The sequence below is a fragment of the Rana temporaria genome, chromosome 5, assembly GCF_905171775.1.
Source record: "Rana temporaria chromosome 5, aRanTem1.1, whole genome shotgun sequence".
Classification (NCBI taxonomy): domain Eukaryota; kingdom Metazoa; phylum Chordata; class Amphibia; order Anura; family Ranidae; genus Rana; species Rana temporaria.
The window spans coordinates 345,255,029-345,384,500 of record NC_053493.1 but is presented as its reverse complement, the minus strand read 5'-3'; the positions used below and the strand labels follow the sequence as shown (position 1 = coordinate 345,384,500).

General features: G+C 43.1%; 1 protein-coding gene across 2 annotated transcripts; it reads right to left on the bottom strand.

The window, feature by feature from the left end:
- Positions 1-9,586: 9,586 nt before the first annotated feature.
- PKIA (cAMP-dependent protein kinase inhibitor alpha) lies at positions 9,587-75,088 on the bottom strand. 2 transcript variants are annotated; one of them, XM_040354476.1, is made up of 3 exons: positions 74,921-75,088; positions 20,733-20,907; positions 9,587-10,690 (listed from the first exon to the last, which is right to left on the bottom strand). In XM_040354476.1, exons 2-3 carry the CDS (start codon positions 20,878-20,880, stop codon positions 10,608-10,610), a joined length of 231 nt encoding a protein of 76 aa, XP_040210410.1. In that variant the 5' UTR covers positions 20,881-20,907; positions 74,921-75,088; the 3' UTR covers positions 9,587-10,607. The 2 variants fall into 2 exon arrangements, with proteins under 2 accessions (XP_040210410.1, XP_040210409.1); XM_040354475.1 differs by lacking the exon at positions 74,921-75,088 and adding an exon at positions 46,084-46,198.
- Between the last annotated feature and the right edge of the window lie 54,384 nt (positions 75,089-129,472).

The following is a 129,472-nucleotide window of genomic DNA, read 5'->3' as shown; positions in this document are numbered from 1 at the left end:
CCGTTGTGGATCGCCGTAAATCCTCATTTGCATACCCGACGCTGGAATACGACGCGAACTCCACCCAGCGGCGGCCGAGGTACTGCATCCTAAGATCCGACGGTGTAAGTCAATTACACCTGACGGATCTTAGGGCTATCTATGCGGAACTGATTCTATGAATCAGCCGCATAGATACTCTGAGGCCTCGTACAGACGACCGGATCTATCCGCTGGAATTGATCCACGGATCAGTTCCAGCGGACAAATCCGGTCGTCTGTACGGCCTAGCGGATATTTATCCGCGGAGATTCCTCGGGCCGGACCATTTCAAGCAGATAGAAATTTCTTAGCATGCTAAGAAATCTATCCGCTTGAATCGGGACCAGCGGATTGATCCGGTGGTCTGTACAGACTCACCGGATTAATCCGTCCGCTCCCCTCCCTCGCATGCGTCGTAATGATTCGACGCATGCGTGGAAGTACTTACCTTCCAGCGTCGCGCACGTCGCCGCGTCATCATCGTGGCGACGGCTTGACACGTCACCGCGGATTAATTCCGCACAGATTTTGATCCGATGTTGAGTACAAGCCATCGGATCCAAATCCGGAGGAGGAATCTCCGCTGGAAATGGTCCGGCGGACCGTTTCCAGCGGAGATCCCCTCGTGTGTACGGGGCCTGAGAGATACGACGGTGTATCAGAGATACGCCGTCGTATCTCTTCTGTGAATCTGGCCCACTGTTTCCAGCATAGCTAGATAACTGACCACGATGTGTTTTCCTGCTTAGTGTGGTCAGTTTTTAATAGGGAAGCAGAGGTGCTGGCAGGATCACCAGGAATTTCACACAAAGGAAGCCATACAAGATACTTTCTCATACAAGTACATAGTACAGCAGGCACATATCAGGGATATGAAATGTTGGGGTAACATACACTGTGTAGAAGAAAACGACAGGCGGTGAGCTGAAAAAAACCCAATGCCTTTATCCCCCTGCTTCAATAGGGGGAAACTTTATGTCCAATACTTGTTTTTCTTTAATTGCTGTATCCAAATCCAATCTGTTTGGGATCCATGTAGCGCTTGACCATGCAAATGCGTTTATACTGCCATGTGATTTGAGATAGACATTGGATGGATGAGGTTTGAGGCCCGGTTCACACTGCTGCGAATTCTATTGCGAATTTGAGCCGTTGCGATTTCTCAAATTCGCAAGTCATTAAAATGACATTGTTTTCCATTAGTGCCGTTCACATCAATGCGTTGCAAATATAAGCTGCAGGGAAAAATGGTCCTGTGCGAGTTTGATCCGTGTGCGATGCAAATTCAGCTTTATAAACTGACATTCCCTGAAATCGCGGCCGCGAATCGCAGCAAATTTGCAGCAAAAACGCAGCCGCGAAATCGCGGTAAATAATTTACGGCAGTGTGAACCTAGCCTCAGACTAGTCTTATTTTTAATCAATGTGGTGGAGGAAGGTGTGTTTTTTCTAATGGTTTTGTACAAGTTATTTATTGCGGTTAACTAATTAACCACTTCCTGCCCGGTCAATAGACAATTGACGTCTGGGAAGTGGTTGTGAAATCCTGACTTGACGTCTATTGACGTCCAGCAGGATAACATGCCGGTGCGCACCTGTGGGGGCGCGTAGCGCGGCGATCGGTGATGCTGGGTGTCAGTCTGACACCCTGCATCTCCGATCTCAGTAAAGAGACTCCGGCGGAGGCTCTTTACCATGTGATCAGCCGTGTCCAATCAAGGCTGATCACGATGTAAACAGGAAGAGCCATTGATCGTCTCTTTCTCACTCGCGTCTGATAGACACGAGTAGAGGAGAGCCGATCGACGGGTCTACTGACAGGGGGGGTTCGCGCTGATTGTTTATCAGCGCAGCCCCCCCCCTCGGATGCCCACACTAAATCACAGGGAAGCCACCAGGACCACCAGGGAAGGGGGCAACATGTGGATGGCCAGGTACATCCCCCATGGCCATCCACATGTAAAAAAATAGGCACAATAGATGCCAATCAGTCCCCACAAATGGGCACTGACTGGCAACAGGCACTGATTGGCAAAATAGTAAATAAACAAGTGCTACCCCTCAGTGTCCATCAGTGCCACCTCTCAGTGTCCATCAGTGCCCCCCTCAGTGCCCACCTGTGCCACCCATATGTACCCATCAGTGCCACCCATAAGTACCCATCAGTGCCACCCATAAGTGCCCATCAGTGCCGCATACCAGAGCCGCCTATCAGTGTCCATCAGTGCCGCCTCATCGGTGCCCATCAGTGCCACCTCATCGGTGCCCATCAGTGCCACCTTATTGGTGCCCGTAATTGAAAAAATGTTTTACTTATTTACAAAAATATTTACAGAAAAAAATAAAAACTTTATTATTACTATTTCTGGTATTACCAAAATCGTAGACCAAGGTCTTTGTCTGCTTTGCAGAAATCTTCTGGTCTTGGATTTGTCCTACCAGACTGTGATTTCACATGTAAGATACCTGCAAGAAAAGAATGCAAGATCTGCAATGCACAGAATTTAACCCAGTACAGTAAACAATTTGTGCCGCCCAATGGGCATAGATTTGTTATATATAATACTGTTTCTCTTAACCATTTTCTATGGATGTTATGTTTTGTTTACATGCTGCCATCTAGTGACCTTTTGTGGTAATGTATTTCTTTTGTCTGATCTATGACACACTTCCTTTCTGTGTAATGCTCCACCCTTCTTCCTGAGTTTGTATTTCCTGTTTAATAGAGAACAGCTTATAGCGGAGGTTCACCCTAAAAACATGTATATAACATTACACTTAGCATACTTCCAACATTTACAGTATGCTGTATTTTTTTTTTGCTGTACATACCGTCTTATTGCTCTTTTCCACCCGGCTTCCAGGTTCTCACTCCTGCGGTGGAAGGCGTTCCTATGCAGAGGCTAAGTGTCATGTGGGACTTCGCCCAGATGATTGACGTCTTGAGAAAAACTTCCCCCCCGGTGGATAAGGCGCGTCACGAGTTTCCGAAAGTAGCCGAACTGCGAGTCGGCTCTATACGGCGCTATACGGCGCCTGCGCACAGGCTAGGAGCCGTGTAGAGCTGACTGCGCAGGCGCCGTATAGAGCCGACTCGCAGTTCGGCTACTTTCGGAAACTCGTGACGCGCCTTATCCGCCGGGGGGGAAGTTTTTCTCAAGACGTCAATCATCTGGGCGAAGTCCCACATGACACTGCGCCTCTGCATAGGAACGCCTACTCCCGCGGGAGTGAGAACCCGGAAGCCGGGTGTAAAATAGCAATAAGACGGTATGTACAGCAAAAAACAAAACAAAACAGCATACTGTAAATGTTGGAAGTATGCTAAGTGTAATGTTATATACATGTTTTTAGGGTGAACCTCCGCTTTAAAGCGGAGGTTCACCCAAATAACATCCATATAAGAGCAAATTCTTTATACTACTAACATGTACAGTAGCCACTTTTTTTTTTTTTAGGCTGTACATACCTTATTATCGCTATTTTAAAGTCGGCTTCCGGGTACTCACTCCCGCAGCAGTAGGCGTTTCTTTCCTGAGGCGCAATGTAATCTGGGAGTTCGCCCAGATGAGTGATGTCCTTCAGAAAAAGTTAATATAGATGTTATTTGGGTGAACCTCCACTTAACAGGCCTCATGTAACATTGCCACATGCATTCTGCATAAGTAAGCTACAGACAGTATCATCTTTTGACCGCACAATACTACAACCTGTTCATCTGCTGTAACCTGTCACCTGATGTCTGGATTAAAGCAACTTCCGTGAATAGAATCGGTATTGGTGAGTTCAAGCTATCTGATACGGATTGTCCTCAGTGATTACTGCATTTATCGGCGTATACTGCGCACTTTTTCGCCCTTAAAATCAGGGCAAAATTGTGGGTGCGCGATATACGCCGATACCCACTTCCCGCACTGTGTTCGAACCACTCCGCCGACATATACCGAGCGCAGTACACTCGGGTATAGTCGGGCAGGCTCGGCTCCGCTCGCGGTCACGTCCTGTGTGTCCTGTACGTCCCGTACGTCCTTTACGCGAGTCGAAACCAATGACGTCATTTAGCGCAATGCACGTCGGGTAATTTGACGGACGGAGCATGCGCAGTACGTTCGTGCGGGAACGCCCCTAATTTAAATGGTGCCCGCCCCATTTGAATTAGGCGGGCTTGCGCCGAGCGGGTTTACGTTACACCGCCGCAAGTTTACAGGTAAGTGCTTTGTGAATCAGGCGGTATAACGTAAATGGGATACGTTACGCCGCCGCTGTGCAACGTATTTGTCTGTGAATCTGGCCCACAGTCTCTACACTTAGAGATGAGGTACTGGAAATATCCTTATTTTTTTAGTTATGAGTAGAGTTGAGCGGACACCTGGAAGTTCGGGTTCGACGGGTTCGGCCGAACTTCGGAAAAAAGTCCGGGTTCGGGACCCGAACTTGACCCGAACTTGACCCCGAACCCGAACGCCATTGAAGTCAATGAGGACCCAAACTTTTCAGTACTAAAATGTCTCTAAAAAACGAATGGAAAGGGATAGAGGGCTGCAAATGGCAGCAAAATGTTGGTAAGAGCATGGCAAGTACTCTGCAAACAAATGTGGATAGGAAAATAACTTAAAATAACAGAAAATACATACAAATAAAAAATATGGAGGAAACACTGCAAACACTGGAGGAAACACTGCAAAATATTTTTTTTTTGCCCTAAATGGGTGTTTTTTGAATAGAACAATAGAAGAACAGTAGCTAAAGTGTTTATCTCACACGTACAGCTATGGAGGAAACACTGCAAACACTGGAGGAAACACTGCAAAAAAATGTTTTTTCCCTTAATGGATGTTTTTTGAATGGCACAATAGAAGAAAAGTATCTAAATGGTGTATCTCACATGTACAGATATGGTGGAAACACTGCATTTTTTTTTTTTGCCCTAAATGGATGTTTTTTGAATAGCACAATAGAAGAAAAGTATCTAAAGTATCTCACAGTAACATATGAAGTGCTGCTGTAATATGATTTCTGAAGCAGGACTTACTCCTATATATTTCTCTCCCTACAAGCAAAAGCAGGAACCTTTCCCTAAAGTATCTAATGCAGACTATCTCACAGTAACATATGCAGTGCTGGTGTAATTTGATTTCTGAAGCAGGACTTACTCCTATATATTTCTCTCCCTACAAGCAAAAGCAGGAACCTTTCCCTAAAGTATCTAATGCAGAGTGACTTGCTGTGCTATGTAGATCGCTGAGTAATTTGATTTCTGAAGCAGGACAGTCTGACTTCTATCTAATTTTCTCCCTCAGCAGCAGCAGCCTTTCCCTACCCTATCTAAAGCAGAGTGACGTGCTGTGCTATGTGCCTCTAGCTTATATAGAGACTGGGTCACATGCTGCACTGGCCAATCACAGCCATGCCATTTGTAGGCATGGCTGTGATGGCTTCTAGGTCACACAAGTTAAACAAATGTTGATTGGCTGCCCTGCAGCGCGCCATTACATTGCCGAACCCGAACACAAACCCAAACTTACAGTAAATTGTTCGGGTTCGGGTCCGGGTACCAAAAACCCCAAAGTCCGGTACGAACTTTACAGTTTGGGTTCGCTCAACCCTAGTTATGAGCAGTTGTGTATAATTAATTTAAGCTGGACTCTGATCAGAGCAACTGATGGGGACAGTTGATGAAAAGGGGTACTCTGGTGTAAGGGGGATACTGATGGGAACATGTATATTAGTTTAAAAAAAAAATGTGAACCTTTACAATGACATAATTTTGACATTTATTTTGTACGGCTATTTTATGTCATTTTTTTTCTACTTGATACTAATATACACAGTGTATAGGTATATATAGTTGTGCTTATATGTTTACAAACCCTGGCAGAATTTGATTTCTTGGTCATTTTTAAGAGAATATGAACGATAACACAAAAACATTTCTTTCGCGCATGGTTAGTGTTTGGCTAAAGCCATTTATTATCAATCAACTGTGTTTACTCTTTTGAAATAATAATGACAACATAAACTACCCAAATGACCCTGATAAAAAGTTTACATACCCATGAGTGAAAAAAAAAGTTTGTGTGTTATTATTCATATTCTCCGAAAAATGGCCAAGAAATTATACATTCTGCCAGGGTATGTAAACTTATGAGCACAACTGTATACTGGGACAGGTCTTTTCTACAAAATCTGACTTGTAGATAGTTTTCTTTAAAAGGTTGAATAGAAACAAATGAAACAAAACAGAACATAAATCCTTGCAATCCAGGTACTAATTAAAGGGATTGTAAAGGTTCATCTTTAATTTCCCTTCTAAATGTTTTTTGTCTTGTTTGAATTTCTCACTTCCTGTTTCTCCTCAGTAAGCTTTCCACCATCATCCGAGCTGTGGAAAGTCATTTAGAACAGCTTACTGAACACCTTACTGAGGAGGAACAGGAAGTGAGAAATTCAGACAAAGAAAAAAAACATTTAGAAGGGAAATTGAAGGAAAAGGTAAGTGAACCAACAATGCACTAGCTTAAAGGAACCTATTTAGAAAATAAAAAACAGACCTTTACAGCCCCTTTACATTGCAGGTTCCCTCATAGGTGAAGAACTTCTCCCAATCACCAACAAAACAAAGGTTATCATACCTCCCAACTTTTTGAGGTGGGAACGAGGGACACTGTGACAGAAAGTCAGGTAAATCTGTGGTTGTTGTCACAGACGGGAGATACATTTCTGCCCTGTTTAGACAATACACCAATTATTATCAGGTGTCGGCTGCAGAAGTAGCCAGAAAGATTTAAGGACGTTGGAAAACTTCAGCTGTTCAGAATGAGGCAATTAAGGCCTCTATAAGTAATCCAGAGGATTACTACTGAGTGCTGCATCCTGAGGCTTTTTGAGTGAAGGAGAGCAGTGGGCAGAAATACATCTGAAGAGGTGAGGTGCTATTGATTTTTCTGTGTGATAAAAATCAAAAAGACTTTTGTTTTTTCGCTGTATGATCAGCAGTGTCTACCCAGCAGTAGGCTGTGTTAGACTCCATACATAGGTTCCTGTGTGGTGAAGGTAGACGCCCCAAGTGGCCAGGGTTTATTTTATGTTTGATTTTGTTTATGCTGTTTGGATGCTTGCACTTGTTTCCAGCAAGATCGAAGAATAAACCAAAATCGTTGTTTTCAATCGTCTTCGACTGCCTTTCTGTATAGTTCCGTGTGTAGTGAACCCATCCAGAGGGTCACACACCCCCTCTACCAAGCTAACCCCTTACAACACCTATTAGCAAAAGTATGTAGGCATAGGACACACCCCCTTGTTGAAGAATTATCCAAAAAATGATTAGTTAAACCCACAAGTGCTTCTTTTAACTACTACTGTTCCTTTATACTGGATTGTCCTCACCCCCTTTATAGCACCCCTTTCACATAACTGTCCTCACCCCCTTTGTAGAACCCCATCCCCATTCATATCAGTTCCTTCACATTCCTGCCCTGCCTCCCTTTTAGATCATCTCCCCACTTTCATTATAATTTCTGATCCTTTCCCCTTCCCCCCTCCATCCTTCATAACAGTTACTTGCCCTCTTCCCTGTCTTACCTTACACAGGGCACAGCAGCTAACATCAGAGGCACAGCACAGTAGGAGGCATGGCAGCCAATATCAGAGGCACAGTAGGAGGCACAGCAGCTGACATCAGAAGTGCAGGAAAGGGATCTACGGAGGGGAGGACCTGCCCAGTTGGGTTTACTTCCCCTTTTGCTCCCTGCAAACCCTGCAAATTAAAAGCATAATGGGCTAGTATGCAATGCATACTAGCCCATTATGTGACACTTACCTGCAAACAAATCCCATCCTATGATTAAGTGACGTGGTGTCACGATACGCGTGAGGATTCCGGAGAGCTGTTGGTGACATCATCTGCTCGCGGCCGCAGAGCGGAGACACTCTTGTACTACACACGCTGATGACTCATCTATGTTTGTGAGTGTATTCTTTTTTTTTTTTTTACGAATAAACTGTCAAATGATTTTATGCTATGGGAGCCTTCCTGTTCTTTATTTGAGTGTCAGCGCTGGGATCTGTGAGCGTTCAGGTGCGGGATTGGAGCAGCAGGCTGGCTGTGTGAGTTATATCCCATCCTAAACAGCACTACATTAGGCTCTTACTAAAGCCTCACTAAGGTAAGGGGCTGGTGGAAACGCTTATTACACATTTGCACTGAGAGACGACTGGCATCTATTCTTTTATTTACAAGCACGTGTCAATGTTCATTTTGATGCACTGAATCATCAATTTGTGGATTGTTGGTGGAGCACATATTACACTCTGGAAATCAGCGATTGAAGTTTTAAAGAAATATAGTTTGAACTTTGGACTTTGCTATTATTTGCACAACTGTGCACTTGTCACTTTGGCATGTTTTAATTTTTTGTCACTCGATTGTATTTTGATCCCTTGAGGGATTTATCGTATGGGACACTTTTTTTTCACTGCAAATAATTTTTTTGGATTGGATTTGTTTTCACTGATGCATGATTTGAATTGGATTTGTTTTAGATTGTGCTCACTGGATCTCATTATTTATTCACTGATTATTATTATTAATATTTTTTGCACAATGCACTTTATATTGATATAGCATTATTTAGTAATTGTTTACTCACAACATTATAATTATTTATTTTTTGGTCATTGCTATAATTTTATTTTTCCTTAATCTATTTATGACTATTTATAGTATATATTTCAGGTAGCACGGTGCTCATGGTGGCACGTTTGTCTACTCAACAGTTCCTTATTATTAATATTCCACTCCCCTTACCCTCTACATCAATTGATTGATGCTGTGCGGGTTTTACTTGAAGTGGAACATATATATACTTACAGAAACCTTTGGATACTCCTACATGAATATTATGGTTTTATTTCTTTGAACATTTTTATTGTCATTTTTAGATAGTCCTATTTTATTCTAGCAAGCGCCACTACACCCCCCTACTTTAAATTAATACCTGCAAACAAAGCCCACGCTGTCCCCTGTGCAGGCCGTGTTCATCTTCATCCCTCTTTCTTCCAGGGCCGTGGATTCTGGCTCTGGGACTGGCCAGAGCAACGTGACGTCGCTTACATAGTTACATAGTAGGTGAGATTGAAAAAAAACAAAAGTCCATCAAGTCTAACCTATGTGTGTGATTATATGTCAGTATTACCTTGTATATACCTGTAAGTTGTGGTTGTTCAGGTGCTTATCTAATAGTTTCTTGAAACCATTGATGCCCCCCCCCCCCCCCCACTGAGACCACCGTCTGTGGAAGGGAATTCCAATTCATGATTATCTCCCTCTAAGCTCCCTCCCGACCTAAATTTTTAGCTCATGTTATCTCACCTGTCTGAGAACTTGTCAGAACGAAGCACCAGAGAGAAACACTTATAGCTTTGGCGAGAGATAAGTAAACACTACAGATATATGTGCTTAGTTCAAATTTTATGAATGTGGTTTACAACAACTTTAAGCAAAACATTTAAACTAACCTTTGCTATATTAAGAAATATGTACTGAAAGACACAAGGCAGCTCGATCTTTTTTGTTTTATTTGGTTAACTTTATTGGTTATTATAATTGATAAACAACCACACAATTCATTATTAAAACGTACAAACATTAAAAAGTGCACTATTACATTTGTAACAAGTACAGTGTTAGAAATCAATACTGATTCTGGAAGGAATAGGTGTGCTTGGATACCACCACACACTTCCTAAGTGCATTTATACTTTTATCCATTATTGTAGTGCATTACCCCCTTGTGTAACTATTCAGCCAAAAAAAAATAAAAACACATATTGATTTTGTAAAAAAGTAACAAAAATTTGTGAATTTCATTTGCAATTTTGTGAAAATTGGCTTCACCATTTTTTTAAATATCTAAGCCACAGTGAAAATTTCAGTGGACAAATCACATGACACAGTGAATTAAACTGCTACTGAATAGACAGTGTCTCGCTCTAGAAAACGGCTCTATGGTGATGAAATGTGATGTATTTCAAGGTGATCAAATAATCCATTGACTAAGAATATCCAGCCCTTCATTTGTGTGATAACCATATGACGTGTGCACATCTTAATTAGGGGGCAGTGTAGCTTATTAAAATGTACCGTACAAAACATCTGTAAACAACAAAGCTATTGAAATGCAAATACAATATTCTTGATTTTTTTTTTTTCTGATCTTACTTTGCTTTTCTACGTTTGGGAAATCTGAATATGTACTAGAGTTCTAAAAATTCGTGGAAGCCTTTACAACAGCACAGAATTTAACCCTTCATGGGCTTCTATGCCACAACAAGAATTTCTGTGGCAAGCCGTGGTGTTTCACTAACATCTCATGTGATTAAGTGAACTTTGTCCGCATGTCAGCCATTGCTTATGATAAAATTGGGAAAAAATCCTTCCCAAGGTTTTAGAGCCAGCCATTTTTTTGATATGATCCAGTAATTTCTGGCATCTATACCGTATTCTTTGCTTTTGATGCTAGTGGATTTCATATTGCTTTGAGGCATATCACAGGTATGATTTGTTTAAAAGCTATCACACTGAGTCATTAGCTTTCCTGTTTTGGTGCTTTGTTTTGCTCATCTGTGGTTTTCTCGCTTGGAGTTGCTTGTTCATTTTCCCCATCACCCTCTGTAATACAAAAAATAAAAAAATTTAAATATATACAAAAAATAATAATATCTATATACAATATATATAGAACACACAAATTGTATAAAAATACAAAGAAGCACAAGATACATTTCCAGAGTCATACTACTGTATCATACCGCAAAACAAGCATGGGGAGTACCAACATACTATTTTTTTTTTTTTGCCTTTTTTTTCTGGCAAGCACATGTGACTTGTGTACAAATCCAGTATCAGAAATGGAAGGAGGGCCTTTTATTTTCAATGGCTGGTCAACTTTATTATGAAAACTAGATATGTGCATTCCCGTTCGTACAAATGTTATTTTCGTACGAAAATTTTCATTTTCGTACCCGCAGAATAATGTGTACATACGAAAAAATTAAAGCACCAAAATACGAAAACGACGGGATTACGAATGAGCCGCATAACGAACAACCGCAAATACGAACGAACGATCTGACGAAAATAGACAAAACGAAAACGGCAAAAGAACGAAAATTACATCTATAACAAAAGATTTGCATTCTGTATCCTGTTTGAATCCCCTCTCTGCTCGTATCCTCAGCCGCATGTCCACATGACACCTACAACAAAAGATTTGCATTCTGTATTTTGTTTGAATCCCCTCTCTGTTCGTATCCTCAGCCGTATGTTCACACGACATCCACAACAAAAGATTTGCATTCTGTATCCTGTTTGAATCCCCTCTCTGCTCGTATCCTCAGCCGTATGTTCACACGACATCCACAACAAAAGATTTGCACTCTGTATCTTGTTTGAATCCTTTCCCTGTCCACATCCCCAGTCGTATGCTCACACGACATCCACAACAAAAGACCCGCACCCTGTATTTTGAATACCTTTTTTCTGTTCGTATTTTGGATTCAACAGAATGCAAATCTTTTGCCACAGATGTCACACGAACACACGACCGAAAGCACCAAAAGAAAAAGGACCCAAAACACAGAATGCAAATCCCTTGCCACAGATGTAATTTTCGTTTTTTTGAATGGGCAGTGAGTGTAGTTAGTGAAGCAGCTTCTCTTTTGTGCTGAGTAGTACAGTAAAGCCAAATAAACTTTTCTGTGGATTTTCATCTGAAGGGAGATCAGTTGGCCAGACTTTTGAACCCAAAAATCGTTTTCTGATGGAGTTTAAAAACGAACAAATTTTCTGAGAACGAACGGAAAACGATCGTTTTTATGTTTGTTGTTAAAAAAGTCTGACCAAGTGTATGGGGCTTAACAATCGTTAATATGGATGAGCCGCGTGTTGAAAGTGCAGCGAATCCCGTGATATATTTACGAAAGTACAAAATGACGAAAATCCTTTTTCTGTTCGTATCTTCAGTCGCATGCCCACATGACATCCACAACAAATTGTCATAGATGTCACACGAACACACGACCGAAAACACGAACAGAAAAAGGAATCCAAAACACAGAATGCAAATCATTGACGAAAATTCCCGAAAATTATTGTCTAACAAGTAACGAACATGAATTAAACAGAATAACGAACCATCCCGCACGTTTGAAAATAAAACGGTAACGAAAATACGAAACGATCGGAATACGAAAAAATCTCGTCGTACGAAAAACGAACGGGAACAAACAGGAAAACGGGCGTCTTACGAAAAAACGAACGGAAACGAACCTACGGAACGATACGAAACAGAACAAAAAAAAAACGAATTTTTTTTCTGTGCACATGTCTAATGAAAACAATAGAGGAACTCGGCTATGAGGAAAGATTAGAGGAACTGAATTTATTCTCTCTTGAGAAGCAGATTAAAGCGGTAGTTCACCCTGACCCACATGATGTTACCATCGAGACAGGCATTGTAGCGCGAGCTACAGTATGCCTGTCCCGATTTTTTTAACCCCGTACTCACCTCGTAGTCGTCCATCGTAGATTTCGGCTCCCGCGGGGAATGGGCGTGCCTATGGAGAGGGAGGATGATTGACGGCCGGCCCTGGCACGTCACTCTCCCCGAAGACAGCCGGAGTAGGTCTCGGCTCTTCACGGCGCGTGCGCACAGGCTATGCGCACGCGTCGTGAAGACCAAGCCTATTTCGGCTATTTCCGGAGAAGCGTGACGCGCCAGAGCCGGCCGTCAATCATCCTCCGTCTCCAGAGGCACGCCCATTCCCCGGTATCTTCGATGGACGACTACAAGGTGAGTATGGGGGGAAAAAATTCGGGACAGGCATACTGTAGCTCGCGCTACAGTGCCTGATTTAAAGGTAAAAGAAAAAAAAATTTTTTTTTCCTGTCGATAGGGTGAACCCCCGCTTTAAGGGGGGATATGATCAACATGTACAAATATACAAGGGGTCCATATAATGAACTTGGTGTTGAGTTATTCACTTTACGGTCAACACAAAAGACAAGGGGGCACTGTTTACATCTAGAGGAAAAAAGATTTCATCTCCAAATATGGAAAGGTTTCTTCCCACAGAGGCCTCGTACACACAACCGTTTTCCTCGACAAAATCCATCAAGAAACTTGGTGGCAGAGATTTTTTGCCGAGGAAAACGGTCGTGTGTATGTTTTTCGTCGTGAAAACTGTTGTGGATCTCAACGAGAAAAAAAGAGAACAAGTTCTCTTTTTTCTCGTCGGAGTCTCAATTTCCTCGTCGTGTTTCTCGTCGGGCTGGTTTACGACGAGAAACACGTTCGTGTGTATGCTTAGAAACTCGCGCATGCTCAGAATAAAGTATGAGATGGGAGCGCACCTTCGGTAAAAGTAGCGTTCGTAATGGGGATAGCACATTCGTCAGGCTGTAACAGACTGAAAAGCGCAAATCGTCTCTCACCAAACTTTTACTTAACACGCAGTAACATGAGATTAGTAAAAGCAGCCCCAAGGGTGGCTCCAGTGGAATCAAACTTCCCCTTTATAGTGCCGTCGTACGTGTTGTACGTCACCGCGTTTGAGAATGACGAGATTTTGTCTTGACAGTGTGTACGCAAAGAAAGCTTGACAAGATTCTCGACAAGCCTGACAAGGAACTCGTAAAAAAAAACAATGTTTCTTTTACGACGAGTTTCTCGGTCGTAAACCAGCCCGAGGCCTAAGGCCTCATGCACGTCGGACCAGTTTCGGTGGACATGTTCGGTCATGTGTAGGGCCGACCGGACAGTTTCCCGGCCTAGCGGACAGGTTTCCAGTGGACAAAAGTTTCTTAGCATGCTAAGAAACTTGTCCGCTGGAAGCCTGTCCGTCGGACATGTCCGATGGTCAGTACGACTTATCGGACATGTCCGCTGGCCCGAAATCCCACGCATGTGTCGAAGTGATTCGACGCATGCGTGGAAGCATTGAACTTCCTGGTGCACGCACGTCGCGACGTCACCGCGTATTCTGTCCGCGGGGAATTTGGTCTGATGGGGTGTACACACATCAGACCAAATGATCCCAGCAGACATGTCCGATGAAAACGGTCCGCGGACCGTTTTCATCGGACATGTTGGGTGGTGTGTACGAGGCCTAAGAGCTGTGAAAATGTGGAACAGACTCCCCCCAGAGATGGTTCTGGCCAGCTCAGTAGATACTTTCCTAAATGTACATAATATAACTGGCTACACTACTAACATTTATAGGGAAAGTTCATCCAGGGAAAATCTGATTGCCTCTCGGGGGATCAGGAAGGATTTTTTTCCCCTGCTGTAGCAAATTGGATCATGCTCTGCTGTTTTTTTTTTGCCTTCCTCTGGATCAACTGTGGGTATATAATTGGGTATATTGGATGTACAATATTTTTTATTTTATTTATTTATTTTATGGTTGAACTGGATGGACTTGTGTCTTTTTTCAACTTGACTGACTATGTAACTATGTAACTATATAGTAGATTCGCGATCCGAACGGGTCGACCTGTTCGGATCGGCACAGTAAGCGATCCGCGGAATGCACCGCCCCTGCGGCCTTAGGAAAGACAGCAGCTTCGGCCTAGCTCCGGAGCGGTCGACCATCTTGGTACACTCGGCAGCGGTGCGCGCTGACGTCATCACCCCTCCCTCTGCTCGTGGATTTTTTCTATTTTGCAAGAGCGCGCTGCGCCGCTGACTCTGCATGCAACCTGAGTACAGTGAGACGGACCGAGTACATCAGTACAGTGAGTTGGCTAATGGCTTAATAGCCATTAGCCAACTCACTGTACTGATGTACTCGGTCTAGTAAAACAGTAACACTGTAATTACCATTTTTGCCACTGTAATAATAGTCATAGCCAACATTGCCCCCACACTAGTAAACAGTAACACTGTGTGTATAGCCATTGTTCCCACTGTAATCATTAGTAGTAAAAAAAAAAATATATTAATAAAAATGTAAAAAAAAAATACTTTTGTTTGTCTTGTGTTTTTTTTTTACTGATCCGAAAATGATCCGATCCCTGACTCCTGATCCGAGGATCGATCCGATCCGTGAGTTTTTTGATCCGTTGCACCCCTACTATATAGTAAATGCTATAGTATGGATATGTTGGGGGCATAATTCCTTTTGGGAAGGCATTATCTACTTTTGCCTTTACACAACACCAGATCTGGGGTGGTGAAAACTATACAGAGCAGAAGAAATGATACACAAGACTCTTTGCAACTCAGGCAGGTCACGATCATTATCTCTATCTCAGCAGAGTTCCAACTTCTGAACTGTGCATTCTTGCAGAAGAATGTGATCAGGTCATTGCTATCATGAGGCTAGATGATGAGTTTGCATTATGCAATGACTTCTATAAATTAGAGAAGGTGGGGTTTTATTTTGTCTGAGGCCTTGTACACACGGTCGGTCCAAACCGATGAAAACGGCCTTAAGTCCAGTTTCATCGGTCAAATCCAACCGTGTGTACGGCCCATCGGTCCGTTGTCCTTCGGTCCAAAATTTTAATACATGCTTTAAAATCGAACCGATGGACCGCTGCCCGATCGGTTCAAACCGATGGTTAGTACAGAAAGCATCAGTTCAAAACCCGTGCATGCTCAGAATCAAGTCGACTCATGCTTGGAAGCATTGAACTTTGTTTTATTCAGCACGTTGTGTGTTTGACGTCACCGCGTTCTGACCTGATCGGTTTATGGAACGATGGTGTGTACACACATCAGACCATCAGGCCACTTCAGCGGTGAACCGATGGAAATGGCCCGTCGGACCATTCTCATCGGTTTGGAACGACCGTGTGTACGCGGCCTTACTGCTCCTTAGAGCAAAGAGCAGGGACCCAGAGGCATGGCCAGAATAGAAGAACAGTGAGAAGAACCAAGATTTTAACCATTGACTTCTGAAAGATTTTACCCCCATCATGACCAAAATCAAATCAAAAGATTCACCATGCTTCCTAGAAAATATCTTGGGGTGTTTGCTTTCCAAAATGTGGACATTTTGTGGGTGTGTCCACTAGCCTGGTTCTCCAAGGCCTCCAAAAATGTGATAGGTAGCCAGGAAATTAGATGCGTAATGTATGCCCCTAGAATGCCTAAAGATGCTTCTCACAAAATGTGGACATTTTGTGGGTGTGTGATAGGTAAACAGGAAATTAGATTTTGTGGGTGTATAAACTATCCTGGTTCTCTAGGGCCTCCAAAATGTGATAGGTAGTCAGAAAATTAGATGAGTAATTTATGCCCCTGGAATGCCTAAAGATTCTTTTCACACATGTGGTATCGCCATTGTCACAGAACAGTTCGCAGAAGAACTAGTACAAAAAATGCTCCCTGAAAAATTAGGCATTGGTACATGTCCTCCATGGCGGTGTCCAGCTCCCTATGCCTGTTGTTTGAAATACCCTTGCCTTGAGAATGAAGAGACACATATTTTTTATCACTTTTATCAGTTCAGTGAACATTCCACAAATTGAACCCAGGAACATCCCTAGTCGGTTCTGCATAAGGAAGGATTGCATGTGCCCCCCGTAGTATGCACGTGAAAAGATGTACAATCTGTAGCACTTGGTCTCCATGACCTCTTTCACACTTCATCAAACTGGGACAGCTGCATTACCTCTCTTATAACTTCCTCTTCACCACACCCAATCTGAACATGATACTTACATGAATCTGTGGCTAACAAATATCTAACACTACTCAATTAATTTGTATTTCCTGACGGAAGTGCTTTGATTTTAGCTATATGACAAAGGTCTGTAGACTGCAAAGCTGGCCATAGATCAGGGTTCTCAAACTGGTGGTCCTCCAGCTGTTGCAGATCTACAATTCCCAGGAGGTATTGCAAGGTTGACAGTTACAAACATGACTCTCATAGGCAGAGGCATGATGGGACTTGTAGTTCCACAAACAGCTGGATGGCCGCCAGTTTGAGACCCCTGCCATAGATGGATAATTTTTTTGAGGAGCTGAACAGTAACACTTCCAATGTATGGATGCTGCATCATAGAAATTTCCGGTTCTGTATGCTGGGTGTAATTCTCACCCTAAAAAATGGTTATTCAGGTTGACACCTCTGCATGTTAAAATAATACTATAGATATATTACAGACAAAATCCAGAATTGGAGTGTGAGCCTAACCCTGACCCATTCACATGGGTAAGGGATCAGCATGGAAAGCATGCTTTATTAGAATCAGAGTGGAGACTGCGAGCCTGGCCTTCTTGTTCACATCAGTGCCTGACCTCACAAATGCGCTTCTGGAAGAATGGTCAAACATTCCCATAGACACACTCCTAAACCTTGTGGACATTCTCCCCAGAAGAATTGAAGTTGCTATAGCTTCAAAGGGTGGGCCAACTTAATATTGAATCCTACAGACAAAGACTGGGATGCCATTACATTTCATGTGTGTGTGTAAAGGCAAGCATCCCAATACTTTTGGTAATATAGTGTGTGTGTGTGTATATATATATATATATATATATATATATATATATATATATATATAATAGAGAGGGACTGCTGGGGGGAGGGGGGAGGAGGTTTGGGTGTCAGCAGGATGCAGGGAAACAGCATACACTGGTCTTCCCACTGAAGAGTTGTGCAGGGGGGCATGTCTGTAGAAGTCCACTGGAGTACAGGCAGGCTGTGCTCCCAAGTAGAATGCAAAGAAACTGACCATGTTGGGATGGTGTGCTTTCATGTGTATGTAGCGCCCATCTCAAATTTAGGGGGCGATATTTCAAATTCAAGGGGTGTTTGGCCCAGACCTGTTCGAATAATACAAATTTGCCTCTGTTCTGGCTGTGGTACTACTTGGTAGTTTTCCCTTGTTGACTGCAGGTGGCGTTACCATCTCGAGCTTATGTTGGAACTCAAGTGTACCATGGTGTTGGGTGTCCCTTCTCGGCAGCGGTGCAGTGGGGGTGGTGTCCCGCTGTGCATGCTGGGGAGGGGTACTTAAGGGGCAGACACCATTGATCGGGGTCCTTTGCATCGTGGCCCTCCTGGCGTGAGGTGCGTGTGTGTGAATCTGACTTTGGGGCCACGTTGGCCTGGGGGCCGCTTCACTGTCAAGTAGGCCCAGCTATGCTGGCTGGGACCTACAATTCTAAAAGGGGATCCCAAGCTGTCTGTCCACAAGGGAGGAAGCTGTCTTAATGAAGGAAACTGGGGGAGGACCTACCCTGGAGGAGACCGGCAAAGTGCTACTGTCTCGGGTGAGGCCTTGTGACCTGATTAAGGAGGGATCCACTACATTGAAAGCCCTGCAGTTCGCCTTAAAGGCTCTTCTACTGCACGGCTGGAGGTTCAAGACTTTAAAATCCTGTGGCAGAGGATTCCTGGACGCATCCAAGTTCATCCAAAAGGTCTGTGGCAGAGACCAAGTTCATCCAAAAGGTCTGTGGCAGAGACCAAGTTCATCCAAAAGGTCTGTGGCAGAGACCAAGTTCATCCAAAAGGTCTGTGGCAGAGACCAAGTTCATTCTACGACAGTCTGTGGCAGAGACTGTCTGGACATTCGTTTGTGCATCATCCCGGCTGCTAGGCCATATGAGAGGGGACTGTCCGGGTGAGCAATACCCACTCAATAGTTAAGAGTGGAGATTGATTGGCTATTTTTGAGGATTCTGTACCGTGTGCCTGAACTTTCCCCTACTCTTCTCCTCCCTTCTACTTTCTCTTCTTCAAGTTACCCTGCAGTGAAAATAAAACCAAACTGTTGGAGGTTTTACATCTGTCTGGGCATTGCATTTATTATGGACTTTTCTATCCTGCCAACGAAGCTTAAGAGGTAACGCGCAAACCCAAAATGTAGCCAGCAGCTCCTTCGGGGGTAGTGCTACACGTAACATGGTCAGCTTGAAATTGGAAAGCAGGGGGACTGGCATGATCACCAGGAATCTCACACAAATGAAGCAATGCAAAGAGAATAGGATACTTTTTAAGACAAATATATGGTAATTCAGACAAATGTCAGGAATATGAAATGTTGGGGGTAACATACACTGTGATTCTGTCACTGACCAACATCATGATCGCTGATAGCTGCAAAGAAAGTACCGTATTTATCGGCGTATACCGCGCACTTTTTTGCCCTGAAAATCAGGGCAAAATCCTGGGTGCGCGGTATACGCCGATACCCGCTTTCCCGCGCCGAGTTTTGAATACTGCGCCGACATATACCGAGCGCAGTACACTCGGGTATAGTTGGGCAGTCTCGGCTCCTTCCGCGCTCAAGTCCTGGACGTACAGGACGTCAGCGCGAGAGTTGCCGAGCATTGCCGACAATACACGAGTGTACTGCGCTCTGTATATGTCGGCGCAGTATTCAAACTCGGCGCGGGAAACGAGCGGGGAGGACGCGAGGACGCCGCAGAAGGACGCCGGACCTGACGAAGAGGACACCCGAAGCCGCAGAAGGACCCCGGACCTGACGAAGAGGACACCCGAAGCCGCAGAAGGACGCCGGACCCGACGAAGAGGACACCCGAAGCCGCAGACGAACGCCGGACCCGACGAGGCCGCCGATGGACGCCGCGCAAGACACCAAAACTTTTTTTCCACAGGATTTGGGGCAACTTTAGGGGTGCGCGGTATACGCGGGAGTGCGTTATACCGCTATAAATACGGTACATACCTGCTTCTACACGTTATTGACATAAAACAATCCAGAATGTAAGTGGCCAGTGAGGGGTTGGGTCATGCTTATTCAGAACAGAACGACAGAATAGTTGATTAATAGCCAGATTCAGTAAGACTGGCATAACTTTGAAGCGGCGTAGCGTAGCGTAAGTCAGAGAGGCAAGTGCTGTATTCACAAAGCACTTGCCTCCTAAGTTATGGCGGCGTAGCGTAAATGGGCCGGCCTAAGCACGCCCAATTCAAATGTGGAACAGGGGGCGTGTTTTATGTAAATGATTCGTGACCTGACGTGATTGACGTTTTTTACGAACGGCGCATGCGCTGTCCGTGGACATATCCCAGTGTGCATTGCTCCAAAGTACGCCGCAAGGACGTATTGGTTTCGACGTGAACGTAAATTAAGTCCAGCCCCATTCACGGACGACTTATGCAAACGACGTAAAATTTTCAAATTTCGACGCGGGAACGACGGCCATACTTAACATTGGCTAGGCCAGCTATTTGTTTGACTAACTTTACGCCGGAAAAAGCCCTACGTAAACGACGGAAAAAAATGCACCGGGCGCACGTACGTTTTTGAATCGGCGTATCTAGTCATTTGCATATTCTACGCCGAACTCAACGGAAGCGCCACCTAGCGGCCAGCGTAAATATGCACCCTAAGATACGACGGCGTAGGAGACTTACGCCGCTCTTATCTTAGCCTAATTTAAGCGTATCTGGTTTCCAGAATACACTTAAATTTACGACGGCGTAGATTCAGAGTTACGACGGCGTATCTACTGATACGCCGACGTAACTCTTTGTGAATCTACCTATAAGTCTCAAACTGTTTGGCCCTGTATAGCAATCCTGTTGTTGTCCCAACTCATGGCTGCTGCAGAGCCAAATAAAGGTGTCGCACTACGGATTGTGTAAGATGCAGAATAAATTCAGCAATTGGCCATCCAATACTAATCTTATACAAGGACACCATACTTTTCACAGCGACAGACACTTACCTGATTTGTTTACGTCAAGCTCAGATAACTTTATGGATAATTCACTTGTGTTCCCTCCTGCTGTGGTGAGTATATCATGCAGAGCATTCCTTCTTCCCGTTCTCCCTGAAGCTATGAAATCTGCATATGTAGATTCCACATCAGTCATTGCTACCAAGTATCCACATAGCAGTGCCTATAGAGAAATAAAGAAACATATTTTTGAAATATTTTACAATTAAAAAAAAAAAAAAACATTCAATGCCAAAGGGTCAGTCAACCCCAAACTGATGGTGAAAATGTACCTACAGTGACTATCAAGATTCTGAATCGACATTTACTGTAAGTGCAAGGAGATCTACAACCTTTATCATGAAAATTCCAAGTTCTGCAAGGAATTATGGATTTTGACCTATCCTCCTCTGCCTTGCTATTGGTCAATAAGTCTGCCCATTACATTGATATGAGAACAGCAGGTCAAGGAGAAAGTTCCTCTAAATAAGGACAGAGCCAGAAAAAAATATAAAAAAACAACCTGATAATGGTTTTAACTCTTTAGAGTTTTTTTAAAAAAAAAAAAAAAAACACACACGTACGTGACAAAGGATGACTGAAGCAATATGGGTTAGCTAAATCTCAAGACCATCTTACCTACCTTAACCACTTAAGCCCCGGACCAATATGCTGCTAAATGCCCAAAGGCGTTTTTACAATTCGGCACTGCGTCGCTTTAACAGACAATTGCGCGGTCGTGCGACGTGGCTCCCAAACAAAATTGGCGTCCTTTTTTCCCCACAAATAGAGCTTTCTTTTGGTGGTATTTGATCACCTCTGCGGTTTTTATTTTTTGCGCTATAAACAAAAATAGAGCGACAATTTCGAAAAAAATGCAATATTTTTTACTTTTTGCTATAATAAATATCCCCCAAAAACATATATAAAAACATTTTTTTTCCTCAGTTTAGGCCGATACGTATTCTTCTACCTATTTTTGGTAAAAAAAATCGCAATAAGTGTTTATAGATTGGTTTGCGCAAAATTTATAGCGTTTACAAAATAGGGGATAGTTTTTTTGCATTTTTATAAAAAAATATTTTTTTACTACTATTGGCGGCGATCAGCGATTTTTTTCGTGACTGCGACATTATGGCGGACACTTCGGACAATTTTGACACATTTATGGGACCATTGTCATTTTCACAGCAAAAAATGCATTTAAATTGCATTGTTTATTGTGAAAATGACAGTTGCAGTTTGGGAGTTAACCACAGGGGGTGCTGTAGGACTTAGGGTTCACCTAGTGTGTGTTTACAACTGTAGGGGGGTGTGGCTGTAGGACTGACGTCATCGATCGAGTCTCCCTATAAAAGGGATGACTCGATCGATACGCCGCCACAGTGAAGCACGGGGAAGCCGTGTTTACACACGGCTCTCCCCGTTCTTCAGCTCCGGGGAGCGATCGCGACGGAGCGGCTATAAACAAATAGCCGCGCCGTCGTCCAGGATCGCTCCCCGCGGACCCCCCACCCGCTAGAAGGCAAGGATGTATATATATACGCCCTTCTGCCTGTCCGTGCCATTTTGCGGACGTAAATAGTCGTGCGGCGGGCGTTAAGTGGTTAAAGTGGATATAAACCCCATTCATGAAATCAGACCTAAGCACACATATCTGTAGTGTTTACTTATCTCTCTCTAAAGCCCTAAGTCCCGTGTCTTTCTGTCGCTCCGTTCCTCTGTTATCAGCATTATAACTTCTGACAAGTTCTCCGACACAGGAGATAAAAGCAGCTGGAAATTTGTGTCAGAAGGGAACTTAGAGACTGATAAGCAGAGAGCTGGTCTATTCACTGTACAGCTCTGCACGTTTCTTCGTTCCTCTGCCTATAAGGAGGTGGTGTGTGCCTTTCCTCCAATCATCTCTCACACAGTGTATGCCCAGACTCCCCTCCCACTGCTGAAAGAGGAAGAAATATTTCTAACACAATGTGCACATTCTAAAGAATATATAAAGCTGAAGACAGCAGATATACATGTAAGACTTATGTAGGGAGATTTGTTTCATCTCTGTGTATCATCTGAGGCTGTTCACCTCACTGAGTATATGTGAGGGTTTACATCCACTTTAAGGCACTGCTCCGTCTGAAACTTTAGACAGCGCCATCTTAAGGTTTGTACACACGATAAGAATATCAGGCGAATGATCGTCTTTTTTTTTTGCACGTCTCTGTATCAAAAATGGAGAGGTTTATGAAAATTATCATACAACAGGATATAATTTCAGAAGTGATGTAATGTAATGTATTGTATTTGTTTTATATTTTCGGATGAAAACTGTACCGATTAAACGAAAATCGTACGATTTGGTATTGTACGAGAAAAATGTCCCTTGGGATAATTTCGGCTGAACTGTCATGATTGGCTCTCGAAAGCTGTGTACTAATGATCAGATTATCGTACGATGGCTTTTTCATAAAATGTTCTCATTGTATGTAGTAGGCTTTAGTCTGCTTGCACATGGACAGTAAAAGGCATGAAAAATATTAGGGGCCAGATCCACAAAGAAGTTACGCTCGTGTATCTAGGATGCTCCGGCGTATCTTTTTTCTGTATTCAGAAAACAAGATACGCCGGAATTTTGCTAAGATCCGACTGGCGTAAGCCTCTTACGCCGTCGTATCTTAGTTGCAATTTTACGCTGGCCGCTAGGTGGCGCTTCCGTCGATTTACGCAAGGAATATGCTAATTAGGTAGATTCGCCGATTCACAAATGTACGTACGCCCGGCGCCTTTTTTTTACGTCGTTTACGTTAGGCTTTTTTCCGGCGTAAGGTTACTCCTGCTATATGAGGCGTACGCAATGTTAAGTATAGATGTCGTTCCCGCGTCAAATTTTTAAATTTTTACGTCGTTTGAGTAAGTCGTTCGCGAATAGGGCTGTAAGTAAGTTACGTTCACGTCTAAAGCATTGACGATTTGCGGCGGAATTTCAAGCATGCACACTGGGATTCTTTCACGAATGGCAAATGCGCCGTTCGTAAAAAACGTCAAATACGTGGGGTCACACTAAATTTAAATAAAACACGCCCACATCATCCAAATTTGAATTAGGCGGGCTTACGCCGGAGCACGTAACTTAGGGCGCAAGTTCTTTCTGAATACGGAACTTTCGCCCTACGCCCCCATAACATTACGCAGGGCTATCTGAATCTAGCCCAATATGTGTATAGGGTTCTCCTGTTGGTTGTAAATCTCTTGGAAAAAAAAACCCTGAAAGACAAAGGCATAATGAGCTAGCATGCATTGCATACTAGCTCATTATGAAATACTTACCTTAGAACGATGCCCTGAATCGGCATTGGCACTTCAAGTACACGGCGGACATCTTCCAATGGAGTTACATCCGGGTTCTCGACTCTGGCGCTGTGATTGGCCGGATGATGTCACTCGTGAACGCATGAGCCACCGGTCACGGCACGAGTCTTGAAGAAACGGCACCAGCGGCCCATTTCTTCAGTGCGCATGCGCCAATGATGTCTGCAGCAGCGCATATACTCAACTAAACTGTGCATGTTCTGGAGATATTCTAGTGTGTAGATTCACGTACAATTGCCTAAATTTAGGACGGCCTAGCCTAGCCTTTTTAGGCTACACCGCCGTAAATTAGTTAGGCTAGTAGTGATTCACAAACCACTTACCTGCTAATCTACGGCGGTGTAGCCTAAAACGAGCGGGCGTAAGGGCGCCTAATTCAAATTGCTTGGAGGGGGGCGTGTTGTATGGAAATGAGGCTTGACCTCACGTTTTTTGACGTTTTTTGACACTGCGCATGCGCCGGGTGACTACATTTCCCAGTGCGCATTGCGGCTAAGTACGCCGTACGGGCCTATTGATTTCGACGTGTACGTAAACAACGTAAATCCCGATTCGCGGAAGACTTGCGCAAACGACGTAAAATATTCGAAACCTCGCGGCGGGAACGGCGGCCATGCTTAATATTGTTTTTCCACCTCATAGATGGAATAACTTTAGGCGGCCTATTCCTTACGGAAACGACGTAATGCGACGGTGTAGGCCTGGCGTTCGTTCGTGAATTGGCGTATCCCCTCATTTACATAATCTACGCCGGCCGCAATGGAAGCGCCATCTAGCGGCCAACAGAAACATTGCAAGCTAAGATAGAACGGCGCAAGCCGGCCTATCTTAGCTTTGTTTAAGTGTATCTCTGTTTGAGAATACACTTAAACAAACGCCGGCGTAGATTCAGAGTTAGGTCGGCTTATCTACTGATAAGCCGGCCTAACTCTTTGTGAATCTACCTAACGGTACCTAAAGGTAAGCCTTGTTATAGGCTTACCTGTAGGTAAAAGTGGTGTAACAGAATTTACAATCACTTTAAAGTGGTTGTAAACCCTTTACAACCACTTTAACCTACATGTAAACCTAGATTAAGGCTTACCTGTAGGTGCTTGAAATATCTCCTAAACCTCCACGGTTTAGGATATATTTACTAAAATCACGGACGCCGCTGTCTACGGTGCCATTCCTCATTGAGGCCATGCCGTTCCTCAATGAGGAATGCGTGCGGGAGTCACATCATTGCGGCTCCAACCAATCAGAGGGTCGGAGCTGCAATATGCGGAAGTAACCCCCAGGCAAGATATCGGCTGCCCGGGCGTTGGAAGAGGACGGCTTCGACCGGAGGTGAGTATTACATAATGAGCTAGTATGCCATGCATAGTAGCTCATTATGCCTTAACCTTGCATGTCTTCTTTTTTTTCCTATACCTGGGTTTACTTCTTCTTTAACACTGCCTGTCTCATGGAGGGGGCTTTGAAAACCCAGAAGCAGGAAGTGAAGAGAGAGACAGATATCTGAGCCACATGGTCTTAGCCACACAGGGGTTCTTACTGCTGCTGTATTTTCACCCAGATCAGACTCAAAAGACCATTATGCAAGTATTGTTATGTTATACTACAGGCTCTCTCAACTTTTTCAACACAGAGGAACCCTTGAAATAACTTTCTGGTGTCAGGGAACCCCTTCTAAAAATAAGAATATCTACAACTCATGATACATTAGTGTGATGATTAGTGGGAAGAATGCTCCTCCTTACATTTGTGGTCATTGGGAATAATTCCCCCCTTAAAGCGGAGGTTCACCCTAAAAAAAAATTCTAACATTACATTGTGCTCACTTCGAACATTGACAGTGTGCTGATTTTTTTTGCTGTACATACCGTCGTATAGCTATTTTTCCCCCCGGCTTCCGGGTACTGGCTCTCACGGGAGTGGGCGTTCTTATGCAGAGGCTAAGTGATTGACGTGATGACAAAAACTTTCCCCCCGGTGCATATGGCGCATCACCAGTTTCCGAAAGAAGCCGAACGTCGGTGCCGTATAGCGCCGTATAGAGCCGACTCGCAGTTCGGCTTTTTTTCGGAAACTCGTGACGCGCCTTATGCGCCGGGGGGAAGTTTTTGTCATCGCGTCAATCACTTAGCCTCTGCATAGGAACGCCCACTCCTGCAGGAGCCAGTACCCGGAAGACGGGGGGATAATAGCTATACGACGGTATGTATAGCAAAAAATAAATAAAAAATCTGCATACTGTCAATGTTGGAAGTGAGCACAATGTAATGTTATAAAAATGTTTTTAGGGTGAACCTCCGCTTTAAGCTGGATACACACTATACAGCTTTTGTTGTTCAATTTCCTTTAGATTCACCTTCAACTATGTAGTGCCAGGGCATGCCTGATTGCACACAAATTGAAACTTTGTTTTTTTATTATTTACATTTTTATTTGTATGTATGTTTATGTGCCCCACTTTTCATAAATAGATTTTGTATGGTTTAAACGAAGACCAGTAATAGAAACCAAGTTGACAACAACTGTGTGTACCGTTCTAAAAATAACGGTTTAAGCAGATTGCTGAGTAATGACATGTTCAAAGTGATAACCTTCAGCAGATTAAATGTTGTAATAAGATCTGTGCTTTTCAGACACATTTTCTATAACAACGGCTGTTTCTGCTCTACAAATGGACCGCATACAATAAATTAATGGAAGCTGATTACAGGCAAGCTTGAAAAGTGCATCCGATTTCTGTAATGAAGACTATAAGATACATGGTGAGGATTTGTGTCTGCTATTAACAAAACAAACTTTTTATTTTCTCAGATATCAAGAAGCTTTCTGGGTTGTGGTGCCTGGAGGCTTTTTAGAGCTTTGGCTGGGATAAAGCCTCCGTTCCTTGGTCCACATCCTACCTGTTAGCCATTATAAAGCTGGCCACTAGGGATGAGCCGAACACCCCCCCGTTAGGTTCGCACCAGAACCTTCGAACGGACCGAACATTCACGCGAACATTTAGAACCCCATTGACGTCTATGGGACTCGAACGTTAGAATTCAAAAGTGCTCATTTTAAAGCCTAATATGCAAGTTATTGTCGTAAAACGTCTTTGAGAACCCGGGTCTTGCCCCAGGGAACATGTATCAATGGAAAAAAAGTTTTAAAAACGGTTGTTTTTTCAGGAGCAGTGATTTTAATGATGCTTAAATAAAAAATAAAAAATTAATGGAAAAAAAGTTTTAAAAACGGTCGTTCAGGACTCCTGAAAAAACAACAGTTTTTCAAAACTTTTTTTACATTGATACATGTTCCCTCAGACAAGACCCGGGTTCTCAAAGACGTTTTCACAGGCATTCTATAGACACCCAGCAGGTACAATATTTAAAGGAATTTTTAATTTTTTTATTTAAGCATCATTAAAATCACTGCTCCTAAATCTTTAGGTGCAAACTACAGAGCACACGGCCAGTACACACCAAGTAGCTTTAGGTGCAAACTACAGAGGACACAGGCAATAAACCACGTAAGAATACTGCAGCTAGCACAATCACCTGCCTGTCAGTAAATTAGGAAGAACCGATCTAGCTAAACTATACAGTGTATAAATATATATACAACACCTGGGTTGTATATATATCTTCTACACACTGTAACATTAACTGACTAGCCTGCCTGCCTGCTCTAACTACCTGCAAAAAATTACACTCTCTCTCTCTCTCTCTCTGTCCTCTCTTAACCACCGCAACACATTACACAAGGCCGACCTGCAGACAGCCTTTTATAGTGTGGGGCGTGTACTAAACCCCCTGAGCCATAATTGGCCAAAGCCACCCTGGCTTTGGCCAAATATGGCTCTCCGTTTTTTGCACGCTGTGATTGGCCAAGCATGCGGGTCATAGTGCATGCTTGGCCAATCATCAGCTAGCGATGCTGCAGTAAATTATGGTCTGTGAAACGTAACTCGAATTTGGCGTGCACGACCTGTTTTGTTCATATTTCGACGAACGATCGAACATACGAAGCTCATCCCTACTGGCCACAGATCGTTCGAAATCAGCAGGGATCGGGACAATTTTTAAATCATGTGTAGTACTTCCTGTTTGACAGAAGTCAACTGTAATATCAACTTCTGTGGAACAGGAATGTTGGAAAACATTTGTCGATCAGTCAGAATACAATGTCCTGGTGAAGGGGATTCCTCCATCCACCTTGCTTGTGTGGTTGGACAAATCTGTTTGCCTTTTCATTCAGCCCACTGGCTGATAAAAAAACAAATTAATCATCTATGACCAGCTTAGTCTCAGCTATACACAGGCCTTTTTACGTGTGAGCGGACTGTTTTGAAAGAGGGCATTTGTGTTTGTTTTATGCTATGGACTTGATGTAAAAAGGCTTCCTGAATTGTTTACTGCCTTACTGAATAAAAGCATGGACTGTTTATCCACCCAGCAGATGCGACAGCTGACTTAAGCCCATCTGGTCTCCTTAAAGCAGTGGTTCTCAACCTGGGGGTGGGGACCCCCTCGGGGGTCAAATGACAATTTGCCAGGGGTCACCAAATCCCAGGCTGTTCCTGAAGCCCACGCTGCTCTCCCAGCCTTTTTGCAGCCTCCCAGCAGGGCTGTTCCTGAAGCCCACAGCTGCCCATTCGGTTCACGGCTAGGGTGACCACATTTCCAAACTACCATTTAGGGACACCCTCACTTCCCAAAAATCAGCTTGTGCTGTAACGAATCACAGCACAGTGATTGGACACAAGAGGCGGGATTTATGATTTCTCCAATCACAAGCAGGGGGCAGGGATTGTGCTCCTCCAGGCATTCCCGGCCAGGACAAGTACTGTCAGTGAGTAAAGTGGTGATGTGGTGGCCTTTTTTGGGGGGCATCAGATTGGCCCGGGGGGGTATCTGTGTCAGTTTCATTCCGGGACACTGTATTGTCCTGGAATGAAGGTGCCCGGGACAGACCTGCAAAATGCGGGACTGTCCCGGGCAATCCGGGACACGTGGTCACCCTATTCACGGCATGGCTGGGGGGCAGAGACTAGAGGTCAGCTGATGTGGGAGGGGCTGGAGGAGACCCCATATCCTGATTTTGGCATACGTGTCAGTGCTACAAGACACCACAAAGACGGAGAAACAGTGAGTTACACTACCTGTGATTAGATTTGCCATTATAATGCCGCATACACACGATCGGAAATTCCAACAACAAAATCGTGGATTTTTTTCCAATGGAATGTTGCCTCAAACTTGTCTTGCATACACACGGTCACACAAATGTTGTCGGAAATTCCGAACATCAAGAACGCGGTGACGTACAACACTACGATGAGCCGAGAAAAATGAAGTACAATGATTCCGAACATGCGTCGAATGCGTAGGATTTTTGTGCATCGGAATTGCATACAGACGATCGGAATTTCTGACAAGAACTTTTGTTGTCGGAAAATTTGAGAACCAGCTATCAAATTTTTTTTGACTGAAATTCCGACAGCAAATGTCCAATGGAGCATACACACACGGTTGGAATTTTCGTCAAAAAGATCATATCGAACATATCGAACATCTGTTGTCAGAATTTCAGAATTTCCAATCGTGTGTACTACAGTTCTCAGATCAGCAGATGACCTTGATCAAGAACACCTAAGTTGGCCGATTAGAACTCCCCCCAGCACTACCACTCATCATCCCAACTCCTCGCCAGCACTGCCACTCATCCTATTCCCCCCACCAAGGAGAAAGAGAAGGAATAAAAATAGAGAATAAATGAAAGGGAGGGGAAAAGAGGGGTGGATAAAAAAAGACGGCTAGAGAGAGGGATGGGGGGGGAAAAAAAGAAAATATGATAGAGAGAGAAAAGGGAAAGAAAGGAGAGCAAAGAAAGAGTGTTAAATCCTAAAATGTTCCATATTACTGTACGAGTTGAAGGGATTAGGGGAGCGCTAAATGTCCATGAGTTAGGGGCGCAAATTACTTGTCTTGCCTTGGCTGCTGACAACCCATGCTATGAAAATAATTTTTACTATTGGGGGTCCAAGTGGTCACTAGTAAGGTTGAGAACCACTGCCTTAAAGGGACATCAGTAGGTAAATCTGTTTCTACAAAATGGCCTACAAAACAGGAACTCATGCTAAATTCCATAACAGATGGTCAATATGGCAACAATTTAGGACAAAGAGTCAGAAATTCCTAGTGCACCTCTCGGATGAGGTCCCAGTACTTATAGTACATTCTACCATTTCTCTGTTTTTCTTGTTGTTATGTATGCTTATTAAAGCTTTTACCTGATTTATGTATCCCCTAGGGCAGGGGTGTCAAACTCGATTTAATCGTGGGACGCATCAGCATTATGATTGTCCTCAAAAGGGCCGGTTGTATCTGTAAGATTAGATGTCCAACACATCCCCTCCCCTTACATTAGATGTCAAGAGCCATCCCCCACCATCAGAAGCTGAGTCCCCCACTCTCCCTTACATCAAAGTGCACCCCCCTCTTTCCTTATATTGCTGTTGGGAAGAAGCTGGATGCATTGTTTGAAAACAGAAAGTAGGGGTTTGGAGGAGGACCAGAGGAGGGCTGGTGCGAGGGCTACATGAAATGGCCTGGAGGGCCGGATTTGGCCCGCGGGCCTTGTTTGACACCTGTGCCCTAGGGAATTGCAACGACCACTTACTATTGGACCTGTATGTATCTTGAGCTTTCATGTTTTTGCAGTACTGTTCTAAATATTTCCCTATTGGGAGGACACACCACTTGACATTTTCCACATTTTGTCATGTTACAACCAAAAACGTAAATGTATTTTATTGGTATTATTTATTATTTATTGGTCGCCACGTCCCAGCATGCAAGTCGCATCACACGGAGGAGTTGGAGACGTGTGACGCAACTTGCATACTGGGACGCGGAGGCCATTTTGTGGTTTGGAAACGCTGGACGTTTCCTATAATGCTTATTTTAACCTTCTGAAATGTGAGGGCAAAACTTTTTAGCTTTTTATCAATAAACTAACATTTGGATGTCTGCACTATGAGGCGTCTCTTTTTTCTCTTAACTGTGTATTAAGACTGTGAAGGAGATGCAGAGTCATCCCAGTGCTGCTGAGGAGCTGTCAGTGATTTATATCCATGTTTGTTAACATCTACCTATGGGTAAGAGGCAGTGTGTTTGGGTGACAGTGGAGGTCTCTTCACTTATTTGATACCTCAAGACACATCCCGTTGGCTTACTTCAGACTTTTTATAAGTGGATTACATTTATATGTCTTTGACAGTTGAGTCTGTGCCAGCAATATATTTTGGGTTCATGTTGGACTTTTTTCAAGCGCTTCACCATTTTCTATATACCTGTGTAAATAGGCATGTGGGGAAACCTTTCATTCTCTTAACCACTTAACCCCCGGACCATATTGCTGGTCAAAGACCAGAGCAATTTTTGCGATTCGGCACTGCGTCGCTTTAACTGACAATTGCGCGGTCGTGCGACGTAGCTCCCAAACAAAATTGGCGTCCTTTTCCCCCCACAAATAGAGCTTTCTTTTGGCGGTATTTGATCACCTCTGTGGTAGTCCATATAAAAAAAATTATAGCAATGTGATTGTGTAACTATAAAATGACCATCCACAAAGGGAAGCCCCCACAAAGGGATTAGAAGCAAAATCCAGCAGGAGCTACAGAGTATAAAAGAGAAGAGAGGCTCCTCTCAGTGTAGCAATATGGTTACATTTAACCACTTCAGCCCCGAAAGGATTTGCCCCCTTAATGACCAGGTCATTTTTTGCGCTACGGCACTGTGTCGCTTTAAGTGACAATTGCACGGTCGTGCGACGCTGTACCCAAAAAAGATTGCTATAATACAAATCCAAATAAAATAATGTATTCATCAGTTTAGGCTGATAAATATTCTTCTGCATATTTTTGTTAAAAAAAAAATCGCAATAGGCGTATATTGATTGGTTTGCGCAAAAAAAGTTATAGCATCTAAAAATAGGGAATAGAGTTATGGCATTTTTTTTTGCAATTCTTTATTTAGACAAAACACACGGAAATACAGAAACCACTTAATTTGCATACAGAACATGGAGCACTTTTCAGAACCAGAAATGCGATCACCACGATTATCACGCGGTAGTGCCAAGAGGAACAATGTCTAAAGAAAAGCCCTGAGCTCCGGCATCTAGGAAGTCTCTGCAGCCCGAATAACATTTTGTTCGGTAAACACTAGACATGTGCACACTGAAATATTTTGTTTCGTAATTTAGTTTTCGTCCGAAAAATAAATTAATTTAGTTACTCCCGAAATTCGTTTTTTTTTATTTTGTTTTTCGTTAAAAAAATGCATTCGTCTGAAAATCCAAATTATGGTCTATTCTGTCATTGAAGGCTTATGGTGTCTGTCAAATGTTCTAAGAAAAAAAAAAAGAAGATTCGACAGAATCTTTAAAAAAAAAAAATTGACTCTCCATGTCTCTCTATGTCGAATCTTCATGTCTCTCTTTGTCGAATCTTTTCTCTCTATGTCAAATCTTTTCTCTCTATGTCGACTCTTCTCCATGTCTCTATAATGTCGAATCTTTTCTCTCTATGTCGAATCTTTTCTCTTTATGTAGAATAATATTGGACTAATAGAGTTAAGGTTAGGCACATTCGACCGCAACGAAAACGAAAAAAAAAAGCATTTACGTCAGATCTTTCGTTTTTTGTTTTCTGTGCTTTCGTTATCATTTGTTAAAACGATAACAAAAATACCTGAAATCCGGACGAAAATGCATTCAGGCGAAAACAAATGCACATGTCTAGTAAACACCGTTTATATATAGAATATAAAATGACCCAAAGAGCCTATAGCAAAAGTTGAGAAATGAGAAGAAGAGAAAGAAAGAAAGAAAGAAAGAAAGAAAGAAAGAAAGAAAGAAAGAAAGAAAGAAAGAAAGAAAGAAAGAAAGAGAAAAAGGGGTAGGGGAAGGGAGCCCTCCAATACATCCTAGGGAGTTTAAGTCAACAGTTCCGCATACTCCTCAGAATAAACAAACTCGTGCCAATGAAACCATTTTTTGAGAAATTTCTCCCGGTGGCGCTTCTCCGAGGCCACCAAGTCCTCCATTGCTTTATTCTCGACTATCTTTTTCAAGCAGATGGCGACCGACGGGGCTGTGTCTGCTTCCAAACCAGCGGTTTGGAAGCAGAGTTTGGGGGTTCTCTACATCATCTCTCTCTCACATAAAGATAGGTGTTGAGCTACTGAGCTTGGATGCATTACAACATGCGACCAGAGCTTAGTGTTTAAAATTATAGTATGCACTAAAAGATACATATGCACAACTGTATGCAAGTAATTATTAGTATTACATAGCGTCGTGCATTAGGGCACTAAGGGAGAAGGTATGAAATACGTCAATCCTTAGCATAGAAAAGTTTAGGCGAACATGTTCCGCAACTTAGGGCATAAGCCCATAAACAGGTAGTACGTGTCAAGCACGTAGTAAATAGGCGTTGTTGAGACAACTAATAATTACATATGAGAAGCAATTATAGCTCAGGTTCTTTGAGAGTACACGTAGTAAATAGGAGTTGTAGCGACAACTGGTAGTTGCATCTGGGAGGCAATTATAGCACAGGTACTTTGAGGGTACTCGTAGTAAATAGGAGTTGTAGCAACAACTAATAATTGCATAAGAGTGGCAATTATAGCTCAGGTAACAATAGTTGCATATGAGAGGCAGTTATAGCTGAGGTAATTTGAAGGTAAATGTCCCTTTAAGATATTCCTTAGCAATGAGCAATAGGCACATCAGTATATCCCAAATAGTATGTTGATAGGCAAAAGGCCTAATAAATAACAGCAATTCTATTAATTGGAACATAAGCAGCAGATCTTCCTATGGCACTACAAGTGACACAATAGCTACTTATCCGCTTGCAGGCTTCAGTGTAGCATGTAGGGATTCCGTGGTGTAAGGTGTTCAGCAAGGAAGGCCTCAAGGTTGTCCCCAGCAATAGCTCTCTGTTGCAGTAGATGTAACAGCTCTAAAGTAGTAGTTGCAGCTGGAGCGGTGTTGCAGCATGGGGAGCGATGCAGTCCAGGGATTACTGGTAGCTATAGATTGGTTGTAGCCTAGCCAGTTTTGATATTTAATATGAATGCCTTTATAGGCTGAGAACAGGTGCAGTGCATTGCACTGATTCACGCATACCGCCGATTTGCGGTGCACTTCCGCGTTCCAAGATGGAACGCACCACGGTGCTGGGCGATGACGTCATCGCGCGAGCGCCGTATGCGTTCCAGCATGGAACGCACTACGGCGCTGAAAGCGCCTGTCATTACCAGAAGTAACAGGCGTGCGGAGCACCTGTTACACGGTGAGTAGATGTGGTAAAATCTATAGATCTTGCTTGGAATGTCGTGATGGTGTAAAAGGAAAAATGCAGAAGTCTGTGGTAGCTCCGAATCTGTGAACTTCTGGGTGAAGCAGTGGACCTCTGTCCAAAAGGGCTGAAGAAGACAGCAGGACTATAAGATGTAGAGAAGAGAGCCGGGTTCCTCCCCACACCTCCAGCAAAGATCAGAGCACAGAGGGAACATCTTATGTATCCTCACTGGTGTATAGTACCATTGGGTCAAAACCTTGAATTCAGCCTCCTGGTGCCTGACGCAAATAGAAGTTTTGTGGGAAACTGCAAAAGCCTGTCCAACTGTGTTTCTCAGAGAATTGCATTCCCAACTTTTTCTCCCACCTGGTGACATAATTTTTCTAACAGGTGTCCCTCATTCCCATCTCAAAAAGTTGGGAGGTATGAATCAGGCACATCTAAGTATGCAGGCATCCGGTGTAAAGCTGTCCACATAGGCTGGGAAGACTACCCTGCAGTAGAGCGAACTGAAAGCGAGGCTTGAAGCGCTCTTGGAGCTCAGCAAGGAAGGGATGACATTGATGGCAGTGAGGAGGACGGTCTATGTGGACAGCTTTACCCCGAATGTCTGCATACTTAGATGTGTCTGTTTTAACCTCCCTGGCGGTAGGATTATTTCAGAAAAAAGGTGCTGAAAGCGGTACCATTATTTGCAAGAAAATTTGGCGTTTTATACTGTAGGCCTGTAATTCTTAGGAATAACTCACTTAAATCTGACCAAACAAGAGTCTAATAAGCATCCCGGGTATGACATTTTTTTAAAAACAAAATTATAAATTATAATATAATAAATAATTATAAATAATTATAACAAATAACAATATAATTCTAATAAAAATTATTCAATAATGTAATCAACTCAAAATCACTGAAATTTGCTCAGTTGCAGAATTGTCGCTGTCATTATTTATTTATTTTTATGACGAATTTCCCCACAAATCGCTATCGCACATTTCTGCAAGTGATTATAACTTATTATCGCTGTTTTCTAGCTGCTCTAAAACCATTTTTGACATAAAGGGACACTTTTGGACAATCTACAGTTTGCAGGGAGAAAGAACAGTTTTTATTATATAAAAGAACATGTAGGGCACTGGGCAGACCACTAGGGACAAGGGGGGTGTGTATTTTTTACATACAGTACTGTAATCTATAAGATTACAGTATACTGTATGTATAGTGTTTGTTTACTTTTTTGAATTTGGCGCCGATCTCCGCCCCCGTGCGTCGTAACGTCGCAGGAAACGGAGATCGACGGCACACGGGGACACTGTGTGAATCGAGTGAGGTCCCGCTCGTTCACACAGCGCGGTGGCATCGCTGGATCCAGGGACAAGGTAAGCCAGCGCGCGCTGCAGGCTCTGCATAGCTACCCCGAGTGTGACTCGGGGATACCGATTTTAGCACATAAAATCCACCCCGAGTCACGCTCGGGAATACAGCCAGGGGGGTTAATAATCAACCATGTGGGTTGCTAAATGTTGTCCCTTCATTAAATGTAACCATATTGCAAAACTTAGAGACGCCTCTCTTCTCTTTTATACTCAGTTTTGATGTGACGCTACTCTTATGGCAAGACATTGCTCGTCTATCAATTTAAAATGTATAAAAAGAATATGCTCATCTTGTAAAACATTTGCAGACCAAGTTACCTGCAATCCAAGGTTTTGCTGTAGTTTTTTTTACTTTCTGTTTGGACATTGGCCCAGATTCAAGAAGCTATTGCGCCCGCGCAACCATAGGTTGCGCGGCGCAATAGCTGTTTTGCTCCCGCGTAGCGAATGCCCCTGATTCAGGAACATCGCTACGCGGACTGCAGCCTAGGATATGACAGGCATAAGCCTCCTTATGCCTTCATATCTCAGGCTGCATTCTTGCGTTGTCCGCTAGGGGGCGCGGCCATTGTGATCGGCGTATAGTATGCAAATTGTATACTACCACCGATTCACAAAAGTTGCGCGGGCCCTGCGCACGCAAGGTACGGAGTTTCCGTACGGCGACTTTAGCGCAAGGTTGCTCCTGCTATAGCAGGGGCAGCCAATGCTAAAGTATACGTTTACGTAAGTGATTCGTGAATGGCGCTGGACACCATTCACGTTCACTTAGAAGCAAATGACGTCCTTGCGACGTCATTTGCCGCAATGCACGTCGGGAAAGTTTCCCGACGGAGCATGCGCTGTTCGCTCGGCGCGGGAGCTCGCCTAATTTAAATGATTCCCGCCCCCGGCGGGATCATTTACATTAGGCGCCCTTACGCCGGGCTATTTAGCATAGCGCCCGCGCAATTTACGGAGCTACTGCTCCGTGAATCGCGGGCATATCAAAATATTTGCGTGGGCGCAGAGCAAAAATCGTTGCCCTTTGCCCACGCAAATATTGCGCGGATCTACCTGAATCTGGCCCATTGTGTGTAACTTGCCTTTGAAGGTTGGTCTTTATTACTGGTCCAAGGATCATCAAACAAATTCTATTTGGCGACAATAAAAATAGTCTTATCCTTGGCTTCAGGTCAGGGGGAAAAATACACACTCATTGTTTTTCTAATAAGTTCTGTAAACACTTTGTTTGCAAACCCCCCAGTCATTCCAATGGGAAACACTGAATGTGAGTTAAGGCCCGTACACACAGTCGGACTTTTTGCCAACAAACTTCAAAATCTGCAAGTTTTCAAATTTGTCCGATCGTGTGTACGCTCCATCGGACCAACTTTTTCGGGTTTCATCGGACAAACAGTTTGGTCTGCAAACGGACAAACTTTATGTCAACAAAAGTCAGACGGTGCCTAGTCCGACCGTGTGTACAGCAAGCAATCGGACTTTTGTACAAAGTACAAACGCACATGCTCAGAAGCAAAGACCAGCCTGAAGCGTTCTGTCTAGTAAAACTAGCGTTTGTATTTGAAAGAGCACATTCGTGACGTGGCAAGTTCTGAAATCAAGAAAAGCAGCGCACATTCTCTTCTTCTTTATAATGTGATAATACTAAAAGCTGCTTTGCTGGTGATACTGACGGAGTAAAAACAAATGTCTTTACTTTGGATTAGTGTATTTTGGTTATATCGATCAAACATATTTCTATATTTTTTTTTGTGGGTCAAGTTAGCACAACCCCATTATGCAACATGTCTGCTTGATGAACGGACTTTCAGAAATGAACATAATTGCACGAAACTGAAAATCGCGAATGCACACAGATGAAACCTCTACTAACTCTCAATTAGCAGAAGGAGCCCAAAGGGTGACGCCAGAGAATTGAACTTCCTCTTTTAAACTCTTGTCAGTACGTTGACACGTCACTACGTTCGCGTTTGTTGCCGTAAAAGTCCGAGCGTGTGTATGCTATGGGTGTGACCGGACAACTCCCTTCGGACAAAAATCCAAGGGAAAGTTTGTTTGATGTCCGACCGTGTGTACGAGGCTTTAGTTGTGACCTGAAGTCAATCTTTAAATATTTAAGCCTATCCAAAAATTCGACCAAACCATATTTAAATAGCAGCAATCCCATGTCATATTTTTAATTAATTCACTGATGCTCTGACATGTGTAATTTGTAAACCAAAAATAATTGATTATCATATTATTCATAAACATGTTAAAGGGTAGCAGTTCAATCCATGGTATATACTACCTCTAAATTATTCCTAATTCTTCGGAATTTCACAATTTACAATTGCTCAGCAAATATACAGGACACTGATCGGCTATAACTTGATGGCCACAGGCAGGAAAAGTGAATAACATTGATTATTAAGGCTCATACACACGGTAGGACATCCAACAAAATTTCCCTTGGATTTTTGTCCTAATTGATTTGTCCTGCCACACCCATAGCATACACACAGTCAGACTTTTCTGCAAACTTTTCTAAAAGTTTCCTAACATCATGTGTTTTTTTTTGCTCTTTTCTGCTCTTTACCGCCACCCTTTGGTTAACTTCTGCTATTGTTTTTTGCTTTTAACATTGGTTTTGAGCATTCGTATTTGCACTTTGTCCAAAAGTTGGTTGGATTGCTGTACACACGGTCACACAAAGCACCATCGGACTTTTGTTGCCGAAAAGTTGGTCCGTTCGCAGACCCAACTTTTTGTTGGATGAAACCAGAAAAAGTTGGTCTGATGGAGCGTACACACAGTCGGACAAATTTGAAAAGTTGCAGATTTTGAAGTTGGTTGGCCAAAAGTCCTACCGTGTGTACAGGGCTTTACACTACAATGGTATTTGAAAGTATATAAAATATTAGGCATTTAAGTAAACATGTTGTGCCTGTTGATATGTTAAAGCTAAGAAGGTTAAAAGTCAGCAGCTACAAATACTGCAGCTGCTGACTTTTAATAATAGGACGTCGGCATCTTCAGTAAGGGAATCGGGAAGTGAAGCCTTGCGGACCGGAGGGGCTGGACATGTCATAGATTGCCGTAGAATCTTCGGTGATCTATCACCAGAAGTGGGAGAAAATACCTCTATTAGACAGGTATCTGCTCCCCCCTGAAAGGTGCCAAATGTGACACCAATCGGAGGGAGGAATCCGAAAAGCAGAAGTTCCATTTTTGGGTGGAACTCCACTTTAAATCAGAAAAGGTTGCTTATGCTGGGTACACACGAGAGGATTTATCCGCGGATACGGTCCTCCGGACCGTTTCCGCGGATAAATCCTCTGAGGATTTCGATCCGCTGGATTGTACTCACCATCGGATCGAAATCCGCGCCGAATTCACACCGCGGTGACGTGTCGCGCCGTAGCCGCGATGATGACGCGGCGACGTGCGCGACGCTGTCATATAAGGATATCTACGCATGCGTCGAATCATTACAATGCATGCGAGGGATGGGTTCGGACGGATCGATCCGGTGAGTCTGTACAGACCACCGGATCGATCCGCGGATCAATTTCAGCGGATCGATCCTCTCGTGTGTACGGGGCCTTAGACTGGTCAGGGTATCCATGCTGAGCCATGTCCACAGTCAAAAGCTGCCTGCAATGGGCATGTGAGCATCAGAACTGGACCAAGTGGCAATGCAAGAAGGTGGCCTGGTCTGATGATGTTTTCTTTTACATCATGTGGATGGCCCGGTGCATGTGCATCAGTTATCTGGGGAAGAGATGGCACTGGGAGGTAGTATGAGAAGAAGTCAAGTTGCCAGAGGCAGTGAGAGAGATGCTTTGGGCAATGTTCTGCTGGGAAACCTTGGGCCTTGCCATTTATGTGGATGTTACTTGACATGTACCACCTACCTAAACTGTTGCTGATCAAGTACACCCCTTCAAGGAAATTGTATTTCATGAAAGCAGTGGCCTCTTTCAGCAGGATAATATGCTCTGTCACACTGCAAAAATGGTTCATGAATGGTAGGAACACCATTGGTAGGAACACAACAAAGAGTTTGAGGTGTTGATTGGCTTCCAAATTCTACAGATCCCAATCCAGTTAAGCTCTAGAAAAACAAGTCCGATCCATGGAGACCCCACCTTGCACCTTTAAAGGAATCTGCTACTGACTAATTGGTGTCTCAATGGGTCAGGGCTGTTTTGAAGGCAGAAGGGGCTGTTTTGGTGGAAAAAGGTGGACCAACTCAATATTGGGTGGGTATATCGGTGTATATGCTATACTGTCCCTGCACTAATTTGTTTCAAAACCAGATCCAGTCTAAGAATGTCTACATGAAAATATTATGCAGTACGCAACAAATAATGATATTTAAAATAAGATTGAGAAAAGTGAATTGTGACAGTGTAACAGGTTAGGTGTAAAACTCATTGGACAGATTGCTGTAGGAGCGGCCCATGAGTGTAGATAGACAAGCAAGTAGCCTATGTCCAGGCCTATGTAGCCTTACAGACAAGCACTCTGAACAGGCTGATGCCCGAGGAAACGTTTAGCATGTGCTAAAGCTGGTTGATTGTCTTAGGTCCAATGTACATTGGGTGTTCAGTCCCGATGCATGAGACTCCGGCAGTTAGGTGCGGGTGGAACTCGCAGGCACACTATTCAGCCCCGCTGCCAGAGTAGATACTGTTATAATAACACACCAAGAAGTGTTGGATGCTGAATACCCTACTGGTGTTTCTAGCCCTCTTAACATTTTTTAAATCTAATGAGAGTGTTTCTTTAAGTATTAAAAAAAAAAAGTTAGCACATATCACCAGATTGGTTTAAAGACTCATGTTTAAGAAAATTCCCTCTTGGACTTCTTGAAATCCCAAACAGTCAGCTAATACGCTTGGACAAGCTAATACATTGCTTAATCACTTTCTGCAGACCAAACCTCATTGGTTCCTTCTAAAGCACCATTTTACAATACAGGATTATATTATATTCTCCTGTTTCCTCATCTTGCCACTTTTGTGCTTCTGATTAGTACATGGAAACCCCAGATCTTCACCAGGCATGGGAAATTCTGAGATATTTTCATAGTTGACCTCAAATACATATGGTAAAATTAAATGTAGTCGGGAGCAGACTACGGTTATCTGATTTTGCAGACTTGCTTCCTACTATTCCAGCTTGCTCCTATGTCCCCCTAGTGTTGCTCAAATCATTGACTTTACATTCTGAACACAGAGAAAAGCATTGTGGGAGCTGTAGTCTTCTGGATAGACATTGCTGAATTTTAGAACTGACTATGGACTACATCTCCCAGCAGACCATCTGCTACACAGGAGAATTGTAGTAGAAACTATAAAGGGATCTGCTGACCAGGCCCATGCTCTCTTGCTTCCTGGATCCCATCGTGTGAGCACCACTCCGCCACTGGGAGAGGAGATTGTGGCCTATCATGCGGCACACATCCTCCATACAGCTCCAGCCCCAGCGAGTCCAGCCATTACCCGCTGGCAGAAAGACACCCTGCAGCAGCGCTGAACACCGCAGAACCATCTCTGCCCATCTGCAGTAAGAAGAATCGTTTGATTGTCCCTCCGAGAGGCGGCTGAGGTTTATCAGGATTGGTGAGGGGGCTGATGCCCACATATCCCACTGCCTTGTTAAGTACCACACTCTGAACACTGTGCACAGGCGACACTCACTTGGATTACAAAGAGTACTGCTAGAAACCAGGATTAGCTAGCTTGCCTTATTTATGATCACTTTGCCACAGTCAGGAATCTATCTTCTATGAGCTCCAAATTTTCTGGTGAAGACAGTGCAAGGCCTTGCTTTTAGGACATTATTGTTTATTGCTCTTCAAGGGAACACTTTACTAGTAAATATAGTACATTATCTCTCATTAGGATTAAATGTATTATAGGCCTGTCCGGGGTTCTTCTTTAAGGCAAAAACATTTCCTTATATCCATAAATATCTTTAAGGTATCCAATTGTGACTGTGTATTTTGTTATCATTCATTTGTCACTACTGTTATTGCTGCAAGCTCTATTTCAACCTAGTCTTGGCTGTAACCAGGATTTGGCAGACTAATCCTTTATTTAAATCTTTCTTCTTGAGTAAGCAAAAATCTGTTGAAACAACTTGCTTTGTGTCCTTGTGTCATTTAAAGGTATATACAACATGTCTGAACCTAGAGTGTCAGAGGGGCTGGAGAGTTTACAGGGTCATGGCTGCGTAGGAGAACATGCATTACCAAGCAACCCCCGAGGGGGCAGTGCTACATAAAAGTCAGCAGAAAAAAAGTACTATAGCTGCTGGCTTTCAACCTATTTTAAGGCATATGTGTGGCGGCAAAGAGGGTGGGCTGTAACACCCACATGCCGTACATATGCGCTCATAGGCAGCAGAGCTTTCTGTGCTGAGAGCACGCTCACTGTCCACTGCCAGAAAAGTAACCAAGCTATCAAAGACTGTACAGCCAGCTCCCGAATCTGGGAACAAAATCAGTTGTAAAGACTTTGAGTGCTAAAACGACAGTGCTTGACTTCATGAGCTGTTTTTCAGCCCTTTCCTGCCCAGGGAGTGGGAAGGATAGGCCGATCACATGACCACTGTGTACCAGAAGTAGGCAGGACCGACTCCCGATCATGTGATCAGAAGTAGGCATGACCGACCCCGATCATGTGACCACTTGCAGTGGTCATGTGATCGGCCTATCCTTCCCTCTCCCTGGGCAGGAAAGGGCTGAAAAACAGCTCATGAAGTCAAGCCATGTTGTCTTAGCACCCAAAGTCTTTACAACTCGTTTTGTTCCCAGATTCGGGAGCTGGCTGTCACTTCCTGTTCACTTACAGCCAGCCGTCTAATACAAATGCAAAAGATCCACCAACAGGGGGAGACTGTCTTGAAGATTCCAAGGAGGTGTGAAATTCATCCCAGAAGGCTGCAGGCAGGATCAATTGACCAAAGACTCAAGCCCCGTACACACGGCCGGGTTTCCTGTCAGGAAAACTGCGGGGGAAGCCGACAGTAAAACCTGGCAGTTTTCCTATGGAGAAACGCTGCGAGGGAGTATACACACAGCCGGGATTCCCGGCCAAAGCTCTCCCCGTAGTTTTCCCGACAGAAACCCGGCCGTGTGTACACAGGCAAACTTACGCCGCAGGTTCCCGGGTTCCCCCTCGGTTTTCTTGCCGAGAAAACCGAGCGTGTATTCAGGGCTTAAGTTATCCTCGCCTAGGTAAGAAATGAGGAAGTGAGAGCAAGTACCCGCTGCTACCCAAAAAAAAAATACAAATGTGTAACCGAAAGAGGATAGAGCGACTGATGCCACACGATCACTTTTTGTGATGAAATAAAATGACATTTTTAAAAATGTCATTTAAAATGATCGTGTGTGGGCAAAACATTGTTTTTTGTCTTCTGAAAAACGACCAAAAAAAATTAGAACATGCTTCAATTTTTTATGTCATTTTTTAAAATGTCATTTTTTAAAATGTCATTTTTTAAAATGTCATTTTTTGTGTCATAAAAAATTATCGTGTGTGGGCAAAAACGACGTTTTAAACCCGCACATGCCCAGAAGCAAGTTATGAGACGAGAGGTAAAACTACCATTCATAATGGAGTAAGCACTTTCATCACGCTGTAACAGACAAAAAAGCACAAATCGTCTTTTACTAACAAGTAACCAGCTAAAAGCAGCCTCAAGGCGAATAGAACTTCCCCTTTAGAGTGCCGTCACTTTGTTCATCATTTTTCAAAAACGATGGTGTGTGGGCAACATCATTTTTAATGATGAAGTTGGAAAAATGTCATTTTTTTTCATGATAAAAAATTACATTTATTTTCATCACAAAAAGTGATCGTGTGTACGCGGCATTAGGGTGATAAGATGTGTGAGTGAAGGTCTGCTTTAAAGTAAATCTAAAGTAATTTTATTTATTTTAATTTGCTTGGAGTTCTTCTTTATTGACCTTAAATAACAGTGCTTGGCTTTCAACATACTTCTATAATACTGTACATTTAAAAAAAGGAATGCAATATAAACACTTGTTGTAAGAGAAAAAATAATCAGATTGAAAAGTTACAAAGCAATATGAAATGTATAAAACAACAGATGGATCCAGAGCTCAAACTGAATTCCCAATCATGTCCCAAGTTATTGGATAAGACGGTTAAACTACTTGGTTGTATTAAGACTCATTTGGGGATAAATATCAATGACATTTGGGGGAAAGCAGCAAACAGCAGTAATATTGTTAAAAGGACACTGAACCTAGGTTCACACTGGTGCGTGGAAAACACCACATATGATCCACACAGGAATCGTACCCCGTTCCTGTACAAATCACATGCAATGTCTATGCAGTGCGATTTGAGTCATACAAACTGGTGTAGGACCCTTTTTTTTCCTCCACACCTGAATCGCATTGCAAGTGTGTTCCCACCCATGCAATGCGATTCTGGTCATCGCACTGTGTTTTGTGTTCTGTTTTGGGGGTGTCATTAATCTAATGCCGCGTACACACGATTGGTTAAACCAATGAGAATGGTCTGATGGACAAAACCGATCGTGTGTGGGCGCCATTGGTTATTTAACCATCGGGTAAAAAAAAGAAAACTTGCTTTCAATTTAACCGATGGATTCCTAACCGATAAGTCAAAACCGATCGTTAGTAGGCACGCATGCTCAGAATCAAGTCACGCATGCTTGGAAGCATTGAACTTCATTATTTTCAGCACGTCGTTGTGTTTTACATCACTGCGTTCTGACACGATCGGTTATTTAACCGATGGTGTGTAGGCGCGACGGACCATCAGTCAGCTTCATCGGTTAACCTATGACAACGGTCCATCGGTCCGTTCTCATTAGATGGACTGATCGTGTGTACGCGGCATTACTCTGACACCTGCAGCAGATTGCCTGGACGCTGTGCGATTGCCAAGCAGTGCGATACGATGTGGAGAATCTTGTGTGAACCAGGGCTAAATGATACCTTATTTCTCCAAAAATAATCCATGCACATTAACTACTTAATGGCCGTGTAATCTATTTTTCATGAAAGTGCTTCTCACTATGTTTTTCTGCCTCCTTGTAATGTCCTCTGTGAGCTCCTGAACCTCTAATTTTCTCCCTTGAAATGGGTAGTGCACGTCAGTTGTGGTCACGTGTGTTGCTCTATGGACAATACACATCTCATAGTCCATCTTGGGAGGGAGTAAGGCCGCGTACACACGGTCGTTCCAAACCGATGAGAATGGTCCGAAGGGCCATTTCCATCGGTTCACCGCTGAAGTGGCCTGATGGTCTGATGTGCGTACACACCATCGTTCCAAAAACCGATCGGGTCAGAACGCGGTGACGTCAAACACACGACGTGCTGAATAAAACGAAGTTCAATGCTTCCAAGCATGCGTCGACTTGATTCTGAGCATGCGCGGGTTTTGAACCAATGCTTTCTGTACTAACCATCGGTTTGGACCGATCGGGCAGCGGTCCATCGGTTCGATTTTAAAGCATGTTTTAAAATTTTGGACCGAAGGAAAACAGACCGATGGGCTATACACACGGTCGGTTTGGACCGATGAAACTGAACCTCGGTCCATTCTCATCGGTTTTGTCCGACCGTGTGTACGCGGCCTAAGAGAGGGTGGCTAAGTTCCTACATACAGTGGGAGGATGGAGAACCAATGTAGCCACCCTATAGCAGGAAGTTAGGACACAGAAGCCAAAAAAAAGGAATTTGAAGATTTGGAGGCAGCTGAGAGCAATAGAAGCAATAGAGCTTTGTGAGTTAAGAATGCATACTTTTAGTTTTTTAAAGCCAGAGTTTAGTGTCAGTGACCAGAATAATGTTACATTTTGAATAATTCCTCAGTGCTCAGGTAGCTTTACGTGTTTCTAACTCCATGCAATTTTTCAGTTATAGAGCTAGAGGTTCGAAAGATGTCAAAAGCCACTGATGATGACTTTGCAATTACAGCATTGATATTTAAAAAGTAAAACAGATTTCTTCACTGTATGCAGAGCATGTCATCAATCCACCCACATGTCTAATGTACAACATAAAGAATAATTAATATATTGTTCATTTTGAAAACATTTCCCTTACACTAAATAAACTATTGCTCCAAAAATGTCAGCTTTAAAATATATCTGACAGCAATCACATTTAACGTCAGCTGTACACATACCTAGTGTATACAAGGTATACTGTAAGTACTAGGGGTGTGGAAGTCAACTGTTCTCTACAATAGTGTAATAAAGAAGAATTACTCACTTTTCAGTTTCTTGCATACAGAATCCTGGTGGAGGAGGCCTTAGGAGTGCTATTTACATCTCACTGCTGGCAGATTGCAGCCTCCATTGCTGCTTCTCTATTTATGGATTGCTATGTCATCACCTTGCTAAAGACTGTGACAGCTGTCCCTATAAGTGATGCTTTAACCAACTACCAAGGGCTGGATAGAAGCACTCCCTGCAGCCTGATCGTACAGTCTTTGGGGGTCCTGATCCGACATAAACACTTATATAATGTGCATTGGGGTTGATTTACTAAAGGAAAATCCACTCTGCACTACAAATGCACTGCAAGTTGGATTGTTTACTTCTACTGGGTACAGTACGTCCCCCTCCTAAAAGTCTGAGGAACAGTAAACTGGCCCTTTATTTAGAAAGTTTGGAGATCCCTGCAATAGAGTATGCTCAGCAGGTTTATTCCTGGTACACACAATGAGATTATTGGACGAATGATCATTCGTTTTTGTATTTAGTGCATTCTAGTCTCCATATCAAAAATGGAGAGGTTACTAAAGTTATGAAACTCTCATCTGACAGAACAAAAATTCAGAAGTGATGTAATGTATTGTATTTTCAGACGAAAACTGTACTGATTAAACAAAACTCGTATAATCTGGTATTGTACGAGAAAAATTTTCATGCTTGTCTCATCGGATAATATTGCATGAACTGTCGTGATCAGAACTCGGAAGCTGTGTACTAACGATCAGATTATCATACGATCGATTCCAAAGCAATATTTTTCATATGATTTTCAGATCTCATGTAGGGGCCATTAGACTCACCTGCCAAATAAACGGGTTTGCAAACGGATGGCTAATACAGATAATAGCTGATGCTCTCAGGTAGTCAGGACATGACTAGCTTGTCCCTGCAGACTGGCAGACAGATAAACACCATGAACACGTCATGTAAGGATAAGTTCAAGGCAGTTCAAGCACAGAATGTAGCACAGTGTTTCATTCACTAGAAAGAAGTATTATATTATATCCTCTACAGTCAGTAAATGGAGCATCTCACTCACACATGGACCAGAGATTTGTGAGTGAGACTATTTGAAATCTAAAGTGCTAATTTTAAAGGCTAATATGCAAGTTATTGTCCTAAAAAGTGTTTGGGGGCCTGGGTCCTGCCCCAGGGGACATGTATCAATGCAAAAAAAAGTTTTAAAAACTGCAATTTTTTCGGGAGCAGTGAATTTAATAATGCTTAAAGTGAAACAATAAAAGTGAAATATTCCTTTAAATTTCGTACCTGGGGGGTGTAAAGTATGCATGTGATATAGCGCATGTTTCCCGTACTTAGAACTGTCTCTGCACAAAGTGTCATTTCTGAGCCTAGGTTCACACTGCTGCGAATTCAAAATCGCGGTAAAATGCGCGATTTTACCGCGATTTCACGGCCGCGATTTTGCCGCGATTTCGCGGCCGCGATCTGCCGCGATTTCGGCCGCAATTTAATGTAAATCGCGGCCCAAAATCGCAAAAAGTAGTACAGGAACTACTTTTTGAAATCGCAGATGCGGCGTCGCACTGATTAGGACAGTGCCATTGCCGACAATTACCGCCGATTTGAGATGCGATTTGACATCGTTCCAAATCGTACCCAGTGTGAACCAGGGCTGAAAGAAAAAAAGTCATTTAAAACTGGCTCGCGGCTATAATGAATTGTCGGCTCCCGACAATTCAGAGAGAATTCATTCATAAAAAATAAAAAAAAAGCGTGGGGTCCCCCCAAATTCAATTACCAGGCCCTTCAGGTCTGGTATGGATATTAAGGGGAACCCAGGCATCAATTTAAAAAAAATAATGACGTGGGGTTCCCCCCAAATATCCATTCCAGACCCTTCAGGTATGGTGTGTATTTTAAGGGGAACTCCACCCCAAATTTAAAAAAAATATGGCGCGGAGTTCCCCCAAAAATCCACACCAGACCCCTATCTGAGCACGCAACCTGGCCAGCCGCGGAAAAGAGGGGGAGATGAGAGAGCCCCCCCTCCTGAACCGTACCAGGCCACATGCCCTCAACATGGGGAGGATGTCCCCATGTTGATGGGGACAAGGGCCTCATCCCCACAACCCTTGCCCAGTGGTTGTGGGGGGGGCTTATCAGAATCTGGAAGACCCCTTTAACAAAGGGGACCCCCAGATCCTGCCCCCCCTATGTGAATTGGTAATGGGGTACATTGTACCTCTACCATTTCACAAAGGAAGTGTAAATAGGTGTAAAAAAACACACACACACCATGGAAAAAAGTCCTTTATTAAAAAAAAAAAAAATCCAGCGGTGGTAATCCACTCTCGGTTTCCGGCTCCCCGCTCCAACGTTGTCGGTATCCAGCGGCGGGTGATCTGCTCTCCGGTCCAGCGATGAGAAGATCGTCCGGGATCCAGAGCGCAGCATCGCCGGCCGCATGTCTCCACCGGAGACAGCCCGGCGAATGACGCTGCTGGAGCTAGTGACATTTCTTATATAGGTGAGGCGGGGCCACCCGTCACGTGACCCCGCCCCCTCTGACGCAAGGGGGAAGCCTGGGCTTCCCCAGTGATGTAGCAGAGGGTGCGTCAGAGGGGGACGGGGTCACGTGACGGGTGGCCCCGCCTCATCTATATAAGAAATGTCACTAGCTCCAGCAGCGCCATTCGCCGGGCTGTCTCCGGTGGAGACAGGCAGCCGGTGATGCTGCGCTCTGTATCCTGGACGATCTTCTCATCGCTGGACCGGAGAGGAGATCACCCGTCGCTGGATACCGACAACGTTGGAGCGGAGCCAGGACCGAGAGTGTATTACCACCGCTGGATTATTTTTATTTTTTTAATAAAGGACTTTTTTCCACGGTGTGTGTGTGTGTTTTTTTACAACCATTTACACTTCCTTCGTGAAATGGTAGGGGTACAATGTACCCCATTACCAATTCACATATGGGGGGCCCAGGATCTGGGGGTCCCCTTTGTTAAAGGGGTCTTCCAGATTCTGATAAGCCCCCCGCCCACAGACCCCCACAACCACCGGGCAAGGGTTGTGGGGATTAGGCCCTCCTCCCCATGTTGAGGGCATGTGGCCTGGTATGGTTAAGGAGGGGGGGCGCTCTCTCGCCCCCCCTCTTTTCTGCGGCTGGCCAGGTTACGTGCTCGGATAAGGGGTCTGGTGTCGATCTTTGGGGGAACTCCACGCCATTTTTTTTTACATTTGGGGTGGAGTTCCCCTTAAAATACACACCAGACCTGAAGGGAGCGGAGAATTCATTATAGCCGCGAGTCAGTTTTAAATTACTTTTTTTCCTTCAGAAATGACACTTTGTGCAGAGACAGTTCTAAGTACGGGAAACATGCACTATTTCACATGCTTACTATACACCCCCCTAGGTACGAAATTTAAAGGAATATTTCACTTTTATTGTTTCACTTTAAGCATTATTAAATTCACTGCTCCCGAAAAAACGGTAGTTTTTAAAACTTTTTTTTGCATTGATATATGTCCCCTGATGCGGGACCCAGGTCCCCAAACACTTTTTAGGACAATAACTTGCATATTAGCCTTTAAAATTAGCACTTTAGATTTCTCCCATAGACTTTAACAGGGTGTTCCGCGGTTTTTCGAATTTGCCGCGAACACCCCAAATTGTTCGTTGTTCGCCGAACAGGCGAACAGGCAATGTTCGAGTCGAACATGAGTTCTACTCGAACTCGAAGCTCATCCCTAATCACCAGTAGAGCAAATGTTCTAACAGGGGCGGACTGACAACTCATGGGGCCCCCGGGCAATAGAAGATTATGGGGCCCCTCTGGCTTACAGATGGCCACCATGCCAGGAGGCAGTGCAGAGGCAGGGCAGCTAAAATCTTGGGATATTCACATTAAAAGCATGTCAGTTTCGGACATATCAGGGACAGATCTAAAAAAAAACACAGATTTTTACATACTGTCCCTGGTTTTACTGAGCCTGGCAACCCTGATGGGGCCCCCTAGTGGCATGGGGCCCTCGGGCAGTGCCGAGTGACTCAATGGTCAGTCCGCCCCTGTGTTCTAATATTTGCTCATCGTTGGTCATAATATGAAATGTCTGCATTTTCTCATTGTACAAATCATGTTTAGATTTCCAGGTTCCAGCTGCAATTTGTCTGATCAATTTAAAATCTAATTGGAGGTTATGGGGTAATCATGACGGTTCTTAGCAACAATATTATGGTAAATGAGGTCATGGAATATAAGCTAAATGGAGGGAGCAGGAAGTGGGTTGCCAACATATACGCTGTATTCAGTTGATGTCCTTTATTCAAACAGTTAAAGAGAAAGCATGCTCGTGACCAGCAGCAAAATGTCTGTACATATTATGTTCAGATGTTGGCAAGTATGGAATTTATCTCTTCCTCATGCAGAAACAGCTGTTGTTTTATACAGTGTACAAGTGAAAATGAGAAATGGATAGGTTTATCAGCTGCTGTTTGAAAAAAAGACTTTACTGACTAACACACCCTGTAAATACTTAGGAGGGCATGCAATGGTAAAGATTGCCTGCAAATATAGAAACTTTCAAGATGTTTCACTTCAAGGTGTTGACTGAAATCTCAGTTATGAAAGTAACCCCAGTTATTAAAGTAACTACAGTTATTATAGTAACCTAGGTTAATAAAGTTAACCTGTCATTTTACATCAAACAATACTATGTATAAAATGCAGGTAGGAATGGCTATGGTTTTCCAGTTACAGAAAACTACTGGGGATACAACTATGGCAGCTATGACTGCTGAATTGTTTTTTTAACTACTTCCCTCCTAGCCATTATTGAAAGCATCTTTGAAATTGTATAGCACCCTGATCCTAAACAGGGCTGCTCATAATTAAGTCTGCTAGGTGGTAACTAGCCTGGCTATTTGTTAGTGTGATCCACTGACTTTTTCCCTAAACCTGAGTTTGGTGCACCTCTCTCTTCTGTCACTAGGTGGCATTGCTGCCTGTGGCCTTAGAATGACAAGGGCATAGTGAGTTTGGGTTAGGAGTGGATAGGTTGTCCCAGCTAATTGGTAGAAGTCTCTTTGGCCACATGGACTCTTGGGAGAGCCTATTCCTTCGGGATGAGTCAGGTCATCAGGGTTCTGTGCCACTTGGATGGCTGTCTGGGTGGACGTGTGTTGTATTGCTCCCGGTTGATATGCAAGAAGCCTGAGACCTATCCAGGAGCAAATGACTGCTAGGCTGTCTGAGGCCTATCCAGGACTGTGAGAAGCAGCGTAGGATTGGGGCTTCAGGTCGAGAGCCTAACCAAGCTACAGAGGTTCAGCTGGATGGTGAACTGAATGTTACCAGAGTTGAAGGAGAAACAGTTGCCATAAAGGCCGCCCACTCCTATTATAAGAGGCAAATCAGGATCAATGTCAGAGGTAAAAGGAAAGCAGTGTCCACCAAGAGACAACCACTCCTGTTATCAGAGGCCAGTGCATAAAGTCTGAAGAACCAGAGCAGCCTTTTTTACCAGCCAGGGATGGTGAAAAGAAGAGAGAAAGCTTCAGTAGAGTCAAGTCAGGGACGCTGGGGGTAGTGTGGGTGAAGCTTGAGAAGTATACAGTGGGTTAGCTGTGGAAGAGCTCAGGGGATCCAGTAGCAGCTGGGATCTTGGACGTCTAGTGAGAGACTGGGAGCTCAGTGTGAAGATCTACAGTGGACTCCTAACAAATTGTAAAAAAAAATAATAAACCAACATAATATTATAAAAAATAAGAAGAAGAAAGTAAAATTGTAAAAACAAAACAACATAACAAAAACAAAAAACTACTGACACCAATCTCATCCCTACTGACACCATCCTCTGCGCTGCAGACACCATCCACTGCTCTACTGATACCCTCCACTGCTCTACTGCGCATGTGTGTATGAACTTTGCGATGCACACCCCAATGCAATAGGCTGCGTACATCTATGTTTCTGCATATGGAAAAGGCCATTTACTGTAAGCTATAAAAATGTGAAACAGAAACTAGTTCTAGCCAGTTCAGTAGCCTTCTTCATTGCTGGTAATGTAACCAACAATCTTTGACCCACATGGGGTGTCAGGAGACATGCAAATACAGACTTTCAGTTGGTATTTGTATAGGTTCTTCATGGTGTTGCAAATGGACCAGGCATGGTACCAGCATATAACTAATATATGGTTGTAGACTAATGCCGCGTACACACGGTCGTTTTTTGTCTTGTAAAAAAACGTATTTTTTTCTCATGAAAAAAAACGACATTTTTTAAACTTCATTTTAAAAAACGACGTTGCCTATACACCATCGGTTTTTCAAAATGCTCTAGCAAAACGCGGCAGTACTTTGATTTTTAGCCAAAAAAAGAAAACAACAAAAATCAGCACAAGTGGCATTCCTTGCAGTCAGTAGGATGTTTCCCTTGTGCTGATGCCTCTTCTTTTAGTTGAAATCACCCTCAGTCCACGTGCCCCCACTCATGCTGCTGTAATCTTCCAGTGTGATGGAGATTATTAGAACCGAGGAGTTGTCATAGGCTCTCATCAAGTGTACCCAGGTAAAATAGTGAGTTGACTATGCCTACCCTTGCTGCCTAGCTACTCCATTCATAGAAGCCATTACTATATCTTATTTGAGTGCAACAGGATCTATGACTGGAGGACGAGTGGATACCTGATAGGTCCTCCATTCATTGATTCATGTTTCCTTTATAGAAGCTGTAGTAATGGTTATTACGAATGGAGAAGCTGTGTAGAAAGGGCGGGCATTGTTGGGCTCTCTTGGCAGCTCCCATGATTCTATTAACCCCCACCACGCCAGAAGACTGCAGCAGTGTGTGTGTGTGGGGGGGGGGGGGGGGGGTCATGGACTGAGGAGGATTTCACCTAACTGAAGAGGCATCAGCACAAGGGACACATTCCACTGACTGTAAGTTATACCTTGTCACTTGTGCTGATTTTTGTAATTTTTATTTTGGCTGAACTATTTAACATTATAATAAAACAATTCCACAGAAATATTCTAAAAGCTAAACGGTCTGGGAAAACACAGCGATTATTACTTGTGGCTTTAGCTTCTGGCAATAATTGCATGCCAAAAATCCGACATGCTGGTTGTACCCAAGTCGATTGCTGGATCAGCTTGGGTACAATTGGCTTGCCCATAGATGGGTTGACTCTCAGTCGGTCTTTGTTGAACCGGACGAGATTCAAACCTGTGCCAGCTGGGCAAGAAATCTGATAGCAAAACTTGTCCAAAGGGCGTTGGCCAGGAACTTGTCTTGCATACAAAGAATTGTCAGCCAACAAACACAAAACAACGTGTTTTTTCAGATCTTTAGCGCCACCCTTTGAGCAACTTCTGCTAATGTTGTGTTATGGTTAGCATTGTTTCTCAGCATGCGTGTTTGTACTTTGGAGTTTTGTCTGATGGACTTGTGTACACACGATTGGAAAATCAGACAACACACAATTGTTATAACTAGAGAAAGGAATCCGCGCTTAGAATATGTGAGTGAGCTGCTGCCTCCCTAAAAAATCTCAAAATCCGCCAACAATTGTGTGTTGTATATGTGCGTTGGGATGGTGGCGCTGCTGAACCAAGAAGGTTTAAGAAATTGTGAGTGTTCTTTCGTGATATTATCACGAAAGAACACTCACAATTTCTTAAACCCTCTTGGTTCAGCAGCGCCACCATCCCAACGCACATATACAACACACAATTGTTGGCGGACAATTTTAGAGCATGCTATCCCACATTTGTCCATGGGAAATCCGACAACAATTGTCCGATGGTGCATACAAACGGTCAGATTTTCCGCCAACAGCCTGTCATCACACAATTCCCGTCACATAATCCGATCGTGTGTACGAGGCTTGAGGCTCTGTTTCCACTACTGCAAGTTGTTGTGTGACTTGACACATGTGACAAGTCAAAACCCATGTATTTCAATGGTCCCCGTTCTAATTGGTGTCACATATGTCGCAGCGACTCCAAAACAAGTTTTTGCACTACTTTGTTCCGACTTCGGTGCGACTTTTTCTCACATGGTTCTCACCCACAGATTGGCGTCTCATTCTAATTCTCTTTCTCCCAGTCTGAGAATACAGAGCTACATTCATTTGCATTATTTATATCTGTCTGGGCGTCAGCTATAAAGCTCGAATGCAGGATATTCTTAGCCAAAGATATCCCCACCACTTGTGGTATAGGAACCAATTAATGGGCGCATGGAACTGGGGGCCAGATTCACGTAGAATCGCGGCGGCATAACTTATCCTAGATAAGTTACACCGCCGCAATTTTTCATCGCAAGTGCCTGATTCACCAAGCACTTGCGAAGAAAACTACGCCCGCGGCCTCCGGCGCAAGGCGGGCCAATTCAAATGGGCGTGTGCCATTTAAATTAGGCACGCTCCCGCGCCGGACCTACTGCGCATGCTCCGTTTCCTAACTCCCGCCGTGCTTTGCGCGCCGTGACGTCATTTTTTTCAACGGCAATGCGCGTAGCATACTTCCGTATTCCCGGACGGCTTAGGCAAACGACGTTAATTTTTAAATTTCGACGCGGGAACGACGGCCATACTTTAGACAGCAATACACTTGATGACTAAAGTTAAGGCACCAAAAAAAAAGTGTAACTTTGCGATGGGAAACTTGACTAGCGGCGACGTAGCGAACGCGAAAAACCGTCGTGGATCCGCCGTAACTCCTAATTTGCATACCCGACGCTGGTTTACGACGCAAACTCCCCCCCAGCGGCGGCCACGGTATTGCATCCTAAGATCCGACAGTGTAAAACAATTACACCTGTCGGATCTTCTGGCTATCTATGCGTAACTGATTCTATGAATCAGTCGCATAGATAGAAACAGGGATACAACGGCGTATCAGGAAAAACGCCGTCGTATCTCATTTGTGAATCTGGCCCTCGATTTCTTATAATTAATTATTTCTTCTTCTTTAAAAAATGTAAACAGAATTCTCTGCATAATTGTCAGATACCTCCATTCCATGTTTTGTTGCACAAATACAGATACATTCTCATTTGTTGTAGCCAGCTTGTGTATTTGTAATTGGTTATTTTTATATAAATACATGCGATAAAATCTTTGATTGTTTTAGCAATTTTGTTGCTAACTATCCATATGTAAAAGGAAAACTGAGCTATTGACAAATGTTGCAGTAACAACTAATAGTACTGGTGGTATTTATAATTACAACAGTCTGGTGAAGTGAGTATGGGGACATATTGGGGAAGAAATCTGCTGTGCTTCTGTAATCATAAAAAGGTTTAAAAACTTGCTCTAATGTGTGTTGATAGAAATGTTTGGGAAATAGAGGACTTGCATACGTCTATTTGTCCTAACTGTGTACTTTATGTACATATGTATGGATATGTTATGCATGTGTATGGGCTTTTTTTTAATGTCTCTTTGTTTTTATTTTAACCTACAGCCATTTGAAAACGTAAGTACAGGTATATCCTTAAGTCTCCTTTAGTCCTAGTTAAAAGCAACTTTGCATATTTGTTCTAGGATTTTGTGGATTAAAGGAGTTGTAAAGGTTTGTTTTTTATTTTCTAAATAGGTTCCTTTTAAGCTAGTGCATTGTTGGTTCACTTACCTTTTCCTTCGATTTCCCTTCTAAATTTTTTTTTCTTTGTTTTCTTTGAATCTCTCACTTCCTGTTCCTCCTCAGTAAGCTGTTCTGGCTGACTAACCACCGCTCGGATGATGGGGGCAAGCTTACTGAGGAGGAACGGGAAGTGAGAAATTCAGACAAAGAAAACAAAGAAAAACAACATTTAGAAGGGAAATCAAAGGAGAAGGTAAGTGAACCAACAATGCACTAGCTTAAAGGAACCTATTTAGAAAATAAAAAACGAACCTTTACAACCCCTTTGAATTAAAATTTTAACAAAGGGAATGTGTTGTGGTGTCTCTATTGATAAAGTGTATACAGGGGGGGTGTAATGGCGCTTACCAGTTAAGGACTGAATAATCAAAGATATATCTAATACGCACAGCAACGTATAAAACTTGACCAGTATATCCAATAAAACGTGTTCCACTCCTATTTCCACTCCTATTTCCTCATTACTTTGCTACTATTTCAAAAGGATGCCATAGGAATTTGATTGTTTTTTTTCATTTGGGCTGGCGCATTGATTATTCACTTGTACTTGCCGAGTAGCGCGCCAGCCGCAGCCCTTTATAAGTCACCTTTCACCCACGGCACTTCCTACCTATGATTAAGTGGCGTTGATCTGCCACGCAACGCGTCAGCTTAAGGAGAAGTGCCGTCGGTGACGTCATCTCTGCTCGTGGCCGAGAGCGGAGATCTGCTGCTTACACTAGGTTTCCTGTAATCATCTGCATGCTGATTACAGTGATTTTAAATGTGAGTGCTACCTTTTGTTTATTAAACCGCATCATTACTTACTACACTATGGAGATTGCATTGTGCTTTTATTGAGAGCGGTCTGGATAATCTGTGGTCGGATGACTGAAGAAAGCTGAGCTGTCCTGGATCCATAGCTTTACCTGCTGGGCTCCATTTACATCTTATAGGCTTGTTTAGCCTTTCTTGAGGTGAGAGGCTAGTATTTCCTTAATATTTGATCTGCACAACTACACTGAAGGATCGTTGCCGTGGACTGCAGCATCATCCTTTGTTCAAGCACTATTGCACTTTTGGGGAAATATTGAATCAAGCACTTTAATATATATATTTTTTATTCTTTGCACTTTGGAAAACTTTCTTTAGCACTGAGATTTTTTTGAACACTTTATTGCCTGAACATTATTTATTTATTTATTCACCTGCACAATTTTTGGTGCACATATTTTTACCGATTTCCTGAACATTTTAAGTTTTTTTCACCCTTCTTTTTTGGATTTTATATTATTTTATATATCATTTATTTCTTCACACTTATATTAATTATTTGCATATTTGGTGTTTGCACTGGATATTATCACATAATATTGCAATTGTCTCATAATATTTTTATTGAATGACTTTAATTTGGTGTTTTAGTCATAATTTTGGATTTCATTATCTTCACAATTTCCATCCTTCACATCATGGTTGTTGATGTATGAGGGGTCTTTGAGGTAATAGGAGTGGAACACGTTTTATTGGATATACTGGTCAAGTTTCATACATTGCTGTGCGTATTAGATATATCTTTGATTATTCAGTCCTTAACTGGTAAGCGCCATTACACCCCCCTGTATACATATGTCATTTGGTGCGTGAGCACTTTTTTAGTAGTGGCCTCTGCCTTTAATTTAATTTATTTATCGTATTTTAATATTTTATTCTAATACTATTTTTAGTGCCCCTGGATAGTTTGGTTTTGCGCATTAGTCCCCCCCCCCCTTTTTTACATCTATTGATAAAGTGCATCAATATTTAAATCACCAAATACAAATTATATACTTATAAAGTGCATCAACAAGAAGTATCTCAGTTCATTTTAAATGATATCATGAATAATTCAGTGATGAATTATGACCAAAGTGCAATTATACATCAAAATATAGTGCAAAGAAACATGCTTAAAACAGTTAAAAAAAAGTCCATAAAGTGATAATCCAAATGTGCCAAATAAATGACTCCTTATGTCTTCCAGGGACAATCACCCAGTGCTCCCCTTTCAGGTCAACACATACAGCCTCTTACCAGAATAATAGACCTATTATAGGTCAATAATCGCCTTAGTGAGCTTCACCCCTCACTCCAGGTAAGGGCTCCCTTGGCGTTTTCAATCACCCTTTAATGGTATTGGTAGGAAGCAGCACATAGACTTCTCCTTAGCAGTACTCGGATCGGATATGAAGCATGGCAGCAAGACGAGGAAAGACTTGTTGCGCAACATCCAATATAAATGAATGAGAATTTATTAAAGTTCTACTTACAACAGCGAGGATAAAAACAAGCATTTCATACATACAATCCGTCCTACACCCTTGGCGGGCATGCCGACATCACCACTATTTCTTATACCTAGACCTCCTCTTTAAATCTAAGTGGTAACTTGTGAAGGCTTTTAAATTGTTGCCTATGGATGGTAACATTTTGATTGTTTGTTGGCATTGCACAGGCGCAATTTTAAAGCGTGACATGTTTGGTATCTATTTACTCAGGGTAACAGCATCTTTTATATTTTATCAAAAAATTGGGTTAGGCCCCTTTTACACTGATAGGTTTTTCCTGCGTTTTTTTAATTTGCAAGGAAAACGCAAGATTTTTTTTCGCTTTAAATCATATGGGACTTTTCACACCACTGTGCTGTGGGTGCGGTGCATTTTGAAAAGTCCTGCATGCTGCATCTTTGCTGCATTTTTGAAAACTGAACCAAAAACGCAGCTTCCCATTGAAATGAATGGAAATCACGGTAAAATCTTGGTAAAATTGTGGTAAAAATACAATGCGATTTGCCTTTTTTTGTGCGTTTTTGAGTCACATGTACATTTTTACAGGTGCAGGCAACCCAAAAATGCACCATAAACCCACAGGAAATGCATCTGAAACACAAAAAAATTGCGGTAAAAATGCATATGTGCGTTTACCACGAGTTTGCTACAGAGCAGCGTTAAAGGGCCCTTGTGTATTGTGTATTGTGTATTTTTGCATTAAAATTCAAAAAAGTGTATTTCCCCCAAAAAATTGCATTTGAAAAACTGCTGTGCAAATACCGTGTGACATAAAAAAGTGTAACACCCAACAATTTATTCTCTAGGGCTTCCGCTTTAAAAAATATATTTAATGTTTGGAGGTTCTAAGTAATTTTCTAGCAAAAATACAGATTTTTACAAAGGTGTCAGAAAAAGGCCTGACGGAATTGAAAAACCTTCTGACTTTGTAAATGTAGCAGTGACATTGTCACATTGCTGCATGAGGCCTGTGTAGACAGCAGAGCTGTGGGAGGGATTTAGCAATCCCACCCACTACAGAATGTTTGCAGAAAACAACAGGAGGGGGCAGAGACCAGACCAGTCACCCTGCAAAAGGACAAAGAGCAGCAGTGACTGGTCTTTTTTACAGGAAGGGCCAGATTCATAGAGAACTGCGGCGGCGTAACGTATCGTCTTTAAGTTACACGGCCGCAAGTTTTCCTCGTAAGTGCTTGATTCACAAAGCACTTGAGTATAAACTTGCGGCGGAGTAACGTAAAGACGTCCGGCGCAAGCCCGCCTAATTCAAATGGGGCGTGTACCATTTAAATTAGGCGCGTTCCCACGCCGAACGTTCTGCGCATGCTCCGTCAGGAAATTTCCCGACGTGCATTGTGTGAAATTACGGCGCCCGGACGTGTTTTTTGAATGGCGACGTGCGTAACATACTTTCGTATTCCCGGACGTCTTACGCAAAAAAAAATAAAAAATTGAAATTCGACCCGGGAACGACGGCCATACTTTAACATGGCTCGTGTAAGGTTAAGCCATGAAAAAGCAGGCCTAACTTTGCGACGGGAAAAACCGACTAGCGACGACGTAACGAACGCGCGTACCTTCGTGGATCGCCGTAAAAGCTAATTTGCATACCCGACGCTGGAAAACGACGCAAACTCCACCCAGCGGCGGCCGAAGTATTGCATCCTAAGATCCGACGGTGTAAGTCAATTACACCTGTCGGATATTAGGGCTATCTATGCGGAAATGATTCTATGAATCAGCCGCATAGATACTCTCAGGCCGAGTACTCACGGCAGGACATGTCCGATGAAAACGGTCTGCAGACCGTTTCCATCGGACATGTCTGGCCGGGGACTGCCCGGGGACTTCTGTTCGATGGCTATACACACCATCGAACAGAAGACCGCGCGTAAACAATACGCGGGGCGTGTCCGCGGTGTCGACGCGTCGATGACGCGGTGTCGCCGCGACAATGACGCGCCGGCGTGGGCGGCCTGCCTTGAAAATGCTTCCACGCATGCGTCGAAGTCATTCGACGCATGCGAGGGATGGCGGGCGGCAGGACATGTACGGTAGGTCTGTACAGACGACCGTACATGTCCGGGCGGACAGGTTTCCAGCGGACTGTTTTAAAGCAAGTCCGGGAAACAGTTGTCTGCTCAGAAACGGTCTGTCAGACAATTGTTTGCTGGAATCCTGTCCGCGCGGCTGTACACACGAGGGAACATGTCTGCTGAAATTGGTCTGCCGACCAGTTTCAGCAGACATGTTTGGTCGTGAGTACGGGGCCTCAGAGATACGACGGCGTATCAGGAGATACGCCGTCGTATCTCTTTTGTGAATCTGGCCCGAAGTTCCTACACAGAGGCAACATTTCACACTGGATTACTGCACAGATATGCAAGAAATACACAAAGATTCAAATATAAATATACGTGGCTTTTGTATTTAGACAACATTTGCTTATCCTGGAGTTCAGCTTTAAAGCCGTTGTAAACCCTTGAAAAAAAAAAAAAAAACACCTGCAAGACAAAGCCATAATGAGCTAGTATGACTAGCATACTAGCTCATTATGCATTACTTACCTTAGAATCGAAGCCCCCGAAGCATCTTAGACAACGATGTACACCGTGGAGGTTTGGGAGATACTGCAAACACCTACAGGTAAACCTTAATCTAGGCTTACCTGTAGGTGTATCTTCCGGGTGGGGGTTTACAACCACTTTAAATATGTACTGCATAGTCTGTGGGAGATTTTAATATTTTCTATTAATTCAGATACAACTCTTTTATCGTATTGCTAATGTTCTGTCTGTAAAACAATAAATCATTTTTAATACTACCCATTAGTACTTGATGTTATAATTTGCCCACTTGCATATCCTGTCTTGTGTTTGCCAACTGATGAAGCAGACAGCAGTGTTTACGAATAAAATACACAGTGTATTCCAACACGGATCTTACAGACTTTACCAGATAAGTGTTTTCTAAATAAAAAGACACATAAAACCCAAACACTGACTAACTGTCTAATATGATTTATGCTGGTGCTGTCCCCGTGGGGATTGCTTGTTGCATGATGACAAATTAATATCACAAATTGATTAGGGTCTTATAAGGGCCTCTTGTGCCCAGCACTGGATTTCTGTGTAGCCACAATAGGCCATGACCAGGATGGCAAGGCTTTTTTTTAGGACTGCAGTATGTGTAACGAAGCCCGTCTTGTCCCCATTTTTGGCATGACTTGTGTGGCTACCATAGCCAGTCACTAGGGTAGGAGGGAGCAGCAAAACACAGTTGGCCTAGAGGAGTAAGAACTATAAATCTGACCCTGCTTATGCCTTGGATTGTTTGTTCAGAATTGTACCAAACTGTTTTAAGTGTTACTAAACCCAGGACCTTGCATTCACTATATCTGGTTTCCAGGGGTCAAGTCCTAGGGAAAAAAGTGTGGGAACTCCCACCCAAGATCCACTCCCCCACCAAAAAAAAAAAAGATGATACGCTCATATGCATAATTACTAAACCGCATGTTTTTTTTTTCGATCCACTGTACCTTAGTAAACTATTATGTTACTGTCCGCTTCCTGTATATGGATTCATCGGGTAGTGTGCGGGTATTCCGTCACTTCCTCAATGCCGCAATGTCTCCTGGGAGCTTTTGTCATGCTTCTTTGTAAATCCCGCTATAACTCACGGCAGACCTCCGCAATGTCTCCTGGGAACAATGACAAAAGCTCTCAGGAGACATTGCAGCAACGAGGAAGTGACGGAATACTCGCACACTACCTGATGAATCCATATACAGGAAGCGGCCAGTAACATAAAGAATTACTAAGGTTCGCCTGCCCCTGACAGTGACTCGAGCTGGGCATCGCCGCTTAGTGAAGTATTGGCTCGGGCGGCTCGGCTGCTCTCGGCTGCTCTAGTCCTGCAAAGGGAACTGCGTTCCTGCTGTGAAAAAAGTGCAGGAACTCCGTTCCCACGCGTTCCCGCAGGACTTGAGCCCTGCTGGTTTCCCATGCAAAGTGTCCACAGAACATGCAATAATTTTAGTAAATATAAATTGCTAAATACCTTTTCTCATCAGCTGAATATATCAGTCTATCATCGGACAAATCGATCGTGTGTACAGGGCTTAAGAGAAGTTTTCATACTGCGCTGCAGTGGTGGTCCATCCATACGGGCCAACCCCCAATTCATGCGCCCGACCCCTAATCTACATGCAGGGCGCCAGACGCATGGATGCCAATGTATTTTTTATTATTTTTGAAGCACACGATTAGAGCCGGAGGCTCTTACTGCATATACTTACTGATTCTACTGTTGTGAGTTTAGTAACACTTTAAAACAGATTTTTAGGTATGGCAATTTTTTTGCATTTTGCAATTACATTGGTCTAGCTTAGAACAAAGTAAGTATTCATGTGCCATACTTGTGGAATCACTATAGTGATTGCAGTTAGCTTATACTGTAGGTCTCACGCTGAGGGGCGGGAAGTTGCTTGCTTGGAATGAGCGTGATTCAGAGGACGCTTTGCGTTTAATCAATAAGGTGGATGAGGTGGAGATTGTGATGTTACTGTCCTGCCTCTCCACCTCATTTACCGTATATACTCGAGTATAAGCCGACACGCATATAAGCCGAGGAACCTAATAATGGGCAACGTTGCTGGAAGAGGCAGCAGAGGAGTGATTCTCTGCTTCACTTACATGACCGCTTATGATGCATGCATGCACCCACTGAACACAATCGGTAGACACCTGGAGGAGAGCTTTTGACGCTGAACTGTGTTGGGGCCAGGAGGAGAGTGGCTGATGATCCATAGTTAAAGCGGGGGTTCACCCTTAGAGGGCACTTTTCCCCCTTAGATTCCTGCTCGTTTTTACTAGGGGAATCGGCTATTTATTTTAAAATATGTGCAGTACTTACCCGTTTACGAGATGCATCCTCTCCGTCGCTTCCGGGTATGGGCTTCGGGAATGGGCGTTCCTTCTTGATTGACAGTCTTCCGAGAGGCTTCCGACGGTCGCATCCATCGCGTCACGATTTTCCGAAAGAAGCCGAACGTCGGTGCGCAGGCGCAGTATAGAGCCGCACCGACGTTCGGCTTCTTTCGGCTACGAGTGACGCGATGGATGCAACCGTCGGAAGCCTCTCGGAAGGCTGTCACTCAAGAAGGAACGCCCGCTCCCGAAGACCCATACCCGGAAGCGACGGAAGAAGATGCAGCTCGAAAACGGGTAAGTACTGCTCATATTTTACTACAAATAGCCGATTCCCCTAGACCGAACGAGCAGGAACATTATGGGAGAAAAAAAAAATTTCTTAAATGGGTGAACTCCCGCTTTAAGTGGAGAGTTCAAGGCTATATTCACCACTGTGGTCTGGTGAGTAGAATACCTTAAGGGGCACAACAGTGGCAGGATTTTCTGAACACACCAGGAATGGATTTGTTTTTTATTATTATTATTACTCAGCTTTGACATCAGTGAAGTGAAGTGAACCCAGTCATCATATGGTTCTCTACCATTCTCTTAGGGGAATCATATGGATGGGGTTCCTTTGATTGATACTCTTGATTTATGGATTATAGCAGATTATGAACTTTTAGTTCAGATGAATCCTAATATTTTTTCAGCGCTGTTAATGTTTCAATGAGACATATTTATTTTATTCTACACATCATATTTATAATAGCTGCTATTCTGCTTCAACGTATTCTTATCCATTGAGCGCTAGGATCAGAATTGTCCTTGGATATACTCTGATATTGTTTGGATTAATAGTCTTAATAGAATGTGGTTCTTTTGTTTCCCAATGCTTGGTAGAATATGTCAACCTATACTGGTTATCCGTCGTATGGCTTTATGATGGCCCTTATCTCTCCTACAATTATTTCTTTGTTTTTTCTTAATTTTTTTCTTAATTTTTTTTTTCCTTCTCGATATATTAATATTGGGTTTTTGATTTGATTTACATATACTAAAAATATATTTACACTAGAAGAATGCAGCAGCACTTTATGTGGAGATTTCATGCCTTATCCCCATAGCGGATTGAGAGGGGCGCTGCCGGGAAGGAAGAAGAGTACACAGAAGTGGTCCTTAATAAAGACCAGCTTCTTGACTCACTTCTTCTTTCCTGGTGGTGCCCATCCTGATCCACTACAGAAGTGGAGCTTGAAATCACTATTACCAATACTTTTATTATTATTACCATCCTATGGCTTATCTATTAATTTATTATGCTTCCCTCTCTGGGCAGGGGGCTGGAAGTGAATGGATGGAGAACTTCTCTCTGGAGTGGGAGGGTACCAAACTGAGTCTTTTCCCGGGTGGAAGTGTGAGATTGTGAAGCAGATCCCATTGTTCGCTCCTTGTGTATAATTGTCATTCTGAGTTTTGACCACAAGAGGCCGCTGTTTCTACACACTGCTTACAGACTGCAAGCTTTTGCTTATTGAGAGGAAGAATCAGGAAGCAAATGGAGTAGACGTTTTGTTTTGTGGGACTGTGTGAAAGTTGAATCTGTTCGCATCCAGGGGGCCCGTTCGTCCTAGACCTTCAGGAATGGCAGCTGAGTAATCACCGTTGAGTACAGAGCCTGTCTGGAGGAAGAAGAGATCGTTTTTCCATAAAGGCTGATAGCAGCTGAGAGACAGAGAACTACCTCACCTGCAGCACCTCATGGTTGTTGAAAGGACTTTTCGTTAGTCGGTTGGAAGACATCATCGGCTACAGATCAAGACCCGGGTCAGTAATATCGTGCACGCACCGCCTAGTGATGTTTGGCGCCTAAAGATTAGGCCTGTAGTTAGTCAGTCAGGGCCATCACAGTATATCAGGCTAAATGTGTTGCTACCATTAGTACGAGGACTCTGCTACCTAAAGGGACATTGCCTAAGGAGGGCCATTTTCCAAGTTACAAACCTGTTTAGTGTCTTCATTAAGGAAGTAAAACTTACACACGTGTTCTCATACCGGTTATGTAAAAAGAGGGGGTAAATATTGCATAGAAGTGATAAGTTTGTAAGCTGCTGTGCTGTACCGCTGATGACCCCGAAACTAAGCATATACACAATCGTTTGCGTTTTGATAAGGGTAATAACAGGTACGGTGGGACAGTCCTAGTTGTGTCCGCCAATAGGCAAATTACGGCAAAGTGCCTCGGTATCCACCCGGGGGGCATCTTGCTGTGCAGCACAGGGGTTCTCAGATATGGCTGGGTGTATGTAACCTTATTCTAATTTTGGGGTTTTGGATTAACACGTTGTAACAGTAAAAGAAAATAACTGTTTCACAAAAGCTTGTGTCAAAGTTGCTTTCCTCGTTCGTGACTTCGCTGTATCCTGGGGAGCCCACCCCGGTACACGGTTTACAGAAGAACGTCTAGTTTCGCCACTGCCTATACCTCCAATTACAGTATCTCATTTCCTGAACCCTCTTGCCTCTCCTCAAATACTTGTACACAAACAAAGTTGGCACCACCCTCTGTTAAAGGAATCTCCCTATTTTATAACCTCTTATAAAAAGTAAACTCCTATTCCACAAATCCATCCTATACTTGAAATGGGAAACAGACCTAGGGAAATCCTTCACCATCCACCAATGGCAATAAGCTTTCAAATCTATCTACCAGGCCTCCAAATGCACTAACCAATGGGAACTGTCCCACAAAATCACTGGGATCATCACCTCACCTTCTCCAGTTATGGGGATTTTTACATAGGTATAGCACCTGGCCAGACCACATTTTCCTACCGACATAATGTTTCAGTGTTCTACTGTTCCAATGTTTTATTATCCTACTCTTTCATTGTTTTATTGTTTTGTGTTTTCATTTCTGTTTTATCCTCTTGGTGTTGCTCACCTGGACAGTTGTTTATATCCTGTGCAACATGTACCACATACCTGAGTATATAGGGCCAGATTCACGTAGAAGTGCAGCGGCGTAACGTATCGTAGATATGTTACACCGCCGCAAGTTTTCATCGCAAGTGCCTGATTCACAAAGCACTTGCAATGAAAACCTACGCTGGCCGCCTCCGGCGTAAGCCCGCATAATTTGCGAACTCCTAATTTGCATACCCGACGCTGGTTTACGACGCGAACTCCCCCCAGCGGCGGCTGCGGTACTGCATCCTAAGATCCGACAGTGTAAAACAATTACACCTGTCGGATCTTAGGGCTATCTATGCGTAACTGATTCTATGAATCAGTCGCATAGATACTCTGAGAGATACGACGGAGTATCTGAGATACGACGGAGTATCTGAGATACGACGGAGTATCTGAGATACGACGGAGTATCTGAGATACGACGAAGTATCTCCTTTGTGAATCTGGCCCATAGGAACCAATTTCCGGTTTCTTAAAGTTTGTAGCCTTGTTCACCAGCTTGGGGTACTACATACTGATTCTTTTGTTTGTGATATTACACTTATTCTTCAATAGAAAGGGGGAGCACATTGGGGTACTGGTGGTAGGTTAATATGAAGAGTCTTTACATTACGAAGGCTTCCAATAAGGAATTAAACCATCGCCCACTCTAATCTAAAATGAGTTCTGGTTTTACATAAACTTTTCGTAAAGCATTTTGGTGAACCTTAAAAGGGCAACGAAAGGGAAAACAATACTGGTTGAAATAGTGGATTTACATTAAAGAAGCTTACCAAGTACATTCCCTACAGAAGGCTTTAATGAAGGAATGAAGGCTCACATTATATTATGTCACTGGGTCAGATCTCTTAATACTGTTACATTGCCTGTACCAAAGAAAATCTATGCGAGGGGGAATATATTATGCTATACTTAGTTGAATGACGATTTCTTTAAATGTTTGGCAGAATGCTTAAAAAACAAGGTTATAAGTAACACCGCTCATACTTTAGCACCGCTTAGAGCATGAAGAATGATATTTTTTATGAGAAGTAATTTTTTATGAGATGTCCTTACACCTCTTGTTCTGAAAATGTTCATTGGTTGGTTATTGTGCTGACCTACAGCCTCCAATACTTTCTCAGTCACCGGAGCTGCCCATACATTATACGATTTTTTAATTCAATTTCCTTTAGATTTACCTTCAACTGTATAGTGCAAGGGCCTGTCCGATTGCATACAAATTGAAAGTGTTTAGATTTTACCTGAAATTATATAGTTTTGGTGAATCTACAGAAAAATTGTATAATGTATGGCCAGCATTAGCATTACAACCAGGCTATTAGCTTTTTTTCAGAAGAAAAGTTCAGCAATGTATCTTAAAGTGTCACTAAACCCAGGACCCTGCATTTACTATATTTGGTCTCCTACAGTAATGGAAATACAATAATTTTAGTAAATATAAACAGCTTAATCCCTTTTCTCATCAGCAGTTAGAGCAGTCTTGTGACTTCTATCAGTTCCTGGTTAAAGCTTATAAGAGGAGTTTTCATTTCCCCCTGACTGTCCTCTCAGGCTTCTGGACCCCCAACCCTCTGTTTGGACAGTGCTGATTGGCCCTGTGCTGATTACATGCACTCTCCCAAGAAATAAAACCTCTCTAACAATACACACCAAAGTGAGCATGTGCAGCTTGTAAGTATGTTGTTTTTAAACAGAACAAGCTGTCCTGCAGATATTGCAGATATAACAGTAAGGCCCCATACACACGAGAGGATTTATCCGCAGATACGGTCCAGCGGACCGTTTCCACGGATAAATCCTCTCAAAGATTTCCGCTGATTTCGATGGGATGGAGTGTACACACCATCGCATTGAAATCCGCGCGGAAATCCTCTGCCGATGACGTGTCGCGCCGTCGCCGCGATTATGACGCGGCGACGGGCGCGACGCTGTCATATAAGGAATTCCACGCATGCGTCAATTCATTACGACGCGTGCGGGGAATCCCTTTGGACGAATGGATCCGGTAAGTCTGTACAGACGAGCGGATCCATCCGTTGGAATGGATTCCAGCAGATGGATATGTTGTGCAGCACAGCAAATATTCCGATCTGCTGGAATCCATCCCAGAGGAGATTTCTCCGCGGAAACAGATCCGCTGGCGTGTACACACCATAGGATCTATCCGCAGAAACCCATTTGCTGGGATTTATCTGCGGATGGATTCTATCGTGTGTACGGGGCCTAAGGGGGTTGAGACAAACCATTTACCATTGACATGGGTGCTTAGAATAGTCAGTTTTTAGCTTGAGTTTTGCTTCAATGTGTTAGTATATCTAAATCTGTTTGTGTGTATCTGTGCATCTAACACTCCCCCCTCCTCAGACAGACAATGCTGCTGTGCAAAGGTGTCTCTGTGTATCTGAGGTGTGTTACTGACCAGTGAAAACAGAGGGAAAAAAGCCCCATAAAATTGCCCCAAGGATTGCTAATAGGGATGAGCCTGATGTCCGAGTTGAACGTAAGTAGGACTCGAACATCGGGTGTTTGCCCATTCACTAAATTTAGAACTTTATGGGGGCATTCGCAAGAAAATTAAAGCGCCCGTGGAATGCTCCATAATGAACAGCGGGACCGTCAATGCACTGCGAGATCGCAGTGCATTGACGGCTGCTGATTGACCAAAGCATGCGCCTGACCTGCATGCTTTAGCCAATCACAGCGCACTCTGCTGTGAGAGCCATGATTGGCCAAAGGAGGGTACCTTTGGTAATCATGGCTCAGGGGGCTGAGTCCACGCGGCCGTACATAAGTTGTATGAATGAAAGCAGTAAAATTACATTTTTAAAGGAAAAATTTTCATTTAAAACTGCTCAGGGCTGTAATCTATTGCTGGATCCCAGCAATATAGATAAAAAATATAGATAAAAATCATTGAAAAAAATGGCATGGGGTTCCCCCCAGTCCATTACCAGAACCTTTGGGTCTGGTATGGATATTAAGGGGAACCTTGCGCCAAATTGTGGAAACAAAATCTCGCGCCAATATAAATTAAATAAAGTGAAAAATTAAAAAAGTAAATATATAACCAAGCTGCTCTCTGTGAAATTACATAAATGCAATTTTAAACAGTGGAGTGAAATATAGAGGCGCTAGGTAATAGTGTGTGAACACTAAAAATATTATGCATAAATGCCTAAATATAAATGAGTGAGTATGAGGTAAAAATTGTATAAAATCAATAATAGTGACCATAAATAACAAAAATTAACCACAATAATTGTTAAAAACAATCAATAAATAGTATTGCACAATATAAAGTGAAACATGTGCCAAGAAATAAATAGAAATAATATAGAGTCCATATATGTATAAATGATGAATCTTCAATAATATAGACAGAAGATCTTCCACCTTCACCAAGATATAGAAAGACCACCAAAAGTGCTCATGGATGGCACCTTACCGCAAATAATGGACCACTTTAACTAAAAAGAGGTCAATTAGGCAGATTGGAGATAATTTCCCAGGCTTAGATCCCTCAGTCTCACAGTCTTGATAGCGCAATGCTCCACGCCACATGAGGTATTAAAACAAGAGAAGGAAAAATCGCCATAGAATAATATTGTTTTTATTGTATAAAACAGAAGAACAAACGCCAAATGGCCTCTTACTTGATGGGGTGCCTAGCCCCGGCACTGAGGTTGAAGGCGTGGGTATTATGGGGAGATGAGATGGAGTCCTGTCACCGGCATAAAACATGCAGAGCCGCAATCGCAATCGCGTGGTTGGCGTGCGTTCCACCCCCCAAGATTGGAGAACCAGCAGGACCAGGAAGTAGGTGGGTCGAGCGTGACCTGTAAGCCTCGACGTACGCTTCGTGATGATGTCACGTCGTCAGTGACAGGACTCCATCTCATCTCCCCATAATACCCACGCCTTCAACCTCAGTGCCGGGGCTAGGCACCCCATCAAGTAAGAGGCCATTTGGCGTTTGTTCTTCTGTTTTATACAATAAAAACAATATTATTCTATGGCGATTTTTCCTTCTCTTGTTTTAATACCTCATGTGGCGTGGAGCATTGCGCTATCAAGACTGTGAGACTGAGGGATCTAAGCCTGGGAAATTATCTCCAATCTGCCTAATTGACCTCTTTTTAGTTAAAGTGGTCCATTATTTACGGTAAGGTGCCATCCATGAGCACTTTTGGTGGTCTTTCTATATCTTGGTGAAGGTGGAAGATCTTCTGTCTATATTATTGAAGATTCATCATTTATACATATATGGACTCTATATTATTTCTATTTATTTCTTGGCACATTTTTCACTTTATATTGTGCAATACTATTTATTGATTGTTTTTAACAATTATTGTGGTAAATTTTTGTTATTTATGGTCACTATTATTGATTTTATACAATTTTTACCTCATACTCACTCATTTATATTTAGGCATTTATGCATAATATTTTTAGTGTTCACACACTATTACCTTGCGCCAAATTAATAAAAAATGGCGTGGGGTCCCTACTAAAATCCATATCAGGCCCTTCAGGTCTGGCATGGATTCCAAGGGGAACCCGCACCAAATTTTGTTTTAAAAAAGGGTGTGGGGGAAGGACGAGAGGCCGCCCCCCCTCCTGAACCCTATCAGGCCATATGCCCTCAACACGGGGAGGGTGTTTTGGGGTCCCCCCCAAAACACCTTGTCCCCATGCTGATGGGGACAAGAGCCTTTTCCCCACAACCCTTGCCCAGTGGTTTTGGTGGTCTGTGGGCGGGGGGCTTATCAGAATCTGTCCCAAACTGTCTACTATAATTTTTACTTTTTTGCCACTTTTGGTGAATGTGTAGGGGTACAATGTACCCAATGCCCATTCACATGCGGGAGCGGGATCTGGGGGTCCCCTTGTTACAGGGGGCTTTCAGATTACGATAAGCCCCCCGCCCACAGACCCCCACAACCACGGGCAAGGGTTGTGGGGAAGAGACCCTTGTCCCCATCAACATGGGGACAAGGTTTTTTTGGGGGCACCCCAAAACACCCTCCCCATGTTGGGGGCATGTGGCCTGGTACGGTTCAGGAGGCCTGCCAGGTTGCATGCTCGTATAAGGGCCTGGTATGGATTTTGGGGGGACCCCCACTCCATTTTTGAAAAAAAAATTGGGACAGGGTTCCCCTTAATATTTATGCCAGACCCAAAGTGCCTGGTAATGGACTGGGGGGTGCCGTTTTTTCCTTTAGAAATATAATTTTACAGATTATTCTACCTGTTTTTTTTTTCTTTTCGGCTTCCCTGCTTCCATCTGGGGTTACTCTCCTATCCATCCTTATTTGAGAGTATAGGAAGATCAGATAGGATTAGAGGGAATTGAATGTTATGAGTTATTAATATGTTTTCTTTTTGGCTGGCTGTATGTACAGAAATGGAATGTTATTAATACAGTAGAATTGTTCATTTTTTCCCCTGTTATTGAAAACAAAAATAAAGAAATTAGAAATGTAATTTTGAAATGTTACTGTTCTAAACACGGGGAAAGATGCGCTACTTTACATGCAGACTAAGGACACCCCCAGGCACGATATTTAAAGGATATATTTTATTTCACTTTAAGCATTAAAATTGCTGCTCCTGAAAAAAACTTTTTTTTGCATTGATACATGTCCCCTAGGGCAGTACCCAGGTTCCCATACACTTCTTGTGGCAATAACATGCATATACAACTTTAAAATGAGCATTTTTGATTTTTCACGTACGTGAACACTGTTAAAACTCTTATGCTATATTTGTATATAAAACATTTTTATGTAATATATAATACAAAAAATGTTGCGCTAACTCCCAAACATGACATGGGTGGAGCCTGCTATGACACCACTGGGCAAACTGGACGTTAGCTGGAGGTCATTTTGCTGTTACCCACCCGTGTGAAAAGGGCCTCTGACTGTTGCTGTACAGGGGATTGCAGAAAGCTTATGTCAAGACATATCTGAAAACTTACAATAGTTTCAATTCAAAATACATTCATATTTTTTCATTGAACACAGCATAGAGAGTGTAGACAGATCTTCAGTCTCAACAGCAGAAGCACAGCATAGTCAAGTACCCAACCTGGCCTTCTGATTGGACAATGGGATTTAACTGCTGCCTTAACCTGTCAGCATTTTCACTGTCAACACACATGCACTTCAACACAGTCTGATTAGTTCCTAGTGTTTCCCCATCCTTTGAGTGCTGCTGTACAGGGGATTAAAGAAATCTGATTTATATCAAGACTCATCTGAATACATCATTCATTTAAAAATACATTTGTGAGTTTTCAATGAACCCAGCATAGAGAGCACCTGATTCTCAACAGCAGAAGCAGAGCATAGTCAAGGATCAATCCTGGCTTTCTGATTGAACTGCTGCCTTCACCTGTCAACATGTTCACTATCAACACATATGCACTAAAACACAGCTTGATTGGCTCCTAGAGTTGGCCTGCCCTCTCCCTCGCTGAGTGTTGCTGTACAGTGACTTGCAGGAAGTTTATATCAAGACAAAGCTGAATACAGTACTTACAAAAGTTTGATTTAAAAATACATTTGTGATTTTTCAATGAACATGTGCATTAATAGATTTCACCTTTTTGTGGTTTATTTAGGAAAAAGCCAAGGAAGGCTCTATGCACACTGGGCTTTAAAAAATTGCAGTTCCCTTGGCAGAAAAAAAACTTTCATATGAAGCATTTTTTTGTACAAAGTTTAGACGAGTTTAGGAGAGTTTTGCGTTTTTCCTGCCAAAAAGCTTCAAAACGCAAACCAAAAGGGGGCTTCCAGATTGCAATAAGCTCCCCACCTGCAGATCCTGACAACCGACCACGGTTGTCTGGAAGAGGCCCTTGTCCTCATCAACATGAGGACAAGGTGCTTTGATATGAGGGGCGCAACTTTTTGTGGTTTAGTTAGGAAAAAGCCAAGGAAAGCTCCACGCCTACTGGGCTTAAAAAATATGCCAGTTCCCTTGGCAGAAAAAAAACTTTCATATGCAGCATTTTTTTGTACAAAGTTTAGACAAGTTTAGGAGAGTTTTGCGTTTTGGTATGGTCTTGGAGGGGGAACCCCATGCCATTGTTTTTTTTTTTTGGCGTGGAGTTTCCCCTAAAGATCCAGAAACAAAGGGCCAGATTCACGTAGCCCGGGCGCAACGTAACTTAAAACAATTTAAGTTACACCGCCGCAAATTTCCCAAGTTAGTGCCCGATCCACAAAGCACTTACCTGGAAATTTGCGGCGGTGTATCCTAAATCCGTCCGGCGCAAGGCGGGCCCAATCGAATGGGGCGAGTCCCATTTAAATTAGGTGCGCTCCCGCGCCGGACGTACTGCGCATGCTCCGTCGGGTAAATTACCCGACGTGCATTGCGCTAAATGATGTCGCACCGACGTCATTTGCTTAGACGTTAACGTAAATGGCGTCCAGCGCCATTCATGGACGTCTTACGCAAACGACGTTGATGTTTAAATTTTGACGCGGGAATGACGGCCATACTTAACATGGCTTAAGACAACTAGGGCTCAGCCCTAGTTTTACGCGGCGTAACTCGCCGGAAACAACGTAGAGTTAGATTGACAGGCCGTTCGGACGTTCGGGGTTCGCCGTAAGTATTCATTTGCATATTCTACGTCGGCCGAAATGGCCTCGCCACCTAGCGGCCGGCCTAGAATTGCATCCTTAAGATCCGACAGAGTAATTCAATTACACCTGTCGGATCTTAGGGCTATCTATGCGTAACTGATTCTATGAATCAGCCGCATAGTTAGAAACAGAGATACGACGGCGTATCAGTAGATACGCCGTCGTATCTCGTTTGTGAATCTGGCCCATAGTGCCTGGTATTGTCGGATCCCCATTCATTGAAGTCGGACGGATGTCAGACTTCAAGTCGCAGAGCAAAGTCGGATCCACAGTTGTACAACTGTCGTGTCGTAACCAGTGTGAACCTGGCCTAATGCAGGATTTGTGTTATTGACCAGATCACCAGGTGAAAACAGTGGGAATAAACCCTAAGAAAGGAAAACAAATGCAGCCACCACATCGAATGAGTGGTAAACTGAAATATTTTAAAATTTTTGGTTTAAAAACAGCTTTAAATCCTACCACATAACACGTTACAATTGCGATTACAGTGCCCTATAAAAAGTCAGGCAACAGATCTAAAGAGCTTCTTATAAGTCAGAGAACCTGCCTTAAGCATTTAATCTATAATTTGCTTGGCAGACCCCACACTTCAGTGTCTGTGCATTTACTGCCTCCCTTCCAGCATCTCTGATCTGGGCCAAGGAGTTTATTCATGTCAGAAAAATAAATCACCTAAAAAAACAAAACACCTAGATATTAAATACAAGCTAGACTTTTAGGAAGTGCGGCAGCATCTGTTTTATTTTCAGTACACCATTCCGCTCCCTTTGCTGTGTGCATGTTCATTTCTTAGGCATCTGTAATTTAAGATCAGGCAGATGCTGTTGCCTGGCAACAGTGCATGGCCTACATGGTACCCGTCCTATGAACCAATGGCTAGCTGGATTTTTTTTTCTCTTTCTCCGTACACATGCTACAAAAGAGGCCATTGCACAATTTTAATAATTAATGATCCACCAGGAGGACTTCAGATTTTTAGCCTAGCGTGAAGCCGCCTGGTTGCAATTAATCACTGAAATGTAACCAAGAGAGTTCTGATATGTACAACGTGCCACCCTCACTATTATCTAATGGGAATAGTAGTCTCTCCCTGTGAGCTGGATAATTATGGATTTATAGCCAGGACATATGTTGTGCATTGCTTACATAACATGTTTAATTATTAATGCAATGTAATAGGAAGTCTTCACATGAGCGCAGCCTTTTTTCTTATAGAATGAGCCCACGTTTGGTTTTAATTCACTGTAATAGCACAATGCATCTATCTATTGAGGCACCAGCATGCATGTCACATTAAAACAAATGACAAAGGCACAGATCACAACTGATTCCAACATCACAAATAGAAATAAATTATTACCTTTAAGGGTCGTCTAATGCAGAAATTGTTTCCCTGGTGGATCTGCTGATTCCAGCTCTGTGATTGTGCGGCTCCTGGGATTGGTTGATTGTAGACTGTTAGAATTGCAGGCAGACAATGTCAGTGTTCCTTATCCAGATAGCAGCTGCTGCTTCTCTCTTTTTTTTTTTGGAGGCTTTTGTCACGCCTGCCTAGTGCCCCCCTTTTTTTCCTTTTTTCAAGAAGCTTTATTTGTAGAAGGTAGAGACAAGGAGCAAATCTGGAGCATTCATAAGTGAGAAATATAGTGAAGTCATATTATGTTCTGCACTAAGCTGCTAAAAAAAACAAAAACAGTTTAGTCAAAAAATCAAACCATTAGAATTACAATTTTTAATTTTTTTGGGGTGGAATTAAGTTTGGCAAGACAATCAGACAGACTTTTCCTAAGTGTTAATAAAGTGTGTATTTTAATGTGTGCAATATAAAGTGTGTAACATAACAGCACTGCTTGTAAAATTGTTTTTATATTTTGATTAAAAAAAAATAACAAATAAAAATAAGCCCTTATATAGGGGCAGATCCACAAAGATCTGCCCCGGCGCATCGTATATGAGATACGCTACGCCGCCGTACCTTACCTGGCTTTGATTCGAATCCATAAAGATTTTGCGCCGTAAGTTACGGCGGCGTAGTGTATCTCAAGCGGCGTAACGGCGCGGAATTCAAATCGGCAATTAGGGGGCGTGTTTCATTTAAATGAAGCGCGTCCCGCCACCGAACGAACTGCGCATGCGCCATCCCTAAATTTCCCACTGTGCATTGCGCTAAATGACGTTTTAACATAGACTGAATTACGTCCATCCCGATTCACGGACGACTTACACAAAAAAAAAAAAAATTAAACGCGGGAACGACGGCCATACTTAACATAGCAGGTTTAACTATACACCACAGAATAGCAGCTTTAACTATACGCCGAAAAAAAGCCGACTAGAGACGACGTAAAAAAATGCAGCGGCCCCTCGTACGTTCGTGGATCGTCGGAAATAGCTAATTTGCATACTCGACGCAGAAAACGATGAGAACGCCACCCAGCGGACGCCGAAGAATTGCATCTTAGATCCAAAGGCGTACGAAGACGTAAGCCTGACGGATATAACCCAGATGCCGTCGTATCTTGTTTTGAGGATTCAAAACAGAGATACGACGCGGGTAATTTGAAAGTACGCCGGCGTATCAGTAGATACGCTGACGTACTCGCTCTGTGGATCTGCCCCATATAGAAGTATAGAAGCTTCATTGCTTCTATACTTAGAAAAAAAAAGTAATCTCTTACAATTTTTTTTTTTTTTTGGTGGAGTTAAAATGCAAGCATACAGACTGACAATTAGACAACCTTTTCCTTAGTTATAAAGTTATAAAGTGTATACCATAACCAAAAGAATTTTGAAGATTGGCTTAGAATTATATTTTATTGCATTGTAACACTTCATTGCTTAAAATACAATGGTTTATTTATCTCTATAAAACAAATTAAATCCTTGCTTACAATTACAATTTCGTTTGTGGATTGGATTCAAATGCAATCTTACAGTTTGGACAGGCAAGAAGACAGACTTTTCCTAAGAGGCTATAAAGTGTGTAACATAATAGAAATATTTTTGGAGATCGGCTTACAATTACATGTTATTGCATTGTAACACTTCACTGCTTGTAATCCAATTGTTTCTGTGATTTAAAATAAAACAAAGTCAAACCGTTTTGTAGGTTCCATTAGAATGCAATTATATATAATCATAGAATGATTTATTTTTAAATAACTGATAATATGGCTAACATTTTTTTTAACATCTTAAAGTAATTTTTTTTATATCATCATTTATTGAGGCTGGGTTCACACCGCAGCACGGAGCGACTCACAGCAGGGGTCCAGTGCATCCCACGTTCACGGTTTCAGACAGAATTTTTGTTCGGACCTGAAACTAACCAAAAGACGCATAGGGCCCCTGTGCAATTCGCATTATAGCCACTCCTGAAATGTGTGAACTGGCTCTGTAGAGAGCCGGTCCCAATCTCCTGACATGCGAATTGAAATGCTGGTTTCCCGCATCCAATTCGCAATAGTGTGAACTTATGCCGCGTACAGACGGTAGTTTTTTGTGATGAAAAAAAAACGTTGTTTTTGAAAACAGCATTTAAAATGACCGTGTGTGGGGAAAACGTCGTTTTATGTCTTCTGAAAAACGACAAAAAAAAAAATTCGAACATGCTTGATTTTTTGGTGTCGTTTTTCAAAACATCGTTTTTAAACCCGCGCATGCTCAGAAGCAAGTTATGAAGCTATCTTCAATGGAAAAGAGTGCTGAACGTAACTGCGCTTTGCTAGAGCATTTTTGAAAAAACAATTGTGTGTAGCAAACGTCGTTTTTGAAAATGAAGTTTCAAAAACGTTGTTTTATTTCATGATTTAAAACGTCGTTTTTTTTCATCACAAAAAACAACCGTCTGTACGCATTAGCCTTAAACATAAATCATTCTATGTGTGTGCACTGTGCGGGGCGTCAGACTAATGGGTGTCTATTAGGTCTGTCAATTTTTGACAAGCATGTGATTACAGCCTGAGACTCTAATTGGCTTGTTTTTGGTCTGCGCCCCAAACCCTCCCACTTTTGATTTTAGAGAATCAATATTCGCCATCGCTTCACTTCCAGTTTCTGGCTTCTTGTCCCGGCCAATCAGGAGGCTGAAGATTTGGAACCCGGTAAGAAGACCGAGTTAACACAGAAGCTGCTGGGTATCAGGGGAGCCATGACAGCACAGCTGTGATTGACTGTGGCAAGAAATAATTCCAAATAAGAGTGAATTGTTTGATCAATTTTAAATCAGCATTCATGGAAGCCTATTGATAGGCTTTAAAATGTTATAGTATGCCTAATTAATCCCCAAAAGTGCCCCAAGTACAAGTTTCAAACCCTTTTTAGAGTACACTGCACTTTATCTTTAGCATTTCAGTATGAGGTGCGTTTCTGGACCTAAACACAACAAGGATAGAAGGCGACAACAGATAACCAGACCTTGTGTGAGGGGGCAGTCTCTGTTTAAATAGTTCATAAGAAGTATTAGTAGTAATAGTTCATAAGAAGTCCATATAAGTATGAAGTTCATAGGATAGGAGGAAGTGATCCAACATGAATGGGGGGGATCCTGTCCAAGCACAAGGGCAGGCTTATTCGCAAGAGCAGAAGCAGGCTCTAAATGATAGGCGGGAGAGATAAGAAAAAGCGCCTCTAAGTGCACAGCGTTTACAGGTTTATTAGGTGCAATAAAATACCAGGGGCAACTCACATGGAGTGAAGTAAAACAAGCTCATCAGTAGGGGGAGTCTGGGATGTCAGCGCTGGATGTCTGTGATGTGGACTGCCAGGGTCCACTGCTGCATGAAGGAGGCCAGGCGGAAGTCCTCAGGTGGAAAGCCGAGCAGAGGGGATAAAGCTGGACCGCAGGGTGTGCAAATGATGTCACTGGAGGGGGGGGGTCGCAACGTGTTTCCGAGTCTGCGTGATGCCGGTTCTGGGCATGTGCCCTCCTTTGTCAGGCTAGTCTTAACCTGCTTTTCAACCCCCTCTGCCCCTTTAAAGTTTTCTGTTGTTGTGCATAAAAAAGGGTCCTTTGACTCATATAATTACAGTATGTGTCTATTTTAATAATATGTTCACTTTTTAAGCAATATATTGTGGCACTCATACAACTTGTAATGATGCATATTTAGTTTGTATGATATTCATCACTGTTTTGGATGTGCTTGCATTTAGTTGCTTAAGTTTTGGCACTTCCCCTGACTATGCTCTATATATATATATATATATATATATATATATATATATATATATATATATATATATATATATAATTAGACATTTCCTTTTATTATTTTAGTAAAAAGAACAAGAAAAACAAGGTTTTAGCCATTCAAGGCTCAATACAGAAACAAAAACCTTCCCCATAAAAACACCCACCCATCCCCCACCAAGTACCACCCCAGAAAAGCCGTCCATGGCATCAAATGCTGTGTTTCCCTCAGATGTAAAGAAAACATGTTTACATAATATCAGTATAACCAGAGACTTAATGCAGTTCCCTCTAAAAATATAGGCAATCACAACGTGTCCCTTCAGGGGAGATCATCCAAGAGAGTGAGGCCCTAAGGACCAAAGGAGCAAATGAGACCAAGAAGGGGTACCGTGCAACAGGTGTGAGGTAAACTCTAGCACAATTCTCCTCAGCAACCACCATTCCATTTATGTAATAATACCCTAATTGTTGTGCTCCTAGATATCCTGAGTACCAGTTGTAGGGCTATCAAGCCAAGTCTGCCAAACGTTCTCATTTTTTTTTGGACATCTTTTGCTTAAAGGGGAGTTCCAGCCATTTGTATGTTTATTAAAAGTCAGCAGCAACAAAAAGTGTAGCTGCTGGCTTTTAATAAACAGACACTTACCTGCTCCAGCGCTCCAGCGACGTGCCGGCCGGGGCTCCGCTCCTCTCCCCCCCTCCCCGACCGGCGTCTTCATTCTCAGTGTGGGCACCCGGCCGTGACAGCTTTCGGCTTCACGGCCGGGCACCCACTGCGCATGCGCGAGCGGCACTGTGCATGCGCGAGCGGCGCGGCCCGGCGCCGCGCCGTGTAATTGGCCAGGAGATCGCCTAGGACCTGTGACGTGTCCTAGGCGATCGTCTACAGCAGCCCCTTCCTGAAGGCGATTAAGCTTAGTCGCCTACAGGAAGGAGGAAGTGGGACAGGAAGTCCCACTCTTGCTGAAGCCCCCACTCCCTCCCCCAAAAATTACATGCCAAATGTGGCATGTAAGGGGGAGAGGAGTGGGTTAAGAGAAAGTTCCAAATTTGGGTGGAACTCCTCTTTAAGTATGTAGCTCTATAAAGCGGCAACATTTTATTAACCAATCCTTTTCAATAGGAAATAGAAGGTGTGGTCGGTTTTTTCCAATGTAATATTAATGCCTTATGGGCCCTGGTAGGTGCCGAGTTTTCCCCCAACCTGAGCAGGCAGACTGTCACTGTCATGGGGATAGGTATAGAGATGATTTCTGTTATACACTGAAGAATAGCAGTCCCATAATCCCTGACCACTGGGAAATGTCAAAATACATGACCAAAGGTGGTCGGAGAGAAGGAGCAGCGCCAATACTCTGCCGATACTCCCGGCTAAATTCTGGCTAGTATTGCCAGTGTATAGTAAGTAGGAATTTAAAGTGGATTAGCTGATCCCTTGCCGAGACCAGATGAGTAATGTGGAAACTCCACATATCATCCCAGTCTTTCCCTCCAAGATCCAGAACCTCTTTTACCCATTGCTCTCTACACTTAACCACCGAGGGAGGAGGTACAGGGAAAAGTTCTTTATATAACTCAGAGAGTGTTTTTTTTTTTTCAGAGACTCATCTAGAAAAATGTTTTCTAAGTTTGAGGACCTGATTTCCACCTTAACGGAGCCAAATTGGGAGATAAATGTGTGTCATAATTGTAGGTATGTACAGGGCCGGATTAACCACTTGCCGACGGCGCACCGTCATTATACGTCCACAAGGTGGCTCTGCTGGGCGAGAGCACGTAATATGACGTCCTCTCTCCCAGCCGCCCCCGCGCGCCCCCGACTCCCGTGCGTGTGCCCGGCGGGCGCGATCGCCACCGGGCACACGCGATCGCTCGGTACAGAGCGGGGACCGGGAGCTGTGAGTGTAAACACACAGCTCCCGGTCCTGTCAGCAGGGGAAATGCTGATCTTCGGTTCATACAATGTATGAACCGAGGATCAGTGTTTCCCCTAGTGAGGCCACCCCCCCCCCACAGTAAGAACACACCCAGGCATACTTAACCCCTTCCCTGCCCCCTAGTGTTAACCCCTTCACTGCCAGTGGCATTTTTATAGTAATCCAATGCATTTTTATAGCACTGATCGCTATAAAAATGCCAATGGTCCCAAAAATGTGTCAAAAGTGTCCGAAGTGTCCGCCATAATGTCGCAGTACCGAAAAAAAAATCGCTGATCGCCGCCATTACTAGTAAAAAAAATATAATAAAAATGACATAAAAATACCCCCTATTTTGTAAACGCTATAATTTTTGCGCAAACCAATCAATAAACGCCTATTGCGATTTTTTTTTACGAAAAATATGTAGAAGAAAACGTATCGGCCTAAACTGAGGAAAAAAATGTTTTTTTATATATTTTTGGGGGATATTTATTATAGCAAAATGTAAAAAATATTAATTTTTTTCAAAATTGTCGCTCTATTTTTGTTTATAGCGCAAAAACGAAAAACCGCAGAGGTGATCAAATACCACCAAAAGAAAGCTCTATTTGTGGGAAAAAAAGGACGCCAATTTTGTTTGGGAGCCACGTCGCACGACCGCGCAATTGTCTGTTAAAGCGACGCAGTCCCGAATCGCAAAAAGTACTCTGGTCTTTGGGCAGCAATATGGTCCGGGGGGTAAGTGGTTAACAAGGGGGCTGATGGAGCTGCAGCTCCAGGCCCCTTTCTCAAGATAGGCCCATTTGCCAAAAAAAAATAAAAAATTCTGAAAAAAAAAAATCGAATTTGGGGGGTTGTAGCTCGACGACCAGAGGTCACAGAAACCCCACATTTGGGGGGTAGGCATGGGAAGACCTACCCCACAGCTGGTCAAAATATGGGATGGCTATCATTTATGGTTCCGGAGATACGGCCCTGCTTGCACAGCCTGTCAGAAGCTACATTCAGAGCGGCCAATATAAATGCAAGCTGACACGCTGCAGCAAACTGAGAGGATCACAGGGCTTATAATAATTATTTGTATATTACTCATGGTAATTGACCCCTTGCCACCCAGGCCAATTCTGACACTTCTCTACTACATGTAAAAATCATAATTATTTTTTTGCTAGAAAATGACTCTATTGTGGTCTTTGCACTTTTTATGTTGCACGGTATAGAGCTGCACGATTCTGGCTAAAATGAGAATTGCAATTTTTTTGCTTAGAAGATAGATCATGATTCTCTCATGATTCTTGCGGCGTAACATCATCTTTCACATTAAAAATGGGCTAACTTCACTGTTTTGTTTTTATGGTTTTTATTATTCATTGAAGTGGGCAAATGCAGTGTGACATAAAATATTGCAGCAATAGCCATTTTCCTGGTGCCTCCATGGCAGCATACCAATGGTCATGGCTCCGCCCCCGACCGACCCACAGGACCACATAACTCTCTTAATAAAAGGAGTTGCCCCCCCTGTTTAGGCATTCTTTTTTCTGTCCTCATCCCGCAGGATCATACGTCAGCTCTACCTCACCATCCCATGGTGTGACCGTTGCAGGTTCATGCTCTCCTGCAGGACGGAGTCCTATGGCTTGGGCTGCTAAAGGCGCCAGATAAGTATAGGAGCCCTTTTTTTCTGTGGATCTTTTTAGGGCACTTATTTAGACCTCCAGGAGCCTGTCTTTCTCTCCTCTCTAGGTAACACAGGCTGACTGTCCCAAGGTATCCCTATTGGTTCTTCCTTATTAAAATGCTCTGCGTTACAAGCCGGCCATCTAGCGCACCCCACTTACCGCCAGTGTTCGTATCACTCTGCGGCTGGATGTCTGAGCATCGGCTCCCTCCACGACCTGCGAGCGCTTCGTGCGCGTCACATGACTCAGACTTGTCATCTCGGTGGGCGGAGTCGCGTCGGCGCGGCCGCGCATGCGCACTGCGCGTCCGGCGGCCATCTTGGTACTCCCAAGTTATTTAAACAGCCTGTGTCTCTCATTTGAGAGCAGACTGTCTGTGGGATAGCATCTCCATTGCTCCTCTCCTACTTGCTCCCCCTGCAGCAAGCGCTATGGATCACTGCCAAGGTACAACTTTCTTTTTTGCTTTTCTTAGTTCTTTAAAAAAAAAAAAAAAGGGGGGGGGGGGGAATTAATAAAAAAAAAAAAAAAAACTTTTCTTTTGGATTTTGCTTTTCCTTTTGTTTTTGAATTTTATCCTTCTGTTGATATATATATATATATATTCAATTATTATTTTTTACAAGAGGGGAGGGCATGGAGTGCTTATGTAATACTTTTATCTGCCCAAAGGCAGGATAGTAATCAGCATAAATTCTGTAATTTGCCCTTAGCTGTCCTGGACATAGTCACGCCAATACAAAAAGATCCTCGACAATCCACTAGGTAAGGGCTGCTACAGTCAGGTAAGGGCTGCTACAGTCAGGTAAGTTTAAAAAAAAAAAGAGCACTACAGCAGGCATACAATACAGCCTTTTTTTCTGTGGTTTTGTCTCCGCAGCCCGCAATGAGACTCATCTCACAGGAGGAAGAGATTTGCTCCCAGGCCAGGGGCCCAACAGAGAGGGAGGGACTCAAGGTCCTACCGCCCAGGCAGAGAGTACAGAAGGGGCTGGAAAGGATCTCAAGCTTCTTTCCTTATACTGGGGAAACCAAAGCCCACGACTTCCGTTGGAGATACCCAGAAGTCTTTTTGACTCCCCTACCACCCAGACCAGCTTAGTGGGAGCAAGACTCAAGTCCTATGCGCAGGTTTGGGTGGAGGGGTGCACCGATCTATGGGCAGTGTCCACCATCCTCCAAGGACATTTCTGGAGATTCAAAACCCGACCCCCACCCTTTTCTTTCCAAGATACCAAGATCCCGGCCTCCAAAGAGAAAGGGGAAGTATTATTTCAGTACATCCAAATACTTCTACAACAGAAGGCAGTGTTGCCAGTACCAGCATCAGAGATGAATTCGGGATTCTACTCTCCCGTCTTTTTAGTTCCCAAGAAGATGGGAGGATGGAGGCCCGTACTGGATTTAAAAAGATTAAACAAGTATATCACATTGGAACGCTTCAAGATGGAGTCTCTTAACACAGTAATCTTATCAGTCCAACCAGGGGACTGGATGGTCTCCATAGACCTCCAAGACGCGTATCTGCACATTCCGATACACGGCCAGTTCCAACATTTCTTACGGTTCAAAGTGGGCAGTCTACGTCTACAGTTCCAATGCCTCCCGTTTGGAATCTCGTCAGCCCCCAGAACGTTTACAAAAGTGTTAGGGGCCATCCTAGCACCCCTTCGGGAAAAAGGAATTCGAGTACTGTATTATCTGGACGATATTCTAATTTTGTCTCAGCACAAGTGCACCTTAGAGGAGCACACTCAAACAGTACTAAACACCTTGTCCAGGTTCGGCTGGTTGATCAACATGGCAAAAAGCCAACTAACACCAACACAGAAAATGACTTATTTGGGGGCCTTATTCAATACCCTGGAAAGGTCGGTCTCTCTTCCACCCGAGAAGATTCCAAATTTGATCCAGAAGGTGAAACGAACAATGGGTTCCCGCAGCATGCCAGCATCAGACTGTCTGAGTCTAATAGGCTCCCTCACTTCATGCATTCCTATGATAAAATGGGCCATATGGCGCCTACGGGAATTCCAACTAGGTTTCCTAGCACAGTGGGGGAAAGAACATCTCAAGCAGAAAATAATTGTTACCTCTTTGATGAAATCCAGCCTGTGGTGGTGGACAAGGCCCTCCAATCTACTAGTTCCTCGGTTCCTCGGACCAGTTACCTGGACCGTCCTTACATCAGACGCCAGTCAGCTCGGTTGGGGAGCCCACACCCAAGACAAGCTAGTTCAAGGGAGGTGGTCATTCAGTGCGGAGGGAGTGATATCCAATATCCTGGAGCTAAGAGCGGCGTGGATGGCGTTTCTGCATCTAGCTCCTCTCCTCAGAGACAAACCTGTCCTTCTCCAAATGGACAACCGAGCAGCAGTAGCCTACGTCCAGAACCAAGGGGGTACACACAGCAGGTCACTACTCAGCGAAGTAACTCCGATAATCTCTTGGGCAGAGAAGAATCTATGCGACCTTCGAGCATCCTATATTCCGGGACCAGAGAACCAGCTAGCCGATCACCTTTCCAGGTCATTCTACAACAACAACGAATGGTCTCTAGACTGAGAGGTCTTCAACAGGATCTGCCAACAGTGGGGGACTCCCCAAATAGATCTCTTTGCCTCACCCCTCAACGCGAAAACTCCTCTGATTTTCTCGAAGACACCATGTCCGACCTCAGCGGGTATAGATGCCTTGATCCAGCCTTGGACATTCCAGTTGGGATATGCATTTCCCCCAACTCCCTTAATTCTGAGATTTCTCCAACGTCTGACGAAGGAAGATGTCACCATCCTGGCGGTCATTCCATATTGGCCAAGGAGGCCGTGGTTCCCGCTCTTGGTCAGTCCTGTCACTGTGCAGTCCGACTCCTCTACCTCACAGGAGCAACCTGCTGTCTCAGGGCGACTTCCTTCACCCACATCCAGGGATACTGGACTTGAAGGTCTGGAAATTGAAAGGAGGAGGCTGGGGGACTTAGGGTGTTCACATAAAGTTATTCAAACCCTTTTACTTGCAAAGAAATCTTCCACAAACACCACTTACTACAGAATATGGAAGAAGTATGTGGCTCTGGCGGAAGCCAACCAATTCAACCCACTATTTCCTGAAGTCCATAATGTTCTGTCATTTCTACAGTCGGGCTTAGACCTAGGTTTGGGCCACAGCACTCTAAAGGTCCAGGTGTCTGCCATCTCAGCTCTAACAGATATTCGATGGGCTCATAATCCGTTGGTGGACCGATTTCTGAAAGCGGTTCTGAGACTACGCCCGCCTAGAAAATCTCTATACCCCAAGTGGGATCTGACAATAGTTCTAGAAGCTTAGCACGTTCCCCCTTTGTTCCTACAGAAGATTGCTTACTGGAAGACATTACCTGGAAAACAGCCTTTCTATTTGCCATCACGTCGGGGCGCAGGATATCGGAAATTCAAGCCCTAGGAGCCCAAGAACCTTATATCACCTTCTTTCCAGACAGGGTGGTATTACAGCCTATTCATCAGTTCATTCCCAAAGTACCTTCGGTCTTTCATCTAAATCAGGAATGGGTCCTTCCAACATTTGAAAGAGAGCAAGCATCCTCAAACTTGCACGAGCTAGATGTAGCCAGATCCTTAAAACACTATCTTAAGTTAACTCAGGGGTTCCGAAAGGACCAACGTCTCTTCATCATCCCTAAAGGAGCATGGAAGGGAAAAGCAGCTTCCAAAATAACAGTGGCAAGTTGGATTGTTAAACTCATTCAGAAAACTTATCGGGCTAGTGGTCTTCCTATTCCCAAGGCAGTGAACGCCCATTCAACAAGAGGAGTCGCCTCGTTCTGGGCAGCTTTGGCACGGGTCTCCCCACAGACAATCTGCAGGGCAGCAAGCTGGTCTTCCTTCAGCACCTTTATGGCACACTATAGCCTAGATCCGGCAGTTCTTACCTCCCGTGACTTTGGGAGAAAGATGCTAGAATACTCCACTCTGTAGTTTATTAAATATATATTTTTTGAGCAGTACCCTCCCTGTAAGCAAGTTATTTGACCATTGGTATGCTGCCATGGAGGCACCAGGAAAACGGAAAATTGAATACTTACCTTTCTGTAATTTTCCTTTCCTGGTGCCTACCCATGGCAGCATACACCCTCCCTTATGGACTGCTCTGCGGTCTGAGGTCTAGTTACTAAGAATGCCTAAACAGGGGGGGGCAACTCCTTTTATTAAGAGAGTTATGTGGTCCTGTGGGTCGGTCGGGGGCGGAGCCATGACCATTGGTATGCTGCCATGGGTAGGCACCAGGAAAGGAAAATTACAGAAAGGTAAGTATTCAATTTTCCGTTTTATTCCCTAGAGTCTCTGCTAAAATATATATAATGTTTGGCGGTTCCAAGTAATTTTCTAGCAAATAATATTGCTTTTTAACTTAAGAAACAAGTGTTGGACTTTAAGTGGTTAAATTTAGTTACAATGTTAGTTAGTTACAATGTTAGTTCGTTACAATGTTAGTTAGTTACAATGTTTCATTTTGTTTACAAACTTGGCAGACTGCCCGGATTTGTTCTTTACACACGGAAGTTTATCCATTTGATCTAAGAAGGAAGCGTTAGTTACATTGTTTCCTGTTAAAAACTTGGCAGACTGCCCAGATATTTTCTTTTGATAGCTGAAAGTCTCTTCACTTGTTATATGAAAGAATCAGCAAACTCTGCATTGGAGATGTCAGGGGGGTTGAATCGAGATCACGATTTTTTTAACGATTAATTGTGCAGCTCTAGCACGGTATTTGCGCAGCAATTTTTCATTCATTAAAAAAAACACTAGTTAGTTAAGTTAGCACAATTTTCTTTGGTACCCTAAGCGATGCTTTAAATTTCTTTTAGGTGACATGTTTAGAGTTACAGAGGAGGTCCAGTACTAGAATTATTGTTCTCGCTCTAACGATCGTGGCGTATGTAACCTGTGTGTATCTGGCTCTGATACTACCAGTGCCTACCCAGCCACTGACTAGTATCTCTCCCCAGCCTGACCCCACACACCCTCTCACCTGCTGACCTGTGGATGGGGGAATCACTCCTGCAGTGTTATTGTGTTCTGCCAGTGCATACAATGATCAGTGTTGCTAACTATAGCTGGCAGCACTGATTGTTTGGGGAAAAACCTAACAGGCTGGTTGTACTCAAGTCGATTAATAAATTGACTTGTGTAAAACCAGCTAGCCCATACATAGATTGACTATGGCTTGTCTCTGCATAATTGGCGTAATTTCAATCCATGTATGACCCGCTTAACCACTACGCAGTCCCTAAATATCCTTCCACTCCTGTACATAGTGCTCAATGTCATACTCTCCACACTCCTCTCCTGTACATAGTGCCCACTGTCATACTCTCCACACTTCTCTCCTATACATAGTGCCCACTATCATACCCTCCACACTCCTCTCCTGTACATAGTGCCCACTGTCATACCCTCCACACTCCTCTCCTATACAGAGTGCCCACTGTCATACCCTTCAAACTCCTCTCCTGTACATAGTGCCTGCTGTCATACACTTCTCTCCTGTACAAAGTGCCCACTGTCGCAGCCTCCACACTCCTCTCCTGTACATACTGCTCACTGTCATACCCTCCACACTCCTCTCCTATACATAGTGCCCACTGTCATATGCTCCACACTCCTCTCCTATACATAGTGTTCACTGTCATACCCTCCACACTCCTCTCCTGTACATAGTGCCCACTGTCATACTCTCCACACTTCTCTCCTATACATAGTGCCCACTGTCATACCCTCCACACTCCTCTCCTGTACATAGTGCCCACTGTCATACCCTCCACACTCCTCTCCTATACAGAGTGCCCACTGTCACACCCTTCAAACTCCTCTCCTGTACATAGTGCCTGCTGTCATACACTTCTCTCCTGTACAAAGTGCCCACTGTCGCACCCTCCACACTCCTCTCCTGTACATACTGCCCCATCATACCCTCCACACTCCTCTCCTATACATAGTGCCCACTGTCATACCCTCCACACTCCTCTCCTATACATAGTGTTCACTGTCACACCCTCCACACTCCTCTCATATACATAGTGCCCACTATCATACTGTCTACATTCCTCTCCTGTACATACTGCCCACTGTCATACCCTCCACACACCTCTCCTGTACATACTGCCCCATCATACCCTCCACACTTCTCTCTGGTATGTACTACCCTCTGTCATACCCCCACACTCTTCCTGTACATACTGCCCATTAGTGTAAAAAATAGTGCAGCGCAAATAAAATCTAAGACAATATAATAATAATTTAAATATTGAAGAAAGTCCATATAGTGCACAAGTGAAAAATCCAAATAGTGCTCCAATGTAAAGTGATTGAGTGCAGTAAATCAGAAATTCTGTGATCCACAGGTAAAGAATCCTCCACCGATTAACTAAATAGATAGTTGGCCTCTCACCTCAGCCATTCGACCATGGCTAGGTCACAAAGCGTTTTACACCTCCCAGGTGTGAGCAAGAAACCTTTAAATCCCAATAGGCAGACAGCTACCAGCAACTCAGCTCAGCCAATATCCAGGTCAGCAGGAGGGTATATGTGAATGAGAGAGGAAACAGACTAGTGCTCTCTGTCTGATATAACTAGATATTTATTGAAAAACAGGTAACAACTTACAATTAGTGGCACTCAAAGCCGAGTGTGAAGCATCAATAGCGTGTATCAGAGCTGCAGGCTTCCGATTCTATGATCTGTTCACACACCAGCATGTGAGACGGCGAGCGCGGGTGACGTCACGTAGCTCCTCCCCCTTTCGTACGTTACGTCCCAATAGGCGGGACTTCATCAGCATAGGGTGGGGAGATCAACGTGTGCGTCCCGCTGCGTGTTATATAGTATGCTGTTGCCTCGGCAACCTAGCACAACAAATAAAGACCTGCCAACAGCGCCATCTTGTGTCTATATAATAGAAGACGGTCAGACTTAACAGATTGCCAAGCAGACTGACAACAACTCTATGCGCAACATAAAGTGGAAAGATGGGGGCAGATACAATATTCTTTAAAAAATTAATACTAATTAATAAATATAATCAGATTTAAGTGACATCAGCCACGGTCGCCTTCTCACTAACAAACAAATATTATGAATGACACCAAGGACATTCATTTACTGCATAACATAGCAAAATTTGCCATATCATGCAGCACGGAACAGATTACCTATAATATCTCAATCCGTCGATACCAGCATATTAAAACAGTATAATATACAGTATATAAATAGAATTAAATTAAAATTCATATAAAATTCATATGTAATCCATACAGAATCATATATAAAAACAAAGCTTCTATCATATATAAAAAATTATTTCATAAATGATTCATATAAAATTCATGTAACATTCCCCAATACACAATCAAGATACAAAATTACTTAAAAATATTAAAATAGAATTATAATTTTTTAAAAAATTATTAAAAAATTACTTAGCGATTGGAAATAAAACAATTGAGATCAAACTCCACGTTAAGGCCGGCCGGGGAGGAAACTTTAGTTTCATATATCCAGAATGATTCTCGTCGGCTAAGTTGCCGGATATAGTGTCCCCCTCTCCAATGCTTAGCAACTTTCTCGATGCCCCAAAATTTGAGACCTTTAGGGTCCCTATTGTGGCATTCTCTAAAGTGCTTTGATACACTGTGGTTTCGAATACCCCGTCGTATATTGCTAACATGTTCTCCCACTCTCACGTGTAACTCACGAGAGGTGCGCCCTACATATTGCAACCCGCATTGGCATTCGAGCATATACACCACACCTACAGTCGAGCACGTGATCAAATCTTTAATAGGATATTCTGTCCCAGTGACAGTAGCAACAAAGGACTTGCGCTTTTTGATATTAAATTTAGCATGTTTGCAAGTTGCACATCTGCCACACGCGTAAAAGCCTGACAGGAAATTAAAGAGTTTTGGCCGAGGGATAACTGGCGGGTCTATCACTCCTGGGGCCAGGCGATCTCTAAGACAGGGGGCCTTCTTGTACACAAAAGCAGGACGCTCAGGGAGAACAGGGCCAAGTACCATATCTCCCTTTAACACAGGCCAATGTTTGGCCACTATTTTCTCAAACTTTTTGTGTTGTATGTTGTAATCCAATAGCATTTTATAGTTGGCTACTTCTGAATCAACATCAGGCGGTCTATCTTTTATGATCAAACTCCTGTCAGTATTTCTAACTTTTTCTATTTCCTCCTTGATCACAGGCATAGAGTAGCCTTTTGCCACAAATCTAGCAGCCAATTCCTGAGATTGCACTGTGAAATCAGATTCTAATGTACAATTCCTACGCAGCCTAACAAACTGGCCTCGAGGAATATTGCACAACCACAATCGATGGTGGCAACTGGTTAATGGGATATATCCATTTCTATCTACAGTTTTGAAATGATTTCTGGTGACTAATCTGGACCCAGATTTGAATATTTCAAGATCCAGGAAGGTCACCTGTTCACAAGAGACCGTCCACGTTAAGACAATCCCCTGATCATTGGAATTGAGTTTGTTCATAAACAACTCCAATGCAGGCAGGTCTCCCTCCCAAATCATCACCAAATCATCAATATACCTGCGATAGCAAAGTAATTGTGGTGGCATGTCCAGGAAGACCACGTCTCGCTCCCAGCGGGCCATAAACAAATTGGCCACACTGGGAGCGAAACGGGCTCCCATCGCAACACCGCACCGCTGGAGAAAAAACTCCTTGTTAAACCAAAAGTAATTACTCTCCAAGCAAAATCTCAAACTGTCCAAAAGAAAACATACATGCTCTGGCTTTAGGTCAGCAGCCTCCAGAGCCCATGCAACTGATGCCAAAGCAGCATCATGACCAATTATTGTATACAAAGATCCCACATCTGCGGTCACCAGTATAGTATTAGCTGTACATGGGATAGAGTTCAAAATTTGAATAATCTGCTTGGTATCCCGCAAGTAGGCGGGGACTTTACACACTAATGGCTGTAAAAAAACGTCCAGGTACTGCCCCAGCCGCGATGTAACGGAATCGATTCCATTTACTATCGGACGTCCCGGAGGTCTTTCTGCATCTTTGTGCAATTTGGGCAGAAAATATATTATCGGGGTCCGACAGTAGTAGGGATCTAGATATGCAGCCTCCTTTTTATTAAGGACACCTGATTCCTTGCCCTCTTCTATTAACACATGGAGTTTATTTTTAAGCGTAACCATTGGGTCACCCCTAAGAGGGAGGTAGGTAGTGCGGTCACCCAGCAGCCTACACATCTCCTCATAATAGTAGGCCTTGCTGAGGACCACTAGGCCCCCCCCTTATCAGCCGGGCGGATCACAATATCATTGCGTTTCTCCAGAGAGACAATGCCTCGCTGGATACACTGTGAGTCCCTCACTTTTTTAATCCGAAGGTTGTCAAGGTCTTTGCATACTAGATTACGAAAAACTTCCAAATGCTTAGTGTCAGTGTATTGGGGGTTAAAAACAGACTTATTCCTTAATTTAGAATGATTAGAAATAACATTAGGGAGAGTTCTCTCAATCGGGTTAGAAAGGAAATATTTCTTTAAATTTAAATTCCTTACATATTTCTGGACATTCACATAAGTCTCAAATTTATTTAAATTACGTATAGGCGCAAATTTCAGACCTTTGTCCAGTACCAGCATCTCATCCCCAGTGAGAGTGACCCCACTGAGGTTGAAGATCCCGGCACCGATTACGCCCTTGGTCTTTTGGATTCGTCTCCCCCTCTGACTCCTCTTGATTTTTTCTTTTGGACCTGGGTTGTCCCACAAACGGGGGGGCCTGGGCCATTAGTGTGTAAAGTCCCCGCCTACTTGCGGGATACCAAGCAGATTATTCAAATTTTGAACTCTATCCCATGTACAGCTAATACTATACTGGTGACCGCAGATGTGGGATCTTTGTATACAATAATTGGTCATGATGCTGCTTTGGCATCAGTTGCATGGGCTCTGGAGGCTGCTGACCTAAAGCCAGAGCATGTATGTTTTCTTTTGGACAGTTTGAGATTTTGCTTGGAGAGTAATTACTTTTGGTTTAACAAGGAGTTTTTTCTCCAGCGGTGCGGTGTTGCGATGGGAGCCCGTTTCGCTCCCAGTGTGGCCAATTTGTTTATGGCCCGCTGGGAGCGAGACGTGGTCTTCCTGGACATGCCACCACAATTACTTTGCTATCGCAGGTATATTGATGATTTGGTGATGATTTGGGAGGGAGACCTGCCTGCATTGGAGTTGTTTATGAACAAACTCAATTCCAATGATCAGGGGATTGTCTTAACGTGGACGGTCTCTTGTGAACAGGTGACCTTCCTGGATCTTGAAATATTCAAATCTGGGTCCAGATTAGTCACCAGAAATCATTTCAAAACTGTAGATAGAAATGGATATATCCCATTAACCAGTTGCCACCATCGATTGTGGTTGTGCAATATTCCTCGAGGCCAGTTTGTTAGGCTGCGTAGGAATTGCACATTAGAATCTGATTTCACAGTGCAATCTCAGGAATTGGCTGCTAGATTTGTGGCAAAAGGCTACTCTATGCCTGTGATCAAGGAGGAAATAGAAAAAGTTAGAAATACTGACAGGAGTTTGATCATAAAAGATAGACCGCCTGATGTTGATTCAGAAGTAGCCAACTATAAAATGCTATTGGATTACAACATACAACACAAAAAGTTTGAGAAAATAGTGGCCAAACATTGGCCTGTGTTAAAGGGAGATATGGTACTTGGCCCTGTTCTCCCTGAGCGTCCTGCTTTTGTGTACAAGAAGGCCCCCTGTCTTAGAGATCGCCTGGCCCCAGGAGTGATAGACCCGCCAGTTATCCCTCGGCCAAAACTCTTTAATTTCCTGTCAGGCTTTTACGCGTGTGGCAGATGTGCAACTTGCAAACATGCTAAATTTAATATCAAAAAGCACAAGTCCTTTGTTGCTACTGTCACTGGGACAGAATATCCTATTAAAGATTTGATCACGTGCTCGACTGTAGGTGTGGTGTATATGCTCGAATGCCAATGCGGGTTGCAATATGTAGGGCGCACCTCTCGTGAGTTACACGTGAGAGTGGGAGAACATGTTAGCAATATACGACGGGGTATTCGAAACCACAGTGTATCAAAGCACTTTAGAGAATGCCACAATAGGGACCCTAAAGGTCTCAAATTTTGGGGCATCGAGAAAGTTGCTAAGCATTGGAGAGGGGGACACTATATCCGGCAACTTAGCCGACGAGAATCATTCTGGATATATGAAACTAAAGTTTCCTCCCCGGCCGGCCTTAACGTGGAGTTTGATCTCAATTGTTTTATTTCCAATCGCTAAGTAATTTTTTAATAATTTTTTAAAAAATTATAATTCTATTTTAATATTTTTAAGTAATTTTGTATCTTGATTGTGTATTGGGGAATGTTACATGAATTTTATATGAATCATTTATGAAATAATTTTTTATATATGATAGAAGCTTTGTTTTTATATATGATTCTGTATGGATTACATATGAATTTTATATGAATTTTAATTTAATTCTATTTATATACTGTATATTATACTGTTTTAATATGCTGGTATCGACGGATTGAGATATTATTGGTAATCTGTTCCGTGCTGCATGATATGGCAAATTTTGCTATGTTATGCAGTAAATGAATGTCCTTGGTGTCATTCATAATATTTGTTTGTTAGTGAGAAGGCGACCGTGGCTGATGTCACTTAAATCTGATTATATTTATTAATTAGTATTAATTTTTTAAAGAATATTGTATCTGCCCCCATCTTTCCACTTTATGTTGCGCATAGAGTTGTTGTCAGTCTGCTTGGCAATCTGTTAAGTCTGACCGTCTTCTATTATATAGACACAAGATGGCGCTGTTGGCAGGTCTTTATTTGTTGTGCTAGGTTGCCGAGGCAACAGCATACTATATAACACGCAGCGGGACGCACACGTTGATCTCCCCACCCTATGCTGATGAAGTCCCGCCTATTGGGACGTAACGTACGAAAGGGGGAGGAGCTACGTGACGTCACCCGCGCTCGCCGTCTCACATGCTGGTGTGTGAACAGATCATAGAATCGGAAGCCTGCAGCTCTGATACACGCTATTGATGCTTCACACTAGGCTTTGAGTGCCACTAATTGTAAGTTGTTACCTGTTTTTCAATAAATATCTAGTTATATCAGACAGAGAGCACTAGTCTGTTTCCTCTCTCATTCACATATACCCTCCTGCTGACCTGGATATTGGCTGAGCTGAGTTTCTGGTAGCTGTCTGCCTATTGGGATTTAAAGGTTTCTTGCTCACACCTGGGAGGTGTAAAACGCTTTGTGACCTAGCCATGGTCGAATGGCTGAGGTGAGAGGCCAACTATCTATTTAGTTAATCGGTGGAGGATTCTTTACCTGTGGATCACAGAATTTCTGATTTACTGCACTCAATCACTTTACATTGGAGCACTATTTGGATTTTTCACTTGTGCACTATATGGACTTTCTTCAATATTTAAATTATTATTATATTGTCTTAGATTTTATTTGCGCTGCACTATTTTTTACACTATTTGACTCTGGGAATTTTATTTGAATTTATCCTGAGTGCTGGCTTGCAATCTTTTGTTTTTTGTGTTTATTATTCCAGCGCTGAATTTTTCTTTATATCACAGTATCTTTCATACTGCCCATTGTCATACCCCTCACACTCCTCTCCTGTACATAGTGCCTTTTGCCATACCCTTTGCACTCCTCTCCTGTACATAGTGCCCACTGTTAGACCCTCCACATTCCTCTCCCTCACCTGCACATACTTCCCACTTATATACCGTCCATACTCCTCCCCTATGTCGCTTACCCACAAAAACAGTTCTTTAAAATTATACTGAATATCCTCAATGTTACCAGCTCTAGAATGGACACACTTTTGTTAGTTCAACTGAAGGAAATCTCAGTTCTCATATTTGTTCTGCCCCATTATTAGTACTCATTTAATTTTGTGATTACTACTATGATGTATAGAGGAACATCGGGGATCTCAGCTACTCTAAATTTAGCACTTATATAAAAAATATTTTTTAAATGTTGGCAACTGTGCACTTAGGCACTGCCCAAGGGCCACTGGGTCAGTAGGGGGTCCCATGAGAGGCTCCTGGGATCCTGTGATAATAAAGCGGTAGTAAACTTTCCTGACATTACTACTTTTTAGAGGCCCTGGGGTAGGTTATGCCACAATGTACAAGTATGCACAGCATATTAGCACATTAGTGTACACTTAAATTTTCAGACTGAGCCCTCCAGTGCTGCACTGTGATTAATCAGACGGGGCCCGGGCACTTCCATCTAAACAAGAGGTACGGCCTCCTAGGTGATTTCATTGCACAGTTTTGGCCTCCTCCAGGGGATCCTAGGGGCACATCCATGTGTTCCTGCACCGATGGTGAAGCATTTAAGTGTAGGGTAACCAGTCGGGTCACCAGGAGAGCCTGCTTGTTCCAGGACATTCATTTGGGCCTTGATCGCAGGACTGGGTAAGGGGGCTTTTGCCCATTTCAGGAAACAGGGACACTGCACCACAGAAGAAGTTATATGGAAACTGTATACAAACATCATTGCTGTTAGTCCTCTTGCTAAAACTTGTAGTGCCACAGCATACCTCCCAACTTTTTGAGATGGGAATGAGGGACACCTATCAGCAAAAATATGTAGGCATAGGACACACCCCTTACCACGCCCCCTTAATGGAGAATTGTACAAAAAACAAGATTGGTTAAACCCACAAGGGCTTTTTTAACCACTACTATTCCTTTGTATTGGCTTTTAGAATTTACAAATGCAGCAATTTAGAAATCAGATGAAAGATTTCGCACTGGAAAACACTTTTTGATAGATAAAAAGTGCATTTTATATACAGCTATACAGATCAGACCAAAATGAAGGACAAATGAGGAGCAATGAGGGACAGAGGGACATTGCTCCAAATCAGGGACAGTCCCTCGAAATCAGGGACAGTTGGGAGCTATGCCACAGGGCTAAAGGATAAGGTCATCCATTCCCAGGGACACTGTATACAGACACCATTGTCCTTTGGCCTTGCTGAGAAAGATCCTGCCTTCCTCACTTGATAATCCGGGACAATTGTGTTGTTTGGCCCTGCTATTCAGGAGTTTAAGTGCAACAACGAAAATTGCTAGCTGAAGACACAAAGTCTTATCTTTTCTTCAAAAGGACTGAAGCTACTAGTGCCATATGGACCCGCACACATATATTCAGGGCTCTGTATATGCAGTGGGTGTGTGTGGGACAGTTTATCTAGGAAGGTAAGGCATTACTTGCTGATTTGAATAAAGTGTTTAAAGTTGGGCCTGTAGTGTCAGGGGACAGAAGAGAGAAGCCTGACATAGGAGGGTAATTCTCCTGTTCTCCTTCTGCTCGGACTCATGGAGCTGACCTGAGTAAAGATAACCAATCTGATACGGATTGCCATATTGTGATTTATTGTTATTGACGTGTTTGCCTCTGCTCTTGGGGTTATTCTCAGGTTTTGAATCCCCTGAAAGCAGCCTAAATATGGTATTGAGCTATATTGCTCTTACTCTTTTCTACAGAAATATTGCAGTAAAGACAACTTCTGTGTTTTATCATAACGTGTGTGTTTCTCATTGGTCCTTGCACTTACACTATTGCCAGGTGTACCAGAGGGGCTGAGAATGTTCTAAGGGTTAAGAGGCAGCGTACGGAACCAAAATATAATATAGCGGCTCCTCCGGGGGTAATGCTACACTAGAAACCTGTTCATAAAAGAATATGGTAATAAAATTAAATAGACAGACTACATAGCATCCAACCATCAGCTTACTAGCATTTAAAACCTTACATTTTGTTTTCTTTCTACAGGTCAAGTTCATATTTTTTTAATCTTCCAGATTATTAGTTATCTTGTGATAGACTTTTGGCTTACTGGATGTACTTTCTTAGTAAGTAGTGGGTTAATAATCATAATGCTGAATAATAGCTGATGGGTTTGGACCCTTTAATTAGGATTGGAGACTATAGTTCGAAAATTATTATTATTATTATTATTATTATTATTATTATTATACAGGATTTATATAGCGCCAACAGTTTGCACAGCGCTTTACATCAGGGAAAATACATCAGGGAAAATAAAGACAATCATACAGTAATGGGAAACCTATGGCATGTGGGTGATTACTAAGCATGAATATAGTTCAGTGCTACTGTTCATATTTATATTAGAGTGTATGCTGCCCTCCTGTGGATATTTTTAAATAAACACCATATTCAACCTGTAAAGAGATCTCTTTCTCTCTCTACGGTCCTCCAGCTACATCCAAAAGATATTTTTTACAGGGAGGTACAGAACTATATTTAACATATAATACTATGTTATATAGCCTATTAAAATATGTGAATATTGTTATATTACACATTAAAAAAAAAAGTTTTCTTTAACACAGGCAACATTACATTTGGAAATTTGACACAGACACAGGAAAAATTACAAGGGATCCGAACCAAAATTCAAGAACTAGCCAATTATTCTGAACAGGGATGGCTTTTTCTTATTTTAATGATCCTAACCTGGCTAATAATAATGTGACAATGTGTAAATAAGCTTGTAGTGGTTGACTGTATTTCTGCTGCTAGGAAAAACGTGTGACCAATAGCTGCACAGAAAAAGCTGCTTTTGTCTTTGGTATTTATTCATACGTCCGCTGTACCTAATAATTAATGTGTCTCTCATTCTAAATAAAAATAAAGTAAAGCTAATATCTATATTTTTTTAGTTTGTGTTATTCTATCTAAAACTGAACTCCAGCTTAAAGGGGTTGTAAAGGTAAAAAATGTTTTCCCTAAATAGATTCCTTTACCTTAGTGCAGTCCTCCTTCACTTACCTCATCCTTACATTTTGCTTTTAAATGTCCTTATTTCTTCTGAGAAATCCTCACTTCCTGTTCTTCTGTCTGTAACTCCACACAGTAATGCGACACTTTCTCCCTGGTGTGGAGAAAGCCTCTTGAGGGGGGAGGGGGCGAGCAGGCAAGTCAGGACACTCTCTACTTTGCAGATAGAGAAAGGAGCTGTGTTAGTGGGCGTCCTGACACTCCTGCTCAGGACTGCTCCAAATCAGGGACAGTCCCTCGAAATCAAGGACAGTTGGGAGCTATGGTATACTGTACGTCTATGTTTTGCTGGATATCAGGTTCAAAGGAAATCATATCTGAATAAAACATGAAGGCTGCCACTGGTACACACTATGAGCAATTTGTATAAATATTCACTTCAATTATCCAGTAATAAGGAAAAGCAAATTCCTGTTCACTTTGGATTTCCAACCATGTGCAGATGGAATAAATAAACTGGTGATTGCTTTTCACATAATTGGATAATTACATTGAATCTTCACACAATTAACTATGTGAAGATTCTTAACTTCTGCAGTAAATCAGCCTCAGTTTCTCAATCTAGGTATATGAAAATAGTGGGCCTAACTATACAGAGGGAGGTTGGTGGAAGTTAACTAATTCTGAAACACAAATTTACCCAAACTGAACCCAACATGGATAAATGTAGATTTATAATTGTCCTTATTTAGCTGAATGTGTACATTATTTCATGTTTTATCTTATTTTAGCCATTTATCCTTACATAAAATACAGTTTAACCTTGGATTACGAGCATAATCCGTTCCAGGAATATGCTCGTAATTCAAAGTACTCGCATTTCAAAGCGATTTTTCCCATTGAAGTCAATGGAAACGAAAATAATTTGTTCTGCATTGACTTCAATGGGATGCAATACCAAATGCGGCCATAGGTGGGGGGGGGGGGGAGCACCAAAAACGTTCGAAAAGGCCCGAGGACACTTCGGCTCGTTTCCTGCGCCCCCGTACCTCAGGCCAAATGAGGTACTGTAGGCCTATTTAGCTTGAATTCTGCTCGTCTTGCGAGTCAACACTTGCAAACCGAGTCAGAATTAAAAAAAAAAAGTTGCTCTCAAATCAAAACGCTCTCAAACCAAGTTAATCTTAAACCGAGGTTCCACTGTATGATGTATGCTAGTATTGTATCAGATTTCACGAAAGTAGTATTATTAATAGAGCTTGACGTTTCAGTCCCTATGTTCTTGATGTCTGTATTAGTGTAGTGAAAAGGGAGAGCGTAGGTATGTCATTGGGGTTCATCATGTGAGCATTCTCCTTCTTTAACATTTTGTTGATGAGTCCTGTACATCAGTGATTCTCAACCCTGTCCTCAAGTACTCCAAACAGGCCATGTTTTGGGAATTTCTCTTAGGTAAAATAGCTGTCCAAAATACCAAGCCATTGACTCTGATTTAAAGCACCTGTGCAAGATAAAGGAAACCTGCAAACATGGCCTGTTGGGGGTACTTGAGGACCACTCTACATCTCCAGAGGGCTCAACAGTGATACCTTGCTTTCCAGGTACACCCCACTCAGTTCCATTCCCTCCCATTTCATCTTGCTATCCAGTTATTGTCTTTTCTTTGATTACAAATCCAACTGCTGTATTTTTCTGCTGCATTTGATAGGAACTTATATGCTTGTTGTAGGGAGTGACCCCTCACTCCCTTCTTTAGAAGACTGGTTGTACTCGTAGCAACAAAACCTGCATTCTACTTTACAGGGAAAATCTTGATTGTCCAAACAATCTTTGTTTCAGTTGCAGTGGCGGCTGGTGCTCCATTATTTTGGGGGGGCGCAAACAAAGCCCCAACCAACCCCCCCCCCCCGGTCACTCGCCCACAATAGGTCCTATACAGATATATATACAGACAGACCAATAGAAAGACAGACAGGCATTGTGTGGAAATAGAGACAGATGGATAAATATGCAGACAGATAAATAGACAGATGGAGAAATAGATAAACATTGGGTAGGAGGGGGGGGGCAGACAGACAGACAGATAGATAGATAGATAGATAGATAGATAGATAGATAGATAGATAGATAGATAGATAGACATACAGATAGATAGATACATAGATATACAGATAGATAGATAGATATATAGATAGATAGATAGATAGATAGATAGATAGATAGATAGATAGATAGATAGATAGATAGATAGATAGATAGATAGATAGATAGATACATAGATACATAGATATACATATACTGTAGATATATAGATAGACAGACAGATAGATAGACAGATAGATAGATATGCAGATACATAGATAGATATACAGATAGATAGATAGATAGATAGATAGATATACAGATAGATAGATAGTGTTACCATAATAACTTTATATTTAAGATTTAATAACTCACATATATGATATATGGTTATAATAAGAGAGTTCTAATGTCCAGAGCAAAAGCTTTAATATAACACATTTATTAGAGCTTATACAAAGTCTAATCTAACACACAGAACCTATCTATAGTCTCAAAACTCAGAGAAATAGGTTAAAATACATACATTTACATGAAGGAATACAGAGTATATTCCTCTAAAACCTTAGATTGCCAGCATGGGCAGTTGCTACAAGTAATTATCATAGTTACCCTTTTTAAGACCCCGGCCTGTAGGCCAGCTCTCCATCAAGACATCCTTCCATCAAGTGATGGTTCCATAAAGTGAGCTCCATCAATCTGTGCTGTGGAGTATATCTTTCTAAGCTGACGTCCCATTGGTTGGCCTAGCTAGGATCATGATTGGAGGCCCGACTAAATAAGTCAGCCCCCTTTCATGCAAATCTTGGTGGCTATATCCGACAGCAGCGTAAAGTGAATTTTTCCCAAGCTTAAACAGGATGTGGCTATCTTGATTGAACATCCCAGCATGGGGTCCCTCACATAAGGTGGTTTAATTCATTGGCTCCACAATGTCTGTTACCAAACAATGAACTTTGCTATATGCTAAATGCCATGAATTAGCATGCTAAATGAACCATAAACTTTGTACTCTGACTGAGATATCTTCATCCTCTACTTAGAGAAATATATTCATAATTAGAATATATATATCTTTATATTCATACACAGACACAGCATATACATATATATATATATATACCCACATATCTCTATTTAATCTAGATTACCCAAAAACCATATGGCAACAGATGGCCCCTTGTGGCCAGTTGAGAATATGAGACTCGGCCACACCTACAATAATGGTTTTATGTGTAATCTTTCATTTAAAACTTTTTGGCCTTGCCCTCTGAAATGATATACACCTCTGTGGGGAAAAAAAAAAACGTTTTAAACTTTCCGTCTCTACAGTTCATATTTTTGGATCCCAGTACATGTAGTCATCACTTGTTCTGGATGTAATAAATCCATAATAAAAATCATAAGATACCAAACATACAAAAAAAAATTATTGGGGGAAGAAAACTGGAGGATCCTTGTTCTCAACCGTCCAATAATAATAGTGCGAAAGTCCATAATGTCAATCGGGTCCTGTTTGCCTTGCTTCTGGGACAGCCTTCCATGGCGATTCCAGTTGGATACATCATACAGTAATGGCCTTTGGACCACCTTTATTGGCTTTCTGTGCTTGTACTTTATTAGTGTGGGCAAAGTTAGAGAAGGAAAAACACGAGTACTTTTACAACATATGCCTTCCAATGAATGCTTATCTTGTCATTCTGAGTATTAAGGACCTTTGATTAAAATTGTTATAGATATACTGTGACCTAATATGAGGCCCTTTACCATTGTCATGTGTAACAATTTAACCTTCAGCCCGTCAGCCAGGTAGTCTGATTGCCATCCCCCATCTTTCTTCCTCCATTGTCATATGCCTGCAAGTAACTCTGCCCCGCCTTCTGCGGATTGCCCCTGTGTGTGTGTGTGTGACCCTTCCAGTTTCCAGGCGGATCTTGTTGCCATCGCAACTCACCACAAACTCCTTTTACTGACGCTGTGTTCAGTTATCCCAACCCTGATGGGTTGAAGCCTGGGGGGGTGCCCCACTTTTGTGCATATAGCTCCGTCCTTGGCTACCATGTGTAGCTGCTGTATGAGTCCTGCCTTTAGCAGACTAGGGAAGAGGTCATCACTTTAATAGATCTCCGTGCAGATTTAGGCAGTGTCATGTAAGCAGACAAAAATAACTTGATTTCAGAATGTGGATAGGTGTGATGTTACCAGTTACTTGTGGCTTCAGGAATGATTATACTAAATTACTTAAGTACAATTGTACTATACTCTGTTATTTGCCAATCACTATGAGTCTCACCAGTCCCAGTATATCTATATGATCTTCAAGCATTGCTTTTTGAACTTAGTTATGGCACAAAAAGAAAACTGACAAACATAAAAAAAAATTACCCATGACCACATACATATGATGACTGTCCAATATTAGAACTGTAGAGAGGATACAATGTCACCTATACCAGGAAACTAGTCACATGACTGTTGCTGACTATTGTCATAGTTGGTAATAGCTACAATGTCACACATTTATATAAAACATTTATCCAGTGTCAAAAGAGAAGAAAAACTGTTGGAACTTTGTCCCATCCCCAAAATGATATAGGGAAGCTTTAATCTTCTATATCAACATTTTTGTTTTGTTTTAACTGTTCTAAATGTTGTCCATATAATGTTACCCCTACTCCCCTCTTTTTTTTTTTTTATTTCACCATAACAACCTCCAGAATCACCAAAAATAAAGTGATATAGGAAATGAAGAAAAATAGTTTTCCTTAGAAGAAAAAGAAGGAAACAAAAAGTACACCCAAAAGGGTATATACAAAAAAAAAAAAAAAAAAAATTCAGATTCAATGCTGCCCCAACCTTTGTATTGTTAAAGAGCATTGAATATGTATTTTGTTAAACCAAAAAAACTAAATAATTAGAAAAAATAAAAATAAAAACAAGTAAACACTGAAAAATAAAATTGCATTGCTGTTATACAAAAGGCAATGTCCTCTCTGTAGTGATTACCATATTAATTGATTCTCAGTGAAAATCAATTTTCCAGCCCAACAGGCCACAGGAAGTGGTATCAGAGAGAGAAAGAGAGAGAGAGAGACCCGGCCCTGTTTAATGAAACAGACCATTAAAAGAAAAAAAAAATGTAAATAAAAATATTTTAGAATTTAGTTGGGCCTGACTCTAATTAATTCTATTCAAGGATTGTCCTTAAAACAAACATTAAAAAACTATGTTTTAAGGTCCTCTGTGTTTCACAGTATTTTGATCAGTCTTGGTTTCGATCATCTGTCCATGTGTGTATTTCTTCCTAAAATACAAAAGTCCAAACCATTAATAACATCTTACTGTACCTCTTCTGAGGAGGTTTATGGGCTAACTGACAGTATATGCTTGCCAGCGGGGGTAATGAGTCTATCACCGTAAGTACAGTGACCCATGTAACTGACTCCCTCCTATATCTGTATGTTAACAAACTAGTTAACAAATTATAGGAAAAACATGGTGGGATTTGTAAGTATTTGTAAGTACTTACCGTCTAAGAAGACCTCCTGCAGACCTACCCCCTTTACGCATATTACCAGCACATGCGTCAATTTTGGAAGGAGAAAAACAGAGAAATATAGGACCTACTGGATCCATAATATGCCACAAGGTGCAGCATAATGTTTTATGTAGTTTCCAAGTGTCAGAGTGAATGACACTTCACTCTAACCCCAGGAAAGGAGAGAGAAAAACAAAATAAACTTATCTTGTACCTGTGCACAGGGTTTTTATTCGCGAATACATTTAAGTTATAGAAAAAGTATAAATTTAAACTGGTACCAGTATTGAGCTCATTACAAACAAGAGATTGGGGAAGAGAGAGAGAGAAAACAATTATGAATTCCATAAAAACAGAAAAAAAAAAAATCAAAACAAACAAAAAGAAAAAGTCTTGTTTACACATGGACCATTCATACCCTTTCATTCCATGACCCACACAAACACACCTTAGTTTATCTTGAATCCCCTAGCTTTGGTAATTTGCAAATGAATTGCTAGGTGTTTCTGGCCATTGGGAGAATACAAAGGGACCGAATAAGAGAAAAACAAAACCCTATACTTGACCTTTTGTTACGCATATGTACAGCTTTCTGTGATTCACCCTGAAAAAAAAAAAAACTTGCAGCAAAACAATTATTACTTATCCCACTTTTTCTTATTTAAAGCCAACAATACAACATTCTTACATGTACCTTGGTAAACTTTGATCTAGTGAAACTAAATGTCCTAGACATCTAAAACCCTTCTAAATTTACTCCATCCATTTTTCAAATTCAAGTCAATAATGTTTCTTTTAAAGGACTGGAATTCTTTCACAAACTCATCCCTTTCCTGTTTCATTTGCCTAATCTCATACTGTAAAGCCTCATTTTGGGCCTTAATATTTGAGGAAGGGATGTATGAATTTGTATTTTCATATTTCTTAGGCTTTTCACCCCAGCGAGGTGAGTACACTTCTACGTCACGCCTCTTTGTTGTATACTGATTTGGTTTTAATATCTTTTCACCAGAAGCTAAACAAAACTGGGAAATGTGTCCGAATAAACCACACGAGAAGCATTTTATCTTTTGTAAAGTATTAAAGCGTCTTTTAACAACTGGTGTGGTTTTAGGCTGAGAACATTCAATGGCTACAACCTGATTAACACCGTTTGCTGTAAGAGAAATGGAGGTTCTTTCAAAAGAGCTCCCATCTTTCAATGAACTGTTGGCATTATCACCTACTCCAGACGCAGGTACTTTCCTGTTGCAACTAGAAATACTGAAACTTGTTGCATTACAATCTATGGTATGTGTAGATTGTACCGTCTGCACTGTGCTGGAAGATGCAGATAATTGTTCACATTTACTGTCTTCAGCATTCAGCCCCTGTATTGTTGGCTGCTGGTGGCTAGAATTCGTATTTGTCATAGAAACTCTTGGAGTACTGATTTTACTTTTGGCAATTTCTAGATCTTGCTTGAGAGAAATGGTCTGCAATAATAATGACCTATAATTGTTGGCTAACCAAAATGCAGCAAAAATTAGTGCGGTCTTACCCTCACGTTTGCTGTATTTTCTCTCTGTAAGTTTTATATTTACATACTCTTGTGCATGGTGCCATGGGCTTTTGGATTCCTCCATTGTCCTTATTATCTCTGCGCTATTTTTAACTTTAGCCATCCTGGCCATCAATTTCTCCATGATTAAAAGTTCAGTGGTGATACAATAATACACCACAGAGCCGACTATCAAAGTCTAGAACTTAGAATTTGCCCCAGAGTGCAGATACCAGTTTTAACATAACACTACTATCTTCACAGAATGAAGTCTACACCAAAACAAAAGGGCTAAGATCCACACCCACGGAACAATAGGTTTGCTTTAGGTGCACAATGGGAATGTAAACACAGCTATGTTAACCCCAATATTTGCTACACCCAATTCAGTTTAAAAAAAAAAAAACCCAAAAACAAATCTCCCACCAACTTAGATTATTAAATTATTAGTACTTGGTAGGGTTTATCCTTAAAAAAAAAAAATTGGTGCTAAATGCACCTTATTTTATCCTAATAATCTTTTGCAGAAATTAGTTTCAGTTGCAAGCCTTCCACAGTCTTGTACTTTAACTAACAACAATGAGAATATTACTACTTGTAACTTTACAACGTTAGCAATAACACCTAAGTAAAAAAAAATCTTTTGTAGATTTCCAATGTCCTCCAAATTTAAATTTTAGTGGACATACGATTTAAATAAAACAAAAACTTGTTGGATTCTTTGAACAACAAACGTCCAGACCACTATTTCAGTGTCTTTCTACAGACAACAGACAACCAGCACGTTTCTGTGTCTTAAACAAAATTGTATAAATTGCAAAAAATAATAATCATTTATTTTTTTCCACAAACCCAATGACCCACTCTTTCAGTGTGTCAAAGCTGTTTCTATCCCGGTATCTCCTCCCCAATTAATGGTACATCCAAGATACATTATGATTTTGGGATATTAATGAAACACAAAAAAAAAAAAAATCAAATAACCTTAGAAAATATTAACATATATTTTCCCTAGCTAGGATAGGATAAACTGACTCAGTTTGAACTCCTACTAACCTTAAAAATAACTTGTGGGTAAGCTGACTCAGCTTGAATCCCTTAGTAAAAAAACCTTGTGGTGTATATTGTCTCCTAATACCCACTAAAAAAAACAAAAATATTTACTTATATGTTCCCTAGATAGGATTGGATAAGTTGACTCAACTTGAATTCCTCCTACTAAGCTTTAATCTCTAATACACAATATTCTGCTATTGTATTAAATACTTCCAGTCTGTACATATTCTGTGGTCGCCACTGTTACCATAATAACTTTATATTTAAGATTTAATAACTCACATATATGATATATGGTTATAATAAGAGAGTTCTAATGTCCAGAGCAAAAGCTTTAATATAACACATTTATTAGAGCTTATACAAAGTCTAATCTAACACACAGAACCTATCTATAGTCTCAAAACTCAGAGAAATAGGTTAAAATACATACATTTACATGAAGGAATACAGAGTATATTCCTCTAAAACCTTAGATTGCCAGCATGGGCAGTTGCTACAAGTAATTATCATAGTTACCCTTTTTAAGACCCCGGCCTGTAGGCCAGCTCTCCATCAAGACATCCTTCCATCAAGTGATGGTTCCATAAAGTGAGCTCCATCAATCTGTGCTGTGGAGTATATCTTTCTAAGCTGACGTCCCATTGGTTGGCCTAGCTAGGATCATGATTGGAGGCCCGACTAAATAAGTCAGCCCCCTTTCATGCAAATCTTGGTGGCTATATCCGACAGCAGCGTAAAGTGAATTTTTCCCAAGCTTAAACAGGATGTGGCTATCTTGATTGAACATCCCAGCATGGGGTCCCTCACATAAGGTGGTTTAATTCATTGGCTCCACAATGTCTGTTACCAAACAATGAACTTTGCTATATGCTAAATGCCATGAATTAGCATGCTAAATGAACCATAAACTTTGTACTCTGACTGAGATATCTTCATCCTCTACTTAGAGAAATATATTCATAATTAGAATATATATATCTTTATATTCATACACAGACACAGCATATACATATATATATATATATATACCCACATATCTCTATTTAATCTAGATTACCCAAAAACCATATGGCAACAGATAGATATACAGATAGATAGATAGATAGATATATAGATATGCAGATACATAGATAGATATACAGATACATAAATAGATAGATAGATAGATAGATAGATAGATAGACAAACAGACATATAGATAGATAGATAGACATACAGACAGATAGACAGACAGATATGCAGATAGATAGATAAACATACAGATAGATGGACAGCCATATAGATAGATAGATAGATAAACATACAGATAGATGGACAGACAGATAGATAGATAGATAGATAGATAGATAGATAGACATATAGATAGATAGATAGATAAACATACAGATAGATGGACGGACAGACAGACAGATACATAGATAGATAGATAGATACATAGATAAACAGACAGACAGATAGATAGATAAACATACAGATAGACGGACAGACAGACAAACAGATAGATAGATAGATAGATAGATAAACACACATAGATAGATAGATAGATAGATAAACATATAGATAGATAGATAGATAAACAGATAGATAGATAGATAGATAGATAGATAGATAGATAGATAGATAGATAGATAAACACACAGATAGATGGACAGATAGATAGATATACAGATACATAGATAGATAGATATATATATATAGATAAGCATACATACAGACAGACAGATAGATAGATAGATAGATAGATAGATAGATAGATAGATAGATAAACACACAGATAGATGGACAGATAGATAAATAGATAGATAGATAGATAGATAGATAGATAGATAGATAGATAGATAGATATACAGATACATAGATAGATAGATAAACAAACAGATAGATTGATTGACAGACAGACAGATAGATAGATAGATAGATACATAGGTAGATACTCAGATAGATAGATAAACATACAGATAGATTGATAGATAGATAGATAGATAGATAGATAGATAGATAGATAGACATACAGATAGATAGACATTGGGTCTAAGGGGAAGAATGAGAGAGATAGATAGATAGATAGATAGATAGATAGATATAGATAGATATACAGATACATAGATGGATATATAGATAGATAGATAAACATACAGATAGATTGACAGACAGATAGATAGATAGATAGATAGATAGATAGATAGATAGATAGATAGATACATAGGTAGATACTCAGATAGATAGATAAACATATAGATAGATAGATAGATAGATAGATAGATAGATAGATAGATATACAGATACATAGATAGATAGATAGACAGACATTGGGTCTAAGGGGAAGAATGAGAGATAGATAGATAGATAGATAGATAGATAGATAGATAGATAGATATATAGATACATAGATAGATAGATACATAGATAGATAGATAGATAGATAGATAGATAGATAGATAGATAGCTAGATAGATATACAGATACATAGATAGATAGATAGATAGATAGATACATAGATAGATAAACATATAGATAGATAGATAGATAGATAGATAGATAGATAGATAGATAGATATAGAGAGATACATAGATAGATAGATAGATAGATAGATAGATAGATAGATAGATAGATATAGAGAGATAGATAGATAGATAGATAGATAGATATACAGATACATAGATAGATAGATAGATAGATAGATAGATAGATAGATAGATAGATACATAGACAGACAGACATTGGGTCTAAGGGGAAGAATGAGATAGAGATAGATAGATAGATAGATAGATAGATAGATAGATAGATAGATAGATAGATAGATAGATATAGAGAGATAGATAGATAGATATAGAGAGATACATAGATAGACCAATAGATAGATAGATAGATAGATAGATAGATAGATAGATAGATAATCAGATAGATAGACATTGGGTCTAAGGGGAAGAATGAGAGATAGATAAGACAGACAGATGAGAGAGAGAGAGATTTAGTGGTGAATGGGAGAAACATTTACTACGATCAGCAGTCCCCCACCCCCCCCCCCCCTTTTGCTCTCCTCTCGAGTCCAGCTGCACACAGCTTCAAGTCTGTATGAATGGAGCAGCACTGACAGTGAGGGGAGGGGGGGGGGTCCTGCTTCACCTTTTCCCCCAGCTTTTCACTCGTAATCTGCTGGTGAAGACAGAGACATGTGCCTGGCAGGAGAGGTCAGCCACCAGCATATTACGAGTGAATAGCTGGGGGAAAGGGTGAAGCAGAATCCCCCCCCCTCCTCCCTTCACACAGTCAGTTCGATCAGAGCATACAGACTTGAAGCTGTGTGCAGTGCTGCTCAGCGGGACCCTGGAGAGGGGAGCTGGAATCCCGCTTCCAACTGGGGGGGGGGGGGGGGGTGCTGGTGGTGACAGGGCTGGCTGTCAGTGGCAATACTAGCGCGGAGAGGTGCTGCGGGGCACGGTGGTGTTTCGGCTGGTGGTGGCAGGCATGGATGGATTTAGCTGCGGGGAGTGGAGGTATGAAAGTAACTGCTTACCTTCAATGGTGCCGCTCCTCTGACGCCCCCACAAGCACTCCAGAAACCGGAAGTGATTTAACAAGCACTTCCCACTGACTCGACTTCGGTCCCCGCTGGCCAATCCCATCACACCACTAGGGCATTTTAACGAATGAAAGGACAGTGGGAGTGTGTGCGGGCGCACAGCTTGCGCCCTGCACACGCCCTAAACACGGGCAAATCAGCTTTCCAGCCTGCAATCAGCTGATTGCAGGCTGGGAAGCTTTCCATAGACCGCCGCATGTCCGGCGCCTGATCACTCTTAAAGTGACATTTACAAAAAAAAAAAAAAAATTTTTTTTTTTTATTATTTTTTTTTTACAGCTTGGGGGGGGTGGGGGGGCGGCGCCCGAGCGCCCCCTATGGACGGGCCGCCACTGTTCAGTTGTGAGTTTTGAATACTTGGGTGTTTTTTATTTTCTAAATTTCTTTAACACCATCTTCCCAAAGTACAGTCTTTTCCACAATTATGCCAACCTGGGTGTTGTAGATCACAGGACCATGTCTGGCTGGAGTGTTGTAGCCACATTGTCTGGAGGAAAACACAAGTTTTATTTCAAAGTAAACATCCATTTTCCAATCTTGAACAATCTACAGGATACTTGTATCCTTGCATCTTATTTGATGTTCTGGAGGTTGGCCTGCTGGTACAAATTGTATGATATGGTAATTCCCTGCTGATAACTGTGGGAAATAATCTTTATTGATTTGCCTTGGGTTCAAGAATAATGCTGGTTACGCAGCCAAGTATATCTCCCTTGGGTGACGCTATTGCTTAGAATGCAGGTGCTTGTGTTACAACACTTCCAGAATTCCTGCCAAGGACTTCCAGAATTCCTGCTAGTACTTCCAATAGAACTGACAGAATCCCTGTCCGTACTTCCAATGGAACTCACAGAATCCCTGTCCGTACTTCCAATGGAACTCACAGAAACCTTGATAGTACTTCCAATGGAACTCACAGAAACCCTGATAGTACTTCCAATGGAACTCACAGAAACCCTGATAGTACTTCCAATGGTACTTGCAGAATCCCTGCCAGGACTTCCAGAGTTCCCTGAAATTACGCTATATACATCTTCTGACCAAAAATATATTTTATGTTTTAGTATCAGCACTCAGAACGGCTTCAGGTGTCCACTTCTTATATGTGTAGCGCTACCCCCTCAGGAGCCGCTGGTTGTTTTGGGATCGACGTATTTAAGTTACCTCTAAGGCCCGTACACACGGACGGATAATCCGCTGAAAACGGTCCGCCAAACCGTTTTCAGTGGACATGTCCGCCCGGACATTTCTGTCTGATGGTTGTACACACCATCGGACAGAAATCCGCACGTAAACAATACGTGGGGCGTGGCCGCGCCGTTGCCGCGATGATGACGTGGCGACGTGCACGGCCCTGGAAGTTCAATGCTTCCACGCATGCGTCGAATCAGTACGACGCATGCGAGGGATGGCGGTCGGTCGGACGTGTCCGGTGAGTCTGTACAGACGACCTAACACGTCCGACGGACAGGTTTCCAGCGGACAGATTTCTTAGCATGCTAAGAAATTTTTATCCGCTGGAAACTGTCCGATCCGCCGGACAATTGTCCGCTCGGGCCTACACACGACCGGATCTGTCAACTGGAACTGGTCCGGAGGACCAGTTTCAGCGGATCAATCTGGTCGTGTGTACGGGGCCTTATCGTTGTCTAGGGGTGAGGTTAATGAGTAGATTAGTGAGCGAATGTCCAGTCAGTAAATAAAGGTTTTCTGAATGCTTTATTTTCGGCCCAACATGACCAACATCAACATGAGGTAGAGAGGAAAGGTTGATGAAGCAATAGAGAACATTGCAGTATCAGGCCTGGATATGAAGCGAGCAATCCTGCTCTCAGTAGTAATAAACACAGTTCGTCGCCACTCTAGCCAGAGTGGGTGAAGTACCCCCGGACAAACTCCTGCCACGAGTTTGGCAGCCGAAGCACTACTTTAAGGTTGCTGGGAGGAACAGGTCTCTGCCACAGGCCTGGCTCTATGGACCTCTGCCACAGGCCTAGTACTTGGATGAGCTAAATGGATTGAGTGAATCCTCCCAGTAAATTTAAGTCAGCGTCACCGGGTGACAGTTGAAGTGTACCTGTCAATGTCCCGGTCACCAGATCCCCGATGGTTCGTTCAAGCCCCTCACATAACCTGCCTCTGGGTTCTTCTTGAGCCAATCCCCCACCGCACAGCACATAGCTGGGGATCTCTTCAATAGAGTCAGGGACCCAGCGAGTCACTGGGGCCCCTTTCAGCAACATGGAGCTCCGCGTAGCATGCGACCCCAGCCTGGTAGGCCATATCCCTGGGGTCCATTGGATGCGCACACCCTAAAGGTGGGTGCCGCACCTGGAACCTGCTAAGAACCAACAAAAATGGCGTCTGCCACATATATACTCTCCCCCAGCATGCCCCGCGAGGGAAAACCCCTCTAATTGGCTGCTGGGGAAAAGCGGCTCTGCCAGAACCCCTCTAGCGCCAACTGTCGCCCAGGGGTGGGATCGGCACCCCTGGAGCGCAGACTGACCTACAGGACAGTTCAGGAATGACAGCAGGCCAAATTTAGCAAATTATGAATGGGAGCAAAATAACTCTCCCATTCCCCACTAACTTTAGCATAGTGCCCATACTGGAAGTAAGGGGGCGCTACATATGTTACCACACAGAGGGATCCTGTGCAAATAATAATATCTTCAGATTCCATGAGGGTGATTATCAATTTTGCTTTGTTGCATTTGAATTCTTTCACAAGACTCATAATTGTTAACTCCAATTTACCATTAGAGAAAGGGAGTCACCGCCCAAGGCAGAAGATTTGAATGATGAACCTCTTCACCGGATCTGGAGCCACAGGTGCTGGCAATGCATTTAACAATGCAAATGAGAAGGAATATCTGGACAGCCGCAGTCATTTGCATTCCAATCTACCATACCAATAGAGTCGGACAGAGCTTAACCACTTGGTATCGTGGCTACAGGCAAAAGACGGCCACAAGGTGGCTCTCAATTGCCAGGAGGACGTCTATAGACGTCCTCCGCCCCTCTGGCCACTGGGGGGGCGTGCGAGCGCCGCCGGCGGTGCGTGCGAGCGCGCCGCATCACTGCAGTGCCGATGTAAACACACAGATCCACGTCCTGTCAGGGAGAGGAGACTGCTGTGTCCCTTGTACATAGGGACACAGATCGGTCACCTCCCCCAGTCAGTCCCCTTCCCCCACAGTTAGAAACACTATGCAAGGCACATATTTAACCCCTTCCTCGGCCCCTAGTGTTAACCCCTTCCCTGCCAGTCACATTTATACAGTAATTACTGCATATTTATAGCACTGATTGTTGTATAAATGTGAATGGTCCCAAAAATGTGTCAAAAGTGTCCGTTGTGTCCGCCATAATGTCGCAGTCCCAATAAAAAAATCGCAAATCGCCGCCATTACTAGTAAAAATAATAATAAAAAAAAATCATAATTCTGTCCCCTATTTTGTAGGCGCTATAACTTTTGCGCAAACCAGTCGCTTATTGCGATTTTTTTTTTTACCAAAAATATGTAGAAGAATACGTATCGGCCTAAACTGAGAAAAAAAATTGTTATTTTTTTTTTAAATTGGGATATTTATTATAACAAAAACTAAAAAATATTGGCCCAGATTCAGGTACATTTGCGCGATATTTGCGGGGGAGCAGGGCAACGATTTTGCCCTGCGCCCACGCAAATATTTTGCGCTGCCCTCGATTCACGGAGCAGTAGTTCCGTAAATTGCGAGGGCGCGCCGGCAAAATTGCCCAGCGTAAGCGCGCGCAATGTAAATCATTTAAATTAGGCGCACTCCCGCGCCGAGCGTACAGCGCAAGGACGTCATTTGCTTCAAAGTGAACATGAATGGCGTCCAACGCCATTCACGAATCACTTACGCAAACGACGTGAAATTAAAATTTCACGTCGCGGGAGCGGCGGCTATACTTTAGCATTGGCTGCCCCTACTATTAGAAGGGGCAGCCTTGCGCTAAAGTTGCCGTACGGAAACTCCAATTGCATTGCAATTTGCATACTACACGCTGATCACAATGGGAGCGCCCCCTAGCGGCCCACGCAAGAATGCAGCCTAAAATCTGCGTGGCATAAGAGCCTTATGCCGCGCAGATTTTAGGCTGCAGTCGGTGTAACGGGGTTCCTGAATCAGGAGCACTCGTTACACCGGAGCAAGTAAGCAATAACCTATGGTTACACGGGCGCAATTGCTTCTTGAATCTGGGCCATTGTGTTTATTTCAAAATTGTGGCTCTTTTTTTGTTTATAGCGCAAAAAATAAAAACCGCAGAGGTGATCAAATACCACCAAAAGAAAGGGGAAAATAAGACGTCAATTTTGTTTGAGAGCCACGTCGCACGACAGCGCAATTGTTAGTTAAAGTGGCAAAGTGCCGGAAGCTGAAATTTGACCTTGTGCAGGAAGGGGGTATATGTGCCCAGCAAGCAAGTGGTTAAAGTGGTAGTAAAGTTTGTAAAAAATAAAATAAAAATGTTACCCTGCAAGGCAATGTCATAATGTGCTAGTTTGCATTGCATACTAACACATTGTGAGAGACTTACCTTAAAATGAAGTCCTCCAGCAGTGCGCTATCATGGTTGCTGGAGGATCAAAGGCTCCGGTCCTTTGAATGGCCAAGCCGTGATGATGTCACTCCCGCATATGCACACAGGAGTCAAAGTTTATGGCACAGACCTCTGAAGGAATGGCACAATGACGTCAAACTGTGCATGTTTAGGAGATATTCATAGTACCTACAGGTAAGCTTTAATATAAGCTTACCTGTAGGTAAAAATGTCAGACAGAGCTCACTACCATTCATGGAAACCCTCACTCTGCAACTACAAACAAATCCCCAGGACACCGTTCACATACTACTATGCTATAGACCACGTGGACCAAAAACGCAGTTTACCACATCATTGACAGAATTCATCTCCACCTATACCTTAAACATCAAACATCTCCTGCTACTCGGGGACCTCAATCTTTGGGCCAACTCCTCACTGGACCCCGTCGCCGATGCCTGCATTGACCAATTCGGAAGGATTAGGTCTGCAGCAACTGGTATGGGGGCCCACACATGTTTCAGGTCACACGCTCGATCTTATCTTCAAACAAGATTTGGATATTAACATACTGGGAAATGAGCCCCTTCCATGGACAGATCACCATGCAATCAAATTCAAAATCACGATAAACGCCCTCTCAGAGAAACCAATAAACCCATCAACAACACACTGGACAAGATCCCAGAAGAAGCTCACACTCGGAACAATTCAAAACTACATTATGGAATAAAATAAAATCAATAGAACAACATCAGACAGCGGCGGAAACACTTAACTCCATCAACAAAGCTCTCCTACAGACAGCAGACATAGTAGCTCCAAAACGCAGAACGTTCATCCGTAAAAACAACTCCAGTTGGTTCAACGACAAGCTCACGTTGTTGAAGCAAGAATGCAGAAGAGCGGAAGCAGCCTGGAGAAAAAGTTTAACAGAGGAAAACCACATAATTTACAAACTAATCACTAAGAAATATCATAAAGAAGTCTTTAAAGCAAAAAAAATCACTTCTCTAATATCCCCGCTAAAGCCCGTAACCGTCCCCGCAAACTATTTAACTTAGTTGCTCAGACCATGATCCCAGCCTGCCTAGAGGCTCCAAATCTTGAATCGTAAGAGTTTTGCAACTAATTATCGGATTATTTCATTAACAAAATTGAAAAAATCTGTGAAACTATTCAGCCAAAGAGAACCCCCATCGACTCCCCTGTAAATCATAAAGGCAACATTTACACAAATATGCTGCAATCAAATTCAGACTAAAGTCCATCCCTATCGACACCACCAAAAACATCATTGGAACCCTGCGAGACAGCATAGTGCTTAATGATATCATCCCCACTAAACTGTTGAAAGAATGTGCCGATATTGTGGCACTGGCTATCACGCACCTCATAAACCAATCGTTTAAGGAAGGCATGGTCCCGACTCCGCTGAAACAAGGCATAATTAAACCCATTCTAAAAAAAAACACCCTCGACCCCAAATAATCGTCAAACCATAACAGACCTAAACCTTCTCTCCAAGGTAATGGAGAAAGTAATAGTACAACAGCTACAACATCAGTTAGACACCCACAAACTACTGGATCCACTTTAATCGTGTTTCCGCCCTGGTCACGGAACAGAAACAGCACTTCTCAAAATATGGGATGATGATCTCGAAGCAGCAGACGAAGGAGAATCTTGTCTTCTGGTACTATTGGACCTGAGCGCAGCTTTTGATACAGTAGACCACAAACTGTTGCTGACATGCCTAGCTGAAGTAGCTAGAGTGGCAGACTCCGATCTGCGTTGGTTCTCCTCCTTTCTGGAAAAACTAGGTCCTTTCACTTCTGAAAAACGTACCGTCTCATGCGGATTCCGACAGGGGTCACCCTTGTCACCTGTACTATTCAATATCTATTTCCGCCCTCTCCTCAAAATCATCAGCAACCAGAATTTACTCTACCATTCCTACGCGGATGACACCCAACTCTACTTTTGGATCAGCAATACAAAGGATCATTCTAGATTGTAAGCTCTAACGAGCAGGGCCCTCTGATCCCTCCTGTATTGAATTGTATTGTAAATGTACTGTCTACCCTGATATAAAGCGCTGCGCAAACTGTTGGCGCTATATAAATCCTGTATAATAATAATAATTATCTCGGACTAGAAAAATGCCTTACTTTGATAGAAGATTGGATGACGGAGAGTTACCTTAAACTCAATGGCTCAAAAACAGAACTTCTGCTCCATGCCAAAGAGACTTGCCATGACAACATGGACACCCCCAACCATTTTGGGACAAACCATCACCCGTAGCACCAAAGTCAAAAGTCTCAGAGTCACTTTTGACTCCCACATGACAATGGATGCACAAATAAGTTCAGTAGTCAGCAGATCCCACCATCTGCTGCTTCTGCTATGTAGACTTATTCCCTTTATCCCAAAAGAAGACATAGTAGTAGTGTTGGGAATGATAATCAACTCCAGACTCGACTATGCAAACGCCCTTTACCTCGGACTCCCAAAGTACCAAATTGCTCGTCTACAAGTCGTCCAGAATACGGCGGCACGACTTGTAACAGGAAAAAAACCCTGGGAATCAATTTCCCCCTCCCTTGGATCCCTTCATTGGTTGCCCATAAAAGACAGAATTACGTTTAAGACACTATGCCTGACTCACAAATGTGTTCAAGGAAGTGCGTCCCAATATCTATGTGAAAAATTCAAATGCCACAACCCCAATCGCGTTCTCCGTTCTACCAACCAAAATCTACTTCAGATACCCAAGGCCAAATACAAGTCCAAAGGAGAACGGAGATTTGCAGTCCAAGGACCTAGACTCTGGAACGCTTTACCAATCAGCATCCGAATGGAAGTGAATCACCAGGCCTTGAGAAAAAAACTCAAAACCCATCTATTCTGAAGGCAAAATATAGTAGAAAACGGATACCAAGCATCCGGAGGCGATTTAGTTTGCATGTGTTGCGCTATACAAGTTTCTCACTCGCTCACTCACTCACTCACTCACATGACTTTACTACCAATTTAAGCATTTCCCAAGCCACTGTTTCACATATGTGCTGATTAGTCTTTCCAGCTTTTTAACTTTGTTGAGAGAGATTTCATTCACTGTTAGAGGTTATGAGTCTTGGAAGAATACCAAACTGAAAGCGCCATAGCCTGAGGTTTCTTGGCAGCAAGGTCTTGTTGATAGGATATATACATGATGATATCAAAAGGTTTAGGATCAATACTTCCCCGACCTTCTGCAAGCTTTAGAGATTGCTTGATTTTTCCACACAACCCTCATGTTTCTCCAGGACATTTCAGGATATTAGGGCCGTTCTTGTAAACACAATACAAACAACATTGGGACCTGGTGATCATGAAGATTTTGCCTTTTTCACCACCTTTTTCACATTGCTCAGCTGAGGAAGGCTGATGGTTACATACAGTAGTTACATAGTTGGTGAGGTTGAAAAAAGACACCAGTCCATTCAGTTCAACCTATAATGTGTGCGCGTGTATGTGTTTATGTCAATAGTACGTCGTATACCCCTGTATTTTGTGGTCATTAAGGTGCCCATCTAATAGTTTTTTGAAACTATCGACACTCCCTGCTGATACCACTGCTTTTGGAAGAGAATTCCACATCCTTACTGCTCTGACAGTAACCCTCTACGCAGTTTAGGGTCAAACCGCTTCTCTTCAAATTTTAGTGAATGGCTGCATGTCTTTTTAAATTCCCTTTCACTAAAAGTTTTTTCCCTATGCTAGGGGCGCCATTATGGGAATTTGTACATTTATATCATATCCCCTCTCAAACGTCTCCTTTCCAGAAAGAATACGTTTAATGCTTGTAGTCTTTCCCCATAGCTGAGGTACTTCATACCCCTTCTCTGGACTCTCTCCAGTTTCAGCACATCTTTCTTGAGGACTGGTGCCCAGAATTGGATGGCATATTCAAGAAGTGGCCGGAACAGTGGGAGAATTATCATTTTATCTCTGCAATAAAACCCCTTTTTAATGCCAATATTCTGTTGGCTTTGCTTGCAGCAGCCTTGCATTGCATGACATTGCTGTCATTTACAACCTTTTCCATCCTAGATTCCAGAGGTTCTCCCCCTAGCGAGTAACCTGCGTTTGAATTTTTGGCACCCAAATACATTACTTTATATTTTTCAACATTAAACCTCATTTGCCATGTAGTTGCCCCCCCCCATTATTTTATTTGGGTTCTCTTGTAAGGTTTCCACATCCTACGTAGAAGTTATTGCCCTGCTTAGCTTGGTATCGTCCACAAATACTGGGATTCAGCTGTTTATCCCATCCTCCAGATCGTTATTGAATAAATGAAACCAGATTGGTCCCAGGACAGATCCTGGGGGACCCCACTTTCCACACCAGACCATTCCAAGTACTTGCAATTTATCCCCAACCTTTGGACTTGCCCCTGTAGCCAGTTTTCAGTCCAGGTACTCACCCTATAGTCCATGCCTACATACCTTAGTTTTTGCAGTGAACGTTTGTGGGGAACTGTATTAAATGCTTTTGCAAAATCCAGATACACCACAACTACAGGCCTTTCTTTGTCTAGATGGCAGCTCACTTCTTCATAGAAGGTTAATAGATTGGTATGGCAAGAACAGTTTTTCATAAATCCATGCTGACTACTACTAATAATACAGTTTTCATTACTGAAATCTTGTATATAGTCCCTTATCATCACCTCCAATAGCTTGCAGACTATTGATGTTAGGCTAACTGGCCTGTACTTCCCAAGGACATGTCTTGACCCTTTTTTAAATATTGCTACCACGTTGGCTTTTCTCCAATCAGCTGGTACCATTTGAGTCAGTAAATTGTCCATAAAAATTAGGAACAGTGGTCTGGCTATTACCTGGTTCCTTAACTACTTGCCGACCGCCCACCGCCGTTATACGTCATCACTTTAGAGATGAATATCTCGGTAACGGTAGCAGCTGCTGCCACAATCGAGATATTCATCTCTTCTGTGGGCGGCCGTGTTAACGATAATGGCGGTCTCCGCGGCGAATCCGCCGCGAGATCGCCGTTATCGGTGGCGGGAGAGGGCCCCCCCCCCTCCCGCCGCTGTTCCGCGCCCTCCGCCGCTTACCGGAGCCGTCGGTAGCGGCGGAGGAGATCGCGACCATCCGGCAGCTGAGCGGGGACGAGACTGAAGGAAAAATCTCCTTCGCCCGTCCCCATAGCTCCGCTGGGCGGAAGTGACGTCAAAACGTCAGTCCCGCCCAGCGTCTTAAAGAAACATTTTTTTTTTGTCATTTGAAAAAATGACATTTCCAAATTTTTTTTTTTTTTTTGCATTTAAGCCTAAATATGAGATCTGAGGTCTTTTTGACCCCAGATCCCATATTTAAGAGGACCTGTCATGCTTTTTTCTATTACAAGGGATGTTTACATTCCTTGTAATAGGAATAAAAGTGATAATTTTTTTTTTTTTTTTTGTTCAGTGTTAAAAATTGTAAAATAAATAAAAATAAATGCGAAAAGCAAAAAAAACATTTTTTAAAGCGCCCCGTCCCGACGAGCTCGCGCGTAGAAGCGAACGTATACGCGAGTAGCGCCGACATATGAAAACGGTATTCAAACCACACAAGTGAGGTATCGCCGCGATCGTTAGAGCGAGAGCATTAATTTTAGCCCTAGGCCTACTCTGTAACTCAAAAAATGCAACCTGTAGAATTTTTTAAACGTCGCCTATCAAGATTTTTAAGGGTAAAAGTTTGACGCCATGCCACGAGCGGGCGAAATTTTTAAGCGTGACATGTTGTGTATGATTTTACTCGGCGTAACATTATCTTTCACAATATATAAAAAAATTGGGCCAAATTTATTGTTGTCTTATTTTTTCATTTAAAAAAGTGAATTTTTTCCAAAAAAAGTGCGCTTGTAAGACCGCTGCGCAAATACGGTGTGACAAAAAGTATTGCAATGACTTCCATTTTATTCTCTAGGGTGTTAGAAAAAAAAAATATATAATGTTTGGGGGTTTTAAGTAATTTTCTAGCAAAAAAAAATGGTTTTGTCTCGTAAACACCGACTCTGAAAAACAGGCCCGGGGCTAAAGTGGTTAAGGACTAGTGTTGCTCACGAATATTCGCATTGCGAATATTCGACTCGAATATAGCATATTCGAGAAATCGCGCTATATTTCGAAATTCGCGGTGAATATTCGCAATTCCGAATATTCGATTTTTTACAATTTTTTTTTTTAATCAGATCACATCCTAGATATCTCCATCGACGTCTAAAAGCATTGCTGGTATCATTAGAGACCCTGGGCCGAGTAGCTGAAGCGTTCATTGAATTTTCCAGAAAGATCGCAATGCGATTATTCGGCAAACGCAATATCGCGCGATTATTTTCCTCGCCCCGATCTTCCGCATCAGAGCGATTTTTACAGTTTCATTTTTAAAACAGATCACATCCTAGTGATCTCCATAGACGTCTGAAAGCATTGCTGGTATGATTAGAGCCATTGGGCCGAGTAGCTGAAGCGATCATTTTATATTGCCGAATATTCGCAATGCGAATATTCGGCAATAGGAATATTGCTCGATTATTTGCTCCGCCCTTTTGCATCAGAGCCAATCAGAGTTCTCCTTCCACACTCGTCACAGGTTAGCAACCAATAGGAACCTGCCTGCATGGACATTATATAAGCTCACTCCCAGCACCATTTCATTGCAGATTCAGAAGCTGGCTATAGAGTGTGGAGGCTGTTTCTGTGTTCCTGGTTTCCTGTGTCTTTGTTCTTGATTGATTTAGATCATCACCAGCATTGCTATTTAGTGATTCCAGTGGATCTTTTCCAGTATATCAACTGCTTTTTTCAAAGCAATAGACCCAAGAGCTTTTTTCAAAGCTACGTTTTGTGCTGTTTTGTGCTGTTTTTTTCATTTGTGTTACTGTTTGATCCTGCAATCCTCCCTGTTCAGTGATATTTGCAAGAGATTTCAGAACACATTTTGCTGAGCTTTATAAAAGAGCTTTTCTAAAAGCTAAGTTTTGTTCATCTTGTGTTACTGTTAGATCTTGCAGGTTCGCTGTTCAGTGATATTTGATAGGCATCTCAGTTCACATTTTGTTTAGTTTTCCCTAAAGAGCTTTTATAAAAGCTAAGTTTTGTGTTCAGTTTAGTTAAATTTTGTGTAGTAAGTGTACACACTGTTAGTGTACATTTATTTCATCTAGCTTAGCTTAGTGTGTGTTTAGTGTCTGTGTTTTGTGTTTAAAAAAAAAAAAAAAAAAAAAAGTTAGTGTTTGTTTAGTGCTTTTTTTTTTTTCTTTAATTTTGTAGTCCTTGTCTGGTGTACTACTTTTCTTATAGTTTAGTAGCTGTCTGTGTACGTCTTTGTCTGCGTGCCTGTCTTGTAAAAAATACACAAAAACACATTTTGTTCACATTTACCCCCCCCAATAAAGTTTACCCCCCCCACACACATATCAGCAATAATGAGCGGCATCCGTGGCCGTGGCAGCAGGGGTAGGGGAGTTACTCCCAGTGCTGGATCGCTGCCAGCACGGGGTACCTCTCGTGCCCCTACTAGTGGTAGAGGATCGGGTGCAAGGGGAGTACGCCTGATCCGGGAGTTCTTCCCATCGGGCAGCCGCCCGATATTGCCATCTCAGGCTCAAGTAGTGGTGGACTACATGGGGCACAGCAGTGCCACTGAGTCGTCGGTCCCGACTCACAGTAGTACCACCATTACACCGGTGCCTGTACTACCCCCCCCCAGCCCCCAAGAGTCCAGCATCTTACTGTTCGACAGCGACAGTGAGAGGGATCTCTTGGGGGAGGCCATGCATCAGGCAGACCTCCAGCTCTGTCCTGATGGTCAGGACCTTTTTGAAGGGATGGATGAGGAGGATGGGATACCTGCTGGCAGTATCCCAGAGACATCCCTTCAAACTGGTGCTGCTGTTTTGGTGCAGGAAACAGCAGCACCTAGTCAGACCCAGGCGTGGGTGAGGGGACAGCGGAGCCAGGCTAGAGGCTCCATGTCACGTGGTTCCCTCAGACCAACACATCTCAGCCCTTGGTCTGACATCTCTGGGGGCGAAGAGGGTGACCCATCATGGTTGCCATCTGACGCGTCGGCTCACTACGTCAGTGACGACGGGGAAGGTAGGCACCCTGGTGAAACGGTGCGCCAGGTCACCACCAGGGAGACCATCGTCAGGGTCTCCACTGGTGATGGCAGCAGGAGGTGTCAGGAGGAGGAGCAGCAGCAGCAGCAGCAGCAGCAGGCAGCTCCACCTGTGCGCACCGAGTCCCAGCAGGTGCAAGTAAGCGTCACCCCATCTGACAGGAGGGCGGTGCTGAAGTCACCTGTCTGGAATTTCTTTACCCTGGTGGCAGACAACCCTACCGTGGCCATCTGCCGGATTTGTAAAGTGAGGGTGAAGAGAGGGAAGTGTTTGGCTCGGGTGGGTACCACAGCCCTGAACCAGCACCTGAGGATAAACCACTGGGCGTTGTATGACGAGATGAAGCGTGGTGGTGGTAGCAGCGCCACCACCACAAGTGAGCAGGGTACAGCAGCCCCTGCCACATCTTCATCTGTTTCCAGCAGGTCATGCCCCCCCGCTCCCTCTAGTAGAGGTACTGGTACCGGCAGCCAGACCTCTACTTCCACAGCACCCTCCACGTCTGTGTCCCGCACTGCCGTCCGGCGCCAGGCGTCGATTTCAGACGCCTTTGACCGCACCACTCCCTTCCCCCCTGGAGACCGACGTGTGCGTTCCCTCAATGGGCTCCTGGCAAGGGTTATTGCCCAACATCTGCTGCCCTTCAACATAGTTGACAGCAACCTCTTCAGGCAGATGTTGGAGCAGGCCCAACCCCAATGGCGTGTCCCCAGCCGCCATTTCTTTGCCAGGACTGGTGTCCCTGCCCTACACCAGCACATTGTGCAGAATGTAACCCTGTCGCTGGATCACGCTGTCAGCGACAGGGTTCATCTGACAATGGATGGCTGGACCAGCAGGCATGGGCAGGGACGCTACATCAGCTTCACGGCCCATTGGGTTTCCCTCCGAGGCGTCGGTGAGGGATCGTCGGCAACCGATCTTGTGGTGCCGCCCCGGGGTGTCCAGGGGAGAACTGCTGGTCTCCCTCAAGCCACTGTCTCCGCAGCTGCTGAGCCTCCCAGCAAGCGCCCCCGTAGCTACTCAAGTGTGGGGCACGTGCGCTGTCAGGCCGTGCTCCAGCTTGTTAGTTTAGGGGACCGGAGACACACTGGAGAAGAAGTGCTGAAAGCACTTCAAGCTCAGGTCCAGAAGTGGCTGACACCCCGAAGGCTCCAGCCAGGTATGGTTGTCTGCGATAACGGCAGCAACCTACTCGCCGCCCTCCATGCTGGCAGTCTGACGCACGTGCCCTGTCTGGCACATGTCCTCAACCTGGTGGTGCAGAAGTTCCTGCGCACTTATCCAGGGTTGAGTGACATTGTGGCAAAGGCGCGTAGGATTGCCAGCCACTTCAGGCGCTCCCCAACCGCTACCGCGTCCCTGTCCAAATTGCAGCGGAAGTACAATCTGCCCCTTCACAGGCTGATTGTGGACAGTGTGACGCGGTGGAACTCCACCCTCCACATGCTGAAGAGGTTGTGGGAGCAGCAAAGGGCGGTGAGGGAGTACCTGATGGAACTAGGCACTGAGAGGGCTTCACCACAACTCCCTTTCATCGCCTGTGCGCAGTGGGGGCAGATAAACCAGGTCTGCCAAGTGTTGTCCTCCTTCGAGCAGGCGACCAAGATGGTCAGCAGTGAGCAAATTGGCCTCAATAGCGTGCTGCCAATACTGTTCATGCTGGAGAGGACACTAGATCGCCTGCTCGAGGCTGGGGAGAGTGCCTTGGTGGAGCAGGAGGAGTCAGCAATGCTCCACCGAGACCAGGGCCAGGACGAGGAGGAGGAGGAGGAGGAGGATGATGATGAAGAGGAGGAGGAGGTGGTTGCTGGTGTCGTCCCGGAGTCAGGGCCTGGTCAGGAGGGAGAGCCGGTGTTGGGGGCACCGATAGTCCGGGGGTTGGGCATGTCTGAGTTTGACCAGCAGCGCCTCAGGGATGAAGAGTCGCACCTCATTCACCTGGCCAGCATTGAGGAGTCACAGCGGGCTGTGCTCTTCCCCATGGCTGCCCACATGCTGAGATGCCTCAGGAGGGACCCCCGGGTTAAGACCATCAAGACGAGGGATGATTTCTGGATGGCCACCCTTTTGGATCCCAGGTGCAAGGGGAAACTGGAGCAGTTCATCCCAGCCAGCCGGAGGCAGCACCGGATGGAGGAACTGCAGGCAGCCATTGTCAGACGGTTGGAGCAGGCAACTCCCCGGCCTCCAGTTGTCCCCCCTCATCTCACCCAGCAGGTGGCTGCACCCAGCTGCAGCCGAGCAGGGGACCTAATGGAAGAGATGAGGATGTTCTTCCAAACCGAGCGACCCAGTACCACCACCAGCAGCAGCAGCAGCAGTCACCACCAGCGGCTGGCCCACATGGTGGCAGACTACATGGCGTCCGTCGGTGCTTCTGACAGTATGAGCACCGACGACCCCATGGAGTACTGGGTTGCCAGATTGGACACCTGCCGCGAGCTCGCTCAGTATGCGCTGGAGTTATTGTCTTGCCCCCCCTCCAGCGTACTATCTGAGCGGACATTCAGCGCGGCAGGTGGGGTGGTCACGGACAAGAGGACCCGTCTGTCCACAGACTCCGTGGACAGACTCACATTCATAAAGATGAATGAGTCCTGGATCGGCGGTGACTTTCTGGCACCCGTCGTCGGTTCAGGGCGCTGAAGGGTCCCTTGCCATGCATTCCCTGATGAAGCCCCGGACCTGATGTATTTACAGTGCTGAATATAACTATTTCAACATCAGAGAAAATCAATGTTAATATTTGGTACAGTAGGCTTTCTTTGCAATTACAGCGGTCAAACATTTCTTGTAGTTTTACACCAGCTTTGCACACACTGGAGGAGGGATTTTGGCCCACTCCTCCACACAGATCTTCTCTACATCAGTCATGTTTCTGGGCTATCGCTGAGAAACACGGAGTTTGAGCTCCCTCCAAAGATTCTCTATTGGGTTTAGGTCTGGAGACTGGCTAGGCCACGCCAGAACCTTGATATGCTCATTACAGAGCCAATCCTTGGTTATCCTGGCTGTGTGCTTTGGGTCATTCTCATGTTGGAAGACCCAGCCTCGACCCATCTTCAAAGCTCTAACTCAGGGAAGGAGGTTGTTGCCCAAAATCTTGCAATACATGGCCCCGGTCATCCTCTCCTTAATACAGTGCAGTCACCCTGTCCCATGTGCAGAAAAACACCACCAAAGCATGATGCTACCACCCCCATGCTTCACATTAGGGATGGCGTTCTTGGCATGGTACTCATCATTATTCTTCCTCCGAACACGGTTAGTGAAATTATGATCAAAAAATTATATTATAGTCTCATCTGACCACATGATTTTCTCCCATGACTCCTTTGGATCAGTCAAGACAATTATGTCAGCAGTTATTTCACACCCTATATACTCTTATTAAGACTGCTGTACATCATGGCAACTCCTGCCCATGTGATATGACTCTGTATCAACTACTACTGTTAATACTACTACTGCTGCTTCAGCTGCTGCTGCCGCCCAGTCAATACACCTATGTCAGCAGTTGTTTAACACTCTATATACTCTTATTCCTACTGCTGTTCATCATGGCACCTCCTGCCCATGTGATATGACTCTGTATCAACTACTACTGTTAATACTACTGCTGCTTCTGCTGCTGCTGCCCAGTCAAGACACCTATGTCAGCAGTTATTTGACACTCTATATACTCCTATTCCTACTGCTGTTCATGATGGCACCTCCTGCCCATGTGATATGACTCTGTATCAACTACTACTGTTAATACTACTGCTGCTTCTGCTGCTGCTGCCCAGTCAATACACCTATGTCAGCAGTTATTTGACACTCTATATACTCCTATTCCTACTGCTGTTCATCATGGCACCTCCTGCCCATGTGATATGACTCTGTATCAACTACTACTGTTAATACTACTGCTGCTGCTTCTGCTGCTGCTGCTGCCCAGTCAAGACACCTATGTCAGCAGTTATTTGACACTCTATATACTCCTATTCCTACTGCTGTTCATCATGGCACCTCCTGCCCATGTGATATGACTCTGTATCAACTACTACTGTTAATACTACTGCTGCTTCTGCTGCTGCTGCCCAGTCAAGACACCTATGTCAGCAGTTATTTGACACTCTATATACTCCTATTCCTACTGCTGTTCATCATGGCACCTCCTGCCCATGTGATATGACTCTGTATCAACTACTACTGTTAATACTACTGCTGCTGCTTCTGCTGCTGCTGCTGCCCAGTCAAGACACCTATGTCAGCAGTTATTTGACACTCTATATACTCCTATTCCTACTGCTGTTCATCATGGCACCTCCTGCCCATGTGATATGACTCTGTATCAACTACTACTGTTAATACTACTGCTGCTTCTGCTGCTGCTGCCCAGTCAAGACACCTATGTCAGCAGTTATTTGACACTCTATATACTCCTATTCCTACTGCTGTTCATGATGGCACCTCCTGCCCATGTGATATGACTCTGTATCAACTACTACTGTTAATACTACTGCTGCTTCTGCTGCTGCTGCCCAGTCAATACACCTATGTCAGCAGTTATTTGACACTCTATATACTCCTATTCCTACTGCTGTTCATCATGGCACCTCCTGCCCATGTGATATGACTCTGTATCAACTACTACTGTTAATACTACTGCTGCTTCTGCTGCTGCTGCCCAGTCAATACACCTATGTCAGCAGTTATTTGACACTCTATATACTCCTATTCCTACTGCTGTTCATCATGGCACCTCCTGCCCATGTGATATGACTCTGTATCAACTACTACTGTTAATACTACTGCTGCTTCTGCTGCTGCTGCCCAGTCAAGACACCTATGTCAGCAGTTATTTGACACTCTATATACTCATATTCCTACTGCTGTTCATCATGGCACCTCCTGCCCATGTGATATGACTCTGTATCAACTACTACTGTTAATACTACTGCTGCTGCTTCTGCTGCTGCTGCTGCCCAGTCAAGACACCTATGTCAGCAGTTATTTGACACTCTATATACTCCTATTCCTACTGCTGTTCATGATGGCACCTCCTGCCCATGTGATATGACTCTGTATCAACTACTACTGTTAATACTACTGCTGCTTCTGCTGCTGCTGCCCAGTCAATACACCTATGTCAGCAGTTATTTGACACTCTATATACTCCTATTCCTACTGCTGTTCATCATGGCACCTCCTGCCCATGTGATATGACTCTGTATCAACTACTACTGTTAATACTACTGCTGCTTCTGCTGCTGCTGCCCAGTCAATACACCTATGTCAGCAGTTATTTGACACTCTATATACTCCTATTCCTACTGCTGTTCATCATGGCACCTCCTGCCCATGTGATATGACTCTGTATCAACTACTACTGTTAATACTACTGCTGCTTCTGCTGCTGCTGCCCAGTCAAGACACCTATGTCAGCAGTTATTTGACACTCTATATACTCCTATTCCTACTGCTGTTCATCATGGCACCTCCTGCCCATGTGATATGACTCTGTATCAACTACTACTGTTAATACTACTGCTGCTTCTGCTGCTGCTGCCCAGTCAAGACACCTATGTCAGCAGTTATTTGACACTCTATATACTCCTATTCCTACTGCTGTTCATCATGGCACCTCCTGCCCATGTGATATGACTCTGTATCAACTACTACTGTTAATACTACTGCTGCTGCTTCTGCTGCTGCTGCTGCCCAGTCAAGACACCTATGTCAGCAGTTATTTGACACTCTATATACTCCTATTCCTACTGCTGTTCATCATGGCACCTCCTGCCCATGTGATATGACTCTGTATCAACTACTACTGTTAATACTACTGCTGCTTCTGCTGCTGCTGCCCAGTCAAGACTCCTATGTCAGCAGTTATTTGACACTCTATATACTCCTATTCCTACTGCTGTTCATCATGGCACCTCCTGCCCATGTGATATGACTCTGTATCAACTACTACTGTTAATACTACTGCTGCTTCTGCTGCTGCTGCCCAGTCAAGACACCTATGTCAGCAGTTATTTGACACTCTATATACTCATATTCCTACTGCTGTTCATCATGGCACCTCCTGCCCATGTGATATGACTCTGTATCAACTACTACTGTTAATACTACTGCTGCTTCTGCTGCTGCTGCCCAGTCAAGACACCTATGTCAGCAGTTATTTGACACTCTATATACTCCTATTCCTACTGCTGTTCATCATGGCACCTCCTGCCCATGTGATATGACTCTGTATCAACTACTACTGTTAATACTACTGCTGCTTCTGCTGCTGCTGCCCAGTCAAGACACCTATGTCAGCAGTTATTTGACACTCTATATACTCCTATTCCTACTGCTGTTCATCATGGCACCTCCTGCCCATGTGATATGACTCTGTATCAACTACTACTGTTAATACTACTACTGCTGCTTCTGCTGCCCAGTCAAGACACCTATGTCAGCAGTTATTTCACACCCTATATACTCTTATTAAGACTGCTGTTCATCATGGCACCTCTTGCCCGAGTGATTTGACACTGTATTGTCAATGTCTACTACTACTATTACAGCTCAGTCAAGACACCTGTGTCCCAATTTTTTGGTACACTATTGACTACTATGACCACTACTGATGCTGTAAAGTATTCCCCAAGTGTT

Excerpts from the sequence above, each read along its gene's own strand:
- PKIA (XM_040354476.1), bottom strand. The coding sequence starts at position 20,880 with ATGACTGATGTGGAATCTACATATGCAGATTTCATAGCTTCAGGGAGA. Across the intron at positions 10,691-20,732 it reads GCTTGACGTAAACAAATCAG|AGGGTGATGGGGAAAATGAA; the intron begins GTAAGTGTCTGT and ends TTTGTATTACAG.